The 115,782-nt window shown below is 41.5% G+C and overlaps 2 protein-coding genes across 2 annotated transcripts; both read left to right on the plus strand.

Moving 5' to 3' along the window:
- Positions 1-11,051: 11,051 nt before the first annotated feature.
- On the plus strand, positions 11,052-72,006 carry syt14a (synaptotagmin XIVa). The gene is made up of 9 exons (XM_087832760.1): positions 11,052-11,160; positions 30,844-30,891; positions 45,270-45,422; positions 49,223-49,450; positions 61,537-61,808; positions 61,893-62,342; positions 64,884-65,073; positions 65,593-65,649; positions 70,686-72,006. Exons 1-9 carry the CDS (start codon positions 11,148-11,150, stop codon positions 70,997-70,999), a joined length of 1,725 nt encoding a protein of 574 aa, XP_087688886.1. The 5' UTR covers positions 11,052-11,147; the 3' UTR covers positions 71,000-72,006.
- Positions 72,007-80,752: 8,746 nt separating this feature from the next.
- Positions 80,753-101,605, plus strand: sertad4 (SERTA domain containing 4). Its single transcript, XM_035915178.2, has 4 exons — positions 80,753-81,276; positions 95,788-95,960; positions 97,592-97,710; positions 98,809-101,605. The coding sequence occupies exons 2-4, from the start codon at positions 95,807-95,809 to the stop codon at positions 99,691-99,693; spliced, it is 1,158 nt and encodes a 385-aa protein (XP_035771071.2). The 5' UTR covers positions 80,753-81,276; positions 95,788-95,806; the 3' UTR covers positions 99,694-101,605.
- The last annotated feature ends 14,177 nt before the right edge of the window (positions 101,606-115,782 follow it).

The following is a 115,782-nucleotide window of genomic DNA, read 5'->3' on the forward strand; positions in this document are numbered from 1 at the left end:
CGATTTCTGTATGGGCTCTCTTACTTTACAAAGGTCTTGCAGCCTGTTTGGCACGTACTGCATGTGGTAGTGTAAAGGTCACAGTGAGCGGTCAGTCCTGCTGGGCTGAGCCGGCCAGTGATCAACATTTTTCACCCCTTTTGTTTTCCCATTGTTGAATGTACCCTACATGCACATGCTCACTGTAATTGATGTTCATGTCAAAGAGCGCGGTGTCCTGCGAACACGCTGCTTTTAACTCGTGCCACACGGCGTGAGGCATCGCTCCTTTTTTACTGAAAAACTGTGTTTCTAAAATTAGCAAGAGGAGCAGAATGAGGATGCAGAGACGGCATGTTATTGATGCCTCGATTTGGGAATGTTTGCTCGTGTTTTTTGACAGGGAATCACAAGGTAGAGCTGAGCAGCTGCTGCGTGTATCCAAGGCAACCTGATGACGGCATAGGAGCATATACTGAATCTTAATATGAAGCTTGATGAGTTGAGGATTTCATCATGGCAACAGGTTCCTATTAAAATACTTGTTATTCAACAGCTGCTCGGTTTCATGGCTTCAGGAAAACTCAGATACTCAGTGTTGGGAAGGTTACTTTTAAAATGTATTCCATTACAGAATACATGCCCCAAAATGTATTCTGTAACGTATTCCGTTACGTTACTCAATGAGAGTAACGTATTCTGAATACTTTGGATTACTTAATATATTATCATGCTGTCTACAACTACATGAATGTACTATTGCTGTGATTTATTACTGTTACTGAAGGTCCGCGGCTCTGAACCGTAGTAAAGGGACCTCTGGCTAATACGGTGGGTTCTGTGTCGGGCTCGTAGCTGAAAACTAGCTTTACTTTGTTGTCTGGGTCAACTTTGCCAGCGAGAGACAAAGAGAGGCGTTGAAAGGCTGCTCCAACGGAACTTATTGTTTTGGAGGAAAACACGAACACGGTGTACAGTCGAGTCTTAATAGCTTACTTACAACTGGGCTCGTCAGGCTCTCTTCTTGGCTGCAGTGGTTATTATTATATTTACATGCTTCCAGCTCCCGTTTCTGCTCGATGACAGCTCGTACTTTTCCTTTTTCTCCCTCCCTCGCTCACAGACACATAACGGGTATGGCAGTCCATTCTCCCTGCAGCACGGACTACACTGCCTATGATGCTACATTCTTTAGAGCTATACCGGTAGCATTCTGCCTGTTAGCTTAGCACAGGGGTGTCAAACTCAAATACACAGTGGGCCAAAATTCAAAACTGGAACAAGGTCGCGGGCTAATGTTAATATTTATTGAAAAAAAAAAATCTTCCTTCAGATTTAAGAATGAATCTCTTCTTAGGGACTCAAGTTTTGCTGAAAAACTGAATATGGAACAAGCAAAGCTTAATACTAAACAATATATATATTAGCTGTATAATACCAGTAGGCCAGCTCTAATAATAAATTGGTATGGCTTCACGGGCCAAATGTAAATAGGCTGCGGGCCAAATTTGGCCCGCGGGCCAGAGTTTGACACCTATGGCTTAGCACAACAACAAAAAGGCCTCTCTCACCCAGGAAACACGCAGAGAGAGAGCGTCACCCTGTAACCATGGCAACCGTAACGCTGCCGCCTGGAACAACAGAACGTAGCTGTCAAACAAAACCCAAACAGTCCTGACCCGCCACAATATGAAACAGGGAAGTACCGCCGTGTAATCCATTTATTTCAACAAAGTAACTGTATTCTAAATACCACCTTTTTAAACGGTAACTGTAACGGAATACAGTTACTCATATTTTGTATTTTAAATACGTAACGGCGGTACATGTATTCCGTTACTCCCCAACACTGCAGATACTTTTTATACTTTTTATAGTTGTCCTATCATCCTATACTTTTATACAGGATGATCTTAACTACAGTTTAATTTGGATAAAAATGAATGAAGGTTGGTTGAGCTTCATCAGTAAACGGGCGACTGAAGCGACACAGTGAGCTCAGGTTAGATCAGATACTGTGGCCACTTTATTAGCTACATGTTGTTTGTCAAAGATTGGATCTCTTCTGCCGTCAGAGCCGCCTTAAGTCTTCATGGCATAGATTGAACCCTCCTCTGGGATTTCGGTACATATTGACATGACAGCATCACACAGTTGCCCCAGATTTCTCAGCTGCACGTTCACAATGCAAATTGGATCTGGTGTCTGTGAAGGCCGTTTCAGTAGAGTTAACATCAGTCTGAGATGATCTGAGTTTCAAGTGCCATGGTGTGTTAAGAAGGTGATGAGTACACTGTGGTCATAAAGGGATGGACATGGGGAGTAACAATGCTCGGGTAGGTTTTAAACAATTATCGACTGGTACTCAGAGAAGAAAATATCTAACACACAACCACAACAGCTTGAACTGTTTTTGATGAGCTCGCGTACTGGAGCCTCATTTTCCTTTTCTTAGCTGACAGGAAGGACACCCAGTGTGGTATTCTCCTTCTGTATTCAGAAAAGCTCTTCTGCATGCCTTATTTATAGCAAGTGTTTATTTCACTTACTGTTGCCTTCCTATCAGCTCGAGATAGCCTGACCCTCCTCTGGACCTCCGACTTCAACATGTCATTTCCTTCCAGAGAACTGCTGCTTGCTGGGTATTTTCTCCTTTCCAAACCATTTTCTGTAAACTCCAGAGATTATTTTTGGGGAAAATCCCAGCAGGTCAACAGGTTCTGAAAAACTCAGACCAGCCAATATGTCACCAGCCTCCATGAAACATTCAAAGTCACTTACATCACATTTCTTCCCCGTTGTAACGCCCAGTAGTGCTTTAGCAGCTTGTTTTGATCATGTCTACATGCATAAACGCACTGAGTCGCTGCCATTTCATTGGATAATTAGATGTATGTGCTAATGAGCAGTTCAACAGATATATCTAATAAAGTAGTCAGTGAGTGTAAAGTCTTCGGACCAGCTGTAGGTCACAACAAGCTTAAATTAGTTTTAGGTAACACCATTAATGATGCTCTAAAAAGCCCCAAGGGGAGGCCTTGGTTTTGGAGCCCGCCTCAAGTGGTCATTGGAGGAACTGCAGTTTTTGCAACTTCTGCATTTCAATTTTCAGCTCCAGAGGTTGTTGTTTATACGTAGAAGCTGTTTAAAGCAGGGTATTTGTGGCTTGTAGGATTGTAGTATAATAGAAAATTACAGTATACCCACCACACCCCGGCAGCAGTGGTTTTCATTTCAATAATGCATGCTGTATGAATATTTCATCTCAGTGCTGTATTTAATACCTGACCTTCAAGATTCACACCGCAGGGAGGCGATGACTTCACACTACACTACACTGTGTAATTGTTGGTAAATCAAGAACAGTTCAGGTGTTCTGATGTCTCCTGGAAACTCAAAAGTGCTTTTGAAGTACGCTAACAGAAATGATCAGCTTGCATAAAAACACTGTAAATAACTTAATGCTCTGTGACTGCTGTACCATCAGTGATGATACTGATACCTGCCACTCAGGTGAGGGATGTCAGTGGGCTGAAGAGCTAAGACAAACACTTCATGTCAGTGTCAGTCTGTTCTTAGGAACCAGAGCCCTCCTGCTTTATTTTTCAACCGTCAGCAATTGGTGATTAACTTCTGAGGTGGTGGGTGAAGCAGCACTGAGTCATGTGAAGCACTGCTGAACTGAAAAATCAATTTACCTGCAGCTGTATCAGAAAAAACAACACCTAAATATTTAAAATGCAGAATACTAATATCAAGTCTTTACACTTTACATAAAATTTAAGTAAATGGCATGAGATAATTAGCAGCTGTCAAAGCAGCTTAGAGGTAGATTACAATCATCTACAGTTGACACCTTTTTTTATTGGTTTCCACTTACTGACCTGTGAGCCACACCATTCAGCAGGTGGAGCCTGATCCACAAATAATCAGTCTTCAGGTTAATCACTTCAGGGGCTGAACTATTCAAACTACTTCCTACCTAAACCATCTAAACTAATCTGTGCTTCCTTCCTTCCACAGGCCTCCATCAGCATCAGCTGAACATCTAGTGGCAAGAAATCAGATCTCAGCAGAGAAATGCTAAATGAACATAATCTTTGATCTGTGCTTCCAATTATACAATTAGATTTAAAATGAAAATCTGTGACATGTTTTACTGAGTTAATGAAGAGGCCCTTAATTACACACTTCTACAGTTTGGGAGCTAAAAAAACATGCTGCAGCTTTTGAAAGCAAAATTACTGTTCAAGCTTGTTTGAGTCAGGATTTCAGCTCTCAACAGATCAGGGTCTCCTGTGCTTTTCATGCCGACATGTTTTCATTGGATGAAAGTTCAGGACTCCAGGCAGATGAGTATAGTATAGTATAGTCCCTCGATACAGAGGAATGTGTGCAGAATGGAGAAATAAGCAATAGCACTGCATATTCTGTGCCATATGTAATTACCTTATACACATGCTGACTTTTTGATGTGTAGTGACAATAAAATATGAATAATTATCAGTAAGGTCCAGTTGAATTATTATTTGATTGGACCAAAGGGCAGGCTTTTGAATATCCATCTTTTGTCTTTGGACTGCGGAGCTTTAAACAGACATTCAAAGCTGCTTTTCAGTTTTGTCTCTGCGTAGTTTTCTCTGGATTTCCTGAATCTTTCACATATTTTAGAGTCAAAAGTACCGAATTGTCTTAAATGTATGACAGGGCCTGATAATTCAGGAAGAAGGATATGAAGTTAAATTCTGGACTAAACAGGACTGCAGTTCTGTTAATAACCATGTGCCAGTGCAGTATTTCAGAGTGAACCGCCCTCCTGTCTATCAGCGCTACCAATTAGGTTTTCCATTGCACTGAATGCACTGACGATACTGTTACCCAAGCATTGTACTAATAATGGCTCATTTATTGTATGCATTGCCTTAAAAAGGGGGGGGGGGGGTTGAAGCACACTGGAACATGCTATAGAAAAATGTCCGTTAAACTAAGATGATGAAATACATTAAAATGATCAAAGTGAAGTTTATATCTGTCCTCGTTCTGAGCACTGCTGTACTGCCGGCTTCTTTTTTACTTTATAGATACTGAAAGCCTTAAAGGCAAAAGTTAAAGTGGATAATCTCTTTAGCAGGATTGGACGTGTTGCATAAAATGGAACAAATGGGCCAAAACATGTAGAACGCACTGCAGAGCTACATCTAAAATATCTGTCCCATTAAGCAGCCTGTCTGTGTCACTGGGATCTGCTGCACTGCATTCTTTTCTATTTTGGAGTTCTGCTTCTCATTTTTATTGACCTTATGTAATTTTCTATTGAGGTTAAGCAGCACTGCTTAGGAAAAGATGTAGGAGGGATTTTTTCTTTTTACTGTTTAACTAAATTCTGGTGCTGCCACTACAGCACTTCCCTACTTTCACTGCATTTCCATCGCCATGCAGGGTCCATCACAGTAAGTGCTGTTCCAAGCCAACTAGTTTTAAATGTAAGTGGGTTGTAAAAGCCCTCCAACAACCATTTTGCATCAAGGCTTACTAGAATAAGCTCACAACACTGACATTGCTTTCATGTCTCAGCAATGAACAAAATGAACCAACTTTCAATATTTATAAAAAAGAGTTAGTTTGGATCTAATTTCTATTACTAAAGATAAAATTAAGACAAAGCAGGGTATGAATGAAAATTAATTGCAGTAGATACATTTTCAGTAACTAATGATCTCAGTGCACTATCTGATAATCTAAACTGCTCAAGCTACAGAGAAAGTTTCTGTTTGCATCATAGAAAGGCGAGGACATCCCAAAGCGTGCCTCTGTATTTCTTTTTTTTTTTTTTTGGCTGATGGCTAAAGATCCGTTTGGATCTTTAGCCATCAGAATTGTTGTCTTAAGGCCAAGAAAGATGCCAAGCGGATTTATTTTACCAAGTGGATCATCATGGCCATGCCATATTGGTCCATTTGATTGACTTTTATCATAATTATGAATTTATTTTATTTTCGGATGCTACAAACGGGACAGACATGACTGGGGGAGAGGACGGGGAGAAAGAATGAAAGAAAGAGAGGGAGAGAAAGAAAACCAGAGGGGAGAAGAGACGGTGAGAAAGGGGGGAAGAAAGAGAGAAAAACAAACAAAACACCTGGATCACCTGTATGGAGAAAAAAACCAGAAGAGAAAGCAAACAAAAAAAGAGCAACATAATAAAAACAGCACCATCACAATAAACTAGCTAGCAGTAGATAACAGTAGATACTAAATATTAAACGCTATTGTGCAGCACGCAAGATAGACAGCGCACAATGTGCTTTGAGGCAGCAGCCAAGAAAGGTGTAGTCCGCGTCTGTGAACACCTGTGTGCACACCTGTGTGGATCAGCACGCTTGTATTCCAAAGGTTTCTCCATGTAACGATCTGCTAGGGAGTGTGGGGAGCCATAGCCCCGTCCCTCAGGGCATGAAGCAGGTATGGAGGAGATCCAGGCCCCAGACATCCAGAGGCCCCAGAGTACGAGGACCCGAGGAGGACCACCAAAAAGGGGGGGGGACCGTGCCACCCTCCTGGGAAGAGCTGAGTAGAGCCCCAAACGAGAGGTCACCCAGCAGCTACGGACCAGAGGCCAGAGGGGGCTGCAGTGCCTCTGTATTTCTACCACAACACCTTTTAAGACTCTCCAGTGGCTGCATGTGTGACCCCACATGGAGTGGGAGGGTGTAGGAGCTGGACTGGAACTGGACCTTCAGCTGCAATCAAAGAAAGTTATTGTTCAAGCTGGACGCTATGGAAAAAGGTCTTTCCATTTTCAGGTATTTTTAAAGAAGCTTAAACAAGCTGGTGTGTCTGTTACATGAAAACATGAGAGTGAGTTATCACTGGAGTTATCACTAGAGCTGTATATTTCAGTTTTTATATCTACTTTATCTTTAAAATAGACCCTTCAAATCAAAGGGAGAAAGCCTCAGTGATCAAACGATCGCATGTGAACAGCACTATGGCAACAGTGGGAAGACAGAACTCCATTTTAACAGAACGACACTCAGATTGGACTCAGTTGATGGGGGAAAAAGACAAAAGAGAAGCACAGAGAGAGAAGGACAACAGAACATAAAACATGAAAGAAGACATTCTGAAACTGTTCAAAACTAAAAGAATCAGTGACAATTATTCTGTTCTTAGTTTTTATGGACAGAATTTCTCAGTGTAGCCAAGTGGCTCTCAGCTGGCCTGGGAACGACTTTCTCCTGGACAAGCTGGAAGAAAGGCTATCCTGTAACCCTGTCCCAGATAAGCAGAAAAAAGATGGACTGATGGACAGAGATGGGCAGTAACGCGTTACTTGTAACGCGTTACTGTAATCCGATTACTTTTTTCAAGTAACGAGTAAAGTAAGGGATTACTATTGCAAAAACGGTAATTAGATTACCGTTACTTTCCCGTAGGAACGCTGCGTTACTGCGTTACTAAAACCGTGATTTTCTTGCGAGAATGTCTCATGACAGTGACGTAAGGGAGTGTGATGTTCGTGACAACAGCTGTGTGCAGATCAACAATGGATCATATATCAAGTGCGGGAGAGAGTATGAGCATGCAGCGTTTAAAGCGTGGAAGTACTGACCTTATTTTGAGTTTGATTCCGTAAAAAGTGACAAAAACATTAGTGTCCGCTGTGCGTGGGAAGAAAACTTCTTTTTACAGCGAAAAAAAACCCCCCTAAACTTCCAAGCAAGCACCGAGTAGCTATGACGTAATGAGAAACTCACAGAGAAACTGCGGTATCCTTCCACTGACCGCTGCGGCACACCTGCACCAGGATAAACCTCCGCCTACTCTACTCCTGCTTTACAGGTGAAAATAGAGCAAAAGGACCGCTAGTCTTTGACTTTATTTATTTTCTGCTGTGTTTTACTTGCATCTGAAAGAGTGAGTGTAAACACAATATATATATATACAGTGGGGCAAAAAAGTATTTAGTCAGCCACCGATTGTGCAAGTTCCCCCACTTAAAATGATGACAGAGGTCAGTAATTTGCACCAGAGGTACACTTCAACTGTGAGAGACAGAATGTGAAAAAAAAATCCATGAATTCACATGGTAGGATTTGTAAAGAATTTATTTGTAAATCAGGGTGGAAAATAAGTATTTGGTCAATAACAAAAATACAACTCAATACTTTGTAACATAACCTTTGTTGGCAATAACAGAGGTCAAACGTTTACTATAGGTCTTTACCAGGTTTGCACACACAGTAGCTGGTATTTTGGCCCATTCTTCCATGCAGATCTTCTCAAGAGCAGTGATGTTTTGGGGCTGTCGCCGAGCAACACGGACTTTCAACTCCCGCCACAGATTTTCTATGGGGTTGAGGTCTGGACACTGGCTAGGCCACTCCAGGACTTTCAAATGCTTCTTACGGAGCCACTCCTTTGTTGCCCGGGCGGTGTGTTTTGGATCATTGTCATGTTGGAAGACCCAGCCTCGTTTCATCTTCAAAGTTCTCACTGATGGAAGGAGGTTTTGGCTCAAAATCTCACGATACTTGGCCCCATTCATTCTGTCCTTAACACGGATCAGTCGTCCTGTCCCCTTGGCAGAAAAACAGCCCCATAGCATGATGTTTCCACCCCCATGCTTCACAGTAGGTATGGTGTTCTTGGGATGCAACTCAGTATTCTTCTTCCTCCAAACACGACGAGTTGAGTTTATACCAAAAAGTTCTACTTTGGTTTCATCTGACCACATGACATTCTCCCAATCCTCTGCTGTATCATCCATGTGCTCTCTGGCAAACTTCAGACGGGCCTGGACATGCACTGGCTTCAGCAGCGGAACACGTCTGGCACTGCGGGATTTGATTCCCTGCTGTTGTAGTGTATTACTGATGGTGACCTTTGTTACTTTGGTCCCAGCTCTCTGCAGGTCATTCACCAGGTCCCCCCGTGTGGTTCTGGGATCTTTGCTCACCGTTCTCATGATCATTTTGACCCCACGGGATGAGATCTTGCGTGGAGCCCCAGATCGAGGGAGATTATCAGTGGTCTTGTATGTCTTCCATTTTCTGATGATTGCTCCCACAGTTGATTTTTCACACCAAGCTGCTTGCCTATTGTAGATTCACTCTTCCCAGTCTGGTGCAGGTCTACAATTCTTTTCCTGGTGTCCTTCGAAAGCTCTTTGGTCTTGGCCATGGCGGAGTTTGGAGTCTGACTGGTTGAGGCTGTGGACAGGTGTCTTTTATACAGATGATGAGGTCAAACAGGTGCCATTCATACAGGTAACGAGTGGGGGACAGAAAAGCTTCTTACAGAAGACGTTACAGGTCTGTGAGAGCCAGGGATTTTCCTTGTTTAAGGTGACCAAATACTTATTTTCCACCCTGATTTACGAATAAATTCTTTACAAATCCTACCATGTGAATTCATGGATTTTTTTTTCACATTCTGTCTCTCACAGTTGAAGTGTACCTCTGGTGCAAATTACTGACCTCTGTCATCATTTTAAGTGGGGGAACTTGCACAATCGGTGGCTGACTAAATACTTTTTTGCCCCACTGTATATATATATATATATATGTGTGCTGGAATGTGCAGAAAATAGGTTTAAATGTTAAACTAATTTCTTCCAGTCAGAGAATGGTACATATAATTAAAATTTTGCTTAAAGTTAAAAGATTAAAACTAATAAAACAAGTTTTAAAAAAATACTTTTCCATTTGATTACATTTTGTATGATGGATTATGTAGAAAAAGTAGAATTGGGCTGAAAGATCTATCGCTTTATCACCTATTCAGGTTGTAAATCATGTTTTTAAAAAGTAACTAAGTAACTAAGTAACTAAGTAATTAATTACTTTTGAAAATAAGTAATCAGTAAAGTAACGGGATTACTTTTTTGGGGAAGTAATCAGTAATTAATTACTGATTACTTTTTTCAAGTAACTTGACCAACACTGCTGATGGATGGAACAGTTTAACATAGCTGGTTAAAGGAAAGGGAGCTGATAGCTGAAGGCTCTGGTTCTCATTTAGTTTCAAAAACCACAAATAATCCTGTGATCTGTGTTCTGTTGAGATGATGTGTGTAAGGTCCCTAAGATATGACAGAGGCTGATAGATAAGGAAGAAGGAGATCACGTTATATTCTGGATTTAACTTGGGGCCATTTTTGTTATATACACCACTTTGCATTTCATCATCGGTTATTATTAATCTCTGGTACTTTTCCACAGTGTTTCTGCAGTCCTGTCTTCCTCCCCTCACCCCCATCCAGTCGCGGCAAACTTACCCTCACTGAGCCTGGTTCTGCTGGACCTTTCTTCCTGTTAAAAGGGAGTTTTTTCTCCCCACTCTCGCCAAGTGCTTGTTCATAGTGGGTTTTCTCTGTGCTTTTTAGTGTCTTTACCTTACAAAATAAAACACCTTGAGATTACTGTTATTGTGATTTTGTGCTGTATAAATAAACTGAATTGAACTGCGCCTGAGCCAAAGTCCCTGTTGGCACTCTTGTGCGACCTGTGTGCTGCTTTGATATTTTCCATCGCAAAATTTTTTTCTACCATATATTTGTCAGTCTATGATTTTATTGTAATAGCTGCGCAGTGAACCGTGGCTAACAGACGCAGACGAGCGAGATTTCTTCCTTCAGAAACCCTGAGGCAGATACTTGATGCCCAAAGTGACGATAAAGGCAGTCAGTCATTTTTATGTGAAAGGAATTAGCTCCTTTCACATAAAAATGACTGATGATGAACATTTTAGTATATCTGCATAGAAGCAAAGGAATTAATATGAGTATGATAAACAAGCCGAGCAATTAAATGATCCCATTCTACCATTTTAGCCCCTATAATGTCTTGTGAACCAGGATAATTTATATTAACACAACAGATTTTAGATTCAGATGTGTCAGGATCTGAATAATATTAATATATCTAATCTAATTAGTCATGTTAAGCGGACTAGCAAAAATCTGATAAGTAATAAGAATTCCTGATCATATGATTCAGCCTGTATCCTCTCAGCTGTGTGTGGTATTTGTGCAGCAGACATTCAGCTTCCTCCCCGAGCATCTCACGGACTGTACCACACCGTGAGTTCCCCCCTTTCCTCACCCTTGCAGTGGGCCGCTCCCCCTTCTTTACCGCCCACTTTGGTTGAAGCCAAAACAGAACATCATGGCGATTGATGGTAAGTAGGCCAATAACGGCTCTCCTCTCCTTTTAATTAACTTCAGCTGGAAATGATACGTGTCAGCGGTGATTTGCCTCTGTTTGAAAGTGTTCGTGAGCTCAGGAGATGAGTGCTTGGTTCGGCTGGAAGCAGTGAAAGTTGTTTTTTCTAATTTTCTTTAAGGCGGTAATTTCCCTTTGCAGTGTGATAGAAGAGAGGCAGGAGGAAGCTGGAAGCGGCGCTTGCTCTGTTTGTAAAGGTGGTGCTGAAAGGAAAGCTCCACTCCGCTCTTTAAACTGCATGACATTCATTCAGACCGAGCGTGTGTGTGTGTGTGTGTGTGTGTGTGTGTGTGTGTGTGTGTGTGTGTGTGTGTGTGTGTGTGTGTGTGTGTGTGTGTGTGTGTGTGTCAATTTCACGGAACTCGAGCTGTCATTTGGTTTGCAGTCTCGCTGCTGCACGTCTGTGCTTTACAACTCGGAGCAGAGCTCACACAAACCACATTAACGCGCTGTTAATGCGGATAATGAATGCCGTGATTTCTATTCCAGTGTCCACCGTGTGCTTTTACTGCTCACCTTACTCCGATTATGTAACTTTGCAGGTTGTAAGCGGCTTTGGTGCTTAGTTTGTTTGATCACTTTGGATCCCAAGCTCACATTGCTGCGATACATTAAATGTCACAGGAAGGCAGACAGACCATAGCTTAATGATAGATTTGTATTAATATAGAGTAATTAATATAGAGTTCCCTTTTTTGTGTTGATAAGACAGAACCTTTTCTTTATCCTATCAAGTTATGGACCAGTACGAGTGAAAAGCTAGAGTCTGAACTAAAGGTGCAATATAATGAACCTCCTAAGACCCAAACTCTTCCAGGCAGCATTTTTAATTTCTCTTTGATATTTGGGCTGATTGGGGCCCGATGAATGTAAAAACAAAGAATTACCAGATTATTTTAAGAAAAATGAGAGCCACATATGAGGATATTTGTTTAAAATTTCGATAGAACAGTAGCAGTATAATGTCCTCGTAAGTGGATATCAGGCCCATGTAGAGCAAAATTTAGTATTTTGGTCTAAATAACCCAAAATGTGATGTCCCCCCCCCCATTAATAAATTGTAGCTGTTGCTGGTAAGGAGGAAAAGCCAGGTATCCAGTGATTGTAAAGTTGTTGGTCCTGCCCCACTCTTTCAGTCTGCATGCTGACGTGTCCACGAGCATGGCATTTAATCCCAAATAATCTGGTTTCTTCCTGTTTTGTGAAGGTGCTGAATGCATAGGATGAAATATTATATGAGTGTAGATGAGCATACAAGCCAGTGTACTCCATTGTGGAGTCTTTACAGGAAGTTGTTAACATTTTTTAATTGCGTTATTTGAAACAATTCTCTATAATTTTTTCAATCTCAAACATAACTGTAACATTTTGTTACAACATTTTTCCGCACACGACTCCCAGGCCAGTAGGTCAGAGTTTTACTAGCCTCTAGTAAGTACAAAAAAAGCTCATTTAATTGCTTTACACACTGCTGGTTTAATCAGCACAAATATTTCAATGATGAAAATTCATTAAATTCAATTCCTTTCCCAGTTTTAGACTTGTCCCTGCAGGCATCGCTGCTAAAAAGAGAGGTGGGCAACTGCTCTCAGCCTGCGGCAAAGTTTATGTGTCAGATTTATACAACACTAAAAATGCAGTCATTTGTAAATCTGACAAACCCAGATTTTATCCGGAGTAAAACATCGAAATCAAATCAAATGACTGTGAAAATCTATCATTATAAGAAATATTTGAATTTGAATTTTGTATCAGGCAAGAATTGGACACCATTCTTCTCCCAAAAGTCCAGCAGGAGGTCTCCTCAGTTCCCAGACTGTCTTGAATGGTAAACATGGCCGGGCCCCAACTTTATTGAGACATGTTGCTGCCATCAAATTCAAAATGATCTTTTTTTTCCAGTCTAATCATTTGAAATGACTTTTAAGTTCTGCTGTGAATAAAATCTGGGTTCATGAGATTGTCAAATCATTGCATTTGGTTTTTATTGATATTTTACACAACATTACAACATTTTGGAACCAACTTTTCACAGGCCTGTTCACAGGTGCAGCGGTGCTGAAAAACCCACACAGTCTATGAAATGCAGAGACAATAAGTCAGTGTTCGTCCTTTTAAATTGATGTGTTCAGCATTTCATTGTGTGACTGTGTGAATATATGCTGGAGGATTGATTTCAGTTTAGTTAATTTAATATGTTTGATACTGTATGCTCTCCTGCTGTGTTTCCCTTTTGTTTAGTATGTAGAATATCAGAGTTGGAGATGGATATTCAGAAATGTTGCCCACCTACTCAGTGTTGGGAAGGTTACTTTTAAAATGTATTCCATTACAGAATACAGAATACATGCCCCAAAATGTATTCTGTAACGTATTCCGTTACGTTACTCAATGAGAGTAACGTATTCTGAATACTTTGGATTACTTAATATATTATCATGCTGTTTACAACTACGTGAATGTACTATTGCTGTGATTTATTACTGTTACTGAAGGTCCGCGGCTCCGAACCGTAGTAAAGGGACCTCTGGCTAATACGTCGGTTCGTGTCGGGCTCGTAGCCGAAAACTAGCTTTACTTTGTTGTCTGGGTCAACTTTGCTTGCGACAGAGAGAGGCGTTGAAAGGCTGCTCCAACGGAACTTATTGTTTTTGGAGGAAAACACGAACACAGTGTACAGTCGAGTCTTAATAGCTTACTTACAACTGGGCTAGTCAGGCACTCTTCTTGGCTGCAGTGGTTATTATTATATTTACATGCTTCCAGCTCCCGTTTTTGCTCGATGACAGCTCGTACTTTTCCTTTTTCTCCCTCCTCGCTCACAGACACATAACGGGTATGGCAGTCCATTCTCCCTGCAGCACGGACTACACTGCCCATGATGCTACATTCTTTAGAGCTATACCTGTAGCATTCTGCCTATTAGCTTAGCACAACAACAACAAAAAGGCCTCTCTCACCCAGGAAACACGCAGAGAGAGAGCGTCACCTTGTAACCATGGCAACCGTAACGCTGCCGTTTGGAACAACAGAACGTAGCTGTCAAACAAAACCCAAACAGTCCTGACCCGCCACAATATGAAACAGGGAAGTACCGCCGTGTAATCCATTTATTTCAACAAAGTAACTGTATTCTAAATACCACCTTTTTAAACGGTAACTGTAACGGAATACAGTTACTCATATTTTGTATTTTAAATACGTAACGGCGGTACATGTATTCCGTTACTCCCCAACACTGCACCTACTCGGGCAGTATCCAAGCTTATCTATTCTTGATTCTTTGCACAGTACACAGAAGATAAAATAAACATATGTGGACCAACGTTTTTCAACACAGAAAACTGAGGCAACATAAAAACATCACTGATAATGGCACTGGTGTCATCTAAATCTTATTATCTTAGCATCTGAACCTGTAAAAGTTTAGTTCTCGCTAGTCTTTGGAGGGAGGTGATAAAATAATAGGTCGTGAGGAATACAGGACAGCAGAGATCACCTCTAGAAAACAGCACAGTGACGTGAACTCCAGCTGTAATCTAGGCAAATAGACCATCCATTCTCTTTGGGCCTTCGGGCTCTGATCAGCACATAAAGTAAAGAAACACTTTAAGCGTGAGAGTCATTCATGTGTGATGGAAGAGCTAAATTTGCTGCTGCAGCTTTGACAGTTTGCTTTTTTATGTCTAAAAATTTAACAACAGGTTCAGGACTTTAAACAAAACAGTGGATGAAACATGTCAGAAATTAGTGGTCACTAAATATATTAGAAAGCTTTCCACTAAGGCGTAGGTCACCGCCTCTGTTCTGCCACCATCATGCCTCCTCCTTCATGCCATCTGACGTAGAGCTTTATTCAACCACACCCGTAACTTCCTCACTAGCATTAGTCAGCAAAGTGCAGTTTCCTGAAGAGTAGTGGTTTGCTGGAGCTAGTCGGCCCCGCCGAGATTTATGGAGCAGCTGTGGGGCTGACTGACACCTGCAGCATCCAGGGATCGGTCTCCCGGCACCAGTGGGAGGCTGTGTTTCTGTCTGTACTTGTGATGTTAGGTTGGGTGAACGTCACGAGGTGTTGGAAAACACAAGTCGATTAATTTCAAGGCAACGAATTGAGGTGTGGGGAAGGCGTGTTTAGATCACAGCACATCATCTAATTTAAAGTAGGGATATTTCTGATGAATAATTTACGAGCTTTTTAAAAGAGAATTAGTCTCTTAGTAAGAAACACTTAAAACTGAGCACAAGCTAATGGACCAGATTAAACACCGGCCATGCTAATATTGCATTTTAGATGAACGTTTTTAGTAATCTCTGAAACTTGCGACATGCTGTTTATCAAGTTACACGTGCACAATGTCAGCTACGTTTGCAGAATGGTGTTCAGACACCTGCACCTGTTGTTACTTGTCTCTCCGCTCGCATTATGCAAGTTTTACTTTATATCACCAACAAACAGTCGCTCATTTTCTGCATCAAAGTTTACCGGTTTGCACAGCTGTCATCTACTTTTCAACCCTCCTCGGAGAGGACGTGTCAGCCGCCTGTTGGGACAGCAGCTTCAGCTAATGGCAGGAGATGGTGTAACATCTTAGAACTAAAAGGCAAGCAAGGCTGCTGTGCTTCAATAATAGGGCTGCCACAAATGATTATTTTGATAGTCGACTAGTCACTGATTAATTTTGCGATTAGTTGACTAATCAAATCATGCATCTATTGGACGTAAAACATACAGCTTATTGCACCAGAATGCATCTGCTCTTATGTAACTATCATTAGCTTACAGCTTTAAGTGTTTAAGGTATGTGCTAACTAAAAATAAAGACAAGATGATAGTTTATTAAATTTTAATAAAATTTGCAGATTGTTTTGGTGAAGTTTAATAAACTCCTTGCTATCTAAAATATAACAGGACACCGGAGTATATTCTCAAGCATCTCACACTTCTGATAATCAGCTGTCTGCTTGACGTTTATTCAGCTGTGTAAAAACTATAACTTTAATCTCAGCCAAACCGATTTACTCAGGAACAAATAAAATACTAAAAAAAAAAGCCAAACAATAACATTTTGAAGTTATCTGAGTGACTTATATATCATGTTTAACCTGAGTAGCGAAAGATGGCAGTGGGTTTGAAAACGATTTGTCCGGTGTTCTCACGGCTCTAGTGAGCCTAGCCCCCGGCTAGCTATCGAGCTAGTGGCTAACAGACGTCTCCGAAAACGTCGGAGCGCTTTTGAAAATATGTGATGTCTTGATAAACTGAGCAGATATTTGAAGTTTACACAGTTACATTCTCACCTGAAAATATGTTAAATGTTTATTTTGTGACCCAGAAAGAATAATAAGAGTAATATTAAAACTAACTCGCTGCCCCCAGTGTTGACAGCTGCGCTATGAATTCTGGGACACAGCTTCTTCTTCTTCTTCGAGGTTTAACGGCAGCTGGCATCCTTGTACATGCAGTGCTGCCATCTTCTGTTTCAGTCCGTCATTACACTCTTAAATCCTACTACTTCTTCCTGCGTCTTTTGTGATCTTACAAAGCTTCAAACGATCGACTATTAAATCAGTCGACGATTTTGATAGTCGACGTAATCGTGACTAGTTGACTAATTGTGGCAGCCCTATTCAATAATATAGGAAAGATTTCTTCAACCAACTGTCATTTCTGGTGCAAGATAGTAGAGCAGTGTTTAAACTGCTGGTCGAGGAATGATGCACAACTCTTAATATCAAGATCACTGGCCAGTGAAACTCCTTCTGTGCTGTCAACACTTTTAATAATGTAGTATGTAAATCACTTTAAACCCCAAAGACATGCAAATGTGCAACATATGGATGGTTTCACTGTTTAAGAACAAAACATTTATTCTTGAATTAAATATTAGAAAAAGTGGTGAAAAAAACAAAAACAAAAACAAATTTATTTTCAGTTAAATGTCTAAAAAGAAAATAAACGAAGGGATATCACCAACTTTACTTGGGCAGTCTGTCTGTGTGTACTAACACCTATCTGGGAATATTTTGCAGCTCACGTTAGCTTTTTATTTTAATGATTAATCACTGGGTAATCCTCTTTCTTGGCCTGCAGCTGACTGGCCTTACTGTTTCTCCTCTCGTGATCTGCATTAAGGAGGAGGGTCAGTCTAACCAAAACCTGCTGCAGGTTGAGAACTGATTCTTATGCTGCTCCATCAGTTTTACCAGAGCAAAGCAAAGATGCACATGTTGCACGTTGCAGACAAGAATCAGTTATTATTAAATCTTTCATTTTAGAAAGCCTGTATGTATTCAGCTTCTCATGCACCCATCTCTTCATCTATAAACACAATAGGAATCTGTGGGAAAAGCAGCAAATTCTCACATTTAAGAAGCCGGAGGGAGTCAGTTTGCAGAAGCTTTTGCGCACTTGAATGGGAGATGAATTTAAAGAGGAAACTGGCAGGAACATTATAAGCATTGTTAATTTTTTCCTTTTTAGCCTGAAGGCTTGAGTGAAGTGCGGCTCTCCAATTCCACCTACCTCGATGCCTACAGGCTACTTTAGAGAGTACTGGGAGACTTTAATAATGTATTCAGTGACATTCAGCTGTGTCATCAGCTCTGTTTATTTTACTAATGCGCCGCTGAATCGTCTTAAATCACCATTATCAAAGCCTGCTGCTTCCCAAATGTTAGAGCTCCTAAAGCATCACCTTTGGACTTGCCCGCCACGCTGTTTGTGAAAAGATCACTGAGCAGTTTAAAGGAGCTTGTGCAATGTTAAAAATCTCTAACAGTAGTCTTTAATTTGCTTAAAAGGGACCAATTTTACAGAAACCAAATGTTATGTCGACGGGCTCCACTGCATGCATCAGCTCCTGCAACAAGCTGTACTCAGATCGACTGCCGCTCCAAATGGATTTCACATATCCCGGTTAAGTCCGGCTCTCTGGCTGGCAGATCGAAAGCGGGCAGCTCGCGTGCGTGCTGTTCTGTCTGCGCGGCGTGCATGAAGACCTGTCGAATCCTGAGCTAGAGCCAAGTGCAGAGTAGGCAGGCCAGGATGTGTTGAGCTGTGGAAATATTATGTGTTAAGTGGAGCTCTTCGTGTTGACATTTAGACTTCCAAATCGAAGTGAAATCCCTGCCAGGTCACTTTGCTTCTGGCACCTTTTTTCCACCGGTTTTGCTAGTTAGAAATATACGGCTGTCCCATATGTTATTTTAGATCTGATAGACAAAACATCTGAAAACATTAGGCCCATGCTTCCTCTGGACTGGAGACTCCATCTCCATCTTCCTCTCCATCTTCATGACATGTCACTGTTTGTTACTGCAGAGCGAGAAACAGGATGTGAGGCGATGATTGCCAGTATCTGCCGACCATTTGAGATGAAACAAGCTGTGAGGCAGCGTAGCTGGAAAAGAGCACATGTTCCTTGGAAAGCAGTTATTAGTGTTAATTCATTATATGATGCTCCAATTAAAGTTCATCCCATATTTTTAGAAGAATCTGGATGAACTGACCACGTGAGGTGTTGCATGCAGTGAGAAACCTGTGGACAATTTTCACCTGTTGATTAGCTTTAGCTGTTTTTGCTAATTGGTTTGTTTTCAGGTCAACTTTAAGACGTAGTGTTTAAATCTAACGGCATGAGGATTTCTGTTGTCTCCACGAAACATTTGAACAAATCTCTGGTTAACACAACTCAGCATTACCTGCTAAAAATATCAGCTGGTAGAGTCCAAAATGAAGTTTTTTGGTCCATATTGACATAATATCATCACACAGATACTGCACATTTGTCAGGTGCTCATCCATGATGTGAAACACTCAGACCAGTCCATCTGGCTTCACATTCAAAGTTACTTAAAGGGGGGGTCCCAACCCCCGGGCCATGGACTGGTCCCGGTCTGTGAGTCGTTGCGAGAGTTGAGGCTCGGGTTGACATTTATGGTTTTCAGGGTTTTTATTGTTTGTTTTTTAAACCGTTTTTATCATTAACTCAGTTTCCCTGGGTCTTTTCCTGTGCATCGTGAATAAATGTTCTGTTTTTGGTATCAGTACTGGTTTTATTTTGTTGTATTTATCCGCAACACTTTAAAGGCCGGTCCGTGAAAATATTGTCGGACAAAAACCGGTCCGTGGTGCAAAAAAGTTTGGGGACTTCTGACTAAAGTACTTTTTTTCCTCCTGAAAAGAAGGAGAAGAGGGACCTGCTTTGAACTTCAGCAGATCATGTTGACCAAATCTACATGCCTAAATTATCTGATTAGCTGCCATGTGATTGGCTGATCGGATATTTGTGTCAAAGCAGTTGGATGGTGTACTGACTGAAGTGGCCAGAGAATATGTTTATCTACCTATTTTCAGAGGTGGGAAAAAGAAAACATCGCCTAAACTGCCAGCTCAACTGACCGAGCAAAGACGTTGTATTAATGTTAAATTGTCATCTTCACTGTTGGAGTGTTCAGCATTATATATTTGAACTTTGATGGTGACTGGTTTTGTCATTTATGGTACGCAGTGTTGGGAAGGTTACTTTTAAAATGTATTCCATTACAGAATACAGAATACATGCCCCAAAATGTATTCTGTAACGTATTCCGTTACGTTACTCAATGAGAGTAACGTATTCTGAATACTTTGGATTACTTAATATATTATCATGCTGTTTACAACTACATGAATGTACTATTGCTGTGATTTATTACTGTTACTGAAGGTCCGCGGCTCCGAACCGTAGTAAAAGGACCTCTGGCTAATACGGTGGGTTCTGTGTCGGGCTCGTAGCCGAAAACTAGCTTTACTTTGTTGTCTGGGTCAACTTTGCTAGCGAGAGACAGAGAGAGGCGTTGAAAGGCTGCTCCAACAGAACTTATTGTTTTTGGAGGAAAACACGAACACGGTGTACAGTCGAGTCTTAATAGCTTACTTACAACTGGGCTCGTCAGGCGCTCTTCTTGGCTGCAGTGGTTATTATTATATTTACATGCTTCCAGCTCCCGTTTTTGCTCGATGACAGCTCGTACTTTTCCTTTTTCTCCCTCCCTCGCTCACAGACACATAACGTGTATGGCAGTCCATTCTCCCTGCAGCACGGACTACACTGCCTATGATGCTACATTCTTTAGAGCTATACCTGTAGCATTCTGCCTATTAGCTTAGCACAACAACAACAAAAAGGCCTCTCTCACCCAGGAAACACGCAGAGAGAGAGCGTCACCCTGTAACCATGGTAACCGTAACGCTGCCGCCTGGAACAACAGAACGTAGCTGTCAAACAATTCAATTCAATTCAATTTTATTTATATAGCGCCAAATCACAACAAAAGTCGCCTCAAGGCGCTTCATAGATACAGAGAAAAACCCAACAATCATATGACCCCCTATGAGCAAGCACTTTGGCGACAGTGGGAAGGAAAAACTCCCTTTTAACAGGAAGAAACCTCCGGCAGAACCAGGCTCAGGGAGGGGCGGCCATCTGCTGCGACCGGTTGGGGTGAGAGAAGGAAGACAGGATAAAGACATGCTGTGGAAGAGAGACGGAGGTTAATAACAGATATGATTCAATGCAGAGAGGTCTGTTAATACATAGTGAGTGAACAAACAAAACCCAAACAGTCCTGACCCGCCACAATATGAAACAGGGAAGTACCGCCGTGTAATCCATTTATTTCAACAAAGTAACTGTATTCTAAATACCACCTTTTTAAACGGTAACTGTAACGGAATACAGTTACTCATATTTTGTATTTTAAATACGTAACGGCGGTACATGTATTCCGTTACTCCCCAACACTGATGGTACGTAAACAAAAGTTAAAATTGTTAATGAGCTAACAGAAATAGTCTATCTGGACTGAGACAGGCTGAGAGGAACCTGAAAGGACTTTCTGTTAAATCTGTTTAACAGATTAACTAAATTAAACTCACTGGTTTGATTAAGAACACTGTCAGGTGTCATTATCAGCTTCAAAGACACGATTAATCCTGGACTAAAAGGAAAGGCACTGAAGGCTTCCACAGAAAAACTTTGACTTGTTTTTATTGTAAGATGAAGATGAAATGTGGACACAGACCTCACTCATCTCTCGCAGGATGGGAAGCTTTTAATGAGCAAGCATGTTTCCCTTGGACGCGCTCACGTGGTCCATGTGTTTTACCCACTGGCACAACAAGGATACAAAGATGAATCAACAATGCTTTTGCTGTATATTTGATTTTCCTGTCATTTCAGCGCTTGTTATCCATTTGAGGCAGACTGAGGGATTTGTTACTGGGAGGATTTTGTGCAGTTTAGTGACTGATTGGCTGTCCACTTGGCATAGGACCAACGAGGGAGGCTGGCAAAAAAATAAAACCGATTATAAGCAAGTAGAGCAAATGTTAATTCATAGCTCATTGTGACATCGACAGACTTTGTTCCAGCAGCAACATCCAGAGACAGATTGAGGTTTAAATATAACAGCTGTGGCTTGATTTGGAGTTAATTGTCTGTCATCTTAATTTCATGTTCAAGCTATTAACATCTTATGAGTGACACTAAATTAGGCAAATCAGGTCTAAAAATAAAGAATCAACTTTAGTATGTTTAAAGAAATGTTTCCATCTGCTGCGATGTTGGATGCTACTGTATTACGAAGCTGTGATTTCACACCGGGAAGGAAATCCAGTTCAGCAGACCGTGCTGTGGAGATGTAGGTATGAAGGGAACTGGTGCTGCTTTGCCATCTTAGAGCTGAGCTGTTGGTAAAGTAGGCTAATCTTTATTATACTGTATCAACCAGCAGCTAATTGGCTTAGCTGGAGCTTATTCTGAACTCATCGCAGCACAAACATGTTTCATGAACAGCCTGATGTGGCACGACTTTCCCTCCTGCAGCTTCAAGAAAGACATTTAGTGATTTTCCTGCACATGGCTCAGTAAACTCAGTTGTACTCGCCTATTTTTGGCTATTTGTTTAATATAATTTATTAATAAACGAACCGAAATTAGTCATTCAGCATTTTTTCACATACACATTAAAAAGTCAGGGGATTTCTGGTGAATAAAAAGAAAATACACCTTCTTGCTATTTGTTTAATTCAAACATTTTTGTATCAGGCATACCAAATATAACTTTAATTGTTAACAAGACAAACACAACAAGTTTGTCTCCCTGAGTTTTCTTTTCGTGACACTTCCTTTTCTGCACCGACCTCAAACAGGAAAAATTATCTGTCCGTTTTTGTTTTAGCTGAACTTTCTGTGCCGCAGCCCGAGTTCATCCATCTCTGCTGGCCAGACACGTACGCCTCGGCAGCCTGATTACAGGAGGCAGGTCGAGGAGATTCCTTAAAAAATCTGGGACAAACTCTATAAATGCTCCCAGTCTGGCCCCAGACGTCTGAATGAGGAAAGACTGGGAAGCCACAGACTTCACCTTGATTTAGTTTGCAGAGCAAGACATGCTCCCTGGTGAAAGCAACGGGGATAAACAAGAACCTCAATCTTCATGTTTATTAATGACAGCAGGCAACTTGTTTGAAGATCATGTGATCATGCGAGCTTCCATGTAATGACAAAAGCCTGTCTGTCCTTTTACATCATCAGCAGACATACACCTGTAAACTTGCTGCATAAATCAGATTTTCTTTTCTCGTTTCTGAATTGCAATATTAAAAGTTTACACACTGAAGCTTATCTGGAGTCTCTTATCTTCACATACGTCTGATTGTATGTGAAGAACTCGGTAGGAATTTTCCTCAAAAACTCTGTAGCTACTAGAGGTGGGAATCACCATACATCCCACGATACGATATTATTGCAATTTTTAAAAATATTTTGCGATATTCAGATTCTGTACATAAAGGTAAACTTTATCAATATTCATTTTATCTAATATCAAAGTCTCACACTCAGTCTTTCTCTCATTTCAGTTTTATTGTTGACAAACTGAACGGTTTGTATTACAGTCTAGTCCAACTTAACTGAATCAACCATCTGGTACAATTATAGCTATTCTGAACTATGCAGTTTATGAAAACTATGCAGCCCCTTCAGCAACTGAAGAATTTGAAAGTAAATTAAAACAAAATATAATTTTACATTAAATAAAAAAGTTTTAAACGTAATTAAAATAAAACATGTCTTAAATTAAAATAAGTAAACTGTCATGTTTATTGCTGCCAAAGTTAAACACATTTGGACAGTGAAGGAATGTCAGGATTCTTGCTCAGAAAAAGGATCAACATGCTCTGAAGTCAGAGCACAAAAACCTTTTTTGTAACAAAATATCGATTTCTGCTGTCCCTGTATCCATACATTATTAGCAAACAAAATATCACGATGCTACACAGTATCGATTTTTCCCCCCCACCCCTAGTAGCTACATCATCCGTCGTTTATATTGTCGACTGTGCTTGTCATGAGTTGCGACAGGAAAAGGGAGATAATAAACGGACTGGTAGCCTGTTAATATGCTGCTTTGGTTTTTTTGCTGTTGGACTACAACCCAAATTCACACACATTGATGCAGAGCTTTAGCGAAGCTATTAAGTCACTTTAATGTATCACAGAAACACCAGTGGATGCACAGTGGATTCCCACTATCTGCTTTGTAGTTGGTTTGTAAAGGTTTTGCTTTGTCATGGAGAGACTAGTCAGTTTGAGCATTGGAATGCAGCGATGCCAACTGAAATGGCTGTTTCAAGTTTTTATCAGCTAAATATTTGGCTGGTAGCGCGATACGAGCAACCAGCACTGCGGACTGGCAAAGGGGAAAATGTTATTTTCGACAAACATGAAGTCTGTGTGTGTTTACTGTGTGTGTGTGTTTGTGTGTGAGATGAGTGAAGGAGGAATGAAAAAGGAGCATCCTCCCACACACAGCTGCCAAATCGAACAGCAGATCCGTCCTCGGCTGCTTGTTTGGCAGGAAAGATTTCAGGCGCAACTTTCTTAAGAAGCTGTGTTTACATGCAGTAACTATCTGTCATACACCGGCTCAGGTCTTCAGGTTTTATCAGGTTTTCCTTGGCATTGGGTTAATGGATTGATGGCACTTCCTGAGGCTGTTTGAGCAGCGCTGAGTTGCTTTCATGTTCACTGAAAACTGATGGTGGTGCTAATGATGCTGCGTGTTAGCTGTAACAGTGTGAGAGCTGGATGTGGCCATGTTAGGAAGCCTGAGGTCTTTACTGTGAATCGCACAGATACTCGATGCTATCTGAATTCACTTACCGTTCAAGATTCAAAGCGTTTATTGTCACGTGTGCACAGAAAAAGCATTTCTCTGTACAATGAACAAATAGATAAAATACAAATAGCATGGATAAATAAATGGAAACCAAAAAAATTGAATTTGAAAATAGATTTACAGTGGGGCAAAAAAGTATTTAGTCAGGCACCGATTGTGCAAGTTCCCCCACTTAAAATGATGACAGAGGTCAGTAATTTGCACCAGAGGTACACTTCAACTGTGAGAGACAGAATGTGAAAAAAAAATCCATGAATTCACATGGTAGGATTTGTAAAGAATTTATTCGTAAATCAGGGTGGAAAATAAGTATTTGGTCAATAACAAAAATACAACTCAATACTTTGTAACATAACCTTTGTTGGCAATAACAGAGGTCAAACGTTTACTATAGGTCTTTACCAGGTTTGCACACACAGTAGCTGGTATTTTGGCCCATTCCTCCATGCAGATCTTCTCAAGAGCAGTGATGTTTTGGGGCTGTCGCCGAGCAACACGGACTTTCAACTCCCGCCACAGATTTTCTATGGGGTTGAGGTCTGGAGACTGGCTAGGCCACTCCAGGACTTTCAAATGCTTCTTACGGAGCCACTCCTTTGTTGCCCGGGCGGTGTGTTTTGGATCATTGTCATGTTGGAAGACCCAGCCTCGTTTCATCTTCAAAGTTCTCACTGATGGAAGGAGGTTTTGGCTCAAAATCTCACGATACTTGGCCCCATTCATTCTGTCCTTAACACGGATCAGTCGTCCTGTCCCCTTGGCAGAAAAACAGCCCCATAGCATGATGTTTCCACCCCCATGCTTCACAGTAGGTATGGTGTTCTTGGGATGCAACTCAGTATTCTTCTTCCTCCAAACACGACGAGTTGAGTTTATACCAAAAAGTTCTACTTTGGTTTCATCTGACCACATGACATTCTCCCAATCCTCTGCTGTATCATCCATGTGCTCTCTGGCAAACTTCAGATGGGCCTGGACATGCACTGGCTTCAGCAGCGGAACACGTCTGGCACTGCGGGATTTGATTCCCTGCCGTTGTAGTGTATTACTGATGGTGACCTTTGTTACTTTGGTCCCAGCTCTCTGCAGGTCATTCACCAGGTCCCCCCGTGTGGTTCTGGGATCTTTGCTCACCGTTCTCATGATCATTTTGACCCCACGGGATGAGATCTTGCGTGGAGCCCCAGATCGAGGGAGATTATCAGTGTATGTCTTCCATTTTCTGATGATTGCTCCCACAGTTGATTTTTTAACACCAAGCTGCTTGCCTATTGTAGATTCACTCTTCCCAGTCTGGTGCAGGTCTACAATTCTTTTCCTGGTGTCCTTCGAAAGCTCTTTGGTCTTGGCCATGGCGGAGTTTGGAGTCTGACTGGTTGAGGCTGTGGACAGGTGTCTTTTATACAGATGATGAGGTCAAACAGGTGCCATTCATACAGGTAACGAGTGGGGGACAGAAAAGCTTCATACAGAAGACGTTACAGGTCTGTGAGAGCCAGGGATTTTCCTTGTTTGAGGTGACCAAATACTTATTTTCCACCCTGATTTACGAATAAATTCTTTACAAATCCTACCATGTGAATTCATGGATTTTTTTTTCACATTCTGTCTCTCACAGTTGAAGTGTACCTCTGGTGCAAATTACTGACCTCTGTCATCATTTTAAGTGGGGGAACTTGCACAATCGGTGGCTGACTAAATACTTTTTTGCCCCACTGTATGTGCAAAACAATGGCAATCAAAATAAGCAGTGACACAGCTCATAACTTCCCTTCAACTCATTCATGTCTCCTAAAAGGTAAACCTGTTTCTCCATCACCTGTTCAGCTCTGATGATCCAGTAAGGACGTCTCCTGGTTTCATCTTCATGTTTCCCTCTCACCACATATCCAAACCGATATCATGGCCAAGCAAACATCAGCTGATACTAGAAATTAATATTAAATAAATTCTAACAACAGCTGATCAAGCTTAAACGTGCTGCTGTTGTTTAGCGCGACATCCGCTGGTTTCCCCGTTCTGGCGCAAAGTGGGCGATAAACAAACAAGAGAGAAGATAAGCTGATCATTGATCAGTTTAATGATTGAATGAGAGAAGAAGAGGCAGCTGTGCAGCGTAAAGACGCAGAATAAATCCAGCTTTGTGTCTTTTTTCATTCTAGCTGAAGTCCGGGACAAACTGTGTTCCTTTTCATATCAATATGAAACGCGTAATATTTTCTCTGAATGCGAGACGATTACGTTTTTTAGGGGATGGTTGGCAGCTCTACTAACTAACCTTATGAATAAAATAAAGTTCACTATCAGTAAAATCATAGCACTCATCCAGCTGTATAGAAACTCCGTCATGCTAGCTAGCACGCAGTACGAGTTATTGTAACTGACGGTAAAAACTCAGCAAAACGAAAATAAACTCCACCTAAATTTGGTTTATATCTGACCCAGATAGACTGCAGCTCATAACTTCTTACCTGAAGTTCAGTTCACCTGACATCCGGACCGGCGGCCGCCTTGGGTCTCTGCTCCTCCTGCCTCCCCTCTCCCTCATCCACCTGGCCTCTTGTGGCAGCTCCGCCATAGCCACCGCCAGCAACTGAGTTATTTTTACACATCTGCCAGCATCTGGCCAATCCACCACCTTTCATTGTTTATACTGTTATAAAAAATAAAAAATGAAACACATCATTGGCGCATAAAAACGAAAAATCACCATCGGCCCACCGGCCAGTCCAGCTATGGTAGTAATATATAAATACACTTGTTTTTGACCTGGCGAGCTTTGACTCTGACCCTCTGCTGGCCATCAAAGGGAAGGCAGGTTTAAGGTAATTCAATGTTGGCCTCTCTGTTTAGAGAGGACCTGGCGTCCACATATGTGGACATCACATTTTTGGGTGTCTAGACCAAAATACTAAATTTTGCTCTACAAGGGCCTGATATCCACTTAGGAGGACATTACACTGCCTCTGTTCTATCGAGATTTGCAACGAATGGCGTCTTATGTGGATCTAATTTTTCTCAGAAACAAAAATCATAAAATAAAAAAAAAAATCAGGTAATTCTTTGTTTTTACATGCATCAGGTCCCAATCAGTCCAAATAATGATGAGAAATTGAAAATGCCTGCCATGAAAGAGTTCAGGTCTCAGGAGGTTAAACCCATTTTCTATATTTTCTGTGGTTTGTACAAAAGAAAAAAACCTTTTACTTTTGTACACTTATATTTTATAATTTTGGCATCCCATTTTAAAGTAGCCTTTCTTCTCATTTGTTTCACATCTTTTTCTTTCTTTTTTTCACTGACAAACCGACCTGGACTTTCCACTGTTTCGTTGTTAGCTTGGTACAAGTAATGCTCTGAAGTAAAGGTGTAGATTCTTTGGCTTTACACTGCTGTGAAGCCTTTTGTTTCAGTGCTTTCAGCCTTTTGTTGCCTTTGTTCAGCCCTGTACAAACCACTACACTGTCTAAATTCAGCCAGAGCTGCTCAACCTGTAGGCAGATCCCAGAGGCAGCCGTTGAGCTCAGAGACCGGGAGGCCCTCACAAGTGTGAGTAATAGTTCTGAATTACAGTCACCGTCTGAAAGGCCGTCTGCGGCAGAAAGCTGCTGTAAAGAGTTTGAAAAACGGTGACTGGGTGTCTACCTCATGATATACTGAAGCTTAGGTGGGTGCCCACTGCTGAGCTGAGCTCCACGGAAGCAGAACGTCAGTGGCTGAACTGTATTCTGATGCCAGACTTTCAGATCAAACTCCCTTAACTATTTGTTTGGTTGTTCCCATTTTTATTATGATTGAATAACAGCATGAGATACTGTATTGTTTATGCAACAATCAAACTGTGATACACGAGTGTGTGGATTATTCCAGGATATGCAGAGGGATTAAAAGACACCCTGTGCTTCCAGTTTTTTTCTCATGGATAAGGATCAGTGGTGCTTTGTGCAGTCAGATCCATTTTCAATCCATGTTTAGTGAGCCAGCGAGCTGCAGTCAGATGGATTTAAGGATGTTTTAAAATGTTGAGCCTTTGTTTTGCACAAAGATACACAGTTAAATATTTTACAATCTTATGTTGTGGGCTTTTTAAATGTCAGAGGGGCTGCAGACTGACTGCATGTATACTCAGGTTTGGCTTTGAAGGTGATTCCTCACAGGTTTAATGCTCCCTAAAAGAAAAGTCTTTAGAGTTTTGTTGTAAGTGAACATCTTAAACCACTGCACATTTTTAATGTTGTTTTAATATTCAGTTAGTATGTTAAAGTTTGTATAAGTAACGACGTAATGATGAGTAATGATGAGTGATGATGATTGATTTTTGAAATAAATAAAGGAATAAATAATTTATATTATGGCTGAAACGTAAGAAAAATGCTAATGCAGTCATGAAATCAAACCAAGTTTATTCTCCAATTGGTGTTTTCAAAATTTTAAGCACTGTCCCTTCCACTGTGACCCCTCAGCACAGGTATTTAAACTGGTATTTTTTTCTCTTAAACTCTTCACTAAAGGTGCAATCGTACCCAAAAAATAAAAATAAAAATCATGTTACAACGTTTATCATGAAGGATGGTAAACAGTGAAAGGATGACATATGTGTTTAGACACTGAAAGCTGGTAGGTTATAATGATGAACCAGGGAACCCAGTGAAAAGTACTCTGCAGCACACTTAGCTTAGCATAAAGTCTGGAAGCAGAAAAACAAATGAATGATAAATATTGTGTTAATTAACCCTTTAAAACCGGCCGGAGCAGCACGCTCTGTTTTGTGTAACTATTTTTAAATCTCGGTAGCTCTGCAACCACGTAAGCTAGCACAATAATTTTTTTTGCATATGAAGCCGGAGGAGTTGTACTTACATCTTATGCCATCAGCTTGTCCTCGGTCACAGTTTCCTTCCACATATAGCTTTGCAAAAACTGCATAAAAAGCGCTTGCAGCAATAAAAACATAATATTCCAGAAACACGCTTTGCCGATCCGATCAGCTGTTTGTAACACTTCCTATGTTGGAATAGACGTCAGCGTGAAATTTTGCACGTCCGCCATGACCTGCCCGAAACCGAAAGTGACGTCATTTTCGCGGAAATGTAGTTTTTTACCATCAGGGCCTCATGAGTCTGGACTGGTGTTTTTAAAAGTTATCTTTGACTTTATGACTTTCTGTGTCGTTTCTGGGATGCTTAGGACTCATATTGCACTGCTGGAAATAGTTTATTTTGATGCATATGCTGCTTTTTTGCAAATTTGCATTATAATATTTATTTTCGTTTTTCCTGCAGTGTATAAAAATTGATGTATTTCAAAAACAAAACTATGAAGACACTCAAAATAAATTTCCTGTGGTGGGAAACTATTTTGTGCAACTTTTTTGTATTTACAGTTTTGAGGGATAAGCCTCTTAAATTTCTCTAACTAGAAATATATGTTAAAAAAATTTGTTTTTTTGTAGTTTATTGCACTTTTTTGCAATTTATGTAATTACTATGCACTTAATGCAGACATATTATTAAAATGTGGATTATAATGGTTGTATTGATGTATAGCAACTTGAAATGCTCCCAAAAATGGCTCCACAGCATGTAAAAATATAATATAAGCTCTGACGGACTTGGTTCTATGGTAGGTCTTAAAGGGTTAAAGATAGAGCTGGGCTGGAATAGTTTGTCCACTTTAAGGATTCGTGCTAACCCTTCTTCTAGTTTTGAACAGTTGTTACATATTTACTCATTTCTTTTCAGTTCTTGTGTTATTTTCCTGCGCTTTGCTTGTTCAGAGTGAGACTGTGCAGATAAAGTAGATGATTCAACTCTGGGCAATGTGCTGTGAGCTCCACACATGTATGCACACCACACACTTGTGGTATGCACATAAGAAACACAAACCATGCACATTGCGTACAAAAATAATAATAATGTAAATACTGCAAATCCATGTACATGTTGTAATTACTCTAAAGGCTGCTCGTGTATCAGTGTAAATGACCCTGCTACAAGTGTATGTGTATATATGTTGTGTGTATATTTTGTATATACATACGCACACTGTTTGCACTTTGGATTAGATGGCAAACTTTCATTGTTTTTAGTAATGTACTTTTCAATGACAGTCTGACTGAATGAAGCCTAATTTAAAAGGTAGTGAAGTTGAGCTGAAGCTCACATAACCAGTTATTGTGCATAATTGTGCAATAAAACTTTAATAAATGCAAGAAGGATGTTTCTGTGTTAATCGTCCACATCCAGCCATCACCATCCAGTCTCTGTCCGTGTCTTCTATCCGTGTTATTCCTGTCCTTCTGTGGAAGTGTGTCTGACTGCGTCTGAACATATTTAAATGTGCGACTGTGATGTTTTTGTCTCGTGTTCCCTCCATCGCGGCGTGGCTCATTGAAACTGCATTGTCTTTCCAGGTGGCGAGCGTAACTGTGGAGTACATGAGCTGATCTGCGTCAGAAAAGGTAGGGCAGATCAGAGCTCTGGGAGGTTGACCTTTGACCCATGCACTGCACCTCCCCCTCCACCTGTCTGATCATTTGTCACCACTAAAAAACATCTGTGTGTTTGTTTCTGGCTGTTTCGAGTCGTGTTTACTGTTGGTCTGCTGTACTGTGTCGTTCTGTGTGCTCACTGCTTGTGTTCATGGTGTTTGTAAAGCTTGTAAAAGGTGATCCGTTAGAATTATCTGATGTTACATCTATGAAGTCGCCTTTTTATTTCTATAAAAGAATTCTTTTTTTAACAGGTATGTTTGTGTTTGTCATAGTTAGCGTTTCCTTTATGTATGACCAAGTTTCTAAGATGCTCCAATGTCACGATTTATGGTTTTTATACATTTTTCTGAACAGAAGAGTTACAGTATGCTAGCATCGTTTTGACACTGAACTAGATAAACTGTTGTCATGGCAGCCACACAGCAGTCATGCTGTCACTTTTGCTGCGTGCTTTCATTTGTGATGGTAGCAATTTGCAGCCAGCTTTATTTCAAATGCAGTGAACAAAAATAATGCTTGCAGAGCTGTAGCATTTTAAACATTTGATGTGTTTGCAAAGGTTAAAGCTAAAAGCTAAAATGAGATACCCAATTATGGAATAATTACCTGTAAATTATAACATCCGCTTGTTGCTCTGATAACAGAAGCCTTTAAATTCCATTTTTATTTAACTAATTTAAATTCTTTTAAAAAAATATGCATGACAGATTTTTTTAATTAAATAATTAAAACATTGAAAAAACAATTTGCCCTTCCAGCACTCCAAGATGCCACGATAGGTTTACTTCTATTTCATATTAAGCAGTCATCTGGTCACTCAGAAGCTCAGCTTTACCTCCAGTTAACACTTTGTTTTCATTGATCTAACACAGTTATTCACCGTATTATCACAAACAGATTGTATGTAATTTGAAACTTGACTATATTCAATTCCAAATTGATAGCAGACTGGCTCCATCTTATTTCCATTTTATTGCCGCCTCAGTGCACTAAAGCATTTTATTGTATGGGGAATGAAATGTTTATAATAAATGCAAAATTAGAATCCAAAAAATAATGTTTTGTTAAGCAACAACTATTAGATGGGATTTCAATGATACCAGATAACAAGTTACTGTATTTACATAACTGCATGTAAGGAAACACCAAAGTTAATGTTATTATAAAGTTGTCACAATGGCCACGGGCCGATAGCTAGATCGGACTCGATTGCAGATGACCACAACAGAGACGGCTCAACGTTTTGCAGTGTTTATTATTTAGTCAACAAGTGAATATGTGGCAGGGCGTCGCTAATGATGTAACCGTGTGACAGTGGGGATGAACGGGGGTCTAGAAGGTTGCGACGGAAACGGAGCGGTTGGGTCTGGGAAGAAAAGAGAACAGGGTTAAGAAGGCGGCAGGTGCAGGGTATCCAAGCAGAGGTGAAACTGACTGATAGCGCTTACTGGTGACCGGCATGAACCTCGCTTTGAGAGAGAGGCAGCGATAGTCCAGGGGAGTAGTGGAGAGGCTGGCAGACCTGAGTTCCGCTGTGTCCAAGGTGGTGAGTGAGGCTGGAGGGCAGGCAGGTGAGGGTCCTTGTATTTTTCCTGAATATGAAGATGATCCACGGAGAGCTGAGGTTGAGGGTGATAGCAAAGAAGGTCCAGGGAATCTGAAGCACATGAAACCAAAGTTAACAAGGAAAAAGTGGCAAGAGCGTAAAAAGCCGTAGAGTCAATACCAACGTGAGGTCGTTGACGAAATGGCGGTGAAGGAGAGTCTGAGAGGGCCTTAAATCCTCAACCTGATTGCCCTGAATCAGTCTCAGGTGTGCAGGACTGCAGCAGGGATGATGGCTCCGCCCAGGGGTGGAGACCAAGGAACTCAGGTGCCTGATGGAATTTTCCAGTCGAGTCTCCAGATCCTGACAAAAGTTGTTACAAATTAGTTTTCTGTTCTCTGTTCTGTTTGTCTAAAGAATTTCAGTAATGAAATTGGGTGATTATTAATGTAATCAGGGAAGTCTTCATGTGGCGAGCAATTTTAATAATCTGAAATATTTTATTTACCATGTTGGTAAATAACTTAGAAAGAAGTGGCAAAAAGTCCTTGTAAAAACGGTATTCAAACGCGGGGATTTATTGTTCAGCATCTGGTGGGTGTAACCACAAGCTTTTCTTAGTTCATCTGCAGTGAGTGGTTCGTTTAAATGTGACTCACCGAAGGGAGCTACAAAACGTCAGAGCAGTGTCAGACGATAATATAAAAGTACATATATGTCGTTACACTGACTACATCATGCATACATAAAAAATGGGAGGCAGGCCATGAAGGTTTGAGCGAAAGTATGTGTGTATTTGTTTATGACAGAGTATGATGGGACATAAAAACAGCTTGTTGAACATTAGTTTAGATTTAATGTTGGATGGTTCAGGCTTTCAGAGATTTAGGAGGAGAACATCAGGGTTCCCCTGTATTTTTTAGACAGATAAGGAATAAGATGAGTTTGTAGCTGCCCAGTTTTACTCATATTTTTCTATAATTTTCATTATTAGAAAATAAAAACACTGTAGTTTGTATTCTGTAATCAAAATTCTTGAGCCAGTATTGTGCTGTAGTTATCAAAACAACAAATTACTACTTCTGCATTAATCTCTTATTTGCATATGAAGAGTTTTTTTCTTTTTTAATAATGCTTCAATGTTCTGCTTCACTTTAATTGCATTGGAAAGGTTGTTGTTGTTCTTATTAAAGGTTATTATCACTGAATGAAAATCATATTTCAAAAATATAAATTAAGGCACTTAATTTGTTGTTTAACGAATTCATCTTTTAAAGCGAAACCTCTACATGCGTCTTTTAGTGCATTTTCCACACAAGTCTTGACGTCCAGGAGACGGTTTCACAATCAGTAAGGAAGCGACCGGAAACATTACAAATGATGAAAGCAGAGTTTGAAATGAAACTCTGAACAAACTGATAAATGAGACCCGTTTAAATGTCACCTGATACCATTTGCATCTTCTTGGTGGTTCTGTGAACATCACGGCTTTTGCCAACAAAGGGAAGTGACATTTAAAGGTTGGATATGACCTTTACAGTAATAGAGATCCTCACACTTGTGTCTTGGAAGAGGCTAAGGATTTAGCAGGGTGATACGTCTGCTAAGAGCTTTCACTGGATATATTTCTCTCATTTTTTATCCTTATATAACAAAGACATCAATTGATTTGGTGAAGAATATCGGAAGTGAGAGGATGTTGCAGAAAAAAGAGAGAGGTGTGCACAGTGTTGCCTGAGGAAGCTCCTAAAGATCGATTACTTGGAGCCAAGAAGTGTGCAGGCTGCTTTTGTCTTTTTTGGGTTACCTAAAAAAATCCAGGATGCTTATACCCTCCAATGCGTGGTTAACCTTAGTAATAATTTCTCACTGTCATATATTAATAACAAATCCTGCTCATAGTCATTTCTCGGTGAGCAGACATGGTTTGTTTTCGATGCAGCTCATGTATTGACGTTCCTGACTTGCCAGATTTTTTATTTATTTATTTTGTTTTTTGCATTTTTACACACTAATAAATCAAGTTAACTAGAAGAGTTGCAACTTGGCATGTTCAGTGAAAGTACAGAGTACTTCTCTTTTACCACAGCATACTCGTGTTCATAAAGTATTTCAAACCAAAAAATAAATATGCACAAGTGATTGCAGAAGGTCCTGATCATGATGGAGGAGGCAGCTGAGTGGTCTGCTTGTAGAAGTGTGTGTGTGTGTTTGTGTGTGTGTGCGTGCATCACATAATTGGGTTTAATCCATTTGTTTGAAACTACCACAGGTGTATGTGTTGTGTGTTTGCATGTGTGTGGCTACTCTGTGGGTAATGTGCTTCAGAGTATGTGTGGGAGTTTGCATGGGAGTGCTGAGAGTGCTTATGAGCTGCCTGTGGAGTGTGTGGGTGTCTGTGGATTTGAGGAGGTTTGGTTCTTGATGACAGTTTGCATGTGGACGGATCAGACTTTATCCAGCAATGTCCTCTCCTGGAGCATCACGTGAATGTAGTTCATCCACTGTGTCCTTTTAGAAAACCTGACATTGTAAAATGAAAGCCTCTGGCTCTTGCTGTCATTGCATTGAATGTTAAACTATTAAAAAGCTTTTCTGGTTGTAATTATTGGTTCCCACTGGTGTGAAATGTTGGCAGCTACAGGAGTTTTATTTTAGACGAACATGAAAACTGTTGGATCTCCTCAACCAGGGAGGTGGTTGTCATCTTTTAACTGTTTTTTGAGGAGTTGAAGCCAATTGCTTTTCTTACACTGATTAAAGCGAAATGCAATTTTCATTGTGCCTTTTCTTTTGCATTCACCAGTGACTGGAGAATCAATTTTTAATTAAATCTAATTAAATCTCTGAATTACTGCTGATACGGAGTACCCATCCAATACCAGAATTAAATTGAGCTTTACTCCTCACTCTGAGAAGGATAATGGGAGCCAATCAGTTTTGCCTGAAGCAACATGAGGCATGGTTTAAACACTTCACATGACAAAGTGTTAAATATGTGCATAACTAGTAAAACCTAATTTAGTTATTTTAGTAAAACAGGATCAAGAAAAGTAAAAGAAAAACATTTTTGCTCGTCACACAGAAGGAGCTCTGCTCTGAGCTGTTGGAGAGGACTAACTCAAACATACGCTTGTTGCAACCCAGACGTTGTACCTTAAAGCTGATTGGCTACAGCAGCAGAAGACCACACTGGATGCCACTTCTGTCATATGAGAACAGACACAGGAACTGAGAGTACATCTCACTCAGGCTCAACAAAAATGGACAATAGATGAATGATTTGATCAGAAATCTGCCATCTCTTAGTACCAACTGAGCATCATTTAAATGCCACAGTGTACCTGAGTAATTCCATCCATCCATCTTCTTCCGCTTTATCCGGGGCCGGGTCATGGGGGCAGCAGCCTAAGCAGAGAAGCCCAGACCTCCCTCTCCCCAGCCACCTCCTCCAGCTTATCCGGGGGAACACCAAGGCGTTCCCAGGCCAGCCGAGAGATATAATCTCTCCAGCGTGTCCTGGGTCTGCCCCGGGGCCTCCTGCCGGTGGGACATGCCCGGAAAACCTCGCCCAGGAGGCATCCTTGTCAGATGCCCGAACCACCTCAGCTGGCTCCTTTAAATATGGAGGAGCAGCGGGTCTACTCTGAGCCCCTCCCAGATGGCTGAACTTCTCACCCTATCTCTAAGCAATGAAGAAGCTCATTTCCGCCGCTTGTATCCACGATCTCGTTCTTTCGGTCACTACCCACAGCTCGTGGCCATAGGTGAGGGTAGGGACGTAGATCGACCGGTAAATTGAGAGCTTCGCTTTTACACTCAGCTCCCTCTTCACCACGACTGACCGGTGCAGCGTCCGCATCACTGCGGCCGCAGCACCAATCCGTCTGTCGATCTCCGGCTCCCTTCTCCCATCACTCGCGAACAAGACCCCGAGGTACTTGAACTCCTCCACTTGGGGCAGGAACTCATCCCCGACCTGAAGTGGGCACGCCACCCTTTTCCGGCTGAGAACCATGGCCTCAGATTTGGAGGTGCTGATCCTCATTCCCGCTGCTTCACACTCGGCTGCGAACCGTTCCAGTGCGAGCTGGAGGACATCACCCGATGAAGCGAACAGAACCACATCATCCGCGAAAAGCAGAGATGAGATTCTGAGGCCACCGAAGTGAAAGCCCTCTGCCACTTGGCTGTGCCTAGAAATCCTGAGTAATTCTCCTAACCATATCCATCTCTTTATGACCAAAAATTATGTATTTTCTGATGGCAATTTAATGCACCAGCCAAGTTCTAATCATCTCAATTTGGTTTCTTATACACAGCAATGAAGGCACTGCACTCAAATAGCCTCCATAGTCATCAGGTCTCAATACAACAAAGCACCTTTGGGATGTGGTAGAATCGGGGGGTCACATAATGGATGTGTTGCCTATAAATCTGCATGCTGTCATGATAGCTGCTAATCTATGCCATTAAGGAATAATACAGCTCTGAGGGTAAAATTCAATTAAATTTTATTTATACAGCGCCAAATCACAACAACAGTCGCCTCAAAGAAAAACTTTTAACAGGAAGAAACTTCCAGCAGAACCAGGCTCAGGGAGGGGCGGGGCCATCTGCTGTGATTGGTTGGGGAGAGAGAAGGAAGACAGGATAAAGACATGCTGTGGAAGAGAGAGAGAGGTTAATAACAAGTATGATTCAGTGCAGAGAGGTCTGTTAACACCATCTGAAGAGGTCTGACGGGTACTAGCAAGGTGTACCTGATGAAGTGGCTGATTGTATATACGTATATGTAGCTAATGAATTCATTATCAGAACGATATTCGATCCAAATAAAGAATCACAGGATTTCTCTTCATTTGTAAACATGTAAGGGAGCACAGCTGTGGGTGAGCCTGTGACCCACAAAGTGTTGCAGTATTTATATATTTGCAGCATTATAATCTGACAGTGGTGCCATTTCTGGGGTGGAAAAATCACTATTAAGAGGGTTTATTTTTCCATTAACAGAAACACCTGTTAATTTCATAAAATCTTTCCCGGTTTGTGAAAACTGCACATACAAGTTTTTGTATTTTCTGATACTCATAGTTTAATCCTGAACTGATTTCATTGATCTGTTGCCATGGGGAGGAAAGCATGAGTTATGCTGCAGGAAATGCCAAATATGTGTATTTTCTAAAGTACTTGGTTGAAATACTCCCTGTTAATTCACTTCACACATTAATTTTCAAAAAGTGGCTCTTTCCAAAGGTGTTCGGTACATTTTATAGCTGTTACAGGGTTTCTTTCCCACATAATTGTTCTCTGTGCTTCTTGTGTAACACAGTCGGTTATTGTTTAATCGTCCAGTGAGTCATCAGTCAGTCCCACACACGGGGCTATTCTCAGTATTTTAATGGAATCTGGCTTATTTGGTGAAGTAAGTCCAACAGGAAAATGATAAATGATGTTAGACAGCTTATACCACACAGCACCCACACTTTCACACAGCACCAGTTTTGCTGTGGAATTAAAAAAGCTTTTTTTTTAATGAAATGTTTTGTTTTTTAGCAGATGAAAGAAGTATGATGCAGTTTATGTGTAGATAAAATAAAAATATATAGTAGTTTGAAGTCAGGAGTGAAACTCACTGTAGATTTCTACGATTTAATATTCTTTTCCCTGTTTGAGGCATTTGGGGAATTATACAGAGCAGGATCCCTCCCGCTCCATCTGTGCTGTGAATAATTCAGTCAACAGTGAGAAGCTGGTACAGTGTGAGCAGACAGGCATTCCCATGAGAGAACGCCTCCTGCTCCCTTAGCGCCGTGTGACCAGACACTGAAAGCTACCAACAATAATCGGCTCGTTACAGACAAAGAGGACAACAAAATTAAAATCTGCCACTTTTCCTGACATGCACACATGTTTTAAGGCTAACAGACGAATTATCAGGTGGAAATAAGCACACGTCAGGTTATGTAACTGTCTTCTGCTTCTTTAGATGTGAAAGAGTCTGGTTGTTTTGTGTAGCAGTCTTGTTGTTAAAGCAACAATTACTTAAGCTTAACTGGCACGATGTCATGCGTAAAATAAGCTCCAGATCTGTATTTTTCATTTTGAACTCTAATAGATTAGATTTGCATGATTCAGAGTTCAATAAACATCTGGGTTTAACTTGTACTGGGCCTTTATGCAGCATTGTGAAGTCCTTTTTGAAAGCCTTCAGATAAGAGTTTACTCGTTGCCACGTACATATTTTGAAAGTTTATGTCAGGAACGAGGAGAGGAACTGACTGCTAACAACTTGTCAATAACAAATTAATCACAAGTCATGAGAGCACATCGCAGATAATCCTCCTTTCTGAAACAGAATGATCAAAATTTACAAAATGGTCTGATTGTTTTTATTCAGTCCAACCCAAAAAAGTGACTGAGGCCATAAACGCATCAGGAAAGTGTTTAAAGTCTAGGAGCTGTTTCCCTAAAGACCTATATAGAGCTGGAAGGCTCTTTGCATCTAAAACTGTCGCCCTCAGTCTCTCGTCCATCAACCCGAGTCAGTCGCGGCCAGTGTTGGTCAAGTTACTTGAAAAAAGTAATCAGTAACTAATTACTGATTACTTCCCCCAAAAAGTAATCCTGTTACTTTACTGATTACTTATTTTCAAAAGTAATAAATTACTTAGTTACTTTTTAAAAACACAGTTTACAACCTGAATAGGTGATAAAGTGATAGATCGTTCAGCCCAATTCTACTTTTTCTACATAATCCATCATACAAAATGTAATCAAATGGAAAAGTCTCTTTTTAAAACTTGTTTTATTAGTTTTAACCTTTTAACTTTATGCATCAAGCAAAAATTTAATTATATGCAACATTCTCTGACTGGAAGAAATTTGTTTAATATTTAAACCTATTTTCTGCACATTCCAGCACATAAAATAAAATATATATTTTTTTGTGTTTACACTCAGTTTTTCAAATAGATGCAAGTAAAACACAGCAGAAAATAAATAAAGTCAAAGACTAGCGGTCCTGTTGCTCTATTTTCACCTGTAAAGCAGGAGTTGGGTAGGCGGAGGTTTACCCTGGTGCAGGTGTGCCGCAGTGGTCAGTGGAAGAATCCGCGAGTTTCTCTGTGAGTTTCCCATTACGTCGTAGCTACTCGGTGCTTGTTCGGAAGTTTAGGGTTTTTTTCGCTGTAAAAAGAAGTTTTCTTCCCACGCACAACGGACACTAATGTTTTTGTCACTTTTTATGGAATCAAACTCAAAGTAAGGTCAGTACTTCCACGCTTTAAACACTGCACGCTCATACTCTCTCCCGTACTCGATCCGTTGTTGCTCTGCACACAGCTGTTGTCACGAACGTCGCACTCGCCTACGTCATTGTCATGAGACATTCTCGCAAAAAAAACCCAGAGATACTGCCCATCTCTGGTCACGGCAGACGGTGCCTCTCCCTGAGCCTTCTGGTTCTGCTGGAGGTTTCTTCCTGTTAAAGGGAGTTTTTAGTTCCCACTGTTGCCAAGTGCTTGCTTAGAGGCAGTTTTCTGATTGTTAGGGTTGTCTCTATATTATTGTGGGGTCTTTACTTTACAGTATAAAATACCTCGAGGTCACTGTGCTTTCTAAATAAAGACTGAATTTAACTACAGGTTGTCTGTGTCTTTGTAAACCAATGGTTTGAAAAGCTGGTGGGCGGGGCTAGTAATAGTAAGCAAGTAGTAAGTACATGTGGTGATCTCATTATTAGACGCTTCAGCCCTCTTTAATATGAACACCACCACCTGTCTAAGACTGAAATAAACACCAGCTTGAGAAAACTAAAAAAAACTTAAAATTGGTAAAAAGATTTGTTTTACCTGGTAAGATGATTCCCAGTGATGACAAAATACGATCGACCAGCTCATTCTTGGCTGTAGGAATGATGTTAAGTTGATGCAGAGTTCTGTCACTGGTCCGTAAAATGGGAAATAAACCCCACTGCCTGTCGCTGCGTCTGAGGAGATGCACCTATCAGTTAGTGTTATAGCACATTCATTAATTTTGCTAGTCAAAGCCACTGGGCTTAACAACTTCCTGGCAGAAACTCTGAATAGTGTAAAATATTACAAAAGTAAGGACAAGCATAATAGTTCCCCTTTAAAAGAACAGACGTGTTTTTCCTGGTTTTATTCAATCTTGACAAACACACAATAGACTGAAACCAGTGCAAGTTCTTTCCTCTTGGTGCCACTAATGGCTAAAACCAGTTAATTGTTACAGCCATTATATTGGAATTAAAAATAACAGAGAACCAGTCATCATTGCCGCTAATGGAGAAACACGTCTTCTAAGTACTTTCTTGCCAGATGGGCTCATTATCTCCCATTTGTAAGAAAGGCAGCAGCTTGGTTTAATTGAACAAAATGGACTTTTACATGTAGAGCTGCATTCATCATGGTAAATGAGCTCAGCAGTAATCTAAAGTCTCCCATTGCACTTGAAAACCTGCTCCGTCTCTCCACTTTTGTGACTGTGCATGAAATATTGTAAAGCAAGCGCTTCTCAGACGTTTATTCTTTTACGTATTGGCTGCTGCTGAGTACCTCTGCCACCCCATCATTCATGGGCGTATGTCAGTACACCCATGATTCTTTGGGTCAAATAGATTATTATGTATGACTGGTGAAAGATGTGTATCCACATGCATTGAAAAAAATAGGTGGACTGTTCTTTACAGACCCAGACCTAGTGCTGCATTTTTTATTTTACTCTGCACAACTTTTCCCGCAATTACAGTTTAGTTATTTTAATCAGCATTTTCTTTTGTTTTTACAGTGTTTGTACACAGGAAATACAAGCTAGTTGCATGCATTGTAACTCATATAGACGCATCCAAAGAAACAAGTCAGGGAAACGGAGAAAAGACACGGAAGTAGCCTAATAGTTGTATCAAAGTTTATTGCATTGAATTCTAATGCATGCTGGCTTTTACATTTTGGACTTTTGTTTGAGGAAATGTTCTCTAAATGGACCTCCTTGATGTGTATTTGAATGATGATGTAGATGATAGATGTAGCTTTTAGATCTGAAGTCAAGTTGACGCAAAATGGCCTTAAATCTGCATTCTTTATAACGACCACCAGGGGGCGATGACTGAGGTTGCAAACACGAGTTCTGACGCTATAGAAGAATATGGGAAAATGTTTTATTGATGATTTGATGGGCTCGGTCACTCCATTCTGATCATATCAAACATGTTAAGTTCATTTTATGTGTTTATGTGTATATGCATTATACGTATCACTAGGATTATCTAGGATATGTTATAGGTTCTGGGTTCACAGTAAAATTTACAACCCACCAGTGAAAATACTCATCCTGAAGCTTCTTAATGACATTCAAAAACAGATGGATCCTACCACAGCAGCTGGATCCATCTTTTATACATCTATAAGTAACGATTGGTTGCATTATGTGAAATGCAGGAGCCAGGTGTAGGTGTAGCATGTTAAACCCTTTCAAGTTTTGGAAAGAACATTGAACATTTATTTCTCGTTCGCTGCATCCTGGGTTCTAAATTCTTCTCACCATCACCGCTGTGCACCACTCTGTATGCTCACCAGTATTCAGGTGGATGACAGAAAGCATACAGACTGCTGCTAAAGTTTTCTCTCTGTCACAAACTTTCTCTGTGTATGAAGTGTTTGAGCGAGCAGCTTTCAGAGGTAAAATCCCCCGTTCGTCCCCACATGTTCTGAATGCAAAGCAATTCTGCGGCACTGAGGAAACATTTGATTCCATTAGACACCACAGTGAATCTGCTAGTTTTATCATCCATTGAGCAGCCTCTTTGCAAAGCTTTGTAGTGTAAGACATAATCATTCTGTAAGAACATGCGTCACACTTGTTAAAAATGGCTTTAATGAGTGCCTTTATTGGCTTTAATAGGCGCTTTACTTCCATTGTAGTGTTTATTGTCTAATAGCACTTCTGGTTAGCACGGCTGCAGTCTGTCGTGTCACTAAGATGGTTGATCTATCAGGCATCATAGCTGAGACCATTCTGAATGTTTCTCGTTATGCTGGGAAAAAGGAGAAATTGTCCCTCATTTTAAATTTTGACTTCAGCGAGATTTTGGGATTAGTTTAGCTTGTAAACAGGATTATTCAAAACTGTGTTTCATAAACATTTCAGTAGAAATCTGGCTCGGCCCTGCTTAGTACTGACTAACCTTTGAAGTTGATCTGGATCCAGACACCTTTAAAAGGGCTCTTTATCATCTTTATCATCTTTATCGTCAAAACCTTTAAAAGTTCCATTTTTTCCCCTTTAGTTGACAAAACAGGATGAGCAACAAAATGAGGAGGAGAAAATGGTCAGGGGTGGATTTGAACCTAAGATTGCAGTCTGTTGCCAGAGAGTTGCCAAACAGAAGTTGGCATTTTAAACCATATCTAAAAAATATACCAAATACTTCATTTTTACACTGTGCTGCAACCATGCTATGTTTCTCAGAGCTTGTGTTGTCAGCTAGGTGAATTAAGAGTTCACCCAGCACCTCGTAGGTTTGAAGCATGAATTCTGTAAACCCTCCAAAATTAGCGACACAGTTACCAGAATAACCAGAATACGACGGCTGTCAATCAGTTGAGCTGAGTCCCCTATCGCCCTGTGGCACATGAGTTGCGCTCGCAACATGTTGGCGATGTAAATGCATTTGTCTGTGCAATTGCCTTGTGATTGAACGACTGTTTTACGCGCAACATCTGGATGACCAGCTGGTTGCTGCAACTACATGCAGTTGGTTGTTGAATGCAAAAAAAAAATCAACACATTCACTGGTCAACCACCTATTTTTTCCATTGTTGCATGGAGGTTTCCGTCCTTGTATTGTCCGTGTTTTTATATTTAACAGTTATAACCGCTCACTTCAGGCAGACAGTCCAACAAGTGAAGTGAACCCTCTGGTTACAGATGAGTTGTCCTTAGTGAAAGGCTAAAAAAAATCTTCTGAACTGGCTGCAGGTGGTGACAGCAGGTCTCTGAAGGCTGACTGCAGCTAAATCTGACAATCAGCCTTCTTTAGTAAAAAAGTGGTTTAGGACAAAGATGATAGGCTTATTTGATCACTTTGATGCCACTGATGGAGACAATAGAAAAGCATCCTGACGTTTAACCGTCTGCGATGGCGTTGCACCTCCATCCTGATGCCAGAAGGTCATACATGTAGCTGAAGGTCATGCATTTGTATTTGTTTGTCACCAGTGCGGTCAGGATACATGTATCACCTGGGCAGGTTCATTCTGGCGTAACAAAGCCTCGCTAATGATGTTTGTGTCCAGACCTAACTGGATCTCCTGATGTGCGGCACTCAGTGCTGCCTTTAATGAGATCTGACTCGCCCGTGCGTCTGGGGGTCCGTGTGATACTGCACCTGAACCTGTCACTATGGCAACCAACAGGTTGCGTTTATACAGTGACACAACCCCTCTGAGTGTCTCCTTCACTCCGGTTTCTTTGCCTCTGTGTCTCTCATCTGCATTGTTTGTAGAAGTGTTTTTTTGTCAGATGCTAAATACTGACACAATACAGATGTTTTTTCTGCGTTGTACCCAGCAAAGGTTTCAGGTAGAGCCCAGATGTGTTCTAACTGTACACCTAAGATGTTTGTGAATGTGGACATTAGTAATTTTTTTATCTTTAACAACTGGTTAATGTAATTTGTGTTCGTTTTCTAAAAAGTAACATATATCACACGTTACTTAATAACTGATCTAAAAATTATTTATTATGTTTTTTTTTCCTCTACTCACCAAGAGGACCTGAAATGTTTTATAATTATGAGTGAAAAGCACAAAGATTAACCTTAGGCTAACTTCAGTCTCTTAGTCCTACACACTGACAGAATTCCTTATTTTGAAACACATGAAAAACTCTGTCAGTGTGGAAAAGTAAAAAGTCAGATGTCACGTCGATTTTATTGTAGAAATAGATACAGATAGAAATGGAGAGTTGAAGTTGGACTGCTTTTTTTGGCACTTATTCTGTTCCCTGTTAAATATTTGGCTCATACATTCATCTGTAACATCACTCTACATTCTTTGCTGCTGGCTTTGTGTTCACCTGCTGATTTTGCAGATGTTTTGCAAAGAGGTGATGTCCTGTTAGCATTAGAGGATCTAGGTTTCACTTAACTCTCACTTCTTCTGAATATTTTTTTAGCTCAGAAAAAGTGAAAGCGGGTGTGAATAAATTATTACCATTATTACCATTTCTTACAACATGACAACCTACTACATTAGATTTTTTTTATAGATCAGGGCCTGAGTAACCCAACCTTACGTTTTTATTAAGGTGTTTGTCACATAGATATAAAACAAGCTCAGAGATTAAGCGGGTGTTATAGACAGGGTGATTAGTTTATGTAAAAATGTAGTTTGTTGTTGTGCTGGTTTACGTGCTGAAATGGTTTTTATTTGTGTATGTTCAATGTGTTAGACTTGTACATAGTTAGCCATATATGATCAAATAATGTTGAATCCTGGATATGGATTTGTAAGCAATGAAATTTGAAATAAGGGGGTAGGAACAAGAAAAGTGTAAACTTCCTCCTACTCCTTTTCGAGCACACACATTCTCTAGACAAAGATATATACAGACATATACATGTTTTTTGTTTTTTTTCTGTTGTTATTTCAATTATATTTGCATGTTCGAAATAAAAAAATTATATCTATATAAAAAATTATATCTATCTATTTAAGGCTAAAAACAGCTTAAGTAGTCACGTTTTGATACTTAAAAATGCGTATTTGTTTTCTAGTCTCTCCAGAGGTGCTGGGGTTTCTGACAGCCATCGGACTCTTCATCATCCTCATGACGTTCCTGTTTTGGTACCTCAACAATAAGTTGGCACTAGAGAACCCAGGAAGCCTTCAGTGCCTTGATGAATTCAGGAAAACCACTGAGCTGCAAGGTGAGCATGCATACATTTAAAATGAAAGCACATTTGGTTGTCTTTCTTTCACATCTGATCTTCTTTAGTGCCTTTGATCCCAGCACGAGGCCCGGCCTCTGCATGGAGGCATTTTCCACTGACACTGGCCTTTCTCAGCCCATGCTGGGATTACTGTTACTGACAGCTGTAGGACTGTTTACTTGTCATCTGCCCACGGGGGGCTTCAAAGGTTTAAAAGGTTGGTGCCCCCCGGGAGCCCACACAGGGAGTTTGCTCGACTCAGAGAAGCCATCTGCAGAAAACAAAGGGAGGCAGTGTAACGCAGCAAAGTGACTAATCTCAATGACCTTCTGTGTGGACAGATTTGGAACAGTGGCTGTTTTGACACATGAGACAAATATTAGTTCGAATTGTCACCAATCTGTTGAAAAAACAGTTTACAGTGTCCTGATTCTGTTTGTTAAAGATGTATGTATTGAAGACTGCATGTTGTAAGTGGGAGTGTATGTTGAGTTAGTGGGAAGGTTTGCAGAGCAACCACGGATTGGGTTATTTTAAAAGCTGTGCTGCCCCCTGCTGGAAAAAATACAAAGCTACAGTGACAAAAAACTAGCTTCCTGACTTCACTTCACTTTTTATTCTCTGCTTTATTGTGTTTCTTTCCCTAATTTTAATTATACCCTCACTGAGCATCTGCATCACATTGAGAAATACTTTATTCTAATTGAGAGGACGTGTAACTAACTGTAGTCTTTAAGTGACCACTTAAGCAGGGATGTCCAACTCCAGGCTTCAAGGGCCGGTGTCCTGCAGGTTTTAGATATCACACCTGAATCAAATGATTAGTTCATTATCAGACCTTTGGAGAACTTCAAGACATGTTGAGGAGGTAATTTGGCCGTTTAAATGAGCTGTGTTGGATCAAGCACACATCTGAAACCTGCAGGACACCGGCCCTCGAGGCCTGACTTAGAGTTTGAATATTTAAAGATAGTAAAGATAAAAAAAAAAGTCTTTTATGTTTTCCATGAATAGTTGTCAGCTGTGTAACAACTGCACAGAGCACCATGGCAGCTTCATTATTGGAAATAATCTTCATTACTGTTCAAACAGCCTTCACTGTGACTTCAGGTTGCTGCACACGTTCAAAGTTTAGACTATTGAAAATCTTGGTTCACTCAATCTCAATCTGTCCTCCGTGTGGAATCACACGTTTGCCTGTTTAAGGGTCTCTTAAATGGTATTGTGAAAACGCAGCAGCTTTTATTGAGACGCCCTCGACTTCCTGCAGTGGAAGGCAAATTGGCTCTGGCAATTTGTGCCTTTGTGTTCAGATCACGTCCATTAGCTTTTGTAAAACACACCTGTTACAAATCTATCCAGTTTCTTTTCAACCTTTGTAGTAGTTTCAAAACGTGTCACCTGTTCAGCTTTTAAAACAACAAAAATCTCATTTTGGCGTGTAGGAGAACACCTGGAGAATATCTCATCCGCCATTGGCCAGGCTGCCAGTCTGTCACGGCACAGCTAATAAATAAATTTGGAAGCTCTTTTTTAAAAGCATTGATGAAAGCATGTTGTTGTGACTTAAAAGGCATTAATTGAAAGTTGCATGATTGTTGCAGGATTGATACAACCAAAGCAGGTGAGCAGATTTGGCTAACCATCAGTTAACTGAACTAAATGAGTTTATGCATTTGACAGATTTATGACTCGTTTAAAGGATGCTTTAGTCCATAAATGCTCGAATTTAGAAGAGATTTAAATTTAATATGTGATGAAGAAAAAGTCGCATTGAGTGATAATTCCAGTAGAAAGTGTTGGCAAGAACAACAAGAAAACCCATCAGAGTATATGACATCAGAGTAAATGACACACAGACTGAAAGCACAAGCAGAATTTTAAACATCTTGTAAATTTCTCTGAATTCAGTCACTACGTCACGCTGGATGTGTGATGGAGGTAATTTGGTGGAGGAGAAACCAAAAGGAGAGAGTAATATCACAGGATGAGGGTGCAGATGTTCCTTTTTAATCACAGGGCTCTTCTGTTTTCACTGCAGTGACTTATCAAAGGCTTTTCTGAGCGATCACGAGCTTTCTGTGCAGAATGATCCAATAAGCTGCAGCTGCCAGAACCAGTGCAATGATATTTTTCCCTCATTGATTTTATCTGTCGTGTCCACCCGTACGGTGTTTATTTTTATATATAAAAAAGATGCTTCTTAAAGTGAAGCCAAAGTAAAATTGTCTTAGACCTGAATTCCATCTAATAGCCAGCAGGGGGCATCTCCTCTGGTTTCAAAATGCTGTCTATGGAAGGACATCCCATCAGATCAGCAAACATGTAGTGCTTACAAAACCTGTTAGACCATCACCCAGTGTGAGGTTTAATCCTCAGATGTTCTGAATTAACAGTATTGGTGCTTCTCAAAATCAATTTTATGTTTTTGTAATGGTTACTCCACCAGTGTGCACAAGCTCTTTAATCATATTCTTTCATGCTAAAATATAATTATTGTTGTTATCCAAACATTTTCAAGTTTACTCGTTTAGAAACAGCAGAAAAACAAAGTAATGCACATTATTTGTTTTCGATTAAGATGCCAGATTCTCCATCATTTATTTGCTTTCTTGAACAGAAAAATTATTTTTGGTGGTTGTCCGCTCAGATTTGGGTGTTAAAACAAGAATTCACTTTGTTTTTTACCTGATAAATATCATTTTTATTTTAAACAGCTTTTTCTAAATAACTTGTGTTTTCTTGCTGTTATGACAGGCGGTCTAATAAATGTACCAAACACTCGACCTGATGAGCTTTTAGACTTAATCTCTTATTAAATACAGTGCAATGTTCATTTTGCAAATTATGAACTTCATCGACCTTCATTCAGCTACATTCAAATCCTTCATGACGTCCTTCAACCTTTTGAGCCTGTCATCATCCACTTTAGTCATCTTCTGTGGGGTTTTTTTTCAGCTCTTCCAGTGAATTCTTCCTTTTATTTTTAAAAAATGTACTAGTTTGTTGATTTGGTCACTTCTAAAGGTTCTTTGTTTTTATTTTGTTTTTTCAATTTAATGATTAACGGCGGGGGTCTTTCTGTGTGGAGTTTGCATGTTCTCCCCGTGTTTGTGTGGGTTCTCTCCGGGTACTCCGGCTTCCTCCCACCGTCCAAAGACATGCAGCTTGTGGGGATAGGTTAATTGGATAATCCAAATTACCACTAGGTGTAAATGTGCGAGTGAATGTGAGTGTGAATGGTTGTCTGTCCCTGTGTGTTGGCCCTGTGACAGACTAGCGACCTGTCCAGGGTGTACCCCGCCTCTTGCCCTATGACAGCTGGGATAGGCTCTAGCGGAGCTCCCCCGCGACCCTGAAAAGAATAAGCGGAAGCGAATGGATGGATGGATGATTAACGGCCTCCCTCACTTGTATCGACATCTCTTTGGCTCTCATATTGAGAGCTCCAGCAGACAGCTAGTTCCAGATCTTTTATCAGCATAATTTTTATTTCTATAACGAGGTAACGGGCCTCACATGGCCATAAAACAGTCAGTCAGTGGTCAAGTTACTTTTAAGCCCCTCAAAATGTGTGACTGTGTATAAAACTTCCTAACATAAAGCCAGCAAATTCCTAAAAATACCTCGAATTAATGCTAAAAGTCTTCAGTTCCATCACACCATGATTGTTTTTGTTTTAATTTAATACACACTGTGTGAGTTGAATCATGTCGGAAACAGTTTTTGTGATATATAAGACAGTGTGGAGGGAAATGATTATGGAACTGACCGTACTGTCCTCTATCCCCAAACAGATAAGGTCTACTCCGATGCTGACTTGCAGGCTTCATCGTCGGACAGCGAGGATGAACTGATGGGTCAGTATCAGGAAGCGGTCAGCCGCTCCCAGGGCCTCAGAGGAGGAGCCAAAGTGTCCTCTAATGCCAAGCACACTGGAGGTTTCAGCTGGGAGAGCCGGCAGAAGTACAGCCCGCTTACTGCTGATTATGATGGCTACAGCAGTGAAGCCTCAGCTGATGATGGTGGGTCCTCCCACATTTGACCGTCTCGCATGTTTTCCGTGTATCCACAGATTTGACACAGTGAGAAGTTCAGATATTTCCTTCATATCACCTCAGGGAGTTTTTGTTAAACGCTCAGTCTTCTGCAGCTCCGTACCAACAAACACCATATGTGTAACACACACACTTATACACACTGTCAGTTAATCTAGAGAGGTGATCAAAGCGAGGCTGCCGTTCAGCACACTCTCCGTGGGAGGGTTGTGAAACAGTCAACTGTCTGTGCACAGCCGCAGCCTCGCACTCTTCCTTCTTTTTTTTATAACACGTCTACGTTTCCCTTCTGCCCGACTCGCCATCGCTGCGATTGTTCTTCACCCTTGTCGAGGTGGGTTCAGTCACAGAAGAGCGCTGGCACTGACCTCCTTGGATTAGTTTGTTATTCATCTGACACGTTATTGGCCAAGAAGCATATCGTGTTGATTTAACGCTATAGAAAAAGCCACTCTTGACTTTCTCCTCAGTAAATGTTCACCCAACTTTATGCTTAAAAATAGCTTAGCATGGCATAAATGACAAGACTTGCTCTGCCTAAAATTAAGAGAAAGTGCATGTCAACACTTACAATGGACGTTTTTTAAGCTCGTAGCTTCCTGAGGTGCTTCTTTCACCTCTACATCCAGCCTGTCATCTAACCCTGTAAGAACCATCCTACACTATGCCGCTAAATGTGAAACTAGCCCTTTAGGGAAAGCAAATAAGCAAATGTATCTGTTGCATGAAGAAGAAAACTGTTACAAGGAATGTCAAATTCATCTAAAAGTCTCCGATTGATTGATTGTTTTTCCATCCTGCAGAAATATATCGGCAGTGCTGTTGTTGCCTGTTTTCGTCACACCCAGACAGGAATGTTTTGTGTCTGACAGTATTTTTCAAAGACAAAAACAATCTAGTCTTTGCCAGGGTCCTTGATTGGTGAATCACGTCTGAACCAGTTTTCTGTGTTATATAAGACAGTGGGTTCAAGTGCCGGGTGTCTGGCACAGTCTATTTAAAGCCGCGTTTGAATGCGTAGCTGGGGGAGAAGTAGTACATGGCGTGCTTCTGACTCCATTAGCAGAGAGGCAACGGACTGCACAAGGTTGTTGTTGAAGAAAAGCAGAGCGTCTCCTGATATCCACTAGATGATCTCTGTTATCTTCAGATGATGCTTTGAATTTTTAGGTCACTATAGAAAATGATCCCACATGGGGAAATGAGTGCTATTCAGTAATATTATACTCCAAGATTTTCAGGTAACTCTTACTAGCAAAACTTTAGAATGAATTTATATTTAATCTGCCTTCATTTAGAGACACGAAGGAGCCAACTAGAGAATATTGTCCCAAAGGTAATCATCGAAATCTGAATTTTGTTTCTGGTGCCTCAAATAGGGCAGGGCGATATGACCAAAAATATTTATCACGATATACATTTGAAAATTTGCGATAACGATACAACTGACGATATAATTGACACTAGACAAAATACTTTACAACTCCACAACTTAAACAAGCAGCTGTTTTTTTTATGTGCATTAAAGTTACATAAAAATGTAACAGTGCAAATTTGCTGACAGTTTAACCAAAAGGCATTTCCAGTGGAAACCGGTCGACATATCCTCAGCATAACCATGTGTAATATCCACAAAACTTAAAAAGAGGTTATACACACACAATACCGTAATATTATGTTGACGCACAGTACGTATCACTCCGCGAGGTGATACGTACTGTCGGAGCCGTAATACTCCGACAATCCATCAAGCAGTGCGGCTTCGTAGCTTAGCAAAGTCGTACTGAAACATCTGACAGATTTTCGAGCGCCGTGAACATAAAATCGTTTCGAGGTCAGTAAACACAACCAGAATTCATACATAAGGCACACGGGATTATAAAGGGCACTGTCGATTTTCAGAAAAATCAAAGGATTGATTTTAAGTGTGCCGTATTTTCCAAACAACACGGTAATAACGACGGCCCGCTAGCATGCTCTACCAAAAATAGTGCTTTGTTGTGTATCTGACGGACGAAAGCTAAACCAGTTCCACACCACTGAAGTTTTTTAACAAACCAGTAATGGTTCATCCGTTTCATTTAACGATCCGCTTTCGCTCTTCTCATTCTGCGTCGCCGCCATGTGCGTATGTAAACATAGGCAGTGCGCATGCGCGTTTTACCCATATTCTATCGCGATATTTCATTTTCCTATCGTTGCCCAAAATTACACCGGTATTACCGTGAACGGTATGATATAGCCCAGCCCTAGCCTCAAATGTAAATGTCAGTGCAGTATTTGCTTTGCAGCTGTGATGCTTTAAAGCAGCATATATCTGCTTACTTTGAAAATACTGCACTACATGTACTCACTGGCCACATTATTAGATACGCCTTGCTAATACTGCGCCTTAACTCTTCGTAGTTCAGATTCAAAGATGCGCTGAAAACCTCTAAGATTTTAGGTTAAATTGACACGATAGCATCACACAGTTGCTGCACATGTGTCGACTTCACATCCACGATCTCCTGTTCCATCACACCCAAGTGCTGCTCTATTTGATTGACGTCTGGTGACTGTGGAGGCCATTAGAGTACAGTGAACTCACTGTCATGTTCAAGAAGGCAAGTTTGAGATGGTTTCAGCTTTGTGACGTGACCTGTTATCAGAAAATGATTACACTGTGCTCATAAAGGAGCCCAAAGTGTCAGGACAATGTCCGCCACTCTCCAGTTTTCCTCCCTGCTCTACCTGCTCAGCCATGTCTATGCCCACCTGGACAAGCTGGCGTGCACTGTGGGAATCATGTTTCTTGAACTTCTCCAGTGCTTTCAGGTCAGTTCTACTGGTGGTAAATCGACAGCGATGCAGGTGGATGCCTCCCTGGTGACCTGGATAGTTTACTAAGTGACTGGCAGACCACAGTATGTGCGCCTGCAGCACTGTGTGTCGGACAGTAAGTGTAGTAAGCGACACGGGATCCCTGCGGGGCACTGTCCCCTCTCCCTCATCTTCCCCTTTTACACCATGGACTTTAACTCCTGCATTGAGGCCTGACACCTTCAAAGGTTTTCTGATAACTCAGCCACAGTGGGCTGTATCAGGCTGTGGTGGGTAACTTTGTTATGTGATGCAGGCAAAAGCATCTGCAGCTTAACTTGGGAAAACTGTATGTGGATGAGAACACTGCTGACTCCTGCATTTATGGGGTCTGGGTGGAGACAGTGGAGGATTACAAGTGTCTTGGTGTTCACAATGACAGAAAAATAAACTTCATTAAAAACACAGAAGTGCTCTCCAAAAACATATCAACTTCTGAGATGACTGAGGTTGTTTAATATCTGCCCGATGATGCTCACGGTGTTTTATGAGCCTGTGGTGGCCTGTGCCATCATCTGTACTGTGGTGTGCTGAGGCAGCAAGTAGCAGCAGACTCAATAAACTGACCCACAAGGTCAGTCATGCTGTGGGTGTGGAGCTTTTAGCGTCTTTGTTTTACTTATTTTTTAGCAGAGAAAGTTTACATCCATCCATCTTCATCCGCTTTATCCGGGTCGCGGGGGCAGCAGCCTAAGCAGAGAGGCCTAGACCTCCCTCTCCCCAGCCACCTCCTCCAGCTTATCCAGGGGAACACCAAGGCGTTCCCAGGCCAGCCGAGAGAGATAATCTCTCCAGCGTGTCCTGGGTCTGCCCCGGGGCCTCCTCCCGGTGGGACATGCCCGGAACACCTCACCCAGGAGGCGCCCAGGAGGCATCCTTGTCAGATGCCCGAACCACCTCAGCTGGCTCCTTTCGATGTGGAGCAGCAGCGGCTCTACTCTGAGCCCCTTCCGGATGGCTTAACTCCCCCTATCTCTAAGGGAGAGGCCAGCCACCCTTCAGAGGAAGCTCATTTCTGCCGCTTGTATCCGCGATCTCGTTCTTTCGGCCACTACCCACAGCTCGTGGCCATAGGTGAGGGTAGGGACGTAGATCGACCGGTAAATTAAGAGCTTCGCTTTTACACTCAGCTCTCTTTTCACCACAACGGACCGGTGCAGCGTTTACATTTTCTTTCATATTTATAATTTTCAATTGTGTGTCGATAATTAAAAACAATTTCCCCTGCTGGATTGAGAGTGTTTTGATTCTGATTATACCTCCAGCAACCTGAAATGTTGATACAAGGCATGATGGAGCCATGTGTTCATGTTTATGCCAAATTCTGACCCTGGCATCTGAGTGTGACACTCATTAGGTCAGGCAACATTTCTCCAAAGCAGTTCTTCTCCGATGTCTGGCATCAACCAGGCATTTTCATGCAGAGGTCACTGCTTTTCACTTCTCAGGAACATCGTCTGTGAACGTCAGAGGTGCTTGTATAGGATCAGCAGTAAGTCAGCTGTTTCTGCCTACCTGGCACCAATAACAATGTCACGTTCACCCCCCACCCCATCAATCAGATGCTTAGTTTGCTCAGTTAATGATGTCACTGTGACCACGTCTAGATCAGTGCAAACAGTAGCTGCCATGTGATTGGCCGATATTTGTATTAACGAGCAGTTCGACATGTGTACCTAATAAAGTGGCTGGTGAGTATATATTGACTGAGCTGTTTACTTTGGTTTGAAGTCATGTTTGTTTTCTTGCACAAATCCATCGCTGACTTCTTGCCTGTTGCAGGAACGTCACGTAGTGAGTGTTCTTTGTGCGCGAGAGAGAAGCAGGGATTTGAGTCACAAGAGCCTGCCAGCAATAATTTGAAATTTACTTGGTTTATTTATGACAACATGTTAGCTACGCGAGGTCTTGTTTTGATTTTTTTCCTCATGATTCTAATACCCTTAAAGGTTTCAAGGATTATCCAGATAACTGGCAGATGATGTATTTCTCGGCTGCCAAGAAAACAAACTCAAGGCAAAGCAGTTGTTTGTGTGCCGTCTGTAAAGTTTTTGGTTCATCAGATCATAATCAGCTTACTTATAATTGCTCGACTATAACCAAAGAGGAGGTAAAAGCTCTGTCCGTCCGTGGCTGCACTTCAGTTGAAAGTACTGGAGGATCATTATTTTCCTCCCTGTGGTAAGGCTTTGATGGCTGTGGTTTTCTCTCCCACCAAGCCATCGTGGATCAGCAATAACAAAGCAGCGGGCTCATGCCATGGCTGACATCGGTTCAGGCTTTCTCTGCAATATGGAAAGTTTCATTAGATAAATAGGTGAGTCGTTTCCATGATTTTCCACGAGCGCTAAAGGACAAGCATTTCATTATTTTTTCAAGCAAACAGCCATAAAAGCTTCCTCTCCACACCCACAGCTACCGCTGTTGTGTTTGTCTGAGCATGAAGAGCTTCATCCTCAGGACATATGTATAAAACATGAGGAGGATTGTGCCAGAGCTGCAGAATCAGAGTTTGGGTGCCCCGGTGGCTTCACTCAGACTCCAAAAATAGGAAGTAAGCAGAAAGAAGAAAAATTATCTCAGGTTTCCCTCCTCTGAAGTAAGCCCCTGCTCTAATGGCCACTTTGAGAACCGTGTTGCACAGCATGTGCCGGTGCTTTTTGATGGTTTCCTCACTCCTGTGGATAGTAGGATTTCAGCTTATGGTCAATGGGCCCTCCAAATCATTTGCTGTATATGGTTATAAATCGGTCCATAAATAAACTGTGTTGTCACTGTATCCATATTTTTATTTTGTCTTGTCACCTGCACTTTGCTCTTGGCATAATTAGTGAAAAAAACAGTTATTATAAAAATAATAATTAGATTTAAAGATGAAATGTAAACTGTTCTGTTATGTAAAAAAAAACTCTTCTTTTTTTCTTTTGTTATTATTTTCTTTTAAGAGAAATATGGTAGACACTCACATTTCTGTTAATTTACCTGTTGCTATGGTTTCAGTTCAATTTTAATTATATATCACCAAATCACACTTTATTTTGTAAGGTAAAACACTCTAATGACCAGTGTTGGTCAAGTTACTTGAAAAAAGTAATCAGTAACTAATTACCGATTACTTCCCCCAAAAAGTAATCCCGTTACTTTAGTGATTACTTGTTTTCAAAAGTAATTAATTACTTAGTTACTTTTTAAAAACACGATTTACAACCTGAATAGGTGATAAAGTGATAGATCTTTCAGCCCAATTCTACTTTTTCTGCATAATCATCATACAAAATGTAATCAAATGGAAAAGTCTCTTTTTAAAACTTGTTTTATTAGTTTTAATCTTTTAACTTTATGCATCAAGCAAAAATTTAATTATATGCAACATTCTCTGACTGGAAGAAATTAGTTTAACATTTAAACCTATTTTCTGCACATTCCTGCACATAAAATAAAATATTTTTGTGTGTTTACACTCACTCTTTCAAATAGATGCAAGTAAAACACAGCAGAAAATAAATAAAGTCAAAGACTAGCAGTCCTGTTGCTCTATTTTCACCTGTAAAGCAGGAGTGGGGTAGGCGGAGGTTTACCCTGGTGCAGGTGTGCAGCGGTCAGTGGAAGAATCCGCGAGTTTCTCTGTGAGTTTCCCGTTACTTCGTAGCTACTCGGTGCTTGCTCGGAAGTTTAGGGGTTTTTTCGCTGTAAAAAGAAGTTTTCTTCCCACGCACAACGGACACTAATGTTTTTGTCACTTTATGGAATCAAACTCAAAGTAAGGTCAGTACTTCCACGCTTTAAACGCTGCACGCTCATACTCTCTCCCGCACTCGATATATGATCCATTGTTGATCTGCACACAGCTGTTGTCACGAACGTCGCACTCGCTTACGTCACTGTCATGAGACATTCTCGCAAAAAAATCACGGTTTTAGTAACGCAGTAACGCAGCTTTCCTACGGGAAAGTAACGGTAATCTAATTACCGTTTTTGCGATAGTAATCCCTTACTTTACTCGTTACTTTAAAAAGTAATGAGATTACAGTAACGCGTTACAACTAACGCGTTACTGCCCATCTCTGCTAATGACACAGAGAAAACTCAAAAATCAAACAACCCCCTATGACTTGGCGACAGTGGGAAAGAAAAACTCACTTTTTACAGGAAAGAAACCTTCAGCAGAACCAGGCTCAGAAACAGCAGCCATCTGCTACAAGAGGTTGGGGATGAGGTTTCATTGATTGTGGCTTTATTTCATGCACTTTACTCAGAGCTGATTGGCCTACCTCTGACCAGTAGGCTCAATTAATCAATCCAGAGTTCAGGATTTGATTCAGTTTGAATGAAAGTGGTTTCACTAATCCAACATAAACCTTGGAAAGAAGCAAATTAGTTTTTCACATAGAACAAAATTCACTTGTATTGCGAATGGGGGTGCAGCGATGACTGGTGCCATGTTGGAAGTCGGCCACATTTTACCCAACCAGCTCAATAAGAGCAAAGGCCGTTTTCTGAAGCGTTAACTAATAAAAGTGAGAGAATGTTTCTCAGCCACTCAAACCTGCACATTTAGCACTTTTCTCACATGAAAATCGGTGAGGTGTGAGTGAGATCACGATAGATTTATTCATACGCTGCAACACAGAAGCAAAAGAAAGCTGTTTTTAGTATCCACACCTCTGAGCACATGTTTTACAAAGAATATTGACAGAGAATAAATGGGGATTGAAACTGGGAGGAGGTCATAGTCTATGCTCTGCACAATTTTTAAGGGATTATTTCTTGAGTGAAATGTAGTTCCAGCAAGTAGTTCCAATCCTGTACATTGTTTTCAGGATTAAGATTTAGTTTCTACCACCATGCTAAGCCAGAAAAATAGATCCCGGCTGTGTTTCAGAGATTCTTTAATGAATAAATTAATTATTTTTTTCAAATATAGTTTTCACACAAGAACTGGAATACATTGCAGCTGGGTTCAGTCCACTGTTCCACAGAGCCCAAAGTTGGGGGTAAAAAGGTGTACAATAGGGTGTGCAACTGTTAAAACGCAAACCTGACCCATTGTTACAGGATGCAAGTCATTAGAACCATTTTATTACAGAAAACGTGCTCTCCACTCATTCTCAGCCAACACGTGCAAAACAAAATACTATATTTTTTCCATATGAGGAATTTTTTTTTAATGTAACTCGAGTCATGCACTCATACTGGGTGTCCTTGTCTCTGACCCAGTTTTGTTTTGTCCTTCCGTCGAGTGTTTTAGAATCGGAGACTTTAGTCTGGAGGAGGTCTTTTATTTTGAAATTTGACTGAATTTTCCATTCGGTTCCTGATGTCTCTGACTTCCTGCCTCCTCATCTGCCCTGAGCAGCTTTAAACAGCTTCCAGTTAAATAAATAAATGAATGAATGAGTAGATTATCCACTATTTTAAGAGATACGGAGCAGACGGTCACTTCTGGGGCACGTCTGGAACTGAAAGCATTGTCTCAAGCTGGTGAGGTCAGTGCTGGAATGTGGTGCAGCTCTTCTCAGTGTGTTTCTGGGAAAAAACTAACGATAAAGTAGTAGCTTGTTTGCATTTACACCATGCAGAAAGTGGCTTTAACACTGACACAACTGGTTTCTCACAGGGAGAATAAATATCAGTTTTATGTATTTATTGGTAATATAGCAAATCTATCTGCTTCTTTCACCTGCTTTGTTTAAATTGGGGTGATGGCACTTCTGTTTTCTTTACACTTAGCCTCCTACATAATCCGACGCTGATAATTTTGCTTAACTCCTTTGAAAACTTTTAGAAAGTTAGCAGGAGGTCAGGTGTGTTTCCTCCTGCTTACAGTTGGGAAAAGGACAATCGAGTGCAGCATCTCTCATTTTTCAGCTAAGATATTTTTACCTGCTTCTCACAGGCGAGATTCACAAACTGTTTTCCCACTTGAAGAGGTACAAGAAGGCAAAACAAGGCGAACGCCAGCAGAGAAGGGATGAAAGGGTGGGTGAGACGAGGGGAGGAATGGTAACCGTCCCAATTAGCGGGCTGGAGAAAAGAGTAGTGCTTTTACACGGCAGCTTCTATCAAATCAACCGCCTCCAGCTCAGCAGGAAAGAGCTGCTCAAAATGGATTTGCTCCTTTTATCAAGCCCTCCATGACACTTAGTTAAGACTCCTTTGCCTCTATCCTGCCACTGATATGTGCCACTTTGAGCTGGTGTCTCACTGACATTATTAAGAGTGAAAGTTTCAGGAACTTGGGAGAAAGCTGGAACATTGTGTTGGAGTGGATTACGTCATGACAGTGTTGGCTTTTTCCAAAAGTTAGAGGAAAGAAGAGATCGTTCTTTTCAACTTATGTTCTTCTTCATCTTTTGTTTTCTTTTCTCTCTCTCTGCCCCCTTATTTTTTTCTGCAACAGGCTGGGTTTAAAGCATTCATTCCTCACCAGCGTCCCTCTGGGAGTATTAGCATCGGCTGCTCAGTTATTGTGAATCCAAATTGGACAAAGGAGTCAGGTTTGAGAATGCAGCTGACAACACTATTCAGGGTTCTTTGTAAGTGCCACAGAAATGTTCAGCACAGCCTCACTCTGTGCCTTCCAGGCAACTGAATCATTTAGAAAGGTGAGAGGCATAAAATGTGTGGCAGATTAAGAAGTATTCAGTTCAGTCCTTTTAATGGTGTGTATCTGATGTTTTATTTAGACTGTGCATTCAAAAGATTCCTCTCGCAGAGCGTATTATACTCACGAGGGCAGCTGCATCAGACCTGTTTGTGAGGCTGACAAAGAAGTCTGAAAAATTTCAAACAAAATCATAATAATGACAAATTTACAGATCGAGATAATACAGATAGAGTTAGGATTGAAGATTAAACATTAAGACTCACCTGGTATTGTTACAATTAATTTATTATCTGTTAATCTTTAATAAGATGTACAAATTACATTTGCATAGCATTAATTGCTATGCAAATAAAACTAAGTACACCCCGTGACTCAGTAGCACTGTTGGTCAAGTTACTTGAAAAAAGTAATCAGTAACTAATTACTGATTACTTCCCCAAAAAAGTAATCCAGTTACTTTACTGATTACTTATTTTCAAAAGTAATTAATTACTTAGTTACTTTTTAAAAACACGATTTACAACCTGAATAGGTGATAAAGCGATAGATCTTTCAGCCCAATTCTACTTTTTCTGCATAATCATCATACAAAATGTAATCAAATGGAAAAGTCTCTTTTTAAAACTTGTTTTATTCGTTTTAATCTTTTAACTTTATGCATCAAGCAAACATTTAATTATATGCAACATTCTCTGACTGGAAGAAATTTGTTTAATATTTAAACCTATTTTCTGCACATTCCAGCACATAAAATAATTTTTTTTGTGTGTTTACACTCAGTCTTTCAAATAGATGCAAGTAAAACACAGCAGAAAATAAATAACATCAAAGACTAGCGGTCCTGTTGCTCTATTTTCACCTGTAAAGCAGGAGTGGGGTAGGCGGAGGTTTACCCTGGTGCAGGTGTGCCGCAGCGGTCAGTGGAAGAATCCGCGAGTTTCTCTGTGAGTTTCCCATTACGTCGTAGCTACTCGGAGCTTGTTTAGGGGTTTTTTCGCTGTAAAAAGAAGTTTTCTTCCCACGCACAACAGACACTAATGTTTTTGTCACTTTTTATGGAATCAAACTCAAAGTAAGGTCAGTACTTCCACGCTTTAAACGCTGCACGCTCATACTCTCTCTGCACTCGATATATGAGCCATTGTTGATCTGCACACAGCTGTTGTCACGAACGTCGCACTCGCTTACGTCACTGTCATGAGACATTCTCGCAAAAAAAAAATCACGGTTTTAGTAACGCAGTAACGCAGCGTTCCTACTGGAAAGTAACGGTAATCTAATTACCGTTTATGCAATACTAATCTCTTACTTTACTCGTTACTTGAAAAAAGTAATCGGAAGTAACACGTTACTGCCCATCTCTGCTCTGTAGTTTGTGGTCCCACCTTTAACTGAAGTAGTTGTTTTCTCTCACAACACTGTGGAGAAGGTTTAGCCCACTCTTCTTCAGTTCGTTGTCGTTTGCTTTCCTTCCACAGCGTTTTAATTGAGCTGAGGTCTGGACTGTGACTGAGCCACTGCAACACCTGGATTTCTTTCTTTTTCAGCCATTCTTAAAAAGAAACACATCGAGGTGATTTGCTGCTGTGCCTGGGATTCTGGGGTCCTCGTGCTGTCGAATGACCCAGTTTGGGCCAAGCTTTAGCTGTCAGACAGACGACCTCACATTTGACTCTAGAATACTTTGTTTCATGGTCAACTGTGGGCAGTGCGCAGCTCCCAGGGCTGCAAGACAAGCCCAAATCATCACGCCTCCACCTTCGTGCTGACAGTTGGTGGCTAATTTTCTCCAAATGTGATGCTGTACAGTGTGGCCAATCACCTCCACTTTGGTCTCATCTGTCCGAAGGGCATTTCTCAAGAGGTCTTGTGGTTTCTTCAGATGAAACTTTGCAAACATAATCCATGGTGCAATGCCAAGATCTGTGTCTTTTTAAGTCTGTAGGGTTGATTTTGAATACATGCTGTAGTTGGTGTTCCACATATGTACTAAATGGGCTACATACCCAACCTGTTGTAAAAATGTAAATACTTTAGGATTGTCCTTGAAGTTACTTAAACTCTGTTAAAGTTTTACATTTCTCTCATTGTTTACAAATAAATAAATAAATAGAAAGATCAAAACCTTCAAAATTGAAAATAATTGCCTGTGTTTCTGTAGCTTTGCACAGTGTCTCTTTGTTTTCGGTGCCACAGAGCTCCATTTATTTATTTACTCTGCTGTAATGCTCACATTCGCCAAATCAGAGGCTGAAAATAGTCTTTAAGAAACACACGATTTTCCTCCAGTTTGAAAACCATTCAAACTGTTGAGTTTTTGCTTAAAAAAGAAAGAAAGAATAGATATGTGTTTACCCTGTTTTATGGATGTAGTGCTTTTAATTGGATTGACAAGCTGGGTACGTTGGAAGGCATTAAGACCTTTTTGGTCTTTTGATGCTATGATGTTTGTTGATGATGATGAAGCACTGATGAAGCTGTAAATGTATGCAACCAAATTACTTTCTTTAATGGTTCCTATTAAATGATGTGTTATGATGCGTCTGTATTTTGTTATTTTATCCATTTATATCCTCCCAACCAGTCAACTGCATCCAGAGGATGAGACGGACGCCGCCACTGGATGAGCTTCAGCCACCGCCCTATCAGGATGAGAATGGCTCTCCGAGGATGTCCTGCACCCTGTCAGATCTGGGTGATGCCAAGTGTGATCTGTCCCACACCAGCGGTAGCCCCCACCTCTCTTTCGGCAAGTGTCCCAGTGAGGGCAGTGACGGCCCTGAGACTGAGAGTTACCTCAACAAGGGCTATGAGGAGGACGTGCCCAGTGACAGCACAGCTGTCCTCAGCCCAGAGGTAAATACCAGTCAAGCAATATCAGAGTGATACTTTAGATTGAGGTGTTATTTTGAACACTGAACATTTCATTGGTTTCCGTAGGATATGTCAGCCCGTGGATCAGCAGCCCAGCTACCGAAAGGTTACGAACCAGATCCTGTTGCAAAATACGGGACCCTGGACATCGTGTTTGACTACGACTCAGAGGAGCAGCAGCTGTCTGTAACCATCATGGCAGTCACCGACCTTCCCAGCTACAAGCGCACCGGTAACATCTCCTGGCAGGTTCATTTGGTGCTTCTGCCCACCAAGAAACAGCGGGCGAAGACGGGGATCCAGAGAGGCCCGTGCCCCATCTTCACGGAGACCTTCCGCTTCAGCCACGTGGAGTCAGAGATGATCAGCAATTATGCTATCAGATTTCGCCTTTACAGCATGCGACGAATGAAGAAGGAGAAGGTGCTCGGGGAAAAGGTGTTCTACCTCACCAAGCTCAACCTTCAGGGCAAAATGTCGGTGCCGGTCACATTAGACCCATGCTGTGCACTCCCGGTAAGATGATCAACGCAGGTGTTGGCTTTCAAGCTGCCACTCATCACCTCGCTAATTACTTCTCTTTGTTGATTGATCTTTCATCTAGCTGGATAACATTTTCAGAGTGAGATCACATTTTGCAGATCATTCTTACTGAACTGCCTGTTTTGTTTGCTTGTTGGCTTTTAATGCTTCTCAGGAGTAGATGGTAGTGCGACACTGGCTCCATTTCATCTTAGGGAATAAACAATAATCAGTTTACTTATTTTTTTCCTTTTGCTCACTTTCAAAGGCTACAAAGAAGAAAGGCAGCCTTAAAAGGCACCTATTTATCTTGCTTCGAATCTGTCAGATATTAGTTTTCTTTCCCTTTAGTAACAATATTTTTATCTATGTAGATATCCAGGTGTTGAATTAACCCAATACAGCAACATTCAGTGCTTAATTCACTGAACATAAGATAACTAAAAATGTAAAGAGTATTTTTAGCCTATCCAAAAACACAAGTCCTTAAGTATAAAGAAAGATGTGCATTACGTAACCTTCAAATGTTAGCTTGCCCAGCGTAATACAGGCTCCTTTTTTTAGCGGGTTAGCTATCTGTTTGGAGATATCATATTAAAATCTTCCCTGAATCTGGTTTATTTTCCTCACGGTTCTTCTCCACGGCCAGCTTCTGGCCTAGTCCAGCTTCCTCACTCTCTGATGACTTTATGAGCTCAGTCGACAGTTTGAGGTAATAATGAATCAAATGCAAAGTTTATTTTGTAAATGTTGCTATTATTAGTGTTCAAAAGTAGGATTATCCTGGTTAAGCCGTTATCCACTGAGTGTGATTTCAGCAACAGATCATTAATCCCACTCTGGCTACCACCATATTTTATATCCAAGTTATAGTGGCTAGCAGGGATGCACCGATACCGATACTGGTATCGGGTATCGGCCTCGATACCACATTTTCTAAAGTACTCGTACTCGTTAAAAGTCCCCCGATACCGGGGGCCGATACCACGGTCTGAGACCTGTCTATGTTTGAGCGGCATGTAAGGGGTTAATCACAGGCCCCGAGTGCCCGCCCCCAGGCCCCGAGTGCCCGCCCCCAGGCCCCGAGTGCCCGCCCCCAGGCCCCGGCTGCAGCTCAGAGCTGAGAGAAGGGCAGGCGAGACAAGTCAGCCGTGTGGAACTATTTCAAAGTGAAGGAAGACGCGAAAACAAAGGCGGACTGCAAATTGTGCTCAGCGAAATTGTCCAGAGGAGGCTCTAAAGGTAGCGCATTTAACACAAGTTAAAGCACCAAAGTCCCAACACGACAACAAGTACAAAGAGTTTACCCACGCTTATTTACCCACGCTTATTTACCCACGCTTATTAGCACAGAGGAGCATAGCTGATGCTATAGCAGTGGGACGGAAAATAGTTGGGCATTTTAAACATCCCGCCTTAGCCTACTCCCGCCTCGAGGACATTCAGGGACAGCTCAACCAGCCAATAAAGAGACTGCAGCAGGATGTACAGACGCGCTGGAACAGCACGTATTACATGCTCGAGTCCCTCATTGAGCAAAAGCGAGTGCTGGGCGTGTCCGAGCACGAACTCCCTGACTATCTCACCGCTCACCAATGGGCTCTTATGGAGACGACTGTTGCCATCCTCGCCCCCTTTGAGGAACTAACTAAAAAAGTGAGCAGCTACGACGCACTAGCCTCTGATGTCATCCCAGCTGTGACTGTGCTAGTGAGACTTCTAAACAGAGAAACAGACGAACAAATTTAAAATTTAATTTTGTTTTTTTATAATTATTTATTCTGTAATATGTTGCATACATGTTCTTAATTCCAGTGTTTTGTTTTGTTTTTGTTAAATTATAGGACTAAAGCTGTTACCTGTAAATTTAAATCATGTTTTTATTAAGTACTCTGTATCGGTATCGGAGAGTACTGAAATGCAAGTACTCGTACTCGTTTCCAAAAAAGTGGTATCGGTGCATCCCTAGTGGCTAGCATTATTTAGTGTGTACTATACGACACTATTTTGCCTAAACAAACCCTCTGTGATAGTAAATACATCATGTGTGTAGTGTATTAAAAGAAGTCAAAGCCAGAACCTCGTAGCTTTGAAACCGGAAAACTGGATACATTGTAACTGCATGACAGTGATTTTCAAAATCAAATAGGCATTGAGGTATTCAGCAGCTTTGCCTTTATTCAGGAATATAACCAGAATACAACTGTGTTGGATTATAGATGAGTTGCGCTCATTGGCACAGACAGACTGAGATTGATTGAAACATGCTAGCAATCTGTCTGTGTTTATAAAGTAGATGGCAGTTATGTGCGTACCTCACCGGTCTGTCTGAGAGTGATTACTCGACGTGATCGATGAATGCGAAAAATTCAGTACAACGACCAAGTAAGGAGTCTGACGTCCTGCTGGGACAGAGCAGTAAAGGGAGGGTGTAGCGAACTGCTGTTTGAATTGTAATTCATTTGTGTTTTGGAAAATCCTTAACAATTAAAAACTGATATTAAGAATGTTCTGAAAGTTTGCCAACTCTTTCAGGGTGGCGAATCCCAGGTCAGCCTCTCAGATATGACATGCAGTGAAAGCGCCTCGTCATTCCAGTCAGTCAGTCAGGCTTCCACACCGGAGATCCTCGTGGGCCTGGTTTACAACGCCACAACAGGACGTCTCTCTGTGGAAGTCATCAAAGGCATCCACTTCAAAAACCTGGCTGCTAACAAACCACCCAGTAAGTACCTTAAAACGTTTTGTTGTCCAGTTAGAGAAAGAGCAGGAAAACACTTTTAATGTTTCAAATGCTACAGCGGAAGAGGACAAGTTGAGCCTGTGCATAGAAGTTTATCTCCTGTAAACATCTGTAGTCAAAGTCTATATATTTTACATACTACGTGCTTCCTTACGTTCAGTCAGAGAGGGACTATGCACAGCGTATAACTTCTCCGAACCAGAGATAGTGTACTCTATCTCGGCCACCACCTGCTTTCCAGTTTTCCTCTGGTTTGATCTCTGGTTTCCCTCATTTCCCGGTCAGCCTCCTCAGTCAGCTTCCAGGGATCTGAGCAGCAAGTTCAAACAAAAACTGCCTCTTGTTGAACTTTGTGCAAATGTTGTTGTCGTTGGCCTTCTGACCCTGTTTCTCTTTCCTTGCACCTTCTGTTATGTCTGCACCTGAAACTCTCTCACCCTACTACCTTTTTGACATCTTGGTCCGCTGTTTTTCTTACTGCTGTCCAACCCTTGTTGTCAGATGGACTGTTCTGTTGTCTAAAACACTTGATAGGTGGACAGGTTTATATTATCAGAGGTGAGTTTCTGTTTTTCCCTGTGAAGTGCCATCAGTGTTAATTTCACATCCTTTTTTTAAAAAATACATCTTCATGGATGCAAATAGATGTAAGTAAATGGAATGACTGTTGATTGGAGACACACTAATTTAACTGGCTTCTATCATTAATATATATCTAATTTGATGCTGTAGTATGTTAGGCTGACTCAATGTCGCCTCAGTCAGTTGCATCAGATGGCTGCCGCTTCCTGAGCTTGGTTTTCCTCATGTCTTCCTCTTAAAAGGGAGTTCTTCGCTCCCACCGTTGCCAAAGTGCTTACTCTTACTGCATCACATGATAATTGTGATTAACTTTGTTTTACAGTATGAAACAATTGTTGCTATAAAAATGTAAATTACATATAACAGCAACTGTTTATGCAATATTGGGAGCCCAAGCTCTTTGCACCCATCCCAAATAAGTTGAAAAAAATGTAACTAAATTCTCTTGGAAGCAGTTTTGATAAGATAAGCTTTTCCCATAAAACCTGAAATATGACTTTCTTTAAATTCATGTAAACTTTGGACCATAGGACTCTTATTGCATTTAACTCTCATCCATGAAGATGCTCGGCTGTTGTGCTGTAAGTCTTCTTGCTGTATTTCTGCATGCGTATCACATCACGCATGCATCTGAGATCCCCCCTCCTGGCCTCCTTTGCCCGTTTCTTGTGTTGCCTGGAAGTCCTTCGTGTTTTCACTCAGCCTTTTTCATGCTATGTCAGTCTAGTTTTCTTGGTGTCTGATAGCCAGCAAGAAGGAGATGCTGTCATTGAGTGCTGGCCTAATTCGAACAGTACGCTTTGCACATTTTACATTTTTCGGCTTTGCTTCCAGCATATGAAACATAAACAGGACTTCTGAGTTGCATAAATATTCATCTAAAATCCACACTGTACTGTCCTCCCATTAATTGCCATGTTCCATGTATTCGTGAATGTCTCTAACTAATAACTAGCTGTCAGATTTTGATATTGTTTGTACATTCCTGAATAGCATATCCACATACTTCATAGTCTTCAAATTGTACTTGGAAAATAGTCGCATCTGGCAACACTGAAAAAAACCTTTGTGCAAAATCCTCACGAAGGCCTTGATTGACTTTGTGCGTCCTCACAAAGTGGAAAGAGCACGGTGAAAGATGCGGAGCAATTTCAAAGCTTCTTTTCTGCCATTTCAAAACAGTACCGAGCCGACGAGTCAAGTTAATCATCAGCCGCAGCCCCTCTCATTCAGCAACAATGCCAAAGAGCCATGCATCACCGCTACTGACCACTTAAGACATCCACAGCTCTACAGAGCCCATTCAGCAGCAGTCAAAAAAGAAATCAAGGCTATTTTTTTCACTCTGCTTTTATGTCAAAGAGAGCAACTGAATGTGTGATTGAAGGCGGTGAGCTAGGCGTTGGAAGGCAGCTGGCACTCGACAGCATGAAACCCTCAGCAATTCATTCCTTATACCCCTCTTAGACTGGAACATAATACACAGCATTATTACAGAGTATGGTTGTAGACGAGGGGCGAAACACTCTCAAAGATCCATTGTGATTGCCAGTCTTGCCTCGCTTACTTTCCGCTGGATTTATGGCTTCAGTTTGTGCCGTGATTTCTGCATTGAAATGAGGAGTGAATAAGGAAAGCGTGAATGCTGAAATCACTTGATAATGGCAGTGTTTTTCCTTTTTGCTTTTTCCTCTTCTGGGCTAAATGAATGAGCTTTATCGGGATTTTGTTTTTTGGAATGTGATCAGCAGGGTAATAAAAGGTGGAAAATGTCGCAAACCGCGAGTATCAGCAGTACAAGTCGTGCTTCTAAGCTCAGAATTCTCAAATACTTTAATCCTGACTCGATATATTATGTTCTGTCTTTGATTGCTAGGGTCTTGAGCTAAATATGTTTTTTCATATCTCATCTGAAAGCTTCATATAACATATTAGAATCATGCACCATCAGTCATACTAGTAGCAAGTGCTTTTTCTGTTCTGTTTCACATTAAAAGCCCCTATATGCATGAAAACCTGGCAACATGCTTGCATTAGTTGCATAACGCAACTATTAAAATAAATACTAACAAATGAAATTATCATTTTTATTCATCAGATTATTAAAAAATAGATTATTTAAAGAGTTTCTAGTGCAGCTAAGGGGCAGAGGGCTGTAGGGTTTTGGTTGTGCAAGCTTCCTTGAGCAATGAGAGCTGGCGCCTCCAAATTTAAGGCCACAGTTCTCAGCCAGACAAGGGTGGATTGCCCACTCCAGGTTGGAGATGAATTGCTGCCCCACTTGGAGGAGTTCAAGTACGTCGGGGTCTTGATAACAAGTTGCGCCTCAAGTGGACGCGTTCGATTGCCTCTGGGTCTTGATAAGGAGCTGGGGAGGAGTGGAACAGGAGGCTAGCGGGATTGATGCATCAATGCAGACGATGTGCCACTCTGGTGAAGAGCGAGCCGAGTGTGAAGGTGAAGCGGCCGATTTACAAGCGAAATTTCAATGAAGCTGTGTAAAATAAAGTCTCATAAACTCTTATTTTATTCACAACAAAACTTGGAGAGAATTCACTATTTTAAGGAAAATATTGGCACATTTTATACTTGATGGCAGCAACACGCACTAAAAAAGTTGGGACAAGATCAAGTTTACTACTGTGTTATTTTAACACCAGTCTGTAAACATGTGGGAACTCATGACACCAATGCTGGGCTTCTGCGAGAGGAAGGTCGTCCCATCCATGTCCGATCTGTTGTTATGGATGCAGACCTCTCTTTAAAAAGATGCGAGCAGATTTGTAGGCAGCCAAGTCCGTAGGGACTAATACACCCCATAGCGTCAAGCATGCAGCTTTTGAACAGCGCTGATAACAATCTGGATGTTCCTTCTTCCCTGTAGTCTGAAGGCTGCAGCGTCCAGAGCCTTAACCTGCATTTGTGGATGGCACAGTGAACTGTGTTCACAGACAGTGATTTGTGGAAGTGTTCCTAAGCCCATGCACTGATTTCCATTAAGCAATCATGCCTTTTTCAAGGGCATCCAATACTGATTTTTGGTCGTGTCCCTCGCACACAAAGGTTTCTGCAGATTCTTTCATTAGATATTTGGTGCTATAGATTATACCATGTTGACAGTTTTGAATTTTGCGTATTCTGAAATTCTTCCACAGTTTTTTTTTGCTGTCTGGTGAACCTCTGCCTGTATTTACCTCTGAGAAACTCTGCTTCTCTAAGATGCTCTTTTTATGCTACTGACTGTTGCAAATGAACTTATTTGCAAAATGATCTTCCAGCTGTTTCTTTGTAATATCACGAGACATGTTGCTGCCAAAACCATTCAAAATGAGTCAAAAAGTAAAATGTTTTAATTTAAACATATGACCTGTTTTTCTCTGTTGTATTGTGGATGAAATATGGGATTATAAGAAAAGCAAATTCTGAATGTATTTGTATTTTACACAGTGACACAACTTTTTTGAGTTTGGAGTTGTACCAGTCCCTCCTACCTTCACAGCCAAACGCTGTGGGCAGTGCCCGAAAGAATACGTTTGCAGAAAAAAGCAGTGAATTGAAGTTCCTCCCATGAGTGTTTGGGCTCTCCAGGGGAGTAGCTCAGCCATTCAGAAGGAGCTCAAAGTGGAACCACAACTCCTACAGACTGAGACACCCAGCTGAGGTACTTCTGGCATTTGAATAGAATACCTCCCAGTGAAGTGTTTCACCATTCTGGGTCTGCCCTGGACACACTGGGAATTTATGGAAAAACAATACTAAACACATTTTTAAAATAATTTTCTACAGATAAATAATTAACAAAAACTTCAGTTCAAGCTTTTCTGAACAAGTTTGTGGCATGATGGAAGAACAACGCGTGTGCCCATACACAGAAAAGAGTCTGCTTGAGAGAAATAGACCTTAACGGGAAAACTGAAGAAGACCTCTTTGCATGTGAAAGTGAAAGAAAAATAAATCCAGTGAGAATCTGGGTTACAGTAAGTGTCTATTGCCAAAGTCATAAGGGCAAATGCATGGCACCCAAAAAAATCTAAATAAAATCTACATATTTCTTTATTTCCTTCTGAACATGATACAGGTATTGGTCATATTAACACTTTAATGCTGGCAAGAAATGGTTTAAATGGAAGCAGTAATCACATTTGTAGACATGCATGAAACAAATGGAGTTTCCATGAGCAGTGGCGTTCAATTCATAAATCATGAAAAACACTCAGTGCAACAACTTAACCTTCTTATTTTTCCTGTTACGCAGTTCCTCCACAGATTTTATTCAAGACTTTTTCGAATGTCTTGTATTTCCCTTATGTTTCTGACACCCCTCACCCAGATTCTCATTTAGTGTCAGCAGACCCGTATATCCTGCACAATATGTGAGTCACATTTTGGACAAAGCACGTCTTGGGACTGCCTCGGGCTCTAAAGTTTTAGCATAAGTCATTATGTCAAATAATAGCAGCTCTTCATGGTAATTTGTGATGAACCACGTAACCAGAATTAATTAATTTTGGCTACATGGTTCATTTCAGGAGCTCCTAATCCTTTCAAACACAAGCAAACGTATGACTAACTTTCTCCAGTCAGTTTTCATCTTCGGCATTATCCCCCATTTCAGATTAGACATCAGTAGTCGCATAGCAACAAGACTGAAGTAACGCTCCCTGCGCTCACAGCTGTGCTTTGTGTTTGATCAGGAGAAAAAACGCATCCTATGTGGTCATGCTCTTATATATCATCCGCTGTGACATTATTACAGAAGTGAATGCTTTGTGGGGAAAATGTGTCATTCTTTGCTGCAGAGGAAGCAGCTGCAGCAGGTCGTCATGGCTGATTGCTAAGAGGAAAGGTGAAGAAACATAAGGATTTTGCACAAAGGGTTTATTATTTAAGTCTGGTGCTTGAATTATTTTCTTTCCTTTTTTTTACTACTACAAAGTTATTGTAGAATCTCAAAATATATAAAGATGTATCATTTCCCTTGTAACTCTCTCCTCCACCTGCTTCCTCTCTAGATACATATGTTAAGCTGACCTTACTTAACTCCATGGGCCATGAGATGTCCAAGTGTAAGACCTCCATCTGTCGAGGTCAGCCCAACCCAACCTACAAAGAGACGTTTGTCTTCCAGGTAGCCCTTTTCCAGCTATCGGACGTCACGCTCATCCTATCCGTCTACAACAAGCGCAGCATGAAGCGCAAGGAGATGATTGGTTGGATTTCGCTGGGCCTCAACAGCTCTGGAGAGGAGGAGCTCACCCACTGGACTCAGATGAAAGAGTCTAAAGGACAGCAGGTTTGCCGCTGGCACAGCTTGCTGGAATCTTAATGGCACAGCAAGATACCGCGCGGGCATAGCTACACGGCGCCGCCGTGTTCGTTGTCCCAGATGGGCAGGAAATGGAAATGTTCAACTGGGAAGCGGGAGTGCGATGCCGTCCAATGAACCAGCGTCAGTGGTGATGAAGAGACGGGAACACAACCACACGCATCTGCACTCAGTTTCTCAGCTCGGCGTGGCATAAGCGATTTCATGGCTCTGTTTGACTAAACAGTCATGAATTAGTTTTATGATGAGACGTGCTATTTTCCATATACTGCCGTGTAATGACCTTTAAGTTTTTGTAGATCATCTTTTCGTCTGCTGAGCCGGTTTAGCTGGGGCTAAAGATCATTGAGCAAATTACACCTGGTAGCCATGTGTACCCACACCTCCAGCCGCATAAATACAAGTAGGAGTTTTAATTTTTGTAATTATATTTTTTTAACAAATGTTTTCCAGACCACCTCTTAGCAGATCCTTGCCTCAAAATTTAGCTAGAGACAACTTCTTACCTGGAAATGTCAAACAAGGCTGGACATTGTGTCATCCCCATCGACTTCAAAAGCACAAGAAGTTTGGCAGATTTTAAAATGGCAGTTCTACAATGGTGTAAAATAGGGACTGTAAAAAATTAAAAAGGAAAAAAGCTTTTTAACTGCAAGACCCACCAGAAAGTTCCTGTTCTTTAAAATACTACAAGCAATCTGAAGTGCTTCAGTCAAAGGCAGCTGGACTCCTTTTAGGATTTTGAAGACATCGTCACCTCTCACCTGAAAGGGTTATTTGCACCTAAAGAAGAAGAGACACTGTAAAATACAAATGTTCAGATTTTGGATTCACGCCTCACGTAAGCATAACTCATGATCTTAGGTGGCGCACTAGACAGCACTCTGAATCAGTCTTTAGGACTGAAAACAATCTTCTGAATGAAAATGGTAAATGGCCTGCATTTGTATAGCGCTTTTACTCAGTCCCTAAGGACCCCAAAGCACTTTACACTACATTCAGTCATTCACACATTCACACACTGGTGATGGCAGCTACATTGTAGCCACAGCTGCCCTGGGGCGCACTGACAGAGGCGAGACTGCCGGACACTGGCGCCACCAAGCCCTCTGACCACCACCAGTAGGCAAACATGGTTAGTATCTTGCCCAAGGATAATTCAGGAGGGATCAAACCACCGACCTTCTGATTAGTGGCTGACCTGCTCTGCCACTTGAGCTACAGCCACCCCCAGAAAAGTAAAACCTCTTCAGGAACCTAAAGCAAGTGCAGCTGCCTTCAGTTCAAGCACTTTAGATTACCATAACTTAGTCGACTGAGAACCCATTCAGTCATAGATAGTAAAAAGGGACTCATGGGGGAGGTAAAACTAGTCACCATGGAACTTCCATAAAATCCTAGTTCTTACATTGGGAATGAAGTGCAAGCCTTAGCTTGTTTAGTATATAACAAAGAGTGACAATCCAAACAGCAACAGCAAAACATTTAACTCAGTCAGAATGCATTAATGGTAAACCAAAAAAGATAAAGCAATTAGAAGAGATAAGGAGCCGTGGATAAGGACCTGTAAACAAAGAAGCAAAAGGCCGGTCTAACAGCAAACAGGAACTTCCAGAGCTAAAAGAAGAAAAGAGACGCCAGTGTGTAAGCGCAAAAACCATTTGAGGTTGGTTCCAAACGTGAGTCAGTCCCCATAGACTCCCACTTTAAAATGCCCAATGCAAAGCATTAAAATCATTAAAATGTTTATAGTCTGTTTATGGTCCATCGGCTAAGCCCATTCTCTACTAATTGGAGTCACTGAACTGGATCTCTCCACTGTGTTTATGCTGTTTGGAGCACCTTTAATAGAATTGTCTAACACATAAAATAGCTGTGTGGTACAAACCAACCAAGAAATCTCTCACTCCACCCTTTTGTCTACATATCATTAATTCTGGGTCCAAAAACCTAGTATAGCAAAAATACTGAGTCCAAACCAATGAACGCCTTTATGGTGTCCATCTTTTACACAGTACTGACATAAAGCTATGGACCTTTTCAGGATTTAGGGTGGCATGATTGTAAGCATTAGTTAAAAGAACTGCTAAAAGGATCTGAGCAGAATTTACTCAGCTGGTTAGTTGAGTTTCTCCAGATGTCTGATGTGTGAGTCGGAGGTGTGGATACACAGAGCTACCATTACTGGTCGTGCTAACTGCACTGACTCTCTTTCTCTTTGGACCAAAAAATGACATTTCATCTGCTACAGTTCACCTTCCCTCTGTCTTCAGGCTTTAGAAGATCTCGACTGTGACCGGAGACTTTGCACTGGCAGGTCTTTTTATCAGATGTGACCAGCTGATTGGTAACGATCATGTCTTAAACCAGAAATTATATTTTAGTGGATGTTTAGAACAGAGAATGAGCACTAGAGGAAGAGGACTTTTCATTTTCTTATTTTGTTTGTCCATCTTTTTTCCGACTGCAGCTTTAATCATGCATGCCACATGCTCCGTCCAGGGTAACCATAAATGGGACAACTATAAAGTGAATATAGGGACTTTTTCAATTTTAAATGTCCTTTACCAAAGTTTCTTTCATCACGCTGCATTGTAACCAGTGCAGTTTCATTCAGGGTGGTTGGACGTTATAAGGCAGTCATAAGAAAAAGAAAGTCAATTCTAAGGTTTTTATGTATCAGGAAAAAATGTTAAAAATAATCTAGGACTTAGCTGCTCTTAAAATCGCTCAAGTGCTTCGTCAGATGAACAGTTTTTAGTCCGCCCCTCTGTTACTGACCACATTTATTTTGTCCTGATAAGTAAAACCTTAGATTTGATACTTTCTTTTTCATGGCTGTAGATTGAGTGAGAATTATTACACTTTAACGAATTCCTCTCTGCCAACACTACTGAGTTAAAGCATAGCTTTTTATAAACTCAAGCTTAAGTAGAATAAATAAATGTGTCAGACACGCCCTGACATCACTGCCAGGGTTTGTGTCAAGATGACATTCAATAGTGATCGTGGAGGCGAAATGAGTGTTTCAGATTGTCGAATATTTATAGAAAACACCAGTTGGAGGACACATTGACTGACTGGGATATGCTATATGTAGGTTAGTTAGATGGATTTGTGAACATGACTTTTCATTCGAAGGTTACACGTAATGTCACGATTCTTTAAAGAAATTTCCAACACCTTTTTGAATATAAACGACTCGTTAAATCGCAGCTAACAGGTGAGACTAAAACCTACTTGTTACCTTTTTCTAACCTGCTCTGGTGCTATAGGAGAGCTGTGGGTGTCCACACAGAAGCCCTTGCCTTATGGTTTTTAGTCAGTTCATCAACTTCTTGAAGAGTTCAAAACACAGACACACCCTGAGAGCACACAGACCTGCATCCACACTTACAGAAAGCACACACAGTGCAGCACCACTCAGCCTCGCTGGAGGGAATTCAAACTTTTGAGGCGATTTCATTACGGCAGCGAGCACCGACAACCCTGCAGACTGTCTACGGGCTTTTTAGCTGCAGCCGCTTTATCTCTGCGTTTCATATACAGATCAAAAAATATATATATACTCTTTACTGTGCCTGTGGTTGTGGTGAAAGGTAGCTTTGTGCAGTGTTTACCAAGTGTGTGTGTGCGTGTGTGTGTGTTGACTGGAGAAGGTACAGTAAAGGGGGCGTGGGGGGGCTGTGATGTAGGTAGAGTTGTTGTATTTGTTGTTGGGTGTAACCGTTTCTGATTTTAATTACTGGTTATTAGAAGAAAACAAGCCAAGTCCTGATTGTCTGACATATGCTTTATATTAGTAACTGTTTTATCTATTTTTGTATCAGCAGCCGGGAGAAGAAAATGTGTCAAGCCAGTTATTAGTGAATCAAATATTAACCGACTCCGTGAGCAATACTGTTCTGGATTGCTACTCTTTATGATTCAGTTTGTTTACGTGGCGGGAAAGCAACACACGTCTTATAGCTCAGGTCTTATTTACGTTCCCTTTTCTAAAAGCAGAGAGGGGTGTGATGGAGACCGGCTGAGTTCATCTCAAAGCAATCTGTCAAGACTTCTCAGCTTTGATGCTTTCTAACAGCTTGAAACAGAAGCACAGCCTTTACAGCACAACAATGTGAAAGACCAAAGCTCATTTGGAAGTGTAGAGATGCACCTGTAATCTGAATCCAAAAGGTTTTTATTTTATGGGATCAGCCTGGAGCCTTTGAGTGAATTTGTATAGTGTGATATTTGATTACCTGTAGGGGGGAGAAAAAGGGGGTGTGTGGAATTCAACAGAAGACGTGCAGGGATATATTAAAGTGGGATCACAGGCCCCATAGTTAATAATATTACAATATTATTATCAGTAAAGTAACAGATGAAAAATATTAACACTGCTGGGAAAAAAATCCTCTTCTCTGAAAATATAATTATGCTGGAGAGAACTAGTACCTGAAAACCAACTGGAAATGTTATCCGCAACACTTGATCCATGATTCATGTTCCCTCCAAATACGGAAGCAAAAGAAGGCCAAAACATTTGACTTCTAGATACTGTTACGTTTATAGATTTGAAAAAATGAAAATGCTTTCACATTGTAATACTTCAGAAATGTTGTTAAAGTGTTTTTAGAGTTTGCAAAAACCAGAAAGCAATACTATCACAAAAGGAACAACATCATACAATCTGTACTGGCTTTAGCTCTGATGACAGCATTCAACGTGGGATCATTTTGATACATTTATCCAGCATTTTTTTCCATCTAGAACTGCATTAATTTCTCACTATTATCTTGTTTGACGATGGGAGAGGCAGAAATCCCAAATATTCTCAGTGGCCTTAAGATCTGGACTCTGTTGTGGTCGATATGTATTCAATTCAATTCAATTCAATTCAATTTTATTTATATAGCGCCAAATCACAACAAAAGTCGCCTCAAGGCGCTTCATAGATACAGAGAAAAACCCAACAATCATATGACCCCCTATGAGCAGCACTTTGGCGACAGTGGGAAGGAAAAACTCCCTTTTAACAGGAAGAAACCTCCGGCAGAACCAGGCTCAGGGAGGGGCGGGGCCATCTGCTGCGACCGGTTGGGGTGAGAGAAGGAAGACAGGATAAAGACATAATGTGGAAGAGAGACAGAGGTTAATAACAGATATGATTCAATGCAGAGAGGTCTGTTAATACATAGTGAGGGAGAAAGGTGACTGGAAAGGAAAAACTCAATGCATCATGGGAATCCCCCGGCAGCCTTGGTTTTCACTACTTTGTATGTGAAAACCAAGTCACACGTTTTCTCCCTGAGCCCCTCTTTCGCAATCTGAGCCCAATGAAGCCTGCCATGGTCGTCTTTGAACATGCCCGTGACATCAGGGGAGAAAAACATCCATTGATGGAAAAACCTGGTCGTTCACTATGTTAAAGCTGTCAGTATATCAGCATATATATGTATCAGTATATTCAGGAAGTCAGCTAACCTCATTTTTTTAAACGTACAATTCGCTGAACGTAAACCTGACCAACTGAGGCAAACCCCAGTCACAGCACTGCCCACACAGGCTTGCCCAGCAGGTACGAGGCATGATGGGCGCATGACTTCATCCACCCCTCGTTAGTTAGCCATAAGTCTGGAGCAAGGTAAATCTGGACCACATGACCTTTTACCATTGCCCCAGAGTCCAGTCCTTATGATCCCAGCAACGTGCAGCCCATTTTTCTGATTAGCCACACAGATAAGTGGTTTTCTTAAGACTACACAGCTGTGTAGTTCTCTTAATTTCATATCTATGATGACTGTGGTTGATTCTGATTTCACCAAGTTTTTAAGTGATTGTGATCACGATCAGTCAAGTTTTTTTTTTTTACATACATTTCTTAACCCGGCTTTAGTACTTTCAGCTTCTCCAAAGTTGTTTTCCTTGCTTGATGGAGGCCAATAATTTGACCCCTCTGCAATAAAGCAGTGCATTTTTATTTATTTATTTATTTTAAAAGAGAATCTACTAATTTCATCAACTGAAACAAACATTTTTGTCCTCAAGCAGCTGCTCGAGGACCTGAGGGCCAACTACTTAATCTGCTGCCAGCATGTGAGACCATGAAGTGCTTTAGAAACAAGTGAAAATACTTGAAAGTCAATTTAAAATGCAGAATTTAAAGTTTTAGGTTCGTTCAGGGTCGTTTGAAGAAGTTTAGATGTACAACAGCAAATTTTTGACACATGAGTTTTCTGTTTAATGTAGTAAAATAGTAAAAAGTAATATTTCCAATCAGGGAATTAAAAACAGATCTCTGTACGTTTAAATTCAGTGCAGTGTACGTATTTAAACTCTGCTGGTCTTCTTTTGCTTCCGTACCAAACGACAGAAACCTGTTTAACATCCCTTTGACGAGCTCTGAATGTGTTAATCTTTCACAGGCTGCGTTCCACTAATTACGTGTTCGGACTTGTACGTTTACGCTTTGCTGCGTTGTTTCTTACGCTTTCATTTAATTGACAAGTTTTTAAGAATTTTCTGGTTTTTAAGGCTGGCTTTAATTTGTGATTTGATTTGATTTTTTAGAAACTACCTATGCCACAGAGGCATCGGTGCCTTACTGTTTTTCACTCAGCAACCTTGTGTCACAGTGTCTTAACGTACCTGTAAATGTATTTTTCTCCTGTACTTTGGACTGACTTTGATTTGTAAACTGTCTTATTAATTGACTTCTGATAGAGAATTTCTATGTGATGATATTGTTTAAAAAAGAAAAACAAAACAAAGAAACATCATCATGTAAGAGTTTTTTTTTTAATTGAATTGTGTGTTGCATTTGAATCAATGTCCTAAAATTTGCCTTAAATTGCATTTCCACAAAATAACCAACAGGTGGAGCAACCATTGCATCCTGTTTCTTTTTTTTTTTGTCAATGTTTGAACTTCACTTACTTTATAAACTTTTAACTGTCCTCCGTTAAATGTAAACCACCGAAATTTGCATGAATTCAAAATAAGCGTGGCGGCGTTGTTTCTCGAAATCAGACCGCCTGCAGCTCATGCGGAGAGCGGCTCACTTGTACAGTGGCATCTTTTGATGAACGTTTCTGCCCCACAGGCAAAGATATCATAGCTACACCCAAGTGTATGTCTAAATACCTCTCTGTTGCAGAAATCCTAAAAATGGCACCGAAATGGAATGTTAAAAAACCAAACACATCTTTAGGTGGATATCTGTTACTCTACACCTAAATATGTTTGCACTTGTTGTACAAGAGTGTAATTAATCCCAGCTTCATTTTTATTGCACAGACAGACAACTTTAAAGCCCTCCCCCCTCTTGTCGGGGACTTTGCTGTGGTGAAGTGACACCTCTGCTTTGTGTGATCCTGACACCTAGCAGTAGTTTGAGCTACGTATAAAAAGAAGGTAAAGAGAGAGAAAACAAGATCAGAGATACAAGGTTTTCACAATTAACTGTGTTCCCCGACACGTTCCACAGCTGAACGCAGAACAAAGCGCTCTCAGGGAGAAACACTGGAAAATAAGATTCAGTGGCTGCTGTGGAATCAAAGGGGAAATGCATAACAGATGAGAGGGGTTCGCTCCCTCCCCTCTCTTTGTCGGTCACATCCCTGCAGAGCAGATCTTCCAACACACAACCTGTCTGGAAAAAAAAAAAGCTGTTAGAATCCTTCAGGTGCTGTCGGAAATTATATTATTACAGCCAGAGGGCACGTGGACGTTTGAGAAAGTAAATGAAGTCAATGGTGTAACCAATAAAAACAATAAGCAACTGCCAGGATGGCTGAGCAATAAGTAGTCAAACAAAAGAGGCATCGATTTACTGACATTAGTTAAACTTAACTGAAGCTGAAGGAGATTTTAGCAAGTAGAAGAGAAAGTAGTTCTTCAGGCAGATATGAACGAAAGCATCCAAACTTACAAAAAGGCACGCACACTGCTGCAGCACTTGGCTTCATTAACTATAATCCAAACACTGAGGTGATTTCATTTCTCCAGCGAGCATCAACAGCCCTGCAGAGTGTCTGCAGAATACCAACATTTGATGGCTCCAGGCAAAAGCCGAAGTACACGCTTTTTAGAGACCAGGGGATTATGTAAAGTGGTTAATAAAGAAAATATTAAGTAGATTAAGAAATACCCATTGTCTGCAACTTGGATTCAAATTATTCTCAACTACTGATTAACAGGTTTAAATTTGAGCCTGAGGGATGCTGGATTATTGGGGCCAAGGTGGATGTTTATGCTACATATAATATACTTATAAGGAAAGTAATGATTGTTTAGAAACTAGTCTCTAACTTGCACAATAATTAGCTAATATCTTCTTCTACCTTATCCTCTGAAAAACAAAAGCCATGCAAAAAAAATACATATATATATTTTTTACCGGCATCCTTGGACAGTATTTGTACTTTATTACAACATGTTACAGAATTTTACCCATGTGTCTGTCTTACACTGGTCAGATTATCCAGTGAGCATTCTGAGCACAGAAAGCAGCACGTGAAATCTATGATTTGGTGTTTTTATAACCAAAAGTATTTGCATATTTATATTTTCGTGTCATCCCATATACTGATGGAGTAAAAGGACTGAGACGGGGAATAAACAGCAACAGTAGCTGCACATAATCCTGATGAAAAACAATAAAAAAGCACAAGCTCATTTTCCACTTAATAGCAGATACTTTTTTTGGTTCTGCCTTTACAACGGTCTTAATTCTTCATAGCATGGATTCAACAAGGTTCTGGAAACGTTCCTCTCAGACTTTGGTCCATGTTCCCACGATAGCATCACAAAGCTGCAGCTGATTTGTTACCACTTTGAGATGATTGGAGCTTTGTGACACGGCGTCGCATCCTGCTGGAAGAATCCACTACTAGAAGATGGTAGACCGTGGCGGTAAAGGGACGCACACAGTCAACAACAATATGCAGGTAGACTGTGATGTTTAAAAGATCCCCAGTTGGTACTAAGTGTGCCAAAAAATATGATTACAGTAGCAGCAGCACTGTAAGCCACTGATACAAGGCACGATGGATTTATTCTTTCATGTTGTTTGTACCACATGCTGCCCCTGCCATCCAAATGTTCCAGCAAAAATCGCCACTGTGTGTGTACAGTTGGCATCAGCTTCCTGTTCTATGCTGGCAGGTGACACCTAGTGTGCTCTTCTGCAGCTCTAGTGCAGCTGCTTCAATGTTTTACGGTGTGTTATGTGTTCAGAGATGCTCTTCTGCAGAACTTTGTTGTAACTTGTGGTTATCTGACTTGCTTTTGCCTTCTTATCAGCTCAAAGCAATCTGGCCATTTTCCTGTAACCTTTGGTATCTTCCAGAGAAGTGCTGCTCACTGGATATTTTCTCTTTCTCTGACCGTTTTCTGAAAACGTTAGAGATGACCGTGCCGGGAAATTACAGTAGATCAGCAGTTTCTGAAACACTCAGACCAGCCCATCTGGCACAAACAACCACGCCACGTTCAAACTCACTTAAATTACCTTTCTTCCTCATTCTGATGGTGGCTTTGAACTTCGGCAGGTCGTCTCGACCACGTGGACATGCCATTGGAATTGGCTGACTTTTAATTTGTACCCAGGGATCCCCCACATAACAACCTATCGCGTGTTAATAAAAACGCTCTTCTGTGGGTGCTTTTTGCAAAAATAATATAAAATTAATCGACATACAATAACGCGGGCGCGATAAGTCACTCAGAGCGGGAGAGTGGGGGAAGTTCCGAGCAGGCCGTGAACTCCTCAGCAGTACTGGTCGGGATGGAGCTGCGGCGCTGCTGCTGTTGTTTTCTCTCCGCCGCACGTTCATATTAACTGTCAACCGACGGGAGCAGCTCGGGACCCTCTGCGCGGAGAAGCACCGTGAATGGACTACCACAGAGAGAGCTGGGGCTCGCCTTTATCCCTCCGCCGAAGAGAAGACAAGAAAACATCAAATAAAACAGCTGCAGCATCTGTCAACCGTTGCAGTCTAGGAAAACGCGCGGGTGCAGTAAGAAAAACGGCGCGCGCTCACTGATTAGTATGTAGACAAGTCGCTAATTAACTGGTAATTACACAAGTAGTATTTAAACCCGCCTGTGCGCCTCGCGTGTCTGCCAGGAGTCTAAAATTAGACCGAGGCAGAGCCGCCGGAGGACGCGGTAGTATTTATTTAGTAGTTGGTTGTTGTTTTTTTTCGTTTTTCATTAACGCACCTTGGATTCCTGCCGTTACCACAAAGCAAGTGTGGAGCCGAGGACGAGGTCCAAACAATTCAAGTCAGGTAAGATCATATCTGCTCGCTCTAATGTGTGAACGTGCTCAGGATTCCCGGCGCTGGAAAGTAAAAGTAGGCTATTAAAATAAAGTAGTAAACGGTTCGTTTTTGAATCACTGCGCGGTCCTTGTTTTCAGTCTGCTTGTTAAACAGTAGCTTATGATTTTGTTTTAATGTGCTACATGTTAAGTTGTGAATGCAAAATGTTTACTGAAACTGTTTTTGTGCGTCCTCCTGATTTTAACCACTTGAGTAAACTGTTGGATAAACCTAATTTGGATCTTGCTCCATGCGGGACTAATGAGAATCGGGGCGCTCAATAGCTCGCTGGTGTGACATGACGGACACCCAGGTCCTACACATTACGCAGGCTGACATAACCAGCCACCCTCCTGGCACCCATCCAGCCTCACTTCATTATTTTTGTGGCGACTGCTCTTGGCTGCAAATCCTGAAGTGGCGGTTGCCTGTATTACTGCTGCCTTCTGAAAGGACAGGCTTTTAGGCGATTTAGCTCAATCCTGATCTTCTGTTGTCTCCTTGATGTCATTTCTGTGCTTTCTCTGGCTTAGAGTCACAAGCATCCACTGCTCCCAGGGTGGACTATTAACACCCTGTTAGCCCCAGATGGGATTAAAAAATTCCAGCCTGGCATGCTAATGGAGTGAAGGCGATAAATAAACATCATCTCCCTCCGCCTTTCTGTATCTGCTGTTTTGGTGAAATAAAGGCTTCGAGTGCAGCCAGCTGGTAATAGGGTTGGATGCGCTTCACCTCCTCTCGCTGCCAACAACATCCGGAGTCACTTGCCAGGAATTCCACCTTTTCTATTTGTTTCCCTTGGAGGGGGGTGAAAAGTGCTATGTGGAATATAGTGAAGCACGCAACAGGGAGAAACATCCAGGTCAGACAGTACAGACGAGAGGGGCTGTAACAAGAGGAAGCGTCGGGGCTTCTGCAGCACGGTGGACGGCTTCTTGGCATCCAGCTCGGGCAAGTCCGATGCCAGATTCCTTCTCTTTGCCGCCTGCCAGAGCCCCTCCACCCCACCGTCTTTATCAAAAGCCTCACTGTGATTTCCCCCTTTCAGTTCTGTTGCTGAGCTATCAATCATATCTCGCTCTCAGCAGACTCTTCTGCTCATTAAGGATGTGAACCTGTAGGTAGCCTGCAGCCCCCCCAGCTATTCATCTCCCTCAGTGGGGCGCAGAGACTCACATCTGGAGCAGCATTGCAAAACATGGCTCTTAGCAGACATGTAGTGTACGCTTAAGGAGATTCAGCACACTGGTGCCAAGCATAAAATTAACAAGTGTGCGGCTCATACACAAACCTGCACTGGTATGTAATTAGGCAGAAAAGCAGAAAAAGGATAGATGTAGTGGATTATAGAGACTCCACTGCAAAGGAAAGTCTGGAAAAATAATGCTGAAGGGACGTCAGTGGTGATGATAGCTGGCTGGCTTCACATCATCCCCTTTGTCCCTCTCTTTCCCTGCTCTGTTTTGTGTAAAAGGTCTCAGCCAAGACAAGTTGAGCTGCTTTAGTGAGTGTTTTTGTGTGTGTGTCAGGACCGCAGGGTGTAGCCCCAGACTTTTTTTTTTCCTCCCCCCCCTTCAGGCACAGCTTTCCCATCATGAATGCTCCTTTGTGCTCCAGAATGACACACAAGGACGGAGAGCAACTTCAGAGGAAAGGATAACGCTTAAGTTTGTTTCTGCACAATTAAGTGTAAAAATAGAGGAAGGTATGACACGGCTCTCGCTTATAGCAAGGAGCTCACGGGCAGTATTTACAGCCCGAGATCCTGCGGCTCAAGAGGAATTTTCTCAAAGGTTTCTTTCAGTGCTTTAGTGTGGGTGTCTGGGGTGAATTTAGACCTGACAGAATTAATGCAACATGTACAAACACCGCTTCAAAATGCCTCGCATTCCAGAAAGGAAAAGTAGTTAATCACTTATCATAACTGCTAACACATGTGCAGTCTTGGAGGATTTCACTCCCGTTTTTTATTAGCTTAAAAAAAATCACCTTTGGTTTCATGCACAGGTTTAGGAGGAAGAAGAAAAGTGGATTTGTTATACTGTCAACTGACAATGTGGTGGCTTTTCTTTTCTTTTTTGTACACAAACACACGATGCCCTTGCTTGTCTTTAATGTGCGGCATGTCCACCTCTGGGAGCATCGGCAGTGACGTACTCACACACAACCCCGGCCCGTGAACCCTCACAGCCACAACAAGCCGTCCCCAGATAGTCCATAATGCAGCTTCCCTGTCACAACACATGTGTCACCGCTCAGCAAGAAGAGCGCCCGGCGAAAACCTCGAGGGCCCTGAACCCAGCTTAGTCACGCCACCGCGGCCAAGACGGCCCCTCTGATAGCTCCTGACAGGCTGCACGCTGGCACAAGCACAATCAAAGATGCAACGCAAAAGGAGGAAAAAAGCAAAGAAAGAAAATACTAGCGTAAGAGCAGAGGAGGCAGTTACTTGGGGAGCTGCGGTTTTTGACCTTGAAACAAACACCAGACAGAAATCATTTTTGCTTTCTGTAGCTGCTCGATAGAAAACGTAAATCTGGACCGAATAAAAAATAACTCCACCGCCTTAGAGTCTGCACAGCTTCAGCTCAGATGCTGGGAATTTTGCCTCGTGCTGTATTTCAATTTTAATTGGGACATTCAGAGTAGCTGGACTTATTTGTGGTTTTTTTGTTGTATTGCCAGATGTGTACCACTGGTGAAATTCTGGTCATATATCAGTGTTTATTTTGGGGGCACAGGAGTCCTTTTTGTAACCATAACTGACCATTTTAAAGCCGACGTTGCATTACTAATGAACGTAACACCAAAAAGCATCCAGTATCTGCCCACGTCAGTCGACGAGGCCAGCGATACGAGCCCTGTTGACATGTGTCTCGGGGCTTTTTTAAACCCCTGAAAAAAACCTGTTGATTGACTTTTTGTTCACACCTCTGCAGCGTTTCTCTCTGATTTAGTCAGCATGGCTACTGCTTCTGTTTGACTGCGGTCCACTTCACTAGCAGGGGGCTAATTGCTTTCCATTTGAGTGTCTCAGTTTTGATTCATGGCTCACAGCGCCTTGTTGTTGCTATTCTGAAGGAGATCTTGATGTCATGAAAGCTATTATCTACTCTCTATCTGTTCCCTCTCGCTGCTTCACCCTCTGATGCCAGCACTCCCGCACGCTATCCGCCCCCACTTCAACAGGCGCGTTGATGGGTCGTAGCTTCTCCATATTGAGAAGAAGTGGGCTGCGTGTTAGCTTACAGTTCTCAGTTAAAGTATGCTGATCACCCTCAGTTCATCCTCTCTCATAGAGTTTATTAGTCATCCTGCCACTCTCCGCCAGCTGGTATTAACCTGCAGTACTTATTTTTTATGCAAAGTGTGTCAGCATCTAAATCTCTGTTTATATTTTACGTATTTTTATTAAATAACATTCGTTTTTTAATGCATCGGGTATACTAATGATAGTGTTAAAAAGAAACAAAATGCTAATAATAATAGAAAAACACATTGTGGGTATTTCAATTGATTGATTAATAAGTTTTACTTTAAACTTTTCCACAATTAGTCCAATATTTCCGACTGATTTTATGAACGGCCTCACAGATGGGATTATACTGGTTTTATTCATCCATTTTCTTCCTCTTATCCAGTTCAGGGTTGCTGAATTGGATAAGTGGGGGATGATAAACAGGATACACCCTGGACAGGTCACCAGTCTGGGATGAAGCTGGAAGCATGTTGGCTTTAAACTGGATAAAACAGCCACGCCAAAGGAGCTAATTAAAGCAATCAGACGCTCACCACATTATAGCTGCTAGCTCAGACTTCCACACTGTTATTTGTTCCTCAATGGTTAACAATGACCATACAATGTGAGGTGTTCACAGCACTATGATCCCTTGTCCTTGTATACGGTTTTCCAGCCGCTTCTTTGTGCCAACGGGAGCCAGCTGAGGTGATGTGGGCATTGGGTCAGGGTGCCTCATGGGTGACTCCCTTTGAAGGTTTTCCATGAACAGCCGACTGGAGACTTTATTATTTATCTGGCCTCTGAACGCTTCAGAATCACCTGGGAGGAAGTGGAAAGTTTTGCTGGGGAGAAGGATGCCTCCAATATCCTGCTAGCCTGCGTTCAAAACGACCTGGCGTTGGATAAGTGGAAAATGATCGCTGACTCAAATGCAACTCCAAGTTCTTATAGTGGTCAATTATTTAGTGAGTTGAATTTTGAGGCAGACATGCTACTAAATTAACATTTTTAACATTACAACGGCAAAACAAGTCAACCCCAAAGCGATAGAAAGCCAGGATTTGCTGCATTCTTTTGTGTGTTTCGTGTATTAATCCGAGGAGCTCATTGCTTCGCGTATATTTGAGTTTATTCTCTAATTTTTTGTCTCGCTGTATCACTTCATGTACAGTTTGTTTCTGTTGTTCTTTGTCACATTTTCTGATTCACCGACTCTCAGCTTCGCACTTTGAAGGTGCTATTTTGACTCTGTTACACAAACAGGTGGGTGGAAATGCAGTTAATGAAGCGCAGAATCAGTGCAAGCAGCTGCATCCTTTTGGAGTGACATTTATTGACTGTGTAAGCTCTCGTTAGTACACATTTCTGTATCCATATTATAGATGATGCTGTTTAAAGTTTTGAGTTGCCGAAAGGCTTTCTGGCTGCTTTTGTGCCACGTTTAATTGTACTTTATTTGCATTTGCAGTTAGATGCACATTTCTAGAAGCTTTCAGTATTTGAAAGCCTCTCTAGTGAAAGCGAGACTGCGGATAGAAAAGACCACGAGTTGTATTGATGCATCTGGCCAGGTATCTCTAGACACAACAGGTACTCCACATGTGACAGGTTTCAGTGCCGCTGTCCCCGTCACATCACATCAGCATTCAGTGTCTGTGTGTGAGCAGAGGCAGCAGGCATCACACTATAAAGAAAAGCAAGGGAGCAGCGAAGGCAGTGCCGACACTCAACTTTTTCCTCTTCCTGCGAGATCCAAAGTGCCTGCCGTGAGATCACAGAGCTCTGAGGAAGCCTGCTGTTGAAACTCCCGTCAACGCAACCACAGGCAGCTCTTTCAGGGCTACACCCACTTATCTTCCCACTGTGGAGATGTGTCGCTTAGATTTGGTCCACCACACAAACTGCCAGCACACGCACGCACCTGCCTGTATCTGTGCAGGAGCAAGTACTGACACACACGAAGGCTGACGGTGACAGGAGCTGACGCTGTTGACAGTGAATTTTTAAAAGCCTTTTTTTTTTGCTTCATGCATATGCATAAGGTCAATATCAGTGTGCTTCTCAGGGCTTTATACCTTCCAGACGGTGTCCCACAGCAAGCCCGGGTGTGCTGTTATTACTGCAGAGGTACAAAAAGCAATTAATACAGTTTAAATGTACAATATTAGTCCCAACCAACATGGTGCCATACCAGCTGTAAAGGCACCTGAACATGAAATATGAAAGAGTTTATCAGACCGTTTAAAAGTGTTTTTAAAAGCAAATAGAAATGTCGGTGTCATGCTCAAAAGGGCCGTCATCTGACATTAAAGTCGAGAACTGACGTCAGGTAACATAAAGGTTTTTTTAGGCAGATGCGTGTTGAAATTTTGGTTTGCCTTTTGCTGTGCTTTGGGGTCAGAGAGTTTGATACCCACTGCTCATAATGCATTATATTCACTTCACCTTACTGGCATTCAGTGCCATCAAAGGAGCCCTTCAGTGACCGAGCACCTCAGGAAATACAGAACTCATTCACTGGACTTTATTATAGAAACTTTGATGTATCCCAATTTGTATTTTAAACTTGAATAATAACAGATTTTTCATCTTTTGGACAACAATTAAAATGAAAAAGGAATTAATTTACTCATTAAAAGAGAAGAAACTGCAGTTACATTGATGTTTCCACATTTTACATTATTGCTCATATATCTCTGTGTCAAAGGTCATTTTTTTACCCAGAAGCACATAATCATGACCCCAGTGTTCACACTTATAATGGCCTGCATTTGTATAGCGCTTTTCTAGTCCTTAAGGACCCCAAAGCGCTTTACACTACATTCAGTCATTCACACATTCACACACTGGTGATGGCAGCTACATTGTAGCCACAGCCAGCCTGGGGCACACTGACAGAGGCGAGGCTGCCGGACACTGGCGCCACTGGGCCCTCTGACCACCAGCAGTAAGCAAACTTGGGGTTAGTATCTTGCACGCAGCCAGGAGGCAGCCTGGTATCGAACCACCGACCTTCTGATTAGTGGCTGACCCATAATATTACCTACTTATCTAGAGCTATATAACATCTGCAGCAGGTTATTTATTTTATTTTTTATTAAGATTTGAGGACAGCAATCATAGTTGCTCCTTGTCAGAATTTGTTGCTCTGGCTGTGCATTTGTTGCAGTGGAATATGGCAGAACAAAATCTTGCCGACACACTCGTGTCCTCTGCACAATTCCCTGTTGCACAATTTATCTGCTTGATTCTGCGTGGTTGTTACGTCGTGACACATCGCATGTTTGTGTGCGATGCTCTCAGGCTGTCCGGGATCTATTTTGATGCGAAAACCACAGACCACATCTTTTCCCTGCTATCTGCTCCCCTAAGGCTTGAAGTAAAAACCTGGCCAAAGAAACAGGGAGTAAACACTTAGCTCACACACACACACTCTGTTAAACACATGCTGGATTGATTAGCATTTTTGAGGCCGCAGAGAAAAATAGTTTGAGAGAGAGCACAGAGTTTATTAGAGACATGCTTCAAAGCTTCTCAGAATCAGTGGACAAATAAAATCCCCCATGTTTGGCTGGTGCTCATTTTTTTTTCTCTTAAATATTCCTAAAAAACAGCAGCTGACAAAATGCAGACAACACGCTCTCATATATTAAAACACTGTGAGCTGAGGGTCCTGGTTTATCCACCTTAATGTCATAAATGCCTGTGACTACAGAGTACCACGTTCAGCATAAAAACCTGCTGTGCGTGTGTGTGTGGATGCTGTGCAGCAGTTGCAAACAAAATGTGAAAACAAAAGCTGCTGGCAGTGGTACAGTGTTCACTTCTAAGGCATGTAGCTGCAGAAAAATGAAGAAGAAGATGAACACCGAAGTCCAGTAAAATCCAGCTGTTAACACCGTCATAGTTGGAGGTGTATGTGTGATACCACTCACAAGATTGTAGCTGTGGTTTCCAGTCAGGAGGGTCCCAGTACAATAGGAGGTGTCACTCCAACATTCACGTCAAGAAAAACCAACTTCAGCTGCAGTTTTCTGCTTTTTTTTGTCACATACAGTCACCGGACACTTGCTCAGTTGCTTATTAACACAAATATCTAATCACATGGCAGCGACTCAGTGTACTTAGGCATGAAGACAACCTGCTGAAAATCACACCGAGCATTAGAATGAGATAGAGAGGTGATTAGACTTTAAACGTGGCATAGCTCTTGGTGGCAGATGGGCTGCTATTCCCATCTCTAGGGTTTACAGGGAACGTTCGACGTTCAGGGATAAAACATCTCATAGATGTCAGAGGTTAAAGAAAATGGCCAGATCACTTTCAGCTAATAGGAAGGCAACAGCAACTCAGATAACGCAACACAGAAGAGCATCTCTGAGTGCAGAGCACATTAGCAGAAGAGCACATCAGCAGAAGAGCACACCAGAAGCCAGTCCTGTCCAATTCCAATCCAATCCAATTTTATTTATAAAGCACTTTAAAATACCCAGCACAGGAACAAAGTGCTGTAAAGAAAATAAGTTAAAACAATGGAACAGAAAACAGCAAAATAAATAAATAAAACATATAAAACATAAAATTAAAACAGCCCTATATTAAAACAAAAACAAGATAAAACAGCATCGAATCACCTAAAAACAACTAAAATAAAAAATAAAAATAAACAGTCAGCCAAGAACAGGAAGCTCAGCTTCCAATTCTCACAGGTTCATTAAACTGGAGTCATGGATTTTTCAAATATCTGAAAAACACGATGCTGTGAGTCATATCTTCCTGGTACACTTTGTGCTCCTTGGTACCAAAGGAGCCACTGAACGTTTTTTTAAACATGACACCAGATCTCATCGTAGGTGTTCAGAAAAATCTGCACCCTGCTCAATCTTTCCCATTAAGAATTAAGAATTTCCAGTACCAAGCGTCCAATCTCGTGCTAGCAAGGCAGGGCTCGCAAAATTGCTAGCCCGACGTCCCGGAGCTAGCGATATCTCCGGTTGGGCGACCAAAATCTATCTCAGCCCTGCCCGTCGGACTATATGATAATCCGATGGGCGGGGCTGAGATAGATTTTGGTCGCCCGACCGGAGATATCGCTAGCTCCGGGACGTCGGGCTAGCAATTTTGCAAGCCCTGCAAGGTGTACCTACAAACATGTATCAATAAATGGACACCTAAAATAACCAACATGAGCCATTTACATAGATAATGAGATGCAGATTATTAATGCATTGAAGCAGCAGGTTGTAGGAACAGCAGAAACAATATGTATAGCGTACATATGAACACAAGAAGCGATACATATCAGTAATTAGATAAATACAGTTTTTATGTAATATTAAATGTGTTATATAGAAGCTTTATTTCTAGAACTGTGCGAGTTCTCCAATAAACCTGTCACGGCTCTGTTGTTTCAGGCTGTCGTGTCTCTTTGTCTGATCTCAGACCGACTCTGTGATGTTCCCATTGATGGGCTGCACTATGAAATGAATTTGACCTACTTAGCTTTACCTTGGGGGTTATCAAGGAATGTCAGGATTAATGAACTCTACGACACTAAAACCATAATTAAGATACACGCTAACTAATGTGGAGCTTGTGCCCTTTCATGTAAAAGCAGTGGGGTTTGCGTCGCCCCACTGCCGGTCACAGATGCATTTCTGCGTATTTCTCATGAGAAGGATCAAATGTAATCCATATCCAAAACAAATGTGAGGAATTTTTAAAATCGAATACAGGATGAAGGCAGAAGGAAAGCTGAGGAAAAAACACCAGATAAGTTCTGTTGATGTGCGTCATGGATTTATCTGTAATCGTCTCTATTGTTGGATTTTTTCACTTTATTTAGGCCCAAAAAACAATAAAAAAAATTTATTTAAACTTGTCAGGTAAAGTCAAAGAGTTCAGACTCTTTGTTATACATATTCTGAGCTGCAGGGCATCTTCTAGAAATGAATTGTGACGTTGTTTCCCAAAAGAGGACATTGGTCAGTGAGCAGATCCGATCCCAGCTGCAACTGGTTTACTCGGGAAGTTTAACCTGACATTATAAAGTTTTGTAGTTTCGCTCTTAAGTGGCTGAAGATCACGATGTTAGCTGTACGTTTGCAGAATAAATTTGACACCCTAATGGTGTTGCATGATAAATGATCTAAGCACGCGACGTGTCCAACACCTTTGCAGAGTACTGTGACAACTGAATACCTCCATAGAAATGTGTGCGTCTGAGCACCGTGGTCAGCACTCGTGGTCCTTCCTCGGCTTCCCTTTCAAAATGTTTCAGGACACATCAAGCTGTGTGTGTCTGAGTGTGTGTTCGCCTGCCTGTCTCAACGCTGGAGGGAGGGAGTCAATCACAGCAGCAGAAATCATCCCTGCAGGCGATCTGTCTCCACTCATGACAAGGCTCCTAAGGCACTTATCTTTCGTTCCCTGACTCATACCATCTATCCCGCCCTCCCTCTGTCTCTTCCCCCCCCCCTCAGCCTTCCTTCCTATTCTCTATCACTCTCTGTATCCCTCCCACGGTTTGTCTCGTGCCCTGGCACCGCAATTAACTTCTCATCATCAAAGAGTGTAATGAAAAAGAAGGCGAGATGGAGAGTCAGACAGAGTTAGGGAAGCTGCGAGAGAAGAAAGATAAGAGGGATGGAGCCAGAGGAGCTGTGACTGAACAGAGGTGAAGCACTCACACAATGCTAGCACACACTTGTGCGCACTCAGTTTTTTTTTTCTTCTGTTTTTTCGCACGGGAGGAAGAGCAGGATGATCTCCCACCCTAGGAGATTATTCTCTCCTCGTTCCCTGCTTTTATTCCTCAACCCTCCGTTTCTTCCTCCTTCTTCGTTTACAGACACACACACTTGTTCTCGCTGCCTCCTCCTCCTCCCCCTCCTTTTCTTTGAAGAACAAGAAGTATTGCTGCACATGTAGGGAAGCTGCTCTGTCGGCATTCTCATTGTTTTTCTTCACCCCCTTGGTTCAGAGAGCTGTCAACTGTGACCGCTGTTGAAAGGATGTCAGCAAGAGACTGAGAGAGGGATTCGGGCGGAGAGGGTGGGGGGATGAAAGAGACGAGCGAAGGAGGGAGAGGGGATGTCGAGATGGAGGTCCCTACGGAGGGCAGAGGGAGTAATGGCATGCTTGTTTCTTTGTGCCCGAGCAAACGTTGCAACAGCAGCGGTAAGGGGAGGTGATGGAGAGAAAAATAGCTGAGGGCAAAAAAGCAGCTTGGGGTGGAGAGACGAGAGGGGCCAAAGCCGCTAATGAAGCATGGCACTAGCGCTCAATAACAGTGACATAATTGGCCTTAGTCGGTGGTCCTCAGGTGTGGAAACCCTCAGCAGTGAAATGTAGTTCACAGAAGTATGATTTGACTAATTTGACAGCATGTTAGAAAATGTGCATAATTCATAATGTAACATGGTGGATTAGGACCAAAACCAGAAGAGCTGAGTTGCAGGCTCCAGCAGGGAGTCGGAAGAAAACCCTCAAGCTCTTTCTGGCCTGTTCTCCGTCTGATTCCTCCACATGTGCCGACATTAAAATCTGCTTGCTCAATTTCCCCAACCACAGCACCACAGTCTGTGTGCCCGTTTCCTCAAATTTAAGGCAAGTGTTTAAAATCATCACTTTCTCCTCCATATATAGTCAAAATTCACCAGCTGCTCCTCTAAGCCTATTTGTGTATGATGAAGATGGACAAAGCCACTGTGGTGTCAGCCGAAATCCTGTTTTTAAAACCTCAAGCATCTTAGCTTTGGTCTGACTGGTGATACCGAGGGAGACTGCATCCATACTTGAACTAACAGAATAATAATAATTTACAAAATGAATATTAAGTAAGTTGCATTAAGTTGAAATGATTAAGTAGGACAGCACTCTCCAAGTTTGTCTCCTTTCTGAGCTAACATGCTATGTTAACCTCTTGCAGTAAATTTCTTTGTTCATTTAGAGGCTGCAGGGAGTCCTTCATCTCATTTCTTCAGCTTCCCAGACCTTTTTCTTTTCTTTTCAAATCAAATTTGTTCCCAAATGTTCAGCGATTGCTGGACTGATGTTGGTTGTTGGACGTATCGCCCAACCTCATCGTCCTGACCTTATCTATCTAGGATATATCCTGCCTCTTTCCCAGTGTCCCAGTGTCATCTCCCTCCAACCTTAAGTGGATAAGCAATTAAAAAATGGGTGGATGGACGTGTTTTCCTTACATACCTTTACACATGTCACTTACAAAATATTTTGTCTACTATAACCGTCTTTAGTTTTACATGTTTCTCCCATTTGTACACTTTAATGTACTTTATATTCACTTTACCAATATCCAGTGTTCTCTTCTGCTTTTGCATAACATGACTAGTGAAATCTTGAAAAACTGTGACCGTTCATAACAGGCGGATCCAGCAGACAGGAGCACAGCCCTGGATAGAAGCTAAAGCCATGTGAACTGGTTAGCTGCCTAAAAGAAATCGATATTGGTCTAAGTGTGTGCTCTATTTACTACATTTCAAATTCAAATTCAAATTTTATTTGTCACACACACACAACCATACACAGTATGACATGGGGGTGAAATGCTTGTAGCTGTACAATGCCCGACCATTAAATGACAGAAAAAAAGTTTTACAGTATTTACAATTTACAGGTTACTACAAAATTTACAAATTAACTTAGAAATTTACAGTAAAAAATGTGCAAATAGCAGAAAGAGATTATCAAGATTATAAATTATAGGAATTATAGGATTATAGGAAATGTGTGGTGGTGTGATGTGTGTGAGAGAGTCCAGTCCTACACCTGGTTCAGGGCCCGAATAGCCTGGGGGAAGAAGCTCCTCCTCATTCTCTCTGTTTTGGCCTTAAGGGAGCGGAAGCGCTTCCCAGACCTCAACAGTGAGAAGAGTCCATTGTTGGGATGGGAGAGGTCCATCATAATCTTCCTAGCTTTGGACTTGCACCGCCTGGTGTAGATGGACAGCAGGTCAGGGAGCTCTGATTGAATGATGCGTTCGGCTGAGCGCACCACTCTTTGCAGATCTCGTCTGTCCTGCTTGGTGCTGTTCCCAAACCAGGTGCAGATGTTTGCCGTCAGGACGCTCTCGATGGCGCAGCAGTAGAAGTTCTTGAGCACCTTCAGTGGCAGATGGAAGTCTCTAAGTCTTCTGAGGAAGAAGAGACGCTGACGCGCTTTCTTAAACGGGCTCTTTTAAAGCTAAACTGACAAAAACAGCACTTTAACCTCAAAAGAGACTAGTTGTGTCACTGTGTGACTTTTTTTTATTAGTTTGAAAGCAAAGCTGCAAAAAGTGACGCAGCTTTGTTGAAGAAGTGATTTATGAAAAGCCAAAGTACGAAAACGTAAATGATATTGTCTAATTCTGCAGGTCTGAAAATATGTGATATGATGAGGAGAGACTATTGATCTTTGGTGTTACTCCTGTCTTCTCAATGTTGGTCGTTTCCAAAGAGTGTGTGCTCCAACCAACTTTTAGATGTTTTCGCGTTTACCCATCGCGAGGCGGTGGACGTTTAAATGACTCGCTCTAGGTCTCAGCTTTGCAAAGAGGCTGAGTTTCATGCAGTGGCAGTAATTCAGTGGATTGCCAAACACAGTGTTTTTGTTTGTTTTGTTCTCTCTTGATGTTTGCATTTACATTTTTCCATTGCAAGCTTAACCACTTGTTGTTCTTTTTTTGCGTGTATCTGTATCAGCTTCATTTCCTAAATATTCACTTCACTTTCATTGGCTATTTCTTCCGATGCTGCATCTCGTGCAATCGCAGCGACGTGTAAATCCTGTCATGAGGTCGTAGCTCACAGGGGGTCTTGTTCAGTGAGGATAAAATGGAGCATAAAATTAACTACATTGCTGCAACAACTGCAGTGGTGTAGAAAAAAAATAGCACAAGATTGGCGATGTTGAGTTTTAAAGCATGTCTGCTGTATGCACGGCCGTTGCGTGTAATCCATTACTCCCCGGGGACGAGTAGATTGGATTGGTGAGAGCAGCTCTGTCTGAGCTGATGTTTCGTTGGCTTTAGGTGTGCCTGATTAGTCAGTTAAAGGCAAATGCTAGAAAAGCTGCACAGAGAAATAAAACTGTTCAGCCAAGCAAAACTGGGAGCTTATTGAAGCGGACATTTTAATCAGCTACCCAACAGGGGTGAGGCTGAGATGGTGTCGCCTCAGTTTGGTCTGTCAGGATGGATTGTGGGCGATGATATCTGTTCGAGCGGGCAGGTGGAGGAGGGGCGGGAGAAGCTTTGAGGAGGAAAGGTGGTGACAAGGAGGTCCGGCAGCTGATAAGTCAAACAGCTGGCTCTGCATTCTGCATGAAGGGGGGAAAATATCAACAGTGAACCAAATGACAGCCATTCGCTGTGATCAAAAGAGCGATTCGGCGTCTCTCTGCAGATTCACAGGATCACAGACAGATTTTGGCTGTCGGGCCACTCGGCATCTTCACAGTAGGGCTCTGTTTTCAGATTGAAAAAGCTCAGTTGGCAGGTTACTGCTGCTCGCTGCCAAGTAATATCTTGGTGTCTTAGCGGCGTCACTTCAGTTTCAAACGTAAGGTGGTACAGAGTGAAATATTTCGTTCTGTTCTCACTTAATTCAGCACTAATAAGAATCAAATAAGCGCAGTGCCTGTTGGAAACATGTTGTCAAATCGTATGCCCTGTGCTCCGGTCCTGCTGGCACCGCGCACGTCATCTCCTTCGCTTCCTAGATTATCACGTTGTTGACACAATCTTCCCAGTGTGATTTGATGTGTGGGATCCATTTCACCGAACAAATTGGTGTCAAACATCTCGCCAAGTCTCCTACCAGCTAATCAATAGGGAATTCATGGTGCGAGTGGGTGTCATTTCTCCATCTGTCCCTCGCTTTACAGAACTGCGCATATAACGGAGCTGCCAACCATCTGCCGATTTCTAGCGCTCGCCATTATTGCCGTTCGGATGTGTCATGCAGCTCGAACAGAAGCTGGTTACTCCTCCACGCAAAATCAATGTATTTGGCAGCATCAGATAAACAGCTTGTTAACATTTACTGCGTCATTAGGGGAACATATGCAGAGCGCTTGTGAGATTTATGGAAACCGGTTCATTATTAACCGCTAATAGCGGATAAACCAAACTCAGTTTATCATTCTGTTTCCAAATACTGCGCAAGTTGATGTGATGTCTTTATAAGTGGAGGCTGAGCTCGGCCGTTCTTTTATTCTGTTTGTTCCAGACCTGATTAGGAGAGAGAGATGACCCTTGTTTTGTCCATGAATCCCTTCCTGGACCCAGAGGGAGACCCTCCGCTCTCCACTTACCAGCCCATATGGGAGTCGGAGCGCTGCACTAAGACCTGCCTGTCAAACCCCGCCCCGCCATGCAGCTCCGAAGAACAGTTCACTCCAGGTACACACAGACTGATGTTTGCACGGTTAAGTTGTTTATTCAAACTTGCACAATTGAAGTTGTTGAGTAAAACAAGCAGAGTTGAAACAGTTGTGTGGCCATGCTCGACCTTGTAATCTGAGCCATCTGCCCAAGCCTCATCAAGGCGACTTGCTCTCCAGGAACCAGAATGTAAGCATGCAGCGCTTCTTGTAGCAGATGCTGTTGTGTTGAGCGGTCAGCTAATTAACATGGTAGCAGGCTGGCATGTGCTTCTTAGTTCCATTTTAATTTAGAGCCCACTCATAAGAGGTGGCACGGTGGTTAGCACTGTTGCCGCACAGCAAGAAGGTCCTGAGTTCAATTCCACCATCAGGCCGGGGTCTTTCTGTGTGGAGTTTGCATGTTCTCCCCGTGTTTGCGTGGGTTCCCTCCGGGTACTCCGGCTTCCTCCCACCGTCCAAAGACATGCAGCTTGTGGGGATAGGTTAATTGGATAATCCAAATTGCCACTAGGTGTGAATGTGCGAGTGAATGTGAGTGCGAATGGTTGTCTGTCTCTGTGTGTTGGCCCTGCGACAGACTGGCGACCTGTCCAGGGTGTACCCCGCCTCTCCCCCTATGACAGCTGGGATAGGCTCCAGTGCCCCCCACAACCCTGAAAAAAGATAAGCAGAAGCGAATGGATGGATGGAAGCCCACTCATAAGACAAAGACCCTGCAAAAGCTTCAAAAGATATGTTGTTGTTTTAGTCTTGCATTAAACAGATGTTTCAGCTAAAGTATTAACTCTGACTCCGACCTTTCTCTGACCCTGGTCTCTGAGGTTTTGACCCCTGACTTCACCCCAAATTTTAGTCAGGGTCGCCTCACAAAGTTTCTGTGTCTCTCTTTGGCACTTCTGAAATCTTAACATGTATTTCAGTGTCTTAAACATCCCCATAGTGTGCACATTAATTTCAGTTTAAAAATATTTCATTTATATTTACTATTTTTGGCTTCTGCATAAACGCCTGCAGGGACAGTTTACCCCAAAATCAAATTGATCTGTTTTTGCCTCTGGCCTGTGGTGCTGTTTATAAATCTAGATTATTCAGGTGTGAGTCACGTAGTGTTGGAGATACAGAGATGTCTCTTTTCGCTCGCATACGAGGCAGATGACACTCAAGCTTGCAGTGCTTAAAGCGACCCGAAATACAGCAGCAGTGTCTCTTTGCAGAAATCACGAGACCTGATCACTCAAATAAATATATAACAAATCAGCTCCGCAAACATTGTTGTGAGTAGTTTTATGTATTTTAAAGGCAACTGCAAGGTTTGTTTAGTAACCGTGTCGTAGGTTCTAAAAAGAGACACCGCTGCTGACTCTTTCAGATGTACTTTTGGCATGATACCACGTGCCAGCTGCGTCCAATATATTCAACAGAAGGTGGATATCTCTACTGTGGATTTCTACAAAACTGGGCACCTCACATGAAATAATCCAGCTGGATAAACAGCACGACAGGCTGGGAACTGTTCCTTTAAGGAGTCTAAATATTCTATGTTCAGTCGGTGATTAATGTTAGCTAATGTCACGCAGTAATGGTGAAAACTTATAGTTCATCAGTGCAAATGATTAATGGTGATATTCTCTCTCCCTCTCTGCGCAGAGTCATCCTGCAGACGAGTTCCTGATCATATTTCAATGTCGAGGATCGCATACTTCAAGAGGAAGTTTGTTGATGATGATGATGAGGCGCCCTTTAGCTTCAGGACATACTGCCAGACTGTAAGTATTGGTACAAACACACTGAGACAGAATAAGTGGAAAGACTGTTGAAAAGTGAAGCGTTTAGTTTATTCCGAAACACAAACTGTACAGTATCTATGCTGTTTAACCCTTTAAAGCGGGCACGCTCCGTTTCGTGTAACTATTTTTAAATTCCTGTAGAACCGGAACCACATAAGCTAGCACAATATTTTTTTTTGCATATGAAACCGGAGGAGTTGTACTTACATCTTATGCATTCAGCTTGTCCTAGGTTACGGTTTCCTTCCCCATATAGCTTTGCAAAAATTGCATAAAAAGCTCTTGCAGGAACAAAAACATAATATTCCAGAAACACGCTTTGCCGATCCGATCAGCTGTTTGTAACACTTCCCACACTGAAACAGACATCAGCGCGAACGATCGCATGTCCGCCATTACCTGCCTGAAACCGGAAGTGACATCATTTTCGCGGAAAATGTAGTTTTTTACTTGTAGGCCTTAAGAGCCTATACTGGTGTTTTTATAAGTCATGTTTGACTTTATGCTTTTCTGAATAGTTGCTGGGATGCTTAGAACTTTATTTTGATGCACATGCTGTTTTCTTTGCAAATTTGCATCATAGGATTGTTTTTCGTTTTTTCCTGCAGTGTATAAAAAATTGGTGTATTTCAAAAATAAAACTATGAAGACACTCAAAATAAATTTCCTGTTGTTGTAAACTATTTTTTGCACCTTTTTTGTATTTAAAGTTTTGAGGAATAAGCCTCGTAAATTTCTCCAAGTAGAAATATGTGTAAAAAAACAAAAACGATTTAAAAATTTCTTGTAGTTTATTGCACTTTTTTGCAATTTATGTAGTTACTATGCACTTAATGCAGACATATTATTAAAATTTGGGCTATAACAGTTTTATTGGTGTATAGCAACTTGAAATGCTCCCAAAAATGGCTCCACAGCATATAAAAATATAAAGTAAGCTCTGGCGGACTTGGTTCTATGGTAGGTCTTAAAGGGTTAATGCAAATATCTTTAAGTCCAGCTATTTCCATCTCTGTATTTTGTTACTAATTGAGGCAGGTCACTGACAGGTAGATCTAATGGAAAACTGTCCTTCAGGTTGCACCGGTTCTGGAGGAGCGTGCCCACGTGCTGCGCCTCTCCCTGGAGAAGATGCGATTCATCGACGACCCCGAGGCATTCCTCCGCCGCTCCGTTCTTGTTAACAACCTCCTTCGGCGTCTGCGAGCAGAGATCCTGCTCCAGAGCACTGACTGGTGCTTTCCGCCCAACCCGGCGTTTGCCTCTGGCCCTTGCATCCTGCCTGCCAGCACTAACCCCGCTCACCAGGCACTCCACAGAGCAGTGCCCGCCCGCATCTGCTTAGCGCCCCAAGCCGGGCCGCCCTTACGCAAACGTTTCCGAATGGTCCGTGGAGGACAGGGGGATCTCCGCCCTGACTGTGCCCAGACATGCTGCTGCATCTACGCCGCCGCGGCCGCCGCAGGACACTACCTCCACCTCCCATTCTCCATGTACGACGCAGCGCTCTCCTGCTCGTCCGCGCCGCACTCCTCCTCGTTTTTTCAGCTGGCCAGCCATAGTAAGTTAGGGCTGGCAGTGGCCGTGGATGATCGTGACGACGAGGATGACGATGTTGAGGAAGAGGAGGAAAATGAGGAGGAGGAAGAAGAGCGGGAGGAAGAGGAGGAGGACGAGGAAGACGATGACGAAAGAAGACAAGCGGGGCCTTCGGTCGATGTCGTTAGCAACAAATCAAGCCAGAAAAGTAGGACTAGGACCCTGCTGGGTGATGCACACGGGAGGACAGAGGACAGCTGCATGACAGATAGGGTGGAAGAAGAGGAGGGAGAGCAGGAGGAAGAAGAGGAGGAGGAGGAGGAGGAGGAAGAAGGCGTGAGACAGTGCCAGTGGGACTGTACTGCAACAGAAAGAGGGCCACACAAGCTGAGCTTTTGGCATCGGAGAGCTCACAGACAATAATTCAATAGCCTTCTAAGTCTGCTAAAAACGTAACGATGACGACAACTGTCTCATAACAGATTAAGGTGGAAGCTACCTACACTATAGAAATGCCAAGTCAGCTTTATTTTAATGGGTTATTATACTTCAGGGTACACAGACACAGCTGTCATTAGCATTAGGGAGATGAAGAAAAACAGCCTCTTCTCGGCCTCTGTCGGCACTGCACACATTTCTCAAACAATTATAAAGACCAAGGTCACATATGGCGGGGTCTTAGGTCCCCAAAGTGAAGTGAAGCTTGCTATTGCACTGTCTGCAAGACCATTTTCAAGCCCCACAGCACAAAGGAAAAGGTCTCAAACGGGGCTTTTTTATTGGTGCGACGGTCTCGTTTCAGGACCCTAAACAAGCCTATGAAATAATGGGCTGTGGATCTGGGAGTGTGTGTTTGCTTCTGTGTGTGTGTTTGCAACATAATATGTAGCATTTAAAAAAAAAACTTGATTCTGAGCTGTTGTTTTTATTAATAAATCGGGGTGGTTGGGGGGGGGTCACACATGATTATGCGTGACTGCTGATTTTGACGCTGACTCAGGCTATGGCGCGCGACTGTGCTGCGGCGGCGGCACGATATCGTTTATTCTTCAGATTACTTTAAAACAACACAATCATGAACATTGTTAAATCACATTTTCAAAGTGCCTTAGTGTTTTTATAGATTCATGTATATGGCGTGTTTATGTATTTGTTCTTGTTTTTACGTAGCTATCTTGCATTCCAAGCGACTGCGTTTGACTAAAACAGGACACGGGCATGTAGTTAAATGCAGGGATATTAAAAAAACTAAATTTAGACACCTGAAAAGTGGTTTTTTTTTTTTGTACTTTGGAATGCATGTTTTCTAGCACCTCCTCTTCTGACAAAGCACAAACGTTCTGCAAACTTTGAAGGAGCGATGTTTAAGCCTTTAAATGCTAAATGTTTAAGACCTCATTTATACTCGTCATATCCGACCGGAGAAGGTTTGTTGTTGGTTTACCAAAAATCACATGAATCTAAAAAAACATAAAACTGGATCACACACTCTGAATTTAAAGATTTTGTTGACAGCATGATAATTAGATCCTGTAAATATCTATAGAGCAATGTTGGTTTTGTTTGTTTTTTGGTTTTTTTTAAAGATTTCTGGTTGGTGGATTTGTTTCCTTTGCACAGATCCAGTCCTCCCATTTATGGTGTTTATGGTCAGCTGTATGACACGCTAACTGCTAACACCTTCTGATTTAATCTCTTGAAAATAAAACAATAAGTATTTTCCAAAATGATGAACTGTGATTATGACTGAACTCTGAAAGTGTGCCCATCCTCTCGAGAGTCACGTCTGTGTTTTCTTGCGTCTTTGTGCATCGGAAATCAAGCACAATGTACTCAAAGCACATTGATTGGGGAGAAAAATGTCAGGCCAATGTTAAATACATACACTTGATTCAAAACTAAGGACAGGCACTGCACCGAAGCAGCTCTCACACTTAGGAGACTAATCGTGGGGGTCTTGTTTGTTGCTGTGTCTCGTTTGCAAATTCTAAGGATCAGAAACTGAAGCCAAAGCTGTTAAAAAATGGACATAAAATATCCAGTTGTTGTAATTTCCTTTTCCCCATGATAATAACCTTAAGGCCCAAAGGATTTGGATAGATACATTTACATTGTTAGGTAGAGTCACCCACATTCAACCGGAAAAAAAGGGAATTTAAAACACCGAAACCCATTCACTATCAGCGGTAATCTCAAAAATGGAAGACGGAGCGATGTTTTTGTGTGAATCGAGAACATGTAACTGCATTGTCTTATTAAAAATAACAAAAGAGCAAGCCTGCTCTGGTAATTTTGTGTGATGTTCTGTGACAAGTGTAAAGCTCAGTAAAAGAAATGTTGAAAAAACATCGCCGCCTCTTTTATTCTTTTTACATCACGCTGATCCTCGCAGCTTTTTTAAATACGACAATGCAGCGGGGGATGTGTGTGTGTGAGTTCCCGCTTATTGAATTGCTTCCCGTTCTGTCTGCTGTTCAGTGGAGTGCGGTGCCGCAGCACACCGCTCTTGCCAAATGTCTCTCAGGTGTCACTTTGCTGTTCAATTCATGTTAATTTTTTTGACATTACGCTCGGAGCAGTCACCTCCACACTTCTCCCCGCGCTCCCTGGCACACCTATTGTCCCTGCAATGCAACATTCACATAAAGCTTCTGCTTCCTTTAAACCCCACAGATAAGACAGGGACATTTTCTAAATATACACAACCACATTTGTGATTTTAAAAAAGCCTCCAGTACTTGCATATTTCTCTTTTCCATTTCTCTTGTTAAGCTTTAAGTTAAACATTCGTTAAATAGAGTAATGGCGCTTCATGTGCGTAGCCTCTAATTACTGGATTATTGCTAATGCTGTGCAGGTTTTTCTATGACATTGCTACTGGTTGCTTGAAAGCAGCGAAGCCATTGTGGCTTAGAGTTTCCATGTGAGTGTGTGTCAGTAGGATGTAACAGTGTGAAGCTGGGAGGTTAAATCGCAGGTCTGAACATCTTGACAGCTCTGTTGCGAGGTGAGGATGGGAGATCATCTTTTCATGACACTTCTGCTGCAGGGGTGTTTGGATCCTGCTGCTCAGCCTGGCCCCATCCCTCTCTCCGCTTCCACTTCAGATCACTCACTGTTACCGTCTCATTTTACACTTCCTGTCATTGGACAGATAAATATTATTGCAAAAGAAACATACGAAACTGAAATCATCCCTAAAATATTGTTTTTATGTTGTATAAAGGAAAGCACACCTTCTTTAACTCGTAAGGTTTTACATATCAGAAGACAATGAAACCTGGTCATTATCAGGTCTTAAAATTAAGTAAATGCAACTTCAGTTGAACAAACTATATTACACCATGTGCTTATTTATTTACCTAAATCTATGCCAAACAGAAACTGTGTGGAAATATTAGAGCACTCTCACTGCTTCCAGAGCAATTAAGAGGACAAGTAACTGCAAATCAAATGCATTTGATTCATTGACCATTAATGCGAGCAACTCTGAAAACAGAGGTTTTGGCAGTTTGCCCGCCTGAAGCATTCAGGTTTGTTAACAGACACCAGCAGTTACTGCCCATAAACCTGGGAAAGGTTATAAGAGAATGCAAAGTCCATCATTTTGCAGGAGAAAGATTATTCACAAGTGGGAAACATTCATGTCAACTGCTAATCTTCCCAGGAGTGGACAAAAACACTGCCCAAGGTCAGCTTGCAAAACTGCAAAAAACCCAAGAGCTCCATCTCAGACTCTACAGACGTGTTAAATGCTAAAGTTCATGAGAGTACACTTAAAAAAAAAAGCTTGAGCAAGTATGGTTTTTCATCTATCTAAAAGAACATGGCTGCACAGCTTAGCTTTGCAAAGTTGTATTTAAACAAACAACAAAACTCCTGGAACAATGTCTTTTGGACAGATGAGCCCAAAGTGAAGCGAAACGTTTGGCAAAAACCAAACAGCCAATCAGCTCAAACACCTCAACCCAACTGTCAGCACGATGGGGGACAACTGATGATTTGGGCATGTTTTGTACCCATGGGACCCGAAGACCTTCCAGTCACCGAACTCCTCTGTACACCAAAGAATTTGCCTCCATAAAAAGGGGGCATTCATGATCTCCAGAAGATCTACCTAAGATCTACTCCGGTGGTGCAAGTTTTCACTTGCGTCTTAGCATTTCCTGGTTAGATTTCAGTGAAATGTCTTAAAGAATGGCCTCAGTCATGTTCAGACTCTCAGTCTGACTGAAATGCTGTAGGTCTCAGGAGGTAGAGCAGGTCACCTGCTGATCGGAAGGTTAGTGGTTCGATTCTTTGCTCCTCCTCCAGTCTGCATGGGCAAGATGGGCAAGATACTAATCCCAAGTTGCTCTCCGATGCATCCATCGGAGTATGAATGTGTCTGAATGTAGTTAGGAAGCACTAAGCATAGAGGAAAGTGCTTGGATGAATGGGTGTGATTGGGTGAATGCCGTATGTTGTTTAGAGCGCTTTGAGTACTCCGGGAGAGTAGGAAAGCCTTATATAAGAATCAGTCCATTTATGAGAGTGCATGAGCTACAAAAAACAAATAATTCAAGTTTTTGCTACTAAAGTTGTTACTGATCTACTGAAGGAAGATGTGTTTTTTTTCCCAAAGGACTGTATGTAACGTAAAATTACTTAATTATTAAATTTAGATAAGCTGTACTTAATTTTCAATCATTTATGGTTTTTAGATAACCATTGAAGCAATTTTTAGCTAACCTATTAAAATCATTTATCTTTAACTGACAGTTTACTAATTCTAATTACATGATTCATCCATTACTTTTAGCTATTTCAACAATTTTATCAAATCCCATTTTCCCATTTTCCTTTACTTTCTCATACATGTGAATGGAAGTCATTATTTCACATGATACATGAGACGCTGTTAAATTATTTTCTTTCCAGACTCTTTGTTCTCACAACATTTTCTTATAAAACTCAACATTAGGAATTTGGACAAATCTTATATAAAAAAACAGAAAACATTGTCCAACTACTGTGTGTTTGTATGTGTGAACGCCACACTTACACTTTTGTCTACATACTAACACAATTCTGTCTGTGTCCCTTCCCCCCCCCCCCCCATGCCTAAGGCAAAGACGGGGACTTACCAAATACCACACTCATCCACGCACGCATAAACACAGACACATGAATATCGCCAGGCGAGTACTGAGGAGAGGGGAGCCGTCATTTGTCAACAAGGAACTTTGGCAGCTCACAGTTGCCATGGGAACTGTCTGTTGCCGAGGACTGGTTTTGCATCACAAGGTCCTCAAATTGGCTCCAAAGCCTCGGAGGTCCCACCCCTCCTCCACCCGGCTCACCTCCATCTCTCAGAGCTTCAAACATATTGTCAGGTTTTTCTTTTCTCCTCCGCTTTCTTTTTTCTTCTTGCTTTGCCGTCTGCTGCATTTCAATCCCCAGTCAAGTTTTCTAATTAGCAGGGACAGCGATAGATAGATAGATAGATAGATAGATAGATAGATAGATAGATAGATAGATCGACTCTTACATATCAGGGATCCCTTTAAACCAACAACCACAATACACTGTTTAAAATAACAAGGACTACAGCAGTGATTTGCCCTCTGCAAGTGCTTACAGATTGTTATGCCTGAATTTTCATCCATGTCACCGCAGCTCAAGCCCAACAAGTCGATCCCCGTAGGATCAATTTGATTCAGCTTACATAACATCCACAGTTCTCTGGCTGTTGTTGATGTTTCTGGGTCTCTCCCTCCAGCATAATGCGCCTGCATTTCAGGGCTCAAAGAAGCTGTTGGTGTTTGATAAACACTTGTAATGTGTAGGATTGTCCTCAATCCTGGACTGTGAAGCACGTCCCCTTCACCACCCCAGCGGATATTTCACGGTGCCAAGACAAAGTTTGTAAGATAGAAGATGAAAGAAAGAAAGGATTTTATTGGGTAGGAAACCTGACTTTGGAGATGGCTGGTCTCAGCTAACCATGTTTTTCTCAGTGTCGTTCTGAATGGGGCAAACAAAGCTGATGCATGATAACACAGACTGGTGACAAAAGCTGTGCAGTGACACTGATCGGCTTATGAGGATACTTGAGATCTAATTAGCCTGTTTGGGTAGATTAAAGACTGTTTTGTTGCTTTGTAAATGATCATGCTTATTTGTTTAGATCTGGTTTAAAGAAAAGAAGAAACAAAACACTAGACAATACATTTTTATTTTCACATTACAAGCTTGCTGAGCTCCTCAAAAGGTCCTCGGTGACTAATGTTGAACTTTCAAAAACTGCAGTTCCTCTAATGACCACTTGGGGCTGGCTTCAGAAGCAAGTCAATCCACGTATTGTCCCAACTGTAGAGCACAAATTAACATTTTACTGACTGGTAAAAAAATATTGTTTTGATTTCTATTGCTAATTTCTCTATTTTTATCTAACGTGTCCCTTAAGGCTTAACATTATATATAATTGGATGCAAGGCCTAATTACTCTTTATCATGCTGCGGTAACACAAATATTTCCCTTGTGAGATCAATAAAGTATCCAACTATCTATGGCCTTTTTGTGTGATGTGTAGCTGCCCATTCGGTTCTCCAGTAGGGACTCTGCGCTCTAAGATCTTTAACTAATTTTATATTTGACCCATTTCATTTACACAGAAACACCTTGCTTTCCAACTACAAGGAGCATTGCAGTGGCCGAAACGGAAACTAAAAGATTCCCAAACAGCCCACAAACCAACTTTGTCATTTATTACATTTATTAGGCTACGTCCACACGTACACGGGTATTTTTGAAAATGGAGATTTTCCGTTTTCGTTTTAAAAAATAATCCCGTCCACACGTAAAGGCAGAAATGAAGGAAAACGCTGCTAGGAACATGCCAAAGCATCAGGTGGCGATATATTCCTAACCGTGTAGAAATGTTGTCCAATCAGAAGTCTAGAAGCCTCGGTGGGAAGAAGTAAACAAAGCTGGGGCATAGAAGCAGAACCGAGTGGTATGTGTGGAAGGACAGTAACTGTGTGTATATGTAAGCATTTAAACACTGCAGAGACAATTAACAGTAACAGTATTGTAGAAATTCATTTCACCGAAACAATAACGTGGCGCACAGTGTGACGTCAAAAAATGTGCCCACCTTTGACGCTGCGTTTTCTGCGTTTTTCTCGTCCACAGTAAATGCAAAAACTGAGTTTTCAAAAATATCCACCCTGGCCGGAGTTTTTAAAAATCTCTGTTTTCAGTGACCGAAAACGCCGTTTACGTGTGGACGAAAGGTGCAAACGCATAGAAAAATCTGCGTTTTCAAAAATACCCGAGTACGTGTGGACGTAGCCTTAGATTCCCCTTGTGTTTTTGCCCCCTTGTTTAAGTCCCCCTCGCTCTTCATGTGTTTCAGTAACATCTTTGTCTCCCATCTCCTCCTCTTGTTTACATGTTTCAGTCCTTGTGTTTCGTTCAGTCTCCCCTGTTTGTCCACTCAGGTTCTCCTTGTGTCTCTGTCCCGAGTCCCTCTCTGTGTTTATGTGCATATGTCCCTTTTCTGTTCCCATGTTCCCCTCATGTTTATTCTTTATCTCCTGCCTATTATGTTTATCCATGTTCCCTCGCCCCCTCTCTCTCTCACGGCAAGCTTGCGAGTCCCAAGTTATGTCTCTCCATGTTTCCTGTTTTATTTTGAAGGCCTTGTGCTCCATGTTCAGTGTGTTTAGTGTTGCTTCCCCTGTGGCCTCACGCTCATTTGTATCAGCTGTTTCCCCATGTGTTTCCACTTCCCCTGATCACCTCCACTTGCTCCAAGCCAGTGTGTCAAAATGGAGCTCTTTCTGCTTGAAATGTATTTTTATAAAGTGGATGAAATTACAAAACTGGTGAGCGGTCCTGGTGTTGAGGAAAGACCGTGCTGGTGCGGCCAAAAAACACCTTTAACTGTAAACCTGTCAGCTGAAAGCTGCACAGACATGACTGGAGACAATTATCCTCAACAGGAAATAGATGTCAGTTTGACATTTGTGAAGTTGGAGATTTGTGGTGAAAGCACACAGTGCAACTGGTCAGATCAGGATGTTGAGGGAAGGAATGAAACACAGCAGCTGCATCCATCTGGACGGGCCTAAGAAGACGATCCTGAACAGGAGATCAGCCAGCTCCAAATTAGGGTAAGGTTTTCTCTTTTTCATGGGCCAGTTGGCAGTTTAATTCATGAGTGGGTATAATTCACAAGTCTGATTCAGACTGGTTCCAGATCTGTCCAAACTGGTTCCTTCAACTTGACTGTATAAGCAACAGCAGTATACTAAACACTGCAGAGTATTTCCACACACATTTCAATCTTGTCACACAACACAAGAGTGCGAGAAGGAGCACAAATATCCGACTCTAAATAAAACTTAATGTGGCTAATGTCACCAAATAAAGGAATTAACAGGAGTTTCCACTTGGCTGCGTAAAGGGAATGAATGGATAAAGTGGATGATGCCAGTGTGTCTCTTTTGTTTGCTGAATATGCTGCTTTCAGTGACAGAACACAACTGTCACTTAAGGCCTCGCATATTAAACGTGACATTAATTACATTAACGACAGTTCATTAGTAACCTTTGCGATGCTTCAGCATTCAGACTCTGGCATTTAATTTCTTCTCTCGTTGGTCTTTAATCGCTGTTAAGTGTTGCTCTGACAGTGCAGCAGGGGATTGAGAGTCAGCCGCTCTCGTAATGTGAAGCAATATAAGCTTCCAGCATCCAGCTGCGAGTTTGAGGAGTAGCAAAACGAAGGGAGGAGGGCAGTGTGAAAGGCCACACCCTGTCTGAAGACTGATACCTTTGGCAGGAATTCAAGTTTCCTTGTTGAGGCCCTGAATCGCTCTTCTTGTTTCAGCATGTAGCAGCAATGAGGTCTGACGGACCTGAGAGGAAGAATGAGGTTAAATGTTGGAGGAGGGGAAAGATGGCCCGAGAGCATCCACAACATGTCCTCCTTTAACCTTGTTCTATATACGTTCTGCCGCATTCCCCGTTTTTTTCCACCACGCTAACTGTACAACCCCTGAGATCAGCTGTTAAGCTACACATCTCTCCACCCCGGCCCACCGTCCTATTTCCTCAGGTCATGTCCTTTACTGTTCTGCACCACGGCTGCTTTGAACTGTCTGCAAAATATATATGGAATCATGAAGGGCGAGGATGGGGCGACAGAAATATTATGTAGTGGGGCCGCTAGCTTTGATGTAACCTTTTAATCTTGCTTGTACCAGCCATTTTCACTCTTTACATCTGAATTTCAAATGCCAACCTTTTTTTCTTTTTTTTCTCTCGCTCCTCTTCTCGGCTGCATTTGTCACACGGAGAAAGGCAGGTCATCTGTGCTTGATTAATGCCGTTCTATTGGTCTCTGGACTTGTTGTCTTTGACCCCAAGCACAATTTTACTGGCACTGTGTTTTGAAAGTGCATGCGAGGGGCGCAACTGAGCTGAAAGGAGTTAGCGGGTCATTTGCACAAACTGGTCAGTGGTCAAATTCAAATTGGTATTAAACCAGTCATTGTCGCGTGATTGTCAAGGGCCACAGCACAGTGGAAGATGCCTACAGCTGCAGGGACGTTTACTGGCCGTTGCACTACCATGAGTGGCCACTAGGACAAATATTTCCATGGTAACCTTCTGTTTCAGTAACTATCAAATGGAAATCTGAAGCCATCAAATGATTATTTGTTGAACTTGACTTAAAGTGTCTGTCTTGTTAAAAAACAAACAAAAAAACATTCTCACTGAGGTTTAAAGACTGTTGTATGTGGGACAGGGATCCAAGCGATGGTGCCAGAAATTCATGCGCAAAACATGAAACACCTCTGAAAGCCTCCGCTGGAACCTCTTGAACCGCTCCGTTTTATTTACAGTTGATATATCCATAAAAAGTCTTTTTCACACGCGATCAGAAAATTTCACAGAGGTTCATCACTGTCACCACTCACTGTATCCATACACGTGTAAATAAAGACTCAGAACTTTCCCTGTGCCAGCATTCATCAAGGCAAAAACATGACTCAGACTGCCCTCTGAGTCATTTCTACAGCTCGTCTTAACCTCAAATACTCCGAAACTCCAGCCTCTAATTGGCACTCGAACTAAATTCTTATTAGTTGGTTTCTTTGTCTCCTGTGTTTCTGTGGTTTAGTTCAGAATTATGGTTCCCAGTGTAACCAATTAAAGTGCAGGAAAAACAAGAGAGAGCGCATAGAGATGGGTCAAAAGTACATTGCTGAACTATATAACATATCATTACAGTGAGCGTGCAGTGATTCTTGGGTGGGCACGAACAATACTGATGTGCGAAATGATTTTCACAGCAAGTTACAACAGCTATTCCTACCTCGCATTTAATTTCCAGTTATACCCAAGCCATCTTTTAAACTACCACAGGCACAATTATCACTTTCATTCTTAGCGAGCGATACGTAAACCAGTACTTGTGCATCCATTTAGGAAAAGCAAACAGCATTTAAAAAAGTTTGTTAAAAAAAGCACCAATTTGATTTAACAGTGGTTTTATGAAATGCAGCCGCTAAACTGATATACAGAGTAGGGAGCGTCATTAACAACATCCTCTGCAAAATCAGTGCAAATGGACTTTGGTTAAATTTCTTGTCGCGCTTTAAATTTCCAATACAAGGGACTCGTCTCGCAATGCCATTGGGTCTCGGAGTATGCTCCCTCAGTCGTTGCCAACTCAACGAGTCGGCAAAAAGTGATCAGATTTATGAAAAAAGTAGATGGTTTGACCTGCAACGTAAAACTGGTGCTAGCAGAAAGACTGTCATGAGTCCCACTTGAAACATTTCCTAGCTTCAAAGTAACCACGTTAACCAAGTTTAGCTTCAGCACTGCACAGACAACAATGCTTTGCGAATGGGTGAAAGACAAATAACGCTAGAGCTATTTAATTATTCTGCTCACTAACAAGCTAGGTAAGTGTCACATCACAGTCAATAATAAGATAGCTATGGCATTTTAATAATACAGCATTTATAAAGCTATTAATAATAAAGCAATTGACTTGCTTTAAACAATATAATATTTTAGCTAAGGATAGCATCACCATCCTTTAAGGGGTGGCAAGAATGATATATTGTGGTATCTCTACTATTTTCACAAATACAGTTTTATGCAGTGACTCACACTGTTAATGGTTAACTTAAGCTTAAATTCTTGGTGTTGTGGTGGTTATTTCAGCTAGACGATGATTCTTGTAGATGTGTGATGGTTTCTAGTGTTTGTGTGGCCAAGAAAGGTGTAAAGGCTTAGCTATTAACAGGCCACCGTGACTGAGACTCATGTAGCAATTAATGACTCACAGTCAGTGTTCCTGTCTGGGGCTGTTTTCCAAATGTTAATAAAACCCGTGGTCCTGTAGCTGTGACAAAAATGTAAAATTTAAATCCCTCACAGTGACAATTCCTGAGTTATTTATTACAAAGTTATTGCAAAACTAAATAAAACTAAACAGAAAATAAGACTTTGACAGAGTCTATGTGCAGCTTAGAAACCCCCAACTGGAAAACATGAAGCTGTTAAGTAACATGTTAGCATTCCCTTTGTAAGCTCAAACCATCACTATGTAGACAGTCTCACTGAGCTTGCATGGCTGAGTCTTAGATCCTTCATTATCCTCTGGACAGGAACTGTTAAATAGACTGCCATTGAAAAGCATTTTCTTACCACAAGTCTCATTCACCCATTCACATAGATTCATGCAAACCCTTTATTTTTTATGTCCAAAGTTTTTACCTAACATTCACCCAAATCTTGCGCACAAATATTTCAACATGCAGACTAGGCGAGCCAGAGATCAAAACATGCACTTGTGGACATGGAAAGTATAATGGAGGCCTTAGTCCTATCAATTAACGAGGCTACAGCAGTTATATTGAAATCCATTGTTGGGCTTTGGTATTGTCAGTTTCATTTTTCTCAGGCAAACATCAGTATTTCCCAGTTTTTCCCTAAATTCTCTAAAAATTTCATTCAAATCCTTGACCACTAAAGGGTTTAACAGTCCTGCAGGCACACATGAATTGTTATATTTTAATAGAAAACTCTGAGATAAGCGCATGAGCATTAATTGACTTCATGCAGGGTTAACTTCTCCCACTCCATATTGTTTAAAGGCTTATATGCAGATGTTACTTTAATTCTTCTTTAACATTTAAACCGCATGGAAACTTCAAGCATCTCCAGGAGTAACCAGTGTGAGTGTGCTCTGTACACCACTGGGAAAACTCACCAGGTGGCTTTAGTTAGAAGAATGGCTGTAGTTTCACTGGTGTGTAGAAATGTATACGCCCCCCCGACCCCGTCTAAGTCAAACCCTTCGCCGCTCTCTTTGGGGCCCTCAAAGCCTCCAAACAATAGACGTAGTGTACTCGAGACTGTCACTGAAACGACCACTGCGAGAGCTTGCCTGTGTTAGCCTGCTTTGTCCCCACGTTAAAGTGACATCTGTATGTTCATTTCCATGTGCATTCTGGTTCGTTTGACAGTGTGTGTACACACTTTTTGCCATTTCTCAGTGAATTAAAGAGGCATTCTTTGAGCAGTGGGCGGCCCTGGGGAAGCACAGGGGCTTTCAGATGGTGTGGCAAGGTCGCTGTTTAACTTGGACAGCCTGGCTGTTATTTCTGTCTAACCTGTGGCAAGCTGGCAACACTCTCTGAAAGGAACCTGGAGGACTACCGGGAGGAAAACTAAGTGCGTAGTGTATGAATGGGGAAGCGGCAAGATACAGACAGAAAGAGACGGAGACCTCACACACCAGAAAGTTAAACTAGAGTTTAACCAAAGGGGGAAGAAAACAAACCGAATCAACGAGTGTTAAAAAGAGGCCCAGCGAGTCATAGCTGTTATGACTGCGCCTCTGTGTGTAACGTGTTAATGTTAATGTGTTTCTACGGGAGTACCAGTGTGCCTATGAACATAAAAGGGCTGCGTGCATGTGTGTAAGTATTAATGATGGTGATACAGCTTCACAGTAAGGCCACAGCAGTGTTTACTGAGCTATAAGTGGACACACAAGCTACAGTCGAGCGATCTGACTGCTGCACACACAAACACACGAGCGAATAGCCAAACAGTATGTCTTCCATAGAAAAATATAATCTAACCAGCCAACATGTTAACATCAATTATACCTTGACTAACTATATACAAAGTGTCAAAGTCCAGAGGCTGTTATGAATAAAGTCGAGCCTGATTTCATGGAAAAACATGAAATGGTACTGAAAATATAATGTTTATGTTCATGAACAAGTTTACAAATTATCCTCTCACCTTTTTTATTAAAGACGGCAAGACTTTAAAACAAATATATGTTGATATGAAGTATATTTTGTGCCTGTCAACCAAAAATAATAATAATTAAAAAATGGAGCTTTGTAAAAATGGCAGCTTTTTGTATTTTAATCCAAATCATCATCTTGGTCTCACTCTAACCATGTATCGTTGTCTCAACATAGCTGGGAATTAATTAGAACACCAATGCAAAAGAAAATGTATCAGTTCAATGTGGACTGTGTGTGGTCTCACACCAAATATAGTCTTACACGATTAGTCCTGGAAAACCTTAAATGGCTGTCAAACAAATCTGTTTAAAGAAAAATTTAAAGAAGGCAAACAAAGACATGCAAACGGATTTTTTTTTTATGGTTATACAATCAGTATCTCATGGTTCATATAAGAGGATCTAAGTGAACCACAGCAACACAACACTGCTGTTAAAATTTCCCAGCCTTGATAAATATACAACATTATTACACATGAGCAGATTTAAGCACTGTGACAGACTGGTGACCTGTTTAGGGCGCACCCTGCCTCTCGTCCTATAGCAGCTATGATAGGCTATAGCCCCCCTGGCAACTCTGAATTGGATAAATGGAAGAGAATGGAAAGATGGATGGATCAGGTTTAAATGCACATTTGTGGTGGTGATTTTCTTTTTATATATCAATAAGAATTTGGTAGAAAAAGCTGTAACCAGCATCTTCAAACACTTTCCATAGAGAGAGATATCTCTATAGAGAGAGATATCTCTAGAGAGAGAGAGGGAGATATATGAATGAGATATATAGAGAGAACAAACAGAAAGGGGACTCTGCACACAAATTAAGTTAGAAAAGTGTTTGAAGATGCTGGTTACAGCTTCTTCTACCCAATTCTTATTGCATTTGACCTGAGCTGGTACCCAGAGTCCTGTGATTCATGTTTAATTGGGTGGATGCAAAAAAACAAACAAAACTAAAGATATATTTTAAAAAATCTATATTTGATTTGGTTGCATGTTCATGTCTTCCTGTAGTTTTTTCTTTGTGTCTTTGTTTTGAAGCATTTGGCTGAATCTGAGCAGAATGCACTTGTATAGATCTGCGGTCCTCCTGCTTCTGCTGTCAGCAGTGAAATTACCAATAAATACAAGTTCCAGTGGCACCCATGCATCTCAGCCATAACTGAAGCGCCACCATGTTTGTCTTTGCATCATAAGCTGTGCCTCTTTTCTCCATCTTTATCCTTTCCATCGTCACTCCGCTGTTTTCTTTTTGGATTTTTTTTCCTCTGCTCTGCAGCCTGCAGCCTCTGTTTTCTTGGCTTACCGGGGATTTGTATTTTGTGGTGAACCCTCTGAGGTTCTGATCATAAAATCTTCTCCTCATTGTTGACAACATTTACCTCCAATCTGGAGAGCATTCTGGACTTGCTGTGCAGTCATGAAAATTGTTTTTCTTCACAAGGCAAATGATTTTCTCTACATCAACAACACTTTTTCTAATTTTTCTGTGTGCGCATGCACTGACAAACTGACAGCCTTTGATATCACTCATCACTTGCATGCTCTTTACTCCACGAACTGACAGCACGTGGCAGAAAATGCGTTCACTGACAGAAAACACCAGCTCAGTCTAAGCAGAAAAGGTGTGAGCTCGACCAAATGGCTCAAGGCCAGAAACAGTTCAAGCTTATTTGATAGCTTTGTAAATTTAACTACTGCAGGAGGGAGGACGGCATAGATCTTTGCCTTTTGACTCCATTTTACTACAAGAAGCAGACTGACTGCAGTAAAATAATTAGAGTAGTGTTTCTTTGTAATGAAAGTAGACTTATGAAATGATGTAAAGCAATAATAGCTGATTTTTCTCATCGTCTGAGCTTCGTTCAAGTTTGGCCATCATTTTTTATAGGTTATTATTTAGCAACAAAGTATTCAGTTACATTTGAACTTTTCTTAGTCTGGGTACTCTGTGATATTAATCAACACATATCAGTAAAGTGTAGAGTGATGAATAAAAAATGAAATCACAAGCTCTGAAAACTGCAGTTCCCCTAATAGCCACTTGGGGCATGCTCCATCAAACATGTTTACTGCCTGCTACAAAAGTTTTACTCAGTATTCAAGAGTCTATATGGGGGGATTTTATTTATAACTCATCCCTCTAAATTTTAGTAAGGTTTAAATAATTGATATGTGGATGTTGACATGCTTCATTTTATGGAATTGGATTTCTAGATGATGTTTTGTTTCCTCCAATATTCTCTAACGATTTTAAAATTATACAACCAGTGGCTGCAAAAGAAAAGTGTGTTTTTCCTGGTAAGTTAACCATGATTCATGGCAGTTTTTGAAAATCAATTTCAAAGAAGGCGCTGCACCAAAAACCTCATAGTCATTGCTTTGTTTATCTGCAAATGCATCTGAACTAACATGCCGAGCGGTTGTTCAACTTCAATAATTCCAAAGCAAATTGGAATGGAGAAGGCTAACTTTCAGAGTAAAAGTTGAGCTTCACCACAGTCATACCAACATGATTCATTCATAAAGCACAACATTTTGCTTTGAAAGCAAAACTTCTCCATGTATGGTTTGTGTTGCATTTTTCACAACTTCACTGCAGCTCAGAGTAGCTGGACTACACTCAACCTCCTGCTACCAGTCAGGGAATACTAATATTTCCATTCACAACTGATACTTCCCAGATGCCTGTAAATTGGTCTTTAGGCTTGTGTGACTGGGGTCTTGATCCTACACTATCACCATGAGTATAGACTTTGTGCACGTTAGCATATGCTACTTCCGGTGCGGAAACTCCTGTGGGGAGCTTTGTTTCCGTGGTCCTATTCGCACCTTGTTTACGGTCCAAAACAAGTTAAGCAAATGAATGAATCAAGCGGCGATTTACATTTCTATAGGTGTCTTGGGCATTTACCCAGTATATCTGTAAATGATGTTCATCGACTTGTCGATATTTTCCACCGCGCCTCAGAGCAAAAGAGAAAAGGGATTCAAAATGTTATATTTCTCAGTATCTGTAAACAGCGGTCCCTCGTTTATCGCGGGTGTATTGTTCTAAAAACAACCAGCGATAGGTGAAATCAAGTAGCCAATTTTATTTTTTGGCGGTGCAAAACGTTTCGTGGACATACAGTACTGCACTTCAGAGTCACACTGCTAGCGATCGATGCAGCGATTC

Source organism: Neolamprologus brichardi, chromosome 19, assembly GCF_056152115.1.
Source record: "Neolamprologus brichardi isolate AB-2024 chromosome 19, ASM5615211v1, whole genome shotgun sequence".
Classification (NCBI taxonomy): domain Eukaryota; kingdom Metazoa; phylum Chordata; class Actinopteri; order Cichliformes; family Cichlidae; genus Neolamprologus; species Neolamprologus brichardi.

Coding starts and splice junctions, on each gene's coding strand:
- syt14a (XM_087832760.1), top strand. Junction 61,809..61,892: donor CAGCTGTCCTCAGCCCAGAG/GTAAATACCAGT, acceptor TGGTTTCCGTAG/GATATGTCAGCCCGTGGATC. Junction 65,074..65,592: donor GGCTGCTAACAAACCACCCA/GTAAGTACCTTA, acceptor CCTTGTTGTCAG/ATGGACTGTTCTGTTGTCTA.
- sertad4 (XM_035915178.2), top strand. CDS start 95,807: ATGACCCTTGTTTTGTCCATGAATCCCTTCCTGGACCCAGAGGGAGAC. Junction 95,961..97,591: donor CGAAGAACAGTTCACTCCAG/GTACACACAGAC, acceptor CTCTCTGCGCAG/AGTCATCCTGCAGACGAGTT. Junction 97,711..98,808: donor TCAGGACATACTGCCAGACT/GTAAGTATTGGT, acceptor ACTGTCCTTCAG/GTTGCACCGGTTCTGGAGGA.